This window comes from Strix aluco, chromosome 4 (assembly GCF_031877795.1).
Source record: "Strix aluco isolate bStrAlu1 chromosome 4, bStrAlu1.hap1, whole genome shotgun sequence".
NCBI lineage: Eukaryota > Metazoa > Chordata > Aves > Strigiformes > Strigidae > Strix > Strix aluco.
Genome location: NC_133934.1, coordinates 19,522,094 through 19,666,272, shown reverse-complemented (window position 1 = coordinate 19,666,272; position 144,179 = coordinate 19,522,094). Strand labels below are relative to the sequence as shown.

The 144,179-nt window shown below is 37.7% G+C and overlaps 2 protein-coding genes across 4 annotated transcripts; one reads left to right on the top strand and one right to left on the bottom strand.

Moving 5' to 3' along the window:
• Positions 1 to 38,052: 38,052 nt before the first annotated feature.
• LOC141922128 (cytosolic beta-glucosidase-like) lies at positions 38,053 to 82,968 on the bottom strand. Its single transcript, XM_074821262.1, is given in 12 exon segments — positions 38,053 to 38,137; positions 38,139 to 38,170; positions 38,519 to 38,595; positions 38,980 to 39,102; positions 39,105 to 39,205; positions 39,207 to 39,252; positions 39,255 to 39,332; positions 39,335 to 39,522; positions 39,524 to 39,569; positions 44,559 to 44,786; positions 48,945 to 49,017; positions 82,831 to 82,968. Coding segments are annotated over 12 exon segments (1,215 nt in total).
• A 128-nt stretch (positions 82,969 to 83,096) lies between these two features.
• ADGRA3 (adhesion G protein-coupled receptor A3) lies at positions 83,097 to 143,621 on the top strand. Of its 3 annotated transcripts, XM_074822258.1 has the most exons (19): positions 83,097 to 83,409; positions 98,190 to 98,261; positions 106,318 to 106,389; positions 107,629 to 107,700; positions 108,576 to 108,647; positions 110,221 to 110,381; positions 112,319 to 112,532; positions 113,479 to 113,643; positions 120,128 to 120,329; positions 123,341 to 123,490; positions 126,193 to 126,354; positions 126,621 to 126,824; positions 127,889 to 128,102; positions 128,258 to 128,466; positions 133,245 to 133,369; positions 133,902 to 134,025; positions 138,264 to 138,409; positions 141,744 to 141,839; positions 142,041 to 143,621. In XM_074822258.1, exons 1-19 carry the CDS (start codon positions 83,144 to 83,146, stop codon positions 143,281 to 143,283), a joined length of 3,969 nt encoding a protein of 1,322 aa, XP_074678359.1. In that variant the 5' UTR covers positions 83,097 to 83,143; the 3' UTR covers positions 143,284 to 143,621. The 3 variants fall into 3 exon arrangements, with proteins under 3 accessions (XP_074678359.1, XP_074678360.1, XP_074678361.1); XM_074822260.1 differs by lacking the exons at positions 83,097 to 83,409; positions 98,190 to 98,261; positions 106,318 to 106,389 and adding an exon at positions 106,799 to 106,861; XM_074822259.1 differs by lacking the exons at positions 83,097 to 83,409; positions 98,190 to 98,261; positions 106,318 to 106,389; positions 107,629 to 107,700 and adding an exon at positions 98,833 to 98,901.
• Positions 143,622 to 144,179: the final 558 nt, after the last annotated feature.

Sequence of the window (144,179 nt, the reverse complement as noted above, 5' to 3'; positions counted from 1 at the left end):
CTGAAAGAAGCTAGTCCATCAAAGTGTAGGATATTAAACTGGTTTGTTTGTCTAGAAAATGCATAATCAGCCCTTCACACTTTTGTTGTTTTACCTGTAATTAATACTAATTAAGGCTAAGGCTCTCAAATATGAAATGGTTGAGAAAATCTGCAGGGTTTGGTTTCCTATTTGTCAACTTTTATTTGAAAACAGCAGGTTAAATTCCAATCTGAGGAATGTTTAGCCTCAAACTATCATGCAGATTGTTTTATATCTATGTAATTGCCAAAGACTACTTTGGTCAAAATTTCTGAACACTTTTTATTGCTAATTTTGGTAATAAACCTGTTAATTAGTTAATTGTAAAGCATTAGTGAATCAAGTAAAAAGGATCCATCTGTTTATAAAATAAGATTTCTTCTGGGCATAACATTTGCAAACCACAGTGGTAGACACCATTCCACCTATTTATTGATAAAGTCTTTCTCTCCTTTTAGAGCTAAAATGTGACTTTGAAGGAGATTTGTAATATATCACACACAGTTAATACCATCACAATTTTAATAATATCAGGGGGGGCTTGAGAGACCAGAGAAGACCTATACTCCCTCTTCTCTATGTCACTGATGTGAATCTGGCACAGACCGATAACAGCCAGAGATGTGGCCATATGAAAGGTGTTCAGTTCTCAGAGCAAATTCACAGTATCTCCAGTTGGAGAAGAATTTTAAGAACACAGCACATTTACCATTGCCATAAGGATTATTTCCATGGGCAGGCTCAGAAGCCAAATGAAGCACCAGGTTTGAGGGAATTTTACCATTGACTTGAATGGGACCAGGATCATAGATTTTTCCAGGTGAATGCATAAGCAGTCTGGGAAGCTTACACTGCTGCTACTTATCTTTTCCATGGCAAATCAAATAGGCTTCTTTTCTCAGAGCTGTCAATGTGGCAGCTTTCATGAGCACTAAATTAATCCTTTAAGGAGAAAACATTTTTTAAAAAAATATAATGTCTTTTCTGATTTAAAGATACTGTAAAAAAAGACCTCTTTTCAATTGAGAAAACAAATCTCTTGTATATTCATGTGGATTACAGAGTAGTTTCCATACCAAAATATTACATTTCTTTTATCAGAGCAAAGTAAAGATGATACAATATTCTTGTCTGAGATTAAAAAATATATAAGAATGGAATATTGATAGCAACATACAATATAAAGTAAAAGAGGATTGGATGATGTACTATGGGAGCTGATAAGAATTATATGACTTCTAGCAGAAGTAAAATGACATAAAAAGATACAGACTGGTGGCAATAGGAAATGCATCTATAAAGGCGATCACAGGAGTAAACAGGGAATGAGTTTGGGTAACAGCACACAAGCATTTAAGGGATAATGCTAATTGAATTATGCATTTGTCATGGTTTAACCCGAGCCAGCAACTAAGCCCCACACAGCCACTTGCTTCCTCCCCCCAAAGCGGGATGGGGGAGAGGATCAAAAGAGTAAAAGTCAGAAAAGTCATGGGTTGAGATAAAGACTGTTTAATACGTAAAACAAAAGCCATACACACAAACAAAGCAAAATAAGGAATTAATTCACCACTTCCCATTGGCAGGCTGGTGTTTAGCCATCTCCAGGAAAGCAGGGCTCCATCACATGTAATGGTTACTTGGGAGGACAAACACCACCCCTCCAAACGTTAGCCCTTTTTCTTCCCCCAGCTTTATATGCTGAACATGACGTCATATGATATGGAATATCCCTTTGGTTAGTTGGGGTCAGCTGTCCCGTCTATGTCCCCTCCCAACCTCTTGTGCACCCCCAGACTACTTGCTGGTGAGGTGGGGTGAGAAGCAGAAAGGCCTTGACTCTGTGTAAGCCCTGCTCAGCAATAACGAAAACACCCCAGCGTTATCAACACTGTTTCCAGCACAAATCCAAAACATAGCCCCATACCAGGTACTATAAAGAAAATGAACTCTACTCCAGCCAAAACCAACACGGCATTGTAGCCAATACTAAAAATATCTGAGGCATCTTGGCCTGCAGTGGTAGCCTCCATTGCCCCAGTCTTTCCCCAAGAGTTCAAAATCTGCATAAAAGAAGTTGTTAACAGCTGTTTTATCAGTGGCTATTGGGGCCCACTTACTCCACTGTGGATGCAACGGAGCTACAAATGGGTCTCTAAAATGATGGGGAATTAGATCAAGTTCAGAGTGGGAAATCATATGAGACCCACTCTAGAAGCTGTGGAGAAAACCACCACACATAGAGAGAGAAAGTGTTGCCTTTTCTTCGTGTGTGACTCATCTAAATCTTGTCACCTAAAATCAGACATCTAATCAAAGCTATTCAGCTAGACTCCTTCTAAGGTTAAAGGAGAGGTCTGGGGACACTTCCAAAGCATTATTCAGTCTTTCCATCTTTCATTTCTGTCTTGGGATGAATACAGTCTGCAGGCTGCTATTAATGTTGAGGTAGAAACCAAGCACCACATCAGTGGATGAACTATGGACCACACTTAAGAAATGACTGGCATGCTTAGAAATTAAGAAGAGTGTCCTGCTACCACTGCAGTTCAAGCCCCTAACTCAGGCAGCTCACCCACACTGTCTGCGGTTCTGCCCCAGAGCATGGATAGAGCGGGTTAGCTGATGCAGCCTGGCAGCCATCTCACATCTGCCTCCTCTCCTGTAGGAGGCCAGCCATTAACACTGACTGAAGAGATAGCTAATAATTAAAGTGTCTACGTTTGGGAGGTCTGAATACTTGTTGCAATGCCCGCTTTCCATATACCTGACCTCTGCAGAGGCATTCGGAGCCTGGAGCAAGATGCCTGGTTTACCCTGGACAGCACCCACGGAAAGAGGGAGATCTGCCAGAGGGGATGTCATCTGGGGAGAGAGGCTAGTGGGAGCCCCAAGCAGGCAGTCAGAGAGCTCGGAGCTTGCCTCCACCTGTGATTCCTTGTGGTAGATCCTACTGCAGGATTAGGCCTCTGGGGGTGTATGAGGGACAAATTTCCCTGTTGAGAAGCAGGATTAGTGGTATGTTTCTGCAGGAGGTGGAGGAGATGGGAACATCCAGCAGCATACCGAGCTGTGCACAGTTCTGAAGCAGGAACTGCGGCTAGACCTTGAGGCCACTACCAAAATACGGCAAGACCGGGCTGGCATGAAATGAACCCATAGACTAAGGGGCAGACACCTTACCATCAGAAGTTTCTTTACAAGCATTTAATCATTGAGACTGCTAGTCAGGTACAACCAGTTTTTGTCTGAACTTGGATGACAGACCCACTGTCATGAGGTATCTGATGAGGAGCAATGACAAAATAAATTATTTGTTAGAAGGGGTAAGGTACAACTCACAGCAGTAATCTTCAGTTGGGAAAATGTCCTTTCCACAATGTCAAAATTTTAAATGGGGAAATATTAATTTGATCTTAGAACATTGAGATGCTTTTGACACAGTCTGTGGAAGGCTGCAGTTAACTGGTGGAGCTGTGCTGCTACAGATGGTTTGGGGAGTAAGGGCACAGACACATCTACAGAAAACATGGGTGGCAGGATGAAACTGAGAGGCTCATTTTTAAAATCCTAACCCTGGGAATGCATGGTCAGGAATATGTTTCAGTGACTTTTGAAGTTATCTTTGGTTCCTCGTGCTTCCTTGAACAATAGTTCTCAGTCCAGGTTATGTAAGAAAGGGGTACAGCATGCTGCTTTATTGCCTGGAATAGAAACTATTGTTTAAAACAAAAGAAACAACACCTCACCCAAAACACAACAAAAAATCCCACTACATGATTGATAGACTTATTTGAGAGTGGAATACCAAAGCATTCTGCATCCATCAGAAAAACTGATTTCAAGTGATTTTAGAAGTCACCTTAGGCACCTTAATTTCGAAGAACAGTGAGTAATACTTCTCAGAGTATCATTGTTGTTTGTAGGCTTGAATTGCAAATGGTTTACTAACTACTTTTACTCCAAATCCTGTTACACTACTTTATTATTATATAGTTTCTTATAAATGTTGGTCACTGAGAATCTTAATTTTCAATATAAGCATCATTTAAAACATTTATTTTAAAATATATTGGCTGTACTTTTTTAAACAAGTTAGAAGTATTTTAGGACAGGTTGGGAAGCTACCATCCTTGACAAGACTAATTTAATACTGATCATAAAATTGGTAACAGGGTAAAAAGAATGGAATTACAGGAGGAAATCCACCAATGAGAGTTTTAGCCTATTCAGAACAGTACTAATAGAATAGACTGAACAAATCAGGTCTATAAATTTCTGTCAATGAAGAGTACCTATGCAAGGTCTCATGCATCAGCTAAACTTAAACGAGGTCCTTGTACAGACCCTGTGAACAGGAGTGAATTTCACCCTCAACAGTTGAAAAACTACCTTTCATTCTGATTGCACCAGAAAATTAATGTGTTGCATGCTCCAGCAAAACTGAAACTGGTTCAGCCATCAACATAGCCTTTTGAATAGCACAGTTTATACTACATTCACAAATAATGTGCTTTCAGGCTAAGTAAAGGATTTTTACTGTTTCCTTGTTAAAATATGGTTAATAAAAATATTGACATGTACAGTGTATCAACTGACATAAGTAGGAGTTATATAATGAAATAAGACCTTGACAATAACATTGTTGAGGCACATGAAGATATACTAGTACAGAAGGAAATGAAGAAAAATACCAGGAAAATTACTGAAACCAAGAAAGCAGAGCTTTAGTAAAAGACTAAGGAATAGGAGGGGAGAGCAAATGCATGTGGAAAATGCAGCATGTTTTGGGCTTTTTTAGGTAGGAACTGGAACAAAATGGCTAATACAAAGATATTTAGGCTACAGAGAAATGGCACAAGATCACCCAAAGGAAAAAAAAAAAAAAAAACCACAAAGGAGAGAGGCAGTAGAGCATTGAGTTTGAAAAGTACTTTTGAAGAGTATTGCGTACTATATCCTTAGCAAGCCTTCTAGTGATGGGGCTCGGAGTCCCATTCCTTGGCTTAAATAACTTCTCACATAGGGCTCATATACTTCAGCCATCTGCAGGAGGGTTGATTTCACTCAATATGCATATTGCATCCTCCTAATTATCCATCTCTTTGTATTAATGATGAAATAATACAATCTTCTATTTTCTCTAATTAAGTTTATTATGGAGACATTTTTATGTGCCTATTTTTGAAAAATGAAATTTCATTAAAAGTCAGTGTATCAGATCTTATTAATTCTATTACATTACAACATGAAACATTTCATCAGGAAAAAAAAAAAAAGACTGAATCAAAACCAACCCCAGACTTTGATAATACAGATAAAAAAAATCCAGTGCATTCACTTTTCAATCTCATTTTAAATACTGCAAAACTTTCCTCATACAAAGTTTTTAAATCAATAGAGTGTGACTTATCACATTGTCCTACAGAAACATATTTTGTCTACTTTGCTGGGGATTTTTTCCCCCTGAAAACACTATGAAATGCCAATGCATCTCACTAAGCCATTTTTTCATCTTGTAATTAGGAAAAACTAGATAAATAAATTGATATCAGTTACCTTTGGGAAAACCAGGTTAGACTAAAAGACCTTTTAATAATTGGAGTGGCAGTGCACTTTGCATGCTGTCAGTGCTCAGTGACAATTACTACAAGACAATTGATACACAGTGATGTTTTCTTTGTCATTGCTGGACAGTAGGGACTTTAGTGCCAATGATTTTCTGCCATCATCTGAAAGTGATAGGGGTTTCTGAATGGTTGTAGCAAGATAAAGGATCCCTTGATATCCTGTAGGGGAATTGCAGTGTTTTGCTGCTCTCCTGACATGTTCCATGGCTGTGACTCCAGGGCACACACAACTGAATGGTTTTGCTGAGGTTTGGAGTCTTATGCTTCTTGTGAAGCTACTGCTCAGCATCACCAGTGCATTGCTTACACTAAGATCACGTGGGGTGGCAGACAGCAGCAGAAACACTAGGCTGCTGGTGGAGACTGAGAGATTTTTATTTTACTATTTCAGAAAAGAAAGTCATAACCCATTTGAACATTTGTACAGGAATATATAGACTGTCAGCAGACTGAAAATTTAACTTGTAAAACACACAGTAGAATGACTTGTAGCACATACCTAATTGACTCAAATTGCTTATTTTGGTTTTCTGTAAACCACAAATTTATGTCATATAATTTCATCTCTTTTCCTTGTGCAGCAGTTTGTCATTCTGGAAGACTTCTTGTGCTGGAATGACTGAGATACAGTTTTAAAGGTTTAGGGAGAATAAAGGACTGTTTCTGACAAAGCTTGATTATGTCTATCCATTAACTTAGTATTGTTAATCACTGCAGCTGTGGTCCGTAGACCACATTTATTCTCCCAGGGCAATGTGGCTCACCCGAAGTCCACCCTCAAAGCTCCTGTCTCTTCTAGGCAACTCTGTGTTGTGGGCAGACAGATTGTCTGGCATTAACAGAAACCTGTTCAGGAACATTGCATCCACCATGCCTCCTGCATTTGGGTTGCTAGATGAGGAGAGAGCAGTGGACATTGCTCTTTCCTCAATATAAGAGACATGGACATACTGGAGACAGTCTAGTGAAGGGCCACAAAAATGATGAAGGGACTGGAGCATCTATCTTGTGAGGAGAGGCTGAGAGAGCTGGACTATTCAGCCTAGAGAACAGAAGGCTTGAGTCAGGGGATCTTATCAATGTGTGTAAATACCTGAAGAGAGAGTGCAAAGACAACAGAGCCAGGCTGTTTTCAGTGGTGCAGGACAAGAGGCAATGGACACAAATTTAAATACAGGAAATTCCATTTAAACATAAGAAAGAACTTTTTCACTGTGAGGGTGACCGAGCACTGGCACAGGTTGCCCAGGGAAGATGTGGAGTCTCCATCTTTGGCAATATTCAAAAGCCGTCTGGACATGGTCCTAGGCAACTGGTTCTAGGTGGCCCTTCTTGAGGGAGGGTTGGACACCTCAACCATTCTGTGATTCTGTGCATTGTGGACATGTAAAGAATGAGTGGATAAGTGCACTTTGATGATGTAAATTCATCATCATTTAGGGGAATCTAGTGCTTCCTGTGAGCTAGAGATTCATTGCAAGTAAGGCCAGGAGTGCCTGACTTTATTGCACAGTACTTTGATGCAGATAAGGCATTCACAGGACATGTTGTTTGCAAACAGGACAGTGAGTGATGGGGAGCATTCCAGGACATGGCTTCCCCTGGGGCTGAAACAAGGGTATGTAGCCTGCCAGGCTGAAAAGGTCTAGAGCTATACCTGACATTTGTCAGTGTGACTGGGATCAGGCCTGTAGGTCTACCCTTTCCCCGAGCTGACCTTTGGAAGAAATCAATCCATTTTTGTACCTCCCCTCCCACCTTTCCGAAGTGCATAGCAATAAAGAAAAATATGGGTAAGAGACTAGCAGCATGCCAAAAAGAAATGCAAACCTGGCTGACAGGTGGAGATTTTCAGCAGAATTGTTCAAATAAATGAAAATGAAAAGGTAGCAATATTCAGGAGAAAGGAAACCCAACAACCATGAAATCGTTCCTTTGCTCTGCCAGCTCCAATGAGGATGCTGTGTCAATGATGGCAGTCACACCCACAACACCTGGCCAAACAGCAGGTATCTCTTCTGCACAGTCCTGCCTGGAAAAGATGCATATGGATATTTCTGTCTGCTTGCTGTGAAAAATTCAGTTCAGCAAATAATTCAACAAGTGAAAATAAACAATGTAGATCCAAGATAGTGGATAGGGCACTAGACTAGAAGAATAATTAAGCCTATACGTAACTCAATGTGCTGGTTCTTCTGAGATTTCACTATTCACGTGTACACTATCTTCACAGCCAGACTATAGGCTGTAAATATTTGTTTCTGTGGAAGGCAACATCAAAACCCTTTTAAAGCTCTTCTTTGCCACTAGGGTCTTCTATATAGCCAAAGCTGGTCAAGCAGTATCTCCACAAGGACAAAGAAATACAAGGGGACAGCCAAGCTAGGTGCAATGTGTAGTAAGCAATGTGTAGACAACTCAAACTGAAGGCATGCTTAAAGTCAACTCTCTATCCCCTTCCTGGCTCTAATCAGTTTGCTCTAATTTTGTTCCAGAGTGCCCTCCAGAGGGTAAACACTGACTGTGAAACTGCTCTTAAAATACAGCCTTGAGATGGGCAAGGACATCCCTCTCACTCTGCTCCTGGGAACCCAAGAGACATAGACCCCTTCAGCTCTGTCTCCTCTTCCAAGATTTACCTTTGCAATTGAAACTGAACGCTGAAGCAAGGATGGTGTCAAATTCTGTGTGCCCTAAATGCAAGAATTCAAGGACCTGTCTCACCTGGGACATAGATGCTCCCCCAGTAACAGGGCTTAATGTAACACAAGGACCAAGTTCCTGACTCTCTAGTCAAACTACACCTTTTTGCTTTCTCCATTACTGCTTTCTGCTTACTGTTTAAACACACAATAAAGCCAGAAACACTCCCAGGGAGATTCAACAGCCTTAACACAGTGCCACTGACATGATCTAGAGTGTTCTAGACATCTCCATGAAGCTGGCAAAAATTAAAAAGGATCTGTGAAAGACCCGTGCCTTTCTAGAGTGACAGCTGGGGGTTTGGTGGGATACCCTATAGCATTTAAAATGCCACTGAGCATCTGTATTCATATATCTGAATTGTTCCCTTGTCTGCCCTTTTTAGTGGGATGGATGGAATACAAATGTATGCAACAAATTCTAGTTATGTTACTTGACGCATCCCTATTCACACCATCCAAATAATGCTATGATATGACATACTGCTCATTTAATTGTTCCACATCTTGGGACTTCCCGGACAATTTAGTGAAAGACAGTTTAAGAATTCTATTCAAATTGTTAGTTTGGCCCTTTGGACTCAAGTTACAATGAGTGTCTCGCCTATGATCCAAGTTCAATTTAATTTTTTTACTAGGAGAGAACTCTATTAAAAAAGCTTTCAGTATTGTTTACAACAATAAAAACAGGATAAAATGCCTGCTGTCTTAAAGGCTGATAATGGTACAGAGATTACAAACTGCAGTTTCAATAGAATTGTCTCTGTCTGCTTGAGAAGTGGCCTTTTTACACTATGGGGAAGCTAACTATTTCAGCTATTTCATAATATCAGTAATGAAAGAATTGCTCTTCCATTATAACCCCATTTTATGTTTAAAGCACAAAGCAGAGCCTCTGTTTCATTATTGCTTAATTCCAGAACAAATGTTATCCTCTTCCTTTCAGAGAATTATAAACTGTGTCTTTATTTACTTGCATGGCACAATTTTCACACATTTGACAGACCATTGCTCATGTTCTTCATTGTCACGGTATTAGTGAAATGTAGCATAAGCTCTAAATTTGCAACTGCTGTCCAATCAATAAGAAGATCACACCATCCGAATAATGCTATGATATGTGACATTATCTATTCAACTGTTCTATTTCTTGGGACTTGTGAATACTGTCACATTGAAAATGAACACCATTTGCGCTGACAGATTTTTTCTCTGTTCAACACTTTTAATGAATATATTTCAAAATGAGGTACCAGATTAAATAAATTTCATGTCATATCAAAACAGAGATATTAACATTATTTGTAGCAGCAAAGTTCCAAGTAAATTACATTGAACTTACATATGCACTGCATTTAGCAAGAACAGGGTTTTCAAATAGCATAAATCTTGTTGGATGTCAACTTGCCACAGCAGTGATATGTAGACCTTATTCTCCATATTTTCATGACAAGAACAAAAGTGCGCTTTGGCATAGTTTTCTAATGCATCAAATTAGTATCCAAACCAGAATTTACTGCTAACAAAAAAGTTTACTAAGGGAAGCTCTGTAAACTTCAGTAAAAGACTCCTGTATCTTTTGTTGCTCAAACAAGGCTATTTATCATGCATTCTTGCCATAAAATCTTCTATAGAGACATTTTTCCTGTGGCTATACTATTTTAATGTGTGCATTGGATCTAACAGTCTTGTTCCCTCCATGAGGTATCCTTTCTAACAGAATTATGCCATTTCTGGAGGAATGGCTCATTGATAGGTTCTCAATGGACTTAGTAAGTCTCATCCTACGTGGTAGAGAACACATGGTGTAACAGGAATTACTTGTACAGAGCAAACCAATACTGCCAGCCAGGTCCCACACAGCATGATAATGTACCAAACTTCTGTGAAAAAGTTTAAAAATGGATTCATATTTTGCTGGGTGTGATATCTTGATGTGTGAAGGCTTTCATCGTCTTCAGATAAGTGCACCTTTGTCTTTCAATAGACTGCCCTAACAGGGTTAAATGAAATTTATGGACAATAAGGTAAAGATTAACATTAGGAAGGATTGTGGGAGAATGGTTTATCAAAACTTGTATGATTTCAGAGTGTTTCAGTAACCTATTGTATTGTAAAAAATGAAATTGCAAGAAACGTCATTCTCAGAGCTGTACTCACTATTGTTACAGTGCAAGCAAATCAATCTACATTCCATTAAAGTAATAAGAGCTGTATATCGTAAAAATACACTTACAAGAATACTGGAAATATAATATAGAGTTCCCATCACAGACCCATTTATTTCTGGTGTAGTGGTAAAACCCCATGTTTTCAGTTCTGTCTGACACTAGCTTAATATACAAAGGTATGTAAAACCTGTTGCATGAAAAGACCTGGGGCTGGGTTCCTAGACTGAGGTCCTAGCTCCTAACTCTGCTAGCCATAATATTCAGCAGAGATCTTCCTCATGTCTGCCTCTCTAGATGTACACTAGAACTTGTGAGATGGTCATTCTTTAGTACAGCATTCTTCCAGTTAGCAAGGCAAAACCTTACAGAGGATGAGGTAAGCTTCCTCTCCTTCTTTGGGTGGTTGTCATTCTTTCTGAAGCTAAATGTAACCCATGTAGCCATACTGGGATCACTCTACTTAGTGTGGCAGTCAACAGAGAGAAGATCACCTCTTACTTACTAGCCAAAAAGAAGTAGATGTGTGCAAAAATTAAGGCTGCGTACATATCAAAATTTCAGTGATCAGAAAGTCAATCACATCCTTAACTGCTGGACCATCTCTCCCTAACATAACAATGCTTTTAGAAAGCCCTTTAGAAATTAATCTTTAAGTCTAGCCTAAGGAAGTATTTTTATATCCTTAATTTTAATGAAGAGAAGGTGGAAAAATGTTCAGCATTATAACTAATGTCCTCGCTCTCATTTTGCCCACTTGTAAAACAGTAAGTTGGTACTTACATATTAAGTGAAAGCTATATAGAAATAGATTTTGATTGCACATTTAACTAGGTAGACATTTTCCTACTATACAAATAGATAAAATAAGACACAGAAGTTAGCTGACTCTCCTCACTGACACAATAAATTAGGAAATAACTTATCAAACCCTCAAGAGGCACTCTTTGAGAAAAAATATTTAAAATGAAGTCACATGCACATTTTGTTAAGTCTTCAGGAGCCTGGGGTCTCCAACTGTATTTTAAGACTTCAAGTACAATGTACCAACTTTCCAGCATTTGACAATGTCCATTTGCAAATTTTTAGAATTCCTCAACATTAGGTTGTTCTAAGCTGATTTATACGACAGGTTAAGAAGAAACAGATTGTGTACACCTAGAGCAGTTTTATATGAAACGAAAGCTTCTATATTTCTTCCTTTTCACCCAAAAATTGTCACAACACTGTTACAACACAAATAAGTCAAGTTAAAGATGCCATAGTGTGAAGTATTTTTTTAAAAAAGAAACTAATTCTTCAAGAAGACTTAGTACCATATTCCCAGAAAGTCACTGCACTGTAGGGAAAAAGAAATTAAAACATTTTAAGGCTACTTTTGCTTTTCATAGGTTAGCAGTATGAGTTTGCACCAGTCACACAATTCATTGTCTTATGAGTTGTTAAAAATGCCATGTAGAATGATTTCGTTGAACCTCAAGATTTTTATTCAAATATTAAAAATAAAGTGCTGTTTTTATTCTCTCTCTTTTTAATGTTTTTCTCTGAGTTTTATTGTACTTCAGGCTCTGTATTATAAGCCACGAAGGGCAATTATATCCTTAAGTATGGTGATCACTACTGAATATGATACTCCAGGTGAAGTATATAACTAGTAATTAGGCACTATTAATTCTGTTTAGTTTGATTTATAATCTGTTTCTCCAGGAATTAAATATAGTGTTCTATTTGACATGTGTACTGCTTTCAGGAATTCAACAGCATGCTAGAAGAGATTGGTATGGTAATTCCTTGTTGGTCACTACATTGCAGATTTTTTTAAAGTATTAACTGTGAATAAACTATTTTCCCACTTATATATATATATAAATATTAATAACTGAAACTTTTGACCTTGACAAACTCTGATCACTAGTACTTGAGCTATCTTGAATCACTTCATTTGTGATATTCTCATTAGATAGTCAAATTAGCTCTAAAATATACCTTCTAATTGCCTCTAAAAAAAATCCTGGTCTCCTGATGAGTTGACATACTGTTCTGACACATGTAGCTGAAATTTTTTTGTATGAAATCTTTTTCAGGTGAAAAAGCCTTTTCCAAAATGAAAATTTTCAGTTAAAATGTGGTTTTGTTTTTCTTTCCTAACAGTGAAACATATCAGATTTCATTTTTATTTATCTTATTTTTAAATTTCATTTTCATTTATTTTAATCTCCATTTCTTTTGCATCCCTCACTTTTTACTGGTATCTAGTTAGAAGATGTAAAGCAGTAAGAAGCTAGGCAACAGTTCTCTCACATTACAATTATTGTAGAACAGCTAGTATATGATGACTTACAATCTGCAGTAATTTTTTTCTATAAGTGTAAGAAATGAAGAATGAGATTGGTAAGGGGATGTGAATCAAATGGCAAGAGAGAGGGAGAACATGGAAGTCAGGACAGTGTTGTCAGTTAGTACTGTGGTCTTTGCTACCAAGGTAATATCCATATTCTTTGCTTCTGGTAGGAGTCAGGTCCTCCATGTGTTATATTTAAGATATATATAAAAAGGGACTTAGGAAACTCATGTCTCTAGCTTAGGTAGCATCCATGTGGCAATCCTGAAGGTTGGCTGGTACTTCAGATCCTTCTAAGTGCCACAATTTTTGATAGTCATTGAAGTTTCTCATGCATAGACAGCTCTACTTTTTTGTGTATCCCAGTGTGCACCAGTTCACTCTGGTACCTATGCTTAAGGCCAACGAGAATCTACAGTTAGATGTTATTCCAGCAAACTTATCTCAGGGCCTTAATGCAGCAAAGGGATCAAGGTCAGAGTACCAAGTTCCACTGCCTTTCAAAGCAGAACCTGCAGTGGTATGCCTGCTATATTCATAGTTTGAGGATTACAATCCTCCACCCATTATTATCTGGCTGAAAAATAATTGGGCTGGGGAAAATAAGTTTTCTTAGCCACATTAGTTCCACAATCCTGTTCCACAAGTTAGGAATGTGCCTGAAGAGTCAAGTGAGTGGTGGGGACAAGGCACTGAGGACAGAACACCTGCTTAGACCAGTCCAGCTGCTGACAAAACAGATGTGGAACTACAGGCTCCTCTCCACTTGTGATCTGGGCTGAAGGTTCCAGTTCAGCAAAGCACTTAAGCACATATCCAAAAGTCATTAAGGAGGCAGACCTCTGTGTGCACTTGATGTAGAGCTAACATTGTACATCAACTGAGATTCTGCCCCATTAACTACAGAGGACTTAAGCAAGTACTTAAGGACTACAGCCAGAAATTATAAAGTTTGAAAAGATACCTCTCTTCTTCCCAAATCTAGTCGGGACTCATGAGCTACAGAACTAAGTAAGGCTAAATAGTTATGTTTCAGTGGATCACTCATGATTTGTTGCAAAACAGCACAGCTTCAGTGACCTGGTTAGAAGAAAAAAATTTTGTCTTTTCCTCCATCCTCTCTCCTTAATGGTCTGGCTGTTAATATATATCCCTGTGAGATGGGTGAGGTATTTAAATCCTTTCAAGCTGAGGAAAGACATGAATCCAGGTGTTCTACTTCCTAGATTACTGCTCTAACAGGGCCTATTAAATAATGGAGAAAATACTGATACTGTCTTTTTCTTTTAAACAATGACTACAGACATATTCTTGAAAGATTATCAGTCTGTGGCTGCTCTGTCGGATGTAAGGCGCTACACAGCACAGCTAGCCTCAGGATTCTTATCATCTTGCTACAGGAAGACCTCTTCTCTGCTTGCTGGCTTTTCTGTGTCCCATTCTGAGGTCTCCAAATCTACCTCAGTAGGGCCTTGAACTTGGGGATGAAGGACTTAAGTCCTGTCTCAGAGCTAGCCTTCAAGTGCTAGCAAATGGCTGCTATTTGTTGAATTGGGGTCTACAGAGGAAAACTCATGAGAGCTTCAGGAGAAATTTCAGGTCTTGCCACTTTAATCACAAATTGAGAATTAACTAATCACTTTAAAGTTAAACAACTTCTAAAATTACTTTCTATAAACAGATGCACTATTAAAGCTGTTTTGTTTTTAGAGTGATTTTGGATGTTAATTTGAGTGATAAATTAGTAGAGAGCATGAGAAATAAATGTGGCTCTGTGCAAACATTTTTAATTTTTATTTAAACAGAGCAGAAATGAAACATACCCCTTTAGTACTCAGATGACCTTCCAGATTTCCATGTACAGTATCTACGGATTTTTAAGTATAATTAACAACTTCCATTTCAGTATTTAAGAGCTTCAAGTTCTGTTTCTTTGACAGTCAAAAGCTAATCAATCTTGTTCTCAAATGCTAATACAAGCAATTAAAAATAACATTAATTGAAATACTGCAGGGGCTGTTAGTTTTTTTTTTAACCTCTTGGCAACACTAATTTACAGTACTAATTAGTGAATTGCCCTTTGTATTATAAATCTTTAGAAGGGAGAACTGGCCTTTAAAGCCCAACAGAGAGATGCAGATGGTCACTGTACTTTCAGTAAGCTTTCATGCTACCTATCAGGATATTCACTTCACCACATAGACCAAACATGATGGATTATATTGTTTACAATGAAGAATATTAATTTCTGCAAAGAAAAATGCATTGCCCATTTTTCCTGTTGTAAAACATGCAAATACCCTTTATAGGATAGATGAGATTCTGCCCAGTTGTCCTAATTAGAAGAAAGAGCATAACTACCTCACATGAAACATAGGTAAATGGACAATATGTTATACAACTGAACAAGACAACATATGAAACACAGATAAAAACATATAACACATATTGTTTTTAAACAAGCATAATGGAAAACTGTGCAACTGAAAATTCAAAAGAACAAAAATTAAAATTAAAAACTATCAAGTAACAGTTAAAAAAAGAAATTACTATTTACCTTAACTAATTTTTCAGAAGATCCAGTTTAACGTGTTGGTATGGCATTTTTGCTCTGTAAACCAAGACATTTAGAGTAGTTTCTTTGCCAGAAAATTAACAAAGGCCCAAGGTGACTTTGATTTAGGAACAAGGTTGTGAGTCTTTAGTGATCACACTATAATCCACCCAGATAAGAATCCTGATTCTCCTTGGAAGTACCATTATAGTATCATTATAACACATAAACATGAAAGTACACTTAACTCCCTCTATAGTCACGTAGGCTGATTTTTCCTGTTCTTTTCATGTATTACTGTTGGGGGTTTTGGAAATCTGATAAGAACTTTTAGCTTTTTAGTAACAGGGGAATGGAAGTATATTGCATTGCATTTTCCAGGGAAGTCATCATCTGTGCAAGCAGAATACCTGCAATTATACTGTGTATATACACTGGGCTATAATAATGGGAGGGTGAGAAAAGTTATTGTTTGAAACAGTAAGATGAGAGGTGAAGTGAGGTAGATAACTACAGTAAGGTGTCATATGCACAGTCAATCCCTGAGTGTTTGTGTACGATATACAGGGGTTGGTATTGAAGCTCTGACCTTCCAGAAATGCAAACAATCCTGTTACAGTAGAAAATCATGTTGGGCCCTAATTGCCATCACGAGAAGTAATTGGTCTGATTGGCTTCCTGCCAATGATGTCATCCCTCACAAGCAGAAAACATACATATGGGGAGACCCCCATTTAAAACGTATAACACACTTAGGGCTCTGGATGTGAAACTACCAATAAAGCAGGCAGCCTTTGAAAAAGAATAGGAAAGTAGATTTTTAGGCCTTTATTGGGATTTCACTGCTTAAACGGTAGGAAAATAGGATAGTAAAGACAGATAACGTAATGATTAGTTACTAATAAATGTTGATTCAGGTAACCTTTATTTTCATTGTTCCTGTCCTGCTCCTGAAGAAGAGTATTTCTTAGGATCCTCTCCTGTCCAGCTGTGTTCCAGACAAACTTGTGTGTAAATAATCACAGTGAAAATTTGATGATGGCTACAAGTTTATGATCCGGTTCTTTGGCAGAAGCTGAAGTACCCAGAGAATAACGTAGTGGAGCTTCTCCAAAGTGCAGGTTGATGGTAGCCTTAAGAGATCAATATATCTGCACATTAGTAATACTGGGTATATCCACATTAATAGGGATTGTGTTTTTGGCACACATTCAGTTTCTTGTACGCAGAGGCAATACCATTGCCAGCATGGGCTACAGGGTCCACTGTAGGTCTCCTAATGCTGAAATCACCAAGAGAGACAAATTTAAACAATGGCATAAAATTAAACAGAAAAAGATATAGTGTTGATGACATTCTTGGAAGTGAAGTGGTGTGGGAGATGGGGAAGCAAAGAACAAGACAAAAATGTAGGGAAAAAAAAGATTTTGAGATGAGATGAGATGAGATGAGATGAGATGAGATGAGATGAGATGAGATGAGATGAGATGAGATGGGATGAGATGAGATGAGATGAGATGAGATGAGATGAGATGGGATGAGATGAAATGAGGAAACCACAGTTTTGTAGTCTAATCTTGATCCCAGCACCACTCTGAAGTAATTGTTGCCAAGGAACCTCAAGTTGTAGGTGGTAGAATCAACTCTGCCATCAGTTGTATCAAAGGTCAGGAAGCTAGCATTATGGCAGAGGCTGGCCAAATACTGAAATACTGTTGCATCTCGTAGCTCTTTTTATTCCTGGATCCTGAGAAACTGAACTGCATAGAGGTGACATGTGCCAGCTACTGGAAAAGAAAGAGCAATTGTAAGATTAACCATCAGTGTAAGATCTGAATGTAAAGCACTTATTTTTCATCTAGTTCCTTCTCCATCTGTAAAATGTGGGATACTTAGCACTCTGAGTCTTAGAAAAGTACTTTAAAGATGAAGCATGAAAGATTATTCTCAAAGTAAAAACAAAATATTATTACTTTTTCCTCTTCCCCTCCCTCTCAAATGCCAAAAGGAGAAAAAGAAAGTCTTGATTCAAGGAGAGCAGTTTGATGGAACACTGGAACAGGTAAAGTATATGTGTCTTTGACAAGAAAAGAGAACAAAGCCAACAACCTTACTTGCTTATATATTAAGTCTTCTTGTCTTTTTTGAACAGCTGCAGATTGCAACCATTGTGTATAAGGGTAAAACAACTTGTTTTTAATCTAAGCATCAGAGCTATGTGACTTTTTTTCTTTTTTTTTTTCCCTAGGAAGTTACAGTCTTTTCACATTACTTTTTCTTATTGTAAATCCTTTTCATTAAAAAAAGGTTCAACTTTTTTTCTCTCCATTGTCAGAAGGTGGCAGCTGCTTAACTAGTGCAATGAACCTCTTACCATAAGAGTGTTATAAAGCAAGGGGTCACTAACAGAAAAACTGAATCTATGTTAATATATTTTACAGGGATGGAACATCACTTTTTCTGCATTGCTTCTGTCTGAACACTTTTTGCCTACTCCAGTTTAGGTTGTGGCTTTCTAAATTGGGGTTAATTTGGACTGGCCATAAATTAGGCTGGTGCTCCATGAAATTAAATGCTCCTGAGATACTAATCTGAGAGAGATTTCCCTTGTTTCTTCCCTCTTCTGCAAAGAAAGTGAGCAGCCTGGGCAGTGATGTGCTGCTGGTGCTAAGAGACCCCGTATCAGTACCGCACTGGCATTTTGAAGAGGTGGGGTTTTGTCTTCTGCTGCTCTTTCTCACATAATTTCTCTTGGGAAGGGGAAGCATGTTATCAAAGTTATCAGAGGGATCACACAAAACATACCATAAATTGGACAACATCAAAAGAAATGGTCAGAATTAAAATACAGCACATAATTGCAAATGTGGGTTCATGTTCTTATATTCCAGTTTTAAATGAGTCAATGTCCCAAAATGCAACACTTACTATTTATAACCTGTTTTTGTGAATGTAATCCAGAGGATTAGTCTTTCCTTGCTGTTAATAAGAATTGGCACTAAGATGGGCAGACCCAAACATAACGTTGTTTTACTCATGGAAGTTGTTTAATTTCCCTTCTCTACACTTACACATGCTCTGATGTAGAGTGGGTTAGAGGACTATAGTAGGGCATTAAACTTCTCTCCCTTTCCTTCACTTTTGTCCATTAAAACCAATCTATACAGCATCCTTCTACCTCTCTCCTGTAGAACTAATGAGTGCAAGACAGTGTTTCCTCCTCTTCCCAGCTACATTTTTTCAAGGAAGGCTTGATTTGGGGGATGGTTTAGTGTTGTGAAATTCAAGTTGAGTGAAGCACATAATTTAAGATTTTTTTTTTTAACGGAACTTTTCGCAAGTTCCTCTCAACGTGACAGTTTTTATGGGATGCCTGTCTGAAGTGCACTGTGTATATATTAAGGACAAGGCTACAAACCAATTCCTAGTTATGTTCTGCAGCACAGTATACTAACAGCATGCATGATTTACCCTCCATACAGCCTCTAACTGTCACATTGCTGTTTAAGTAATACACATATGCTATAAAGCAAATTAGTATAATCACGTTATTACTTGATTTCTCTGTGCTTACATGTGTTTTGGTGCAGATTTTGTTAGATAACTAAGGCACAGTTTAAAGAGCTTCCAGCAACCCTCCAGATCTTTGTTCTTTCATTAATACCAGACTGTATTGCACTCCCCCGTATCATATGTCGGAGGCTTGGCCATATCTGTATTTGTCTGTCTACATAAATATGAAGGTCGATGTGAGACAAAGCTAACTAAAATGATCAAGTAACAATTGCCTGGATTACTATTTGGAGATTTTCTTGGAAAAACTATGAAGAGAAATTTCAACTTTACAATGCAACTTTACAATGCTCATGTAACTTGAATAATCAAAACCAGGCAAAAATGAAGTGAAGAAAACCTGGATTCCTTTGAGTGGTTTAACTAAGAAGATAAAACAAACCTACTTGGCTTCTCTCTTCCATATTGCTAGAAACATAATCATGCATGTCACTAATTATACATATGCATAACTTTTTAACAAAATATAACACAGAAAATCAATCTCTCAAGAGTAAAGGATGTTGCTACCATAAGGCAAAGGGGGAAACTGAAAAAATTAGTCTTTAAAAACACCACTGGGTCCACAGCTGCTACAATTATGTGGATTCAGTAGTGGAAATATGGCTCTGTTTTTGTGACAGGAAAATATTGCTTGGGTAAAACCCACGAAACACCTGTTGTAATGTGTGAACTGCACAACATTACGCTTTTGTTAGAAAATAAGCCACTGAGGAACTTACAGTACGTGCCTGTTTGAGTCCAATAGACTAAACAGGGAAAGAAGTCCCATCATGTGATTTGTCTGTTTGATTTATCATGTGCCTAAATCTTGAGGGAAAAAACTTTTGTGTATCAAACCTCTGCTCAAAACAGTGTCGTATGGAAAGGTAACTGAAACTGACAGGAATGTCTGTTGGTCCAAGGAAGCTGCAACAGATGTGGTAAGCACTGCTCTGCTCTTGTTTCTACTGCTTTTGACTTAAAACTATTAAAAGGGAGGAGCAAAAGCAAATCTAATTCAAAGATGAGACACAAAAATAATATCTACAGTGAACTTTTGATGCACCGCTGCCTTGGTAATGGGATGGTCTCCAAATACAATGAATTTCATGCTGATACTTTGATTAGAAAAACACATTAGGAGCTCATTATTTCTAAGCCCTGAGCACAATTTTCTAACACTGCTAGTTAAATTTTGCACCAGCTCTTGTCTGCATAGCCTAGTCAAGACATTTCCTTTTTTCTTCAGGAAGAGGGTCACCATTACAAAACTCTATAAAAGATGTTTTTCTTGCAGCTTCAAAGCATGAATGCTTCTTATTCCTGAAGATGTACACAGTACATCACTGTAGAGAGGCCTTCCCTGCTTTTCTTATTCTTGACAAAATTTTGTTTATTTGGGGTATCTTTTCATACCAAACACATCTAACCATAACTGAAGAAAATGTTCCACTACTGGATATTTCTTTAACTGGCTGCTGTGATATCTGGATACTATGATGACAGGCACTTTATAAAGAGGTGTAGATCTCCCTGCCCTTATCATACCATTTATCACTGTGTTTGGAAGATCTCCTAATTACTCTGCCAATGTAGGTGGTCACAGTAGCTGAAGGAGTTGCCTTAGGTATACTGCCAAATATCTAATTTGTCTTGTCATCCTTCACATTAAGTGCCTATTTCTTGTAGGGTCATTTCTCTGTGCTCATTCTCCCTTGATAGTTCTGTTACCTTTGACACCATAGGCCACTTACTGCTCCACAAGAAACTCCCACCCCTAGGTTTATGTGACACCAATTTACTGTTTCTTCATCTGGCTTACAGCATTAGAGAGTTAGTGCTGATGGATTCTCTGTTTCTCTGTCATCATTCCCTTTTCCCTCTTCGCAGTCAGGGTGTCTTTGCCAGCTGTTCTGGACCCACGTATTTCCCAGTGTTAATGACTCTTAAATCTGCTCTTCTGCCTGTCCAGCCTTGCTTCTGTGGTATCTTGTGCTGTACTCCCCACAGCTTCCTTAGATCTTGCATGCCTAAAGATGAATGTGCAGCTTTATCCATGGCAGCTATTCTCCTTATCACCAGCTTATGCATGTGTCTTATGATTATTTTGACTACTCCTTCAGTTCTATCTCCTTGAAATCATTTCCTTGTAAAATATTGTAACCTCCCATCACCGTTCTTCCATTTCCTCTGCCTAAATTTTACCCATTTTTTTTCTCAAGGGACTGAATCGAACTTTCTCTGACCTTTATTCTTCCTTGGCATTGTCTCCTGTTCTATTTGTATAAAACTTGTTCATCAAGGCTATTCCCTACCTCCTTTCAAAATCAGCAAATTTAGCATATGTGTATGCTAAAGTATTTTGAGAATAAATCTAAAAAGTTTAGAAGAGTTTATTTGTTTAGAATATAATATATTTTTAAGCCGTTACGGCCAAAGTATTTGACACAATGAATACTTGTAACACTATCAAAAATGTTTACTTTATACTATGGTGGTAAACTGTGTCTCTGTGATAGCACTGTTCATATCTTCATGAACATGATATAAGATTTTCTACTGCAATGTGTTTTACAGTAATTTCTAATTATTTTCGTCTGGAATTTACAGCTTTAGCAACCAGTAACTTGGGAATGTCGTCTTCCAGCTCAAAGTTTCAGCAAAGATGATCTCTGTATCTAGTCCTCCAAAACTGATGAGAGAGCAGAGGTAAATTTTGAACCCAAGTGTCACATATTGTAGGCAAATATTCCCACAGGCCACATCTGACTACTCTTCCAGCTTCTGTAGATATAGGGGAACATTTTATTTTGCAAATGACAACAGTAATGGCAAAACAGAGAAAATTCTTTTTAATCCTCTCTTATGTAATTACATAGCTGCATAGGAATAGAAACAGTTGAATAAATGACTTATCTGACAGACAACAAGGGCATCTAGGCATGTAAGAGGAAGTTTTCTAATTGGTGATGATGAGTAAATGTTAGGTCATTTTAAGCACATTTTGTCAGATTTGAATCATCATCCTAGCAGTTCATTCAGCAACCAGGTGACCTGCTTTGCAGGTACGAAATACTGAAAGTCTACAGGTGACTGCTCAGAGATTTTAAACAGTGGTACTGCTGAGTATTTTCCACTTTCCTCTATTTTTGCTTTCATATTACAAGCTGCACTGCAAAGTTAAACACTGAAGATCAGTCAAGAGGGGTAATGGGAAATAGTGAAAATTTCCTGAGAACAGCATTTTCAAGATGTTGTTCTGAGAGTGACAACTTTATAGCACCTAATGTCTGCAGGACAAGCAGATTTGTAAGTATCAAAGCAAACACTATCAATGAACCACTTGGCATATTAATAAGGGAAAGAATAGGGGAAAACCCTGGATGTAATGTAATAAACCTGGTTATTACAACCCTGCAGCTTTTATCTGCTTAGAGTCTTAACTGGCAAGTGCTCCAGTACAGCCACTGATGGCCAGGACCATGAATATTCTGAATTATTGAGTAGCAACCCGTCATCCAGGCATGGTTAAAGAAACTGACCTCAAGCTCTGACTGTGCAAGAATCTATAGTAGAGCTTACAACTGTAAAAACAAACAAACAAACAAGCAAAACTTGAAATTTCCATCAATGAGTACCAGCATGGAGGGTTAATTTATAAGGGAAGGCTTAGGTATGCTCAGAGCTGAACTGTGTCCCACCATGACAACCTGACTGTCATTTTCTGTATAAAGCACCTTCTGCTCTCCCTTCTGTAGAGTCTCTTTAGAAATGCTCCCAGCTTTTCAAGATGCTACTATTAACATACATTGGTCTGTGCCCAACCTGAGTTCATCTGCATTAACTATTTAATCTGAGAGATGGCTCTATCTCCCTTTTTTATTCCGTCTTTAGTATACTAACAAAAATGGAAGTGTATGGTATTTGCTATGAAAATACTTGTTCACTGCTAATCTCTTCTTGTCCCTTTGGGTTCCTTTTAAGGAGAGATTGGCTATTCCTTATCAATACAGCTGGCAATATTGGTTTATTTCACACAAATTTGTGAGATCAAGAAACCCACAGAGAGTGTCCCATACAAAAAAAGAAAATGTCAAATCTTGGTTTTCATATTGATTTTATAAAGTCATTGCACATCAACATTTGCATTTACCTAATTTTACAGTGAGTACACTTACTAAGTTGCAGGTGTCAAGGGATTTTTTTCTTATTGGATTGCCATGAATGCTCTTGTTCATCATCAACCAAGCTCATTCTTTCTGAATAAAAGATGGCTTGTACATTTGTACTATGCAATCAATACTTATTCAAAAACCAAGATTCCTCATAGACCACAAAGAGAAAATTATGAAATACACTTCTCTGAAAAGTTCTGGAATTGGTATATTACAGTGTACAGAATCTGTCTCACTACCAAAAAGCATTCAATGATGCAAATGAAATATCAGGCAAATGATATATATGGATTTAAACAGATGTTTAATAACCAAAATTATAAAAAATAACAGTAATTTAATACCACATGTATTACCACGCCTCATACCTGGACAAAGTTAGCAAATCTGACAGAAACACAAAGGGTAAAAAATTGACCTGAACAATGGAATGAGATTAGACTGAGGCTTAGATTTCAATAGCATCAGCTAAAAAAGCACAAGAGAAAGACCGAAAAAGGAAATCAAAATTCCAGTAATATAAGTGACAATCTGGGTTGCTAACACAGAAGTATAACATAAAGACACCCATACAGCATCTCAATCGTTACACTCTACAAAAGTCTAAATATTTGAATTATATTTCTCTGCAAGGAAATATGCAGAAAGAATCAGGAAATGCTGTCAAAAAATACCTAAAGAAGATTTCAAAATATGTACATCCAGTGAGATTCAAAAGATAGCCCTTCCTTTTTGTGAATGATGAAGGTACTTAGGACCTCCTACTAAATGGAGTGTGTATTCATGTATAATTACATTTTGGTCATATTGATGTTAATGGCAAACCTCTCACTAACTCCAGAATCCCAAATTTCAGCTATGTGGCATGTTCAGACATCTTCAGACCACAATTCATGCCTAATAATACCAATCACAAAAATGATGGATATAAATTAGAAAATTTTGTCCCAGCTATACTGATACCATCCTAATGGAGACTTCAAGGTTGTATTGGTGTAACAGAAGGACAGATTTACCATATCATACTTACATACCTAACCAACACTACAGAAACCACACTCTAATCAAATATGTCTGAACTGACATGAAGGCTGGGTTTCAGTACGATTTCCAATTTCTCATTGTAAAAGAAACAATTTAATTTGAGTGTGATTTTTCCTCATCACCAATCAAATGTATATTTTTTTTCTTCAAAGCAAGGTAGGGGCAGGAGGAGAAGAAGCAGAATTAACAGTTCAGTAACACACACTGGCTTCCCCAAAATAGATGGATGAAGACAAGAAGAAAAACATTTTTGGTACTGAAACAGATTTGTGTTTAAAGCCTCTAAGGAATTATTAAAACCCTAATGAATGTTTTTAATTAACATTCACAGTGTCCTTTTAAGTGAAATCATTTAGGAGTTGCAGTGGAAACCTGTTAAACAAATTGCTAGTTGGGAAAAAAATCCAACTCTGCCTGTTAATAGCTCTTCTCTTTCAAATGGCTCCACACAACCCACTCGGCATATCTGTGAACCAACATTGGAAGATTTAACCACTATTTAGGTATTTTTGAAGAGGAGACGTGGGCTAAATTTATACCCAGATGGTGCAAACTGGTGGCTGCACTGCAGATATGCCAGGCTACACCAGCAAATAGATGTCTCTCTGCACCCTGGACTAGTGAAGAGAATAGATACTTTAAATAGATCATTTTCTTTAATAGATCAATATTCTGTTGTTTTACAGATTCAGGTACACACAGTGGTTTGGCTGGTAAAAAAATCAATACACAGATATAGTGTCATTTTTTGCAGCTGGGACCAGTGCAAGGGAGCAGGATGCTGTAGCAGAGTCTCTTCAGCTCATCTCCAGCTAGTCCTCTTCTCCTTTAAAATCGCCCACAATTTGTCAAACTCTGCAGGACTAGCAAAGTGTTCACTGCTCCACAAAAGTGAACCGCTTCTCACCCTGAGAAAGGAAAAAACATCACCTCTGGAGCAGGGCTGTGGTTGTTACTGGTAGGGGGCTAAAACAAGGGTTTGGTTTCACAGTGTCTAGCTTGCTTTTTTTCTGAAATCTTTTGCATAACTATAGCAACCACGCAGCATATTCATACTTCCAGCTATCCGTGACGAAGAGGGATGTCTCCTGTGTTAGAACACGGTTTGCCTTTGTTGCACACAGTACTGATGCTATCCTACAGCATGTTTTGCATGTAATTTATAAACATTGCTTATAAATTAATAAAATTAAGGTTCTGGAAAACTTTTGTTTAAGTAAAGACATTTTTCATATCATATTAATCTTCTCCATTACAACTTTCAAACAGGTGCACACGGTTTGCTTATTTAAAAGCAATAGATTAAGACTGAGAGGATTAAAATGGACTTTCCATGACTAAAACTGACTAAGGAAAGGATGTAGCAGAACACTGCCACCTCCAGTTACAGATCATGCACAGAATATAGTGTCTATATTATTCAGACACTCAGAATAAATGAAATACAGGCACAAGCTCTGGCAACAGGCTCAGACTGACTGCCAGCGAAGAGGCACTTACACATTTGAGCCTTTGATCACAGCTGACTTTAAAAAAAATAACAAAAACTGATACCACAGAAACAAATAAAGCGCCACTCCCCACATACTAGTAACAGCATGTTGCCATGTTAGCAAAATTCTTATGACTAGGGACTGTTCAATTAAGGACTCTAATCTCTAACATCAATGCTTTCCCCACTCAGCTTACATTTGGTGTAAGGAAAGGGAATCTACCTTCCTATTTTCCATACATCCTTGCTGTCTAGTTGTCTAGCATGAATTACTTCTTGAATACTGCTAACATTCTGGGTGATAGCCTATGACATGGGAAAATGCACAGAGGGAGGGAATGTCCAGGCTGAATCATGAGGGTCCATGATCCACAGAAAATAGAGGTGGTGGTTTAAACTGAAGGACTGCATTGATGTGGGTTGCTTTTTTGCCAATGTGAAGAGAGAAGTATTATCCAAATCTATGTAAAACAAGGAGGGCAGAGTTGCATCTGGTGAGATAAAGAGGGTGACTACGGTGGCTGCTACCACTATATGGGTGGTGAAAAGAGATGAAATAATACCAATAAAACATGTGAGAATTCATCTCCTGAGATCCAGGTTGCTAAAATCTCATAAAGTTCCTGTGCATAATATTTCATTATGGATAGAGCAGAGTTTCCAACTTTTATGTAGCCAAGGTTCATTGCTGCCACACTCTCCTCCTTACCTCTCCTTTCTGTCTAACCTGCCTTGACAACACACGGGAGACCTTCGTCTTCTTGCTTCAGCCACTAAGCCATGCTACACACAGCTCTGCTGTCCATATTGGACTGATATTTTTTCCTCTGTCCCTGCCTCAGCCTGAGACTGCTCTTTGTCTTTTCTTTGGCTGAAATTACATTGGTGTTTACCTGAAACACGTATTGCCTGTCAGATCAGCAATCACAACCGTGTAACACTTGTTATCAGTACAGTGTCATGTTCTGGATATGATTTGTTTGGAGAGTCAGTGAGAAATTGAATGAAGCTGAAAGAAAAACAAACCGATCAAGAGATGGAAAAAATGAATTATGAGTTAAGACCAAGAAAAAAGATACATATGCATGGCCTGGCTAAGTGATGTTTATGGCTGGAAGAGAGGCAACATGGTTACCAACAGTTGTATGAATAAACACAAAAGAGAGAAATTAGCATGGCACTTGGAAACAGTAGCAATAATGGGAAGAAAAGAAGGAAGCATACTGGGATTAAATGACATATATTAGACAGGGGAATTGCTTTCCAAGTCTGAGTCTTACAATAATATTAACATTTTACTTTTAAAACAATTTGTGGAATATAATTAACCTTTAAAAAAATCTTTATCTTTAAAGATAAAGCCATTACCATTTCACATCTATATATGATTACATCATTTAAAAACCTATCACTGCCTGCATAGATGACAATGATTCTCAGAGATGAGAACAAGTGAGAACAACCAATGAGCATTAGCATGGAATGTGTTTACCTGTTTTTCTGGACAAAACTTGGGTGGTTTTCTCATTGAAAATAAACATACTGTAAATACAATTATGATGTGAGAAGGGTGGAATTCTTTCAGCCAGAAAAAAAGCAATGTGAAAAGATTTTAGGAAAGTATAAATATTCAAATTAAAAATCTCCCCAAAGAAACAGCTTGACTTTTCTTTACAAAATGAGGCATACATTTTCCAATTGTCCTGACTTCAAAAATTATAATAATTTAAAATAGTCTAAAAATTAAAATTATATACTCTGGACCACTCTATTCCTTTTTTTGTTCTGTTTGTTTGTTTGTTTTAGATTTGTCTGTAGGTCAATAAAATAATTAATTATACAGATCTATTTCCACAAAACCAGTCTCTAATATTCCAAGGGTATACCTTGCACCAGCTTGCTTTTCATGATGTATGGACAGTCATTGTAGTCAGCACTTTTAAATTTATAGAATTGAAAACCAAGAGATCATAAGATCATCTAGTTTTATCCTCAGTGAATCACAGGCTTTTAAATTTCACTGGTTTTCCTGGAATGTATCTGAAACTTGTGTTTGGCTAAGGCATATCTTCCAAACTACACCCAGTACTGATGTGAAGGCAAGAGGTGCAGAATCCAGTCCTTCCAATAATTTGTGCCGATATTTAATGGCTTCCACTGTTAAAAAATGTGTCTGATTTCTCATTTGAATTTGTCTGGCATCCAGCCATTGGCTCTTTTTATGCTTTTCTCCACCAGACTAAAGACCGCTTTAGTACCTAGTATATTTTCCCTATGAAGGTACCTGTACACTGTAATCAAGTCACCTCTCAATCTTCTTTTTGATAAGCTAGACAGATTGAGCTCTTTTAGAGTCCCACAGTAAGGCATTTTCTTCAGCTCTCAAATCATTTTTGCAGCTCCTTCCTGAACTCTCTCCCATTTTTCACTGTCCTTTTAAAAAAGTGGACACTAGCACTGATGAAATATTCCAGTAGCTGTCTCACCAGTTCCTTATGCTCTTTGCTGTACTTATTCATCCTCTGAAGAAAGGCAGAGCTAGTCAGAAGGCACCATCTGGTGAGGAAGTCTGACTGGTAGGGGGCAGATTTAAATACTTAAAGAGTAGCAGAGGGGAGGGTGGAATGGGCAAAGGACATTTAAAGACTGACTTGCTAGACTATGATCATTTTTAGTTTCCCCAGGAGGTTAGTGAATTCTTCTTCCTTGGACTCCTACTGCCTGTGTTTAGAAAGGTGAATAGCAGCAGACTATAAAATATGGAAAATGAAAATTTCATTGGGATTACACATGGATGAGGAGAATCAGCATCTGCCTGCTGGAAAACACGGACTAACGAGGATAAGGCAAGCAGGGAATAAAAAAGAGAAATGCCATGATAGTCAAATAAGAACAGAAAAAATCCACAACAGTCAAAAGAATACAAATGGAAAGGGGATTTCAGGACCCTAATTGATGTTGTAACCTATATTAAAAAAGCAGTGAATTACTGAAGTCTCAGAATGCAGGTCCAATATTCAAGCCAATGCCCACCCTGCAGAGCCAACACCTGAGATAGGAGACTGATGATTTTGCCCCATTCTGGCTCTGCAAATTGTATTTCTTAGTGAAGATCCTTTTTAAAACCTTATAGAGGTGTTGAGTAAAGAACAGGATGTAGAACCTGGGAACTGTTTACTTATGCACCCAGCTGATCATAACTGCTGGGGTAGCTCATGAGAAAAAGACTGCCAGACAAGCATAAAGCTGGTTGCTGAGATCAGAGGCGACAGTCTGAGTTGCAGATATAAAAAGCATGCAAGTCCAAGAGAGCTTTCGAATGACTTTCAGAAGCTGCAGAAGCCAAAAGCACTCTCCTCCCCCCTTCTGCAAGGACTAAAGCATTTGTCTCTGGCTCTGAATTCAGCCATGCTTATTCATTCCTTTATGATCTTCAGATTGGATTTCTACAATTCATGGTGACTGAAGAATAAACTTGAAAAGTGCGTGACAGCTTCAGTTGTTACAGCAGGAGGCTACTTACTGCTGTGAAGGCATTAGCCCAGGCAGAAAATATACTGCATGAGTTCTTCACTGTAAGTTCTGACCATGTATTCACAGTAGCACAAGCATTGTTTTGCCTTTTTTTTTTTTTTTTAAATCATCCAGGTAATGAATAAGAATTCATTATAAAGGACACACAATATTTAAAAACATGTAATTTTGAACACTCTGTAAACTTATGCTTCATATAATTTCTTACACTTCCAACAAAGGAGAGTGCAAAGTACTGTTGTTGGGTTTTGACCATCTGACTTTTTTTTAGAAACATCCCAATACCAAAGGCACATACGTACTACAGTTGTTCCTTTTTCTGAAAAATCAAAGTTTTTCTTTGTTGCTTAAGCCCTTTACTAAAGCTCCCATAGCCTCTGCTAATATCCGTATAAAATTTATCCTTTCATACCAGTGTTCCCTGAATTCCAATAAATTAGGCAACACAAAGACCATCAACAGCAAAAATTACACTTTAGGTGAGGAGACACCCAGTGTTTCTAGGAATTCAAAAGTCTCTGCTATGCTTAATCCATTGGTGTTACCAAGGGAATACAGACAAAGGAAGACTAACATGGAAGTATCTTAAAAACTTCTTAGTAACTGAGACACAGACAAGATATGGTGTGAGATGCAGGAGAAGGAATCTTTCCAGGTATTTTTCCCTTGTTTTGCAAACAACCAGTGCAAGGGCATTTTCTTCTTTCCTTTAATTGGCAATTAATCCCTTGAGCACACCACCAGCAAACACTTGTCATGCAAGTCCAATTCACTCCAGATTTTACCTCCCATGCAAGATGGTGAAAAAAAAGCCCTATATTCTGATGCTTCCAAGTCACTTTTACACTGTGTAAATGTGCCAGGGTGCACAATTTGAGAGTAGAACACAGAATTGCTCTAAATATTGGGAAGGTCTTTCAGGTGTTACTTTTCCAGAATAAAATAGTGACACCAACAGAGGGTTCCTCCTCTCAGGGAATAACAGGGAAAATACATTTAACCGCTATATTATTGTAAGAAAATTAAATGTAAAAGTAAATTATTTGCAAGCATTCATGAACATGATAAAATTAATTCTCCTTTTAGGAACAGCATTTTTTTACATTTACTTCTTTGTGAAGATAAATTGTTAGGGAAGTCTAGAAACTTCATGTAGCTGGTCTTTTGTTACTCTAGCATGAAGAAGTAAAAGCCATGGGTTTTTTCCAATTTATATATTCTAAATTGTGTTGCATCCAGATAGATGCACCATTCTTATAGAGGAATAATGCCTTGTACTTATTTTACTATTTGATGGTTTGATTTTTCATTTCCTAGAAATATAATCATCTACCTTTTTTTCTGGGCAAATTATTCCACCGTGTAATAGAATTATTAACTCCTCAAAAATCTTCTGTTCAAACATCAGACTTGCCTCACTAAGGATAAGCGTCTTTAATATATTTGAAATAGTACCATTTTGTATTTAATTTCCAGCTACTATGTGAGTTCAGCAGATGACTTTCCCATTAGTGTTTTTGAGAGATGTATATCGTGCATTCATGTACATCTTCATATTCTCTGATATGAATGTTTATTTCAAAATGTGTTTGTTAGCAGCAGGAATGTGACATTGCACATACAGAGTCAGAATAGGAGAGTGGAAAAATCCAGGTGCTATTCCTATTATTACCCCATCTGCTTTTTGACCTTAGCTAAATTACACTGAACTTGTGTTACCTCAATTTCCCTAGTTTAAAATTGAGATCGAGATACTTCACTCCCTGTGTAATGAAGCTAAGTATTTCTTTATATAAAAATGGGAGATCCCTTAGCAAAATTGATTCAATGCAAATAAACTAATGCAATGTTATGGTTGAGAATCTGAACAGAGAGCTATCAAAAAATGCAAAGGCAAACTCCCACAGCAATTATGAAGTAGGTCATATTGAATGTATGTGTTAATGCACTGAAGGAACATATAGTTGCTCAGTAAAAATTGCCGTGGCTTTAAACACCCAGCATATGCGAGTTCAAATTCAATACACTGTTATAGCCTGAAAGTTGTATTTTCATTTAATAAGACTTTATAACATGTAATGCATTGTTTGCATTTCATCCAATCACTTCTGATACTGTGCTCTATTGATCAGTATGGTTTCTTTCCTTTCATATTGACATTGTAGCAGCATATACGTAGAACTGCAATGACACTGCTTCATTTGACATTGTAATATTCCCTGTACAGCTGCATTTACATCATTTTCAGCCTTTTAGAATGACAATAACTCCCATGAACTCAAATGATGAGCTATTATTATCACAGAAACATCACAAAAAATAACCAGTTTGGAAGCTGGATAGCAATATATTAGCTATCCAAGCACTTCAAAACACAGATTTTTTTTTTTTTTTTTTAATATAGCATACCCTAACAAAGGTTCTCTTCTCATTCATTCTCCTATTTGCACTGCTAAAAACCTCTCTTGGAAAAGATCCATTCTTCAGTAACTGTCAAATAAACATAAGGACAATCATATCACAGGTCCATCTACTTAAATGGTCAACAGCAGATATTTAGACAGAAAGATGAGAAGCAGGGCATGAATACTTCCAATAGAAAATACTCAGGAATCATCACTTATGAACATCTTGAGATAAAAGTTGTACCACTACTACTACATTTAATAGCTTTCTCACTAATTTTCTAATACCTTTTGAACGAATTTTCATAATATTTTTGGTAATGAGCTCTGTCCTAAGAAGAAATATGTTTCCTGTTGTATATTAAAATGCAAAATCTCATTTTCTGGAATAGAAGTCTGTGACTAAGAAGTGATAGGTATCTAAATAGAGATGTTTCTTCTAATAAACTGGACTTATCTCTCAACTCCAGGAAAGATGTATGCCTATATGGAAAAGCTTAGCCAAATTGTATTATATATTAACTTAGTTTCTGCTATGAGCTATCCCATATATAATCCCAGGAAAGGCATTTAGAATGCACATAATGGGCCTGAGTTATTTAAAACTGAATTATCTTGAAAAAGGGGAGATTTAAATTAAAAGCTCTCTCAAAGACACAACACTAGCACAGTGCTTTTTTATGCTGTGACTCTGTGGATTCAGTGCATTTTCTCCTGAAAGGTAACTCCAAATGAAGCATGTGGCTTAGAACTGATATCAAACCCGATGATGTTATGTGCAATCCACATCTGATGAATTTAAACTCACAATTTTCATGAAAGTCTGTTTATTCATCATAACGGCTAAAATATCTTCTTTTTATTTGTGAGGGTTTTTTTCCAGTGGAGTTGCCATTATCTTTCATCTTGCACAATAAAAAAACAGAATAAAAAAACTACAGTAGCTACTTCTGATGTGGGGATTATGTTGTATATGTATAAATCACTTCCTAAGGGAAATCTCTAATGTGCAGGTGGTAATAGTTGCCTCTAACTTTCTGCCCAAATAGATATGATTTGGAGATTGGAGACTGGTTAGTTGTGGAGATCCCTAATCTTTGCTTGCACGACAGAGGCAACCAGCAGCAAAGCTGAAGACTCCTGGATTTTGCTTCAACAATGTAGTAGTACTTCTATCTAAGCAAAGCAAATCCTCTGTCTGTAACAAAAGTGATACCCCAAAGGGGGTTCTAGTAGGGACTTAATCACAAGATATCCAGCAGTGGTACAACATCCACAGTGCCTAAATATTTACATTAACCTCTCTGAGGTAACTAGTAGTCACAAAACCTCCCACACAGTATCTCTCCTCTACAGAGCAGAAACTATTCTTGTGCTGCAGTCACCAATGTTTTTGAAAACTAACCATTCACTGGGGGTTGGGGTTGAGTTACTTTTGAATCAAAGCATATCTGAGGTACTGCATGAGGATGTGAAATACTGGTTACATCCAGATTCCCAACAACTTGAACAAAAGTAGCTGCACTACTCAGTCTAGTTACCCTCTTTCTAACATTGCACACAAAGCTCCCGTGTCTTCTGCAGCCCTTTCCCCAGGGCCCATCTGATTGTCCCACAGACATCTAGCATCTGTTGCAGAATCTTGCTTTTAATTTAATCTTTTCAACCAAAATCAAGACACTGGCAAGCAAGAAATCCACTCACATATCTTTGTTTCAGAGAGACGATCTTCTGTGGGTGTACTGACCAGGTTCCCATTACCCTGGTTCCAGTAGAAATCTTCCCAACACAAGCACACAACTATGCTTTGTTACCTTCACTGAAGATATTTTTGAAGGCAGATTACAGAGCATCTTGGAGAAAGGAAATGTTACTTCATAATTTTGCACTGGTTAAGATCTGAAAAAAAAATGCTCACTTTTGCATATTAAAACATTCAGATTAAAGGATTAATGTGAAAAAATTACTTATAAACTTTCAGTAACAAGAAAATACTGCTACAAAGTGGTCATTTCTACTGTCTAGAGGTGATGTCAGACATCTTTCCTAAGAAATTATGTGTGGCTGTTCTTGTCATAATGTGAAGTTATAAACCTGGCATTTAACTGGAACTTCATGGAATCATACTTACGTATGCTGGACCTTTTAAAACTGTATTAAATATCTGATAAATACATTGCTCTATGCTAGCTATATCTTTATGATTTTAGGGGTTTCTCTGTGTGTGTGTGACTGGGTTTTTTTTAAGTTTTGAATCCCTCATAGTATTCACAACAAATTCAGCTTGATTTCAATGCTTCTGCAGTGACTACTGCAAAGCTTCTTAACTTTTACACTATAATGCAGTCAATGTATTTATAGTTCTTGCAAATGTCACATGGCAATGTTGTGCCAGGGACAGCACATCTCAGAGATTCCTTAATATGTCTGCATTGTTGTATTCTATTTGTAGAGGCATTTTTGTCAGCAACAATGAAGAAACAGAGCTGCTGCTGCAGCTCTTTCAATAACATTCAAGCTTATAGTTGACCCAAGGGGCTCACATTATGACATCCATATTTAATTTAACAATAAATCATATTTTCATGGACTACAGTATTGCATTATAACCTCACTGTTTTATGTGCATGGGAATGCAGCAAAAGCAGTCTTATACGTATCTGCAACACAGACTAAATGGTTAGTTCATGAGAGCAAGGTCAAAGTGTACAGTGACGACAATATATAAAAGGTTTTATAACAACTCTTAGAAGTCTGAGGGAAAAAAGGACAAAAAAAGTTGTCCAGAAGGGACTGCATTTAACTTAAGGTATAATTTTTAAAAATCTTAACTGCACCACCTTGCTTACTGTCAGTTTTAGTTCTACTCTGCACTTCCCATTGCAGTCAGCACTCTCTTCTGCTTCATTCAAGAATATTTAAGAAGGAAATTAACACCATCTGAATCTCAAGCTTTATCCATCCCTTTGTCCCTGCAATAATTTCTCCTATTTGCTCTGCATTATTTACTGTTGACCTTCTAGCTGACTCCAAATTAAATGTGCATATATTTTCTATTTACTCCCAAATCTAGTCCTGCTTGTTCACATTTATTCCTGCTCATCTCACTGTTATTTGCCTCTGCCCATATTACATCACATAATCATCAACTTTATTTTCTATTCCTACTAACTTCAACTCTCTTTTCAGGGCTTACTTCTTGCAGTCCTCTGCAACCTAAAATTCATTTAATTCATTCTTTTCCCCCATCAGCATTATTAATAATCTTCTACCAGCCAGATTATGGAATAAAACTTCATTGCTCTTCTCCATCAGCTGCCTCTGGCAATAGTTTACCCATTATTTATTTGCACTGCTCTCCTCCATAGACTTTATGAAACTCTATTATCTCTTTTAGAAGGTTCCACTTTTCAAAACTAAGTAGTTTCAATTACCTTGTTATTGGCAGCCTTGATCTTTGGTCTAGATGTCATCCTTAACATACATTACATAAAATTAAGGAAGAGCAACTGTAGTAAAAAGCATTTCACTATTCTGATCCATGTCTCTCTTTACCTTTCATCCAGCTTTCTGTTCATCATCTCTCCATGCATTGTATCTAAATTAGATTTTCTGTTCCTTGGGGTAAGAAGACATCGTTTTCATTTTTCTGTAAAGCACTATGCATGCTTACAGCTCTGTAGAGATGCTAAATAAGTATATCCACATTTATTAAAATATTGAAGCTTTTATCTATTCATATAGTGCAGAAGCAACATGGCAGCAGCCATACCCATTTAAAAACTATTTTCCATCTATAATAGCTATAATGTGATATATTTATAGTAGCAGCATGCTGTTCACTCTCTATTTCCTAGTTCATATTTATGTTGCTCTTTCTGGTCTTATTAACTAACACTGCCCCAAAAATAAAAATCTCAATTTTCTCTGGCTGAATTGAAATATTTTTCTAAAAATAAAGCATAGGTTTAACATACAGCGGTTTTATTATTTAACCATACTGCTTGGGTGAAGGTTGCTGACCAACTCAGGACTGCTCCTGCCCTCCAAAATCTTGTAATTTAAGTAGTCCTGAGAATAGTAAAAACTTTACGAATTTTGGACACCAGTGTTCTTGCTACCTAGCTTGAGAGGCATTGAAGTATCCAATTTTCAGAGTACTAGAGCACAGCTCTTTCTAAAAAACAAGGTCTTGAAAAGGGAAGCTCCTTATTATTTTGAAAATTTTGGCTGAAAAAAATAACATAATTAGTGCAAGCACGTATTATAAAAGTTAGGAGAGTTTTTAATGAAAAAGAAAAAATGAGGATACTATCAATCTAATTACAACATATTAAAATATTTCTATTAATAAGTGCAGTAACAGCTGTAGATACACTCTCTTTTGTAGTCAAGTATATTTATTTCTTGGTTAGACAAAAAAGTAAGTAGGCATGCCCAAATCCCACAGCAGAATCCACACATGCCCCTGTCATGACCCAGAGCTCATTGCATGAATGAGCCTGTACCAATCATTTCAAAAGTTAACTCAAAAGATAAGGAATTATTGTAGAGTAGACTATGCAGAGCAATTAAACTGTTCTGCTTCACATAACACTTAATAAATGCTTAAGCATTTAGGCATTGAATAAAGTGAACATCTTCAAATATCCTGCTTCACAGGATATCTGAGATGAAAACTTGAAATGGGTTGCTCATTTGTGGGTCAGTACATATGGAGTGGCCTTAACAAACTGTTTACTCAGAGTAGCAGGAGAGAAGTTACATGGGCATAATGTTACTGGCATTTCTTCATAGAGTGCCTTACAGCTGATGGAATTCATGTTTATATTATCTTTGCATACAGGGACCTGTTTCAACCACTGTTCCACCATGCTTTTTACTAGAAAAAATGATAAACATCAATCGAACTAATGTCAAACTGCATATGTAACTAAACCTCTGTAAGGTTGCACTGATTATAGTCAGACCGCATACATGTTTAAAAGCTTTGTTGGACTGAAAAAATGGAAAAGGTTCATTTGTTCTTGATGTCTCCCATATAAGCATCTACCTCAGAGCTAGACCCCTTCATTTCCTTCCTATGCATGAAGAGAACTGTGTTAACGAATGCACTAAGGTGTGATCCATTAGACCTACCCTAAACGTTTACTTCAAGACAAGCCATTGTACATTGTAAAACAACTAGATTTGGAAATGAACCCCATTTCAACAAACAGTGAGAACTGGATGTTTATTCATTTCTTTACATCTTCAGAGAAAGTCAAATCCAGAAATCCTCTCCTCAACCTTATACGTAAACAAAATTCCTGGACAAAACTGCTGCTTCATGCCAACTATTACTCTCCAGACATGGCTTGGGGCCAGATATGGCACAGCCCAGGAAGTGCTCTCCAAAGACAGCTAGAAGATGATCTGCCTGTTTCAGATAGAAGTAGGCCCTACCAGTTGGTTTCAGTGTCAGAAAATGGTCCTTTGCATCCTCTACTTAGTTGAAGAAAAGAAGTTAATTGTCATGGATGACAAGTCTAAATTGCAATTTTAAATGAAAAGGAAGAACATAGAAAGGTAGCTTTTAAATGAACATTTTAATGAAAGTAAGGATAAAATAAAGAATATAAACAGCAAAAGTAAAAAAGAAGCATGAAGATGGCAAAATGGCTTCAAAAAACTATTGAACTATGATATGACATTCAGAATCGTGATCACTTTGCACAAATATAACAGGGAGACTAGCTGTTATCTAAATGAACTGGCATTTTAAAATATAGTTCACTTGATATATAGTGAGATCTACTCCCTGTAAAGTAACCTCAGAGAATACTACCAATAGAATGAAGGTAGGGAAGGAATTTCCAGATTAGAAATTAGATCAACTTTGTTTCTACCAAAATGAATGGTAAAGCATGTTTAAAAATAGCTTCACCAGTGCTGAATACTTTAGGCCATCCTGATATAAAGGCAAAATCTGAGCTATAATGACTTAATGACCCTGTACAGGAATGAATTATTACACTGACCTCATTGTGTATGGGAGGTTGTGTTCTGTAAGGATATTATGAGATGGTCAGGTTTTCAGGAGCACTCAACTTTACATCATTCACAATGAGAAGTATGAATGATAAGCACTTTTGAAGATCAATGTGGTTGCTTTGCTCAGTGAAGAACTATGGCCCTACAAAAATGAGTTTAGAAATAATGTATGTATGGACGACCTTTTCATCTGTTTCCATCCCAGGATGGGAAAGCAGGATTAAAAAGACTTGTTTTCTTTTCAGCTAAACTTTTTTTTTCTAATCACATCACTCTACTTTGATTTACATGAGTTTTAGCTTCAAGAATCATTGGTCACTGCTAAATGCAAACAAGCACAAAATAAAATTATATTAAGTTTGCACAACTGATCTTTCATCATTTTAAATGGTACCTTTTTAAATTTCCTGTAAACGCAGCCTGAAAAACTTCCATCGTTGACTGTCATCAAGTAGAGCAGGGTCACTTTGGGAAAACCCATTCTGTGATGTAAATTATAGGGTTATTATATGTATCCTAGAACAAGAGAGCAGAAGTTTTATTCAGAACAGATGTAAGAAAGCCCATAAAATCAGATGCATTACCCTCTCTCTTTTCTAAGCTACAAACTAAAACTAGTTTTCATCAAATTGCACTGACCCTATTAACTTAATTTTCCATGAGCTGACCTTTTATGACTAACAATGGAAAAGCAAAACTGTGCAAATATCCATGAAGACAGTGAAATGACTTATTTTAATGAGAAGACTAAAATATCTTTTCTGCATTAGCATCTGCTTATTGTCACTGCTCCTTAACCCCTTGGTACTGGCAGTCACCACACATCCCATTGCCAGGAGTAGATGCATGCCAGGAAAGCCTTACTGCTGGCATCAGAAAGATTATTTCTGGAGTTCTAAAGATGATATAACACTGGTGTGTCATTTCAAACTGTAAAATAGCTATCAAATACAAAGGCAATAGGAAAACACTAAGGCTTCTACTTTTTATTTTCAGTATGCAAAAATTAGATTAAGACTCCCAAGGTGACTTGTTTATTTATATCTTGTACAATGTCTTATGCCATCCAGATGGGATCCTCAAAAAAACCCCAATCACCAGTATTATTTAGATCCCCTCATTGGCCAGCTAATGGTGGTAAAATGTCCTGTGAGCCTTAGGTCATTCCTTGACATAACACAGAAGTCAGTGCAAACCCCGTGGTACTACAGCCAGCCATCAACTTGCAGTTGCAACAGGCCAAGAAGGATCCATTATTTGCTCAGCTTAACAGTCCACTGAAACACTTAGCCTCTTGTCTGTATTTTCCTGGTCTTAAATTTAACAGTTCAGAGCAAAGAAGTCAGCAGTACCCATGATTATAATTTTTTCCTCTTTAGTGAATTCCAGAAGCCTTAATGATAAGTAACCCTGCTTTGAATGCATTGCAGAAATCTGGACTTTGTGATGGCTGGATATTCACCATCAGTAAATATTGTCCTGACAAACCCATCTCAGGTAAAGGACAGGTACCCTTTAGCTGCTTTTTGCTCTGTTACAGAATTTGTTCTACCAATCTGAGTTCAGAGCTATAGACACAAGTCCACACTGTTTTCTCCAAATATCTTATCATAACTGTGTCAGGCTTTAGCATGAACTTTTATCACATTATAAGCTACCTAGTAAGCTCTGGTACCAATGCTGGGGCTATACCTTCTTCATAACCACACATAACAACAACATAAGGCTCATCAATAGTGATCACTCAGTCTCCAAATGCTCTGAAGCTATACTTTGCATGAGTATCAAAGGTCTCAATGATCTTTTCAGATCTCCAGCCACCTTCATCTTCTAAGGACTGAGGTAAGCCAAAGTGATACAGGGAACAGGATGTCATTTGCCAGGTTATTAATGATTTTGCTGTAATAATTGACTCCTGAAAATATTAAAAGAAAGAAAAAAAGGGTTAACTTAATAACTTTATTACATTTTAACACATGAAGAAACCTCTCTGCACATTTTCTCTGTTATGAGATGCAAATATTTCCTCTCAACTGCATACTGACTACTGTTACAAGACCCCAGAGTTGGCAAAAATGCTCAGCACACAAAATCTTCCAACCAGGCAGATAAAATGAAATGAGGATGCAAATTTTCAAAATAGATCAGTGGACAGCAACTTCCTAGAAGAAGTATAATTCTGATGGGTGCTGGTCACATGAAAACATAATCCTTTCATTTAAATGCCTGAATGGCAGCCTGGCTGCATGTACAAGACGCAAGTGTGTTGGAAAAATCCTGACACTTGAGAGCCTGACAGGTAGATTTGTTCTAATGAAAGTATTTCTCTCCCTGAGAACTGTGTCTTTTAAAAAGTTTAGTGCCACACTCAGCAAGGTAACTAAGCTGATCTTTTATGATTTGAACTTGGATAGCTGGGTGAGCTGTTTCCTCTAGACTGTTCCATTCTCCATCACTGTCTGCACCAGCATCATGACAAAGAAGAAACTGTCAATGCATTCAATATTTTGCAATGGTGTGAATTCAATGGTTCCCTCATTAGATCTATATGATCTTTTCATTGGGCTCTACTAGATTTTAGATGGAGTTTAGGGCACTGGTCTCTTTAGCCACAAACTCGAATAGCTTGGCAATAGTTTATCCAAGAAACCAACTCTCTTCCTTTTACACTGTCACTGCTGCAGACTGTTCAGTCCCCCTAATTGCAAGAAGGAATTAGCTCACCTCTCCAAAAGCTCATGACTTCCAACCTTGCTTGTCCCCCTTTGATAAGACAGAGATTAACTTTAATTTCCTGGATGTGTTGTTAAAGCTGGCCAGTACTGGGGATGTATTTCTAGAGGCTTAAAATGAATTCACCCTCTGTTCAGATTTAGCAGTGGCTGACATGAATACGTTTCCTAAAGGACTATTTTTATGCCGCTGAGAGGTCACTGTAAGTTTAAATATCAGGATACCTTAAGCTCTCATACAGGTATTTTTAATTTTGCTTACATCCAAACACAACTGAATTGCTTTTAAGTCTTCTGAAAACACTAGATATTGCAAAACACATCATAAACTCTGGTTCAAAGAGTATCAATTAGCTTGCTCTTTTACTTGAACTATCCGGTTGAGTGCGGTAATTGGAAAAGGCCAACAGCGGCCTTGAATTATTATTTGCTAAGCTAAGAGGCTCCAGCCAGCAATAGGTCTCCATTGTGCTGGTGGAATGTAGAAATCAGTCAGCCTTTGCTTCAGAGACTTGGGCTAAATATGCCAAAGTGCTTAAGAATCTCAGAAACTTAAAATTCATAAAAATTTCATGGGTCTTATACTACCACATATACTAATAAGACATAGGTGCTTATGAAATCCCTTATCCCAAGGCCTTGCTGTGTTGAAACCTAGAACTGAGAAAGGTCTAAAGTTGAAAACACATCAGAAAGGAGGAGGAAGAAGAGTAAGTTGCAAATCTTAACAAAATATATGCTTAGGAGGTTAGGTGTGGTTTAGATTATTATTCTTACCAGTTTCAGAACCAGAGATTTTGTTTAATCCAAAACAGGAAACCTGTTCATTAGTAAATATGTCTCTATGATACTGTACAACATATTCCCTGGTATTTTCACGCTCAGCTTACTATGTATTGATATTTAAAAATGCCAACAAAGAACCCCACTTCTTCTTAAAAGGACAGTATTAGACTTCAGATTATCCTAATTTCAAATGACTGATCACAAGGATTTCTGTCAAATGCCTTTTTAAGACATTTACTGCAGCAATCAATTATGAATCCCAGATTTAGACAGTGCCATCTCTTAAACAAACAGGTGCATACACATCCTTTAGCACAGCAAGACTCAATAAGTTTACAAAGTATTTCACAATAAATCTCACAGGTAGTCTGCTTTTCCTTCTGAATGCAGCACCAGAAAAACACATTAAATTCTGAGGAGATATGTGCCTGTCCCTGAGAAGGCACCTTTGTAAAAGAGGAAAGAATATAACAGAATTCTAAACTTTGTAAAGCAAATTCTTGCAATTTACAGGAGCAATTAGGAGTAAATACTCTTTGTTACTGTTACTTTAGTACAGGGATCTGTTTGACTTCAGTGGAACTGGATATGTGTTAACTGTTTGCTGGTGGGACTACAAGATAAACTACATAAACTTAAACTGGGAAAAAAAAAATCCTTTCCTGGTACAGGATCCTGTTCTACTATATTGAGAGTAATCCTTGCCTAGAAGACACTAGAGTTTCTCATTCTAATTTTCAGATTCTAAATTACTTAGTACAATTTATAACATTTAAGTGCAACCAGCTATCATTCATTTTTTACATCTCAATTAACACCAAACTTGAAAAGATTTATGCTTTGTCTTAGGAAATGAAGAGAAATAGAACTGCATCCCTGAAAAATGTAAATGTCAAGCCAAATTTCCAGATTATCTTATACCTTCCAGAGCAGCCTGATTTAGTTTCTATGGCTGTATCTGTGGGTCAGATAGAAACAGAAGTACAGAAGAAAACATTCTGAGAAAGTGTGTATATAAGGGTTTTGTGGATACACCCCAAAATTTAGGAATTACAGACATTAAGGAGCATTTTGTCACAAGAAAGTGAAGGATTGTTCTTTTCTCCTTTCTGCCATCTTCTTTCCCCATCATGATTCCCAACCTTCATGCTGAAGCGAGGCATAACATCAACCCCCCTCCCAGACTCAATACCCCCACATCTACTTCTGTCTCCCTCCACGCTGACACCTGGTGTTTAACAGCTAATTTTTTCTTCTCACGGCACCTTCTAGGGTAAAAATAATTGTACAGAAATACTTTAAAAACAAAGTTGGTGTAAATTTTAACCTAAAACCTGACACATCTTGGGAACAATACACCTACAACATCACTGCTTTAAAAGACCTTACCCCCACTGAGTTAGAAACAGAATGCTTTTAAAGGTTTTCAAAAGTCCTATGTCTTAGGTGTGAAATTGGTAGTGAATCAGTTGGTGTGAATGATTTTATTTGAAAGGACATTGCTCTAAGCTTTCTAATTCTTCACATGCTCTTTGTAAAAATGTTTATATAGAAGATGATGGCCTTTCCATGCTATGCAGTTACAATTGCTTCAACAGATCACTGCACAAGAGAAGTGAACTCCTGCCTAATGAAAGCTGGCCTAGTTGGAGTTCCTCCAATGCCCTTTCGTTAAATGTAAAGTTCATAATATTAATCAGGCAACTGCTTATACTGGGGATCAAGTGAACATGTTATGAAATTACAGCTGAGTTTTGTCAAAATTTTAGCTTTCCTTACCAAGTGCACTCAGAATGTCTGCTTGCTATCTCCCACTCTGATGTCTAAATAACAAAGCCCATTCAGTAGGCAGCTCTGTGGGGTTGTACAGTGCCTGCAGCCCCAGCTGAAGGAATATCAGTACAGGAAGGAAACCACAAGGACTCAGCAAAATTTAAATTCAACACACCACAAAAAGCATTCCTAGGGAAGGGCAAGCTGTGCCAGTGAAAGTGGGCTGCATATTGTAAATTTTGGTGGCAAAGGAAAGGCTTTCATTCAAGACTCTCCGGGATGCTGGTCTGGTTTTTGTTGTCATGGTCTGCAGGGGAAAATGGCTGGTTGGACTGTTTACAACAGATTCACCAGCCCCCCTTTCTGAATTCTTGAAACAAGGGCTCCTCCACTCTCTGGTGAAAACCGTAATCTGCAGGATACAGAGGACAGGCTGCTGCCTATTGAACAGCCAAACTCTACATGACCAAAATTCTGAAGAAGAATATTGCTTCTGCTGGTATCTTCCTAATACAGATCAGTATAAGCTGAAGAACATTTTCTAAGGAATCTTTTCCCTTTGTAGTCTTACATCTTTGCAATCTTCAAACCAGGGAAAGAAAAGAATTGCCAAGGCAAACACTGTCCCAGAAGTATAAAGATATATATCTTCTTGGTAGAACTGAGATTCAGAAGAGTAGGAGACAGAACTGAGATTCAGAGGTTCATCCAAATCTACTTTGCTTTTTTCTCCTCGAAACATTATCTTCCCAGCACACAAGAGACCTCAGCCAACTCCTTTGATTCTCCCATCCTTTCTGGTTCAGTTTCAGTTGCTTTTATTCTTCACAATTCTCTTTATTTCTTCGTTCTTTCATTCCCTACATTCTGTAGGCAAAGCTGTCATTTCCTATCTTTTCCTAGTGAGTGACCTTAATCTTTCCCCCAGTCTATACTAATGGAATTAAAATAAACTAATCAGAAGTGTAACAATTTTTATATCTGACTTCTAGCAATCTGACCAGGTCACTTATGATGTGCTGTAGCCCCTTTCGCTTTTACACTGTCTGCTGAGATTGTGAAAAGTCTTCGGAGCAGAGACTGTCTTGTGTTTGTCACAGAACTAAGCACAGTTCCTAGCTGAGTCTGAAGAATCCCCTCTGATTTGCTAAAGAAAATATCTGGGAAAAGCATGTCCCTCTTAGTGCAAAATAGTTGATGTGAAGTTCAGTACATCAGAGTATACTGATAAACTATCTAAATGTATTCGCCAAATAAGATACTTGTCTGTTGTAAGCCATCCAAAAATATCCTCATGGCTAGGATCCCTGTAAGTATAAACATTCTGATAAAGCAAAATGATTCAGAGTTACAATTAAAAAAACTGGAGTAAGCAAAAAGATACATAAGAAACATAATACTAATCCTATCCCAAAAGACTGTGCTATCCAAGGGGATCTAGAATATTAATTAGTAAGTTGTTGCAAACCTATAAAAAATCATCCCATAATTACTCTGAAAAAAGTTGCAATTTCAAAGCTACACTGCAGAATAGCATACTGGATTAATTATGCCAGACTGCAGCAATAACCTTGAATTAAAGCTGCAACCTTCTATTTTTAAGAAACAATTGCCTTTCTGGTTGATGAAACCTGTCGTCCCATCAGGTAACAGACGTGACCAGGAAAGAGAAAAGCGATAATGAGTCAATCCAAGCTGTTTGATACATTTCAAATCTTCCTCCCACAGAGTGTAGCTGCCACAAGCTACATCACCAGTCTGGTTCTTGAAAACTCGATCTCCTCCCTGATGGGTGAATGTGTCCCAGACATTAGGGCCCTTTCCATCTGCATTCCAGCCTTCTGCTTGAAAAACAAAACTTGGTCGTTACACTTTTGACATCAAAAGACATATGTTGAATGTAAATATTTACCACAAAGTAGGCACAAACCCCTCAAAATCCTATGAGCAAAATGAGCAGTATTCCCTCCCCAATCCTTATATCATTTCAAGTAACTAGGAACTTTCAAGCATTAGTATGTATTTGCAGTAGGTTTTGCATTTATTCATTTTTTTCTTGCTGCTAATTATTTAAAAGTCCTGTTTTAAAAAGCATTCAGAGTTCTGACACTCTTCATACTTCCTTAGCCAAAAATTAGATGTTTGCAACTCTTGAGATATTACAGGTTTTCACAAAGGGCATTTTCTAATGCAACTTCCATTCATAAATGTAAAAGATCAGTCCATATCAAAGAAAACCTTTAGGGTATGAGAAATACACCCAACAAATAGGCACTTATGGCTTTCTGGATGTCCTTTGAAAATCCTGACAGTCTGTTAAAAGGAAAGGAATGCCATTATGAGCCATGGCCCTAGGCATATACAAGCTGAATTAATAACACAGCTCTGCAAAACTTCTGCTTTTTGCTTAGCCAAACATTCACAGAAATGAATTTTGAATGCTCAAAACCCCTGCACCATTTTCTTCACTTTATAGTTTTGGGGAATTTCTTTGCAATTCCAAAATTGAGATAGACTGATTATCTTTAAAATACTCAAAATTTAGCCGTTTGAGATAACACAGTACTAACATCACATAGTACTTAAACCAAATAAATGCACCTTTCTTCATGACAAGCTTCTTTGTCTTTCCAGAGCAATGCTGTAGCAGAGGCAAACATTTCAATTTTAATATGGAGAGCTCTGTAAACTTACACCCCTGCAAAGTGTGATTTTATCACAAAATTCCAAATAACCCCAAAATGGCCAACCTCATTTATCAGCAAGATTTTTCAGAGCCCCAGTGAATGCACTGTTCCAGGGTTACTCTTCAAAAACTAAAATGACATTGCGTGTTAAAATCCTGTATAAATTAAATATCAGTTGGGTTGTAAGATTAATAACTATATAATAGCTACATATCAATCCTCAATAAAAGTGTTTTAATAATCAATTAGTATCATAGAAATTAGAGATGGAGAACTATTAGGAGGTCATTGAGTCCATCCCCTGCCAACGCAAGATTGCTCCCTTAAGTATATTCAGTACTTAATATACATCTGTCTTATTAAATCTAAGTTTAATGCAAGGTTAAGCATATTGAAGACACTTAATTTAAAGCATTACTAAAATCTGTAATATCACTTCTATAACCTAGCTTTTCAAAGATCATTGTCACATTTCATGTTCTTTACAGAATTTTATTGCAGCACACGAACACTGATACATCTACATTTGGTTGGTCAGTAAATTAAACTCTTATATGGGACAACCTTCAGAGTAGGTCAAATTTTAGATCCAGACAGTTTAAGTTTCTCTTAATCTCAGATTTTATCACAGACTTTGTGCTCTGTTTGTCTGGTCCTTGGAAAAATACAGTACTAAAAGTTTTCTATATCCTGCTTCTGATTTCAAATATGCCTGCTGAAACAGTCATTTTAGAGGAGTGCAGGAAATAACAAATAACAGTAATTCTTTTGTGGTACCTAGAATATAGAAGCCTTTAAGAGCAGGCTTCCTGAACCATATTGACATGATATAGATCTTTTTTCACTACAGTATGAGTGAAGGGAAACCAAAAGCTTCCACAACAGGCACCTAACACACCTTCATTTAAGAATCAGCAGCTAGAGCAGATGCTGAATGATTTCTTTTTTGTCTGCCTTCCTCCAGCAAAGGAGGTGGGAGGGAGGAGGAGAAGCATCTGATTTTCAGCAGAGTATGACAGTACTACTCCAGTGGTCATTAGCCACTATAAAGCCCTGGCTGGGGCTGTAGCAAACAGATCCACTTTCAAGCTTTCCTCATGCTGTTTAAGGAGCCTCTCTGTACAGTGTAGAGTATCTGACCTAGCTAAATAAAGTGTAGGAAGCAATCTAGCCAAGGCAGCAGAAAGCTCCACATACACTAATGTATCCTGCTGAGCCACAATTAGTTTGCACAGAGCTCTCTCTGCTCTGCTTCAGTGAACCGAGCTTGCACCTCCAAGCTTGCTCAGAAACCTCCACAATACACAGCACTTCATAGTGTAGACATACCCTGAGCTTTAGCGAGCTTTCGCACCAGGAAAGAACAGTGATGAGGAACTGATTTTACATTTCAAACACATAGGTGAGACGTAGCTGCCAAATCAACCACATAACATGTCATCAAATAATTAATATAAATTATCATGAAACGTGATGCATGTTCCCCATTCTCTGCAGTTATTACAATGGACTAAGACAGAATGTTTTTTCCATTTAACCGAAGCTAGTGAAGCAGGAATATTACTGATCAGAGTATTTAAGTTTTCACATACTTTTCCAAGTTAGCTATTCTTCTAATTCAGTTGTGCTTTCACCTTTTGGAGTGAAATTTTCTTGGCTTGGTCTCTGCCCAAAAGGTGAAATTTTTTTTGAATTAATGCAGTTCAACTATTTGGCATATGAAAGAAGTGAAGAAAACCACTTTTACCATTACAAGAATTTTTTGCAACTTTTCCCTCTCTCAAAAAAAAAAATATAATAAATCAAGCAGAGAGTTGAAATTTAGCATAGAAATGGCCCTCAGTAAGAAGAAGTGCTTTTGAGTGTTCTGGTGCAAATTGATTTTGATTTGACTGAGTCATGAACCTTTGAAATCTGCACTTTGAGCATGCAGAGCACAATTGGTATGATTTTTTAGCACTTTGAAATATAGAGTGAAGAAGTTTGTGCTGTGCATAAATACATAGCTGACAGTAAAAAATAAAGTAGCCTGTCAGCCCTCGCCTCATCCACTGTGTATCTTGTGATATGTGCAGCAACTGAGTTTGGACTCTACTATTGCTTCAATCATGCTGCCTCCAAGTTGGAAGGTGCACAGCTTCCAAAGCTTTCAAGAGGAGGAATTCCCTGTTGAGCTTCTTACTTCTGCGGGAAAAGGGTCATCTGAGTAGTGTCTAGACCACATTATAGATTTTTTTTTTTTTTTTTTTTTTACATTTCTCCCACTCAGAAGCCTTAGGAAAGCTCATTAAAAGTACATTAAGAGAACATTACAGTTGCACATCTAGCCACTCAAAAGACAGGAAATTATAGTGTCATTCTACATGCACACACAATTCACATTTTAAAAGTTAGTTAGTAGAGCTATGTGTATTGCAGGACTTGAGTTAGACTCTGGCCCAGAGTATTGATTCCCCAGGAACAGTGAGCTGTTCAGTCTATTAGGTAAAGCTAACTGAGCTCGTTAAAAGGTACCAAGCATGGGCAAGTACTCTTGCTTTCAGCAATAACCAAGACCTAAAGGCTACATCCTCAAAGACAATTTTAGATCTACAACTCCCATTTAGGTACTGAAATCAATGGGAGTTAAGTGCCTGTATGCTGCAGGGTATAATATGAGAAAATCAGATCTATATGTATTTTAAAGGTCTGTAAACACACATTCATGAAGGGATAAACTTGGTGGGGGTCAGGGTGCGGTATGGCTGTAGGTGTCTTTGTACCTTATGGGTTTACATTCCCTAGTCTGCCACATATTTTCATATCACGCTGGGCAAATCACTTTATCAGCACCTTCATTCAGTTGGGAACAAGATACATGTCCCTGGGGAGGTCTAACTGTTAATCTCTCAGTTCACTATTTTTTGTAATCTTTGGAGATTAATTCCTAACTGAGGACCACTTGCGAGTACTAATGTCTGATGAGGTAGTTCTCCCATCCAGTTTTGGAACAGCTGATAGTAATCTATTATATTAGCTCTAGAGAAAGGAAATACTCAAGAACTAGTTGGAAAATTACTTATATCTGCTTTTTTCCTCCCACTCTCAATAGCCAGTGAAAGGCTCCTCCTCCTTTTCCATTACCTAGCCATATTTCTGAGATTTGAAACGTCTTTTACTCTCCTCTTACTGCTCAGATCAGAAGTGCTACATTGATTTGCATCAGATGTAGCATCTATGTAACAAGGCAAAGATCAAACACTCTCCTTCCTGGATCCAGACTTCTTGTTCACTTAAAACTTCCTTAATACTTTAGCAGCTAAAAATTGACACCTTCAATTTGATATGCTGCTGTTGCTGCACCCCAAGCAAATCCAACTGGAAAAGCAATATCCTCTGGCACCGGCTGCAGAGGACAGGCGAATACACAGCATTATGCAATGCTATGGAGATGTGGGCTTCATTTGCAGACAACGGTATCTGGCTCGATCACTCTTCCACTTGTTACAAGCAGATTCTATACTGAAGACAAAAATAAACCCTGTGCAGCTTCACACACTGAAGGGTAAGCCATGCACTTTGCATATCTCAGGATTAAAGTGGAGAGGTTCAGTCAGCTAACAGTGAAAGTGGAAAAGGCAGCAGTGGAAAAGCCTAGTGTGGTCACGGTAGAAGGCTCCACCTAGTACAAAGCATTAGTATGCAGAACAGATGCCTGTTCCCCTTTCCTTCCCCCTCACCTCCCACTTCCCAACCAAAGGACTTTGTGGACCCTCTACTCAACATAAATCCTTTAGCCACCAGACAAAATCCTTTAGCCACCACCCCTTTCAGTAAACTTCAAAAACCAGCAGCACCTCTTCTTTTCTGGCATCCAATTTATTTTTTTTTTCTCCCAACACCAAAACAACTTGCCTGCAGTAGGTGGGAAAGGATGTTTTAGCCATTACATGTTTAGCAGTGGAAACCAATGAGTAGAAGAAGAAGATTTGTATGGGAGTACAGACAGAACAGCTATCTTTTTCCTTCTTTAAAATCCCATGGATGCTCATTTTTTCTAGAGCAGCAATGACAACCTTATGGCATGTGTGCCAGAATCAGCATCTGCATAACAGCCCTCAGGTCTCTTCCTCTACCTTCTGTCAATGCAGTTAGTGCTCTCCTGTCAGCAGGCTGAGAAAGGAGCAGCAGCAGGAGGACAAGTCAGGGTAAGGCTGTAACAAGTGGGATGAGCTGAAAGTAGTTTACTGTCCCTTCCCATAAAACTTCAACACCTGGCACACTAGATGGCACTACTGCAATTTTTTGGGGGGCTTACAGGAGTTTTTCCCCCATTTATTATAATACTATATCCACACTGCTTTTGCCAAGGTCAGCATCTTCGAATATTGGACTGCTAGGCAATAATGTATGACCACTACTATTTTTTCTTCTTTACTCTTCTTGCACCTTTTCGATTTTGAAATCTTTCTGGGTGAGGACCTGCTCCTGCAAAGCGTTATACATGTAAGTAAGTGATATTTTCTTTGATATTAAAAATAAGGCAAACCTTAACATACACAGAAAAGCCCCTAATACAGTTAATGCACATACTTTTGCCAGAAATATACACGATGAAAGAGTCAAATTCTTAGGAAAAAAAATCCTTTGTAGAGATGTAGAGAAGCTGATTTAATTCCAAAGTGCACATTGCAGAACCAGACAGTGCAGATGCAATGCAAAATAAAGCAGGCTTTCACAGCAGGCATGCATTTCCTCAAGTGTCTTTCAAAGAAAAGGTAAAAGCCCCTTGAATACAAAGGAACAAAGGGGGAAATGAGGCACAACATACTAACTTGTTCCCAAAACACACACTGACACATGGTCTAGGCAAACATATGTATCCTTTACGTGTTTTATACAGATGACCAAAAATTGATGCAGTGAACTAGCTAATGTTCTCTGGTTGAAGCAGCCTCCTCAGGTTTTCATTTGCAAGAAGGTAAGCATTGGACAGTTAACAGCAAAACTCATCAGGGACACCTTAAATCATGATTAATAGGTATTAATGAACCAGAGTGATAATGCATATTTTTTACATCATTAAATGTTATTGGTAGGTACCTTTGAAAATGTAAGTAACATTAAATCTTCTCCCAGAAAAATCATACAATTCAATTTCACAAGAGATATAATAAATATGTAACTCAATAATAGGGGGAGATGGGCAGACAGGAGATAGTAGCAATAAAAACCCAATAAAAAGTTTTATAAAAATGCTTAACCATAAAAACAAGACTAAAAAGTGTCACTGCTGATTCCCTAGCAGGAATCAACAGAGACAGAGATGGGTTTTAGAAGAGATTGAGTGGGAGGAAAATATTCCATAAGCAGTCTGGGGAAGAGTGAACAAAATTTGCCTTAGAGGTTAAGGCAGTTTCACAGTAATGAGATAGCAGGCCATGCCAGATAAGTAGGCAGATACTGAAAGATGCAGAGCTTCAAAATTCAGAGAAGCTGAGTTTATAGCAACTAATCTCAAACACTTCTGGCAACCCAATTTCTAGATTTGTGACCCCAATTCTGGTTGTATTTCTGGACTCATGAACCCACTCCTTGTTGCAGTAGTGGGACTTGCAACTATATTTCCACTAGATCCACTGCATGTCATGGTCCCTAGGATGTACCTACCTTCTTACTCTGATAATTTTCCCCGCATCTAGTAAAAAAACTGACCCCAGCCTGAATTTCAATATTTTACTGTCCCATTTTGTTCCACACATATAAGTACAAAACTATAACGGATCTCAGTTCTATCTAGAGGCAAATTTTTTCCAGACTAGGTTTAGGGTTTTTATATTTGCACTGACACAGATTATATGTAACTAAATGAGCTCAAGCCAAGTATTCCCAGGAAAAATCAAGCAGTTCTTGGATATCCAAATGTATTTGGACAAAGATATTTTTGGCAAGTCAATAAAGACCAAGAGTAATTGGCCCTGATGCTAAGGGTTGGCAACCTAACTTTATAAAATGCTAGGTTTATATTAAGGTGAAGGATGAACAGGCTTTAGTGTCAGGCCCTTAAGTCATGTGGGATTAATTATTATCAGAGGAATTGTATCTTGTCAAAATGAGTTTTTCCTGACTGCGTCGAAGTTTCCTAATGACATATTATAAATATTTTTAATAGTATTTACTATGGAATTTAGAAATTAAACTTTGAAGTGGTTGTGAAAATTAAAATCTCTTTCCTGAAATTTTACACTGTGCAGGAAAAGAAGGATATAGCTGCTTTGGAAGCAAGACTGTACATCTCTGAAACAGCCAAAGATAGAAGTTCACATTCTGTGAGTTGTCTTTGTAATTGCTATCCATAAATTTAGCTCCCCTCCCCAGCAACATAATGAAACTGATATTGAGAAAACAAATTTACTAAAACACTTTGAAGTCTGCCAGACAAACTTGATTTTTTAATAGTAATACAAAATTAATGAATAAAGAGCAGAAGCTATACTGTCACATGTCTGAATTTTAGCAGTATTCTGTTTTCTTTAGGATATTTTAGCACTGAGCTTAAGGTGTTCTCAATTAAGTTATGGAGACAGTTTTCACCTTACACTGTGGCTGCAGCAGAGGACTCCTAACTTTGATCTTCTAAATTGAGCCTTAATTAGAAGCCTCTGCTGGATCGTTGATTAGCCTTTCTTCTCCCATCTCCAATGTGTCAAAATTCTGTTCCCAAACTTAAATCAAATTGGAAATGAACTATCATGTTGGCTGAAATGAAGGGTGATGACAAACAATGAAGGGTAATGATAAACAATAACTTTGAAGGGAGGCATTTAGTGCAGTACACAAAGATTAGTATTACTTCTGATCTCATTTAATAGCTTCAATAATGAGCTAGAAGAGGGAGTAAATGGTACATTAATGAACTCTGCAGATCTATTAAACTAGGAGGAGCTGAGCACACTGCTGAAAATGGAGAAATAATACAAGGGGTCATGGGAAGATTAGAAACACAGGCAGAATATTGCAATGAGATTCAGTTTAGAGAACAAGAATAATATTTGGGTAAAAAAATCAACAGATGGTAACAGGTAACAATCTGGAGAGCTGTAATGCTGGAAGAGATTTAAAATTAAGAACATCAGGAAAACTAGGCAAGAATCTGTAGCTGAGCAGCAGAGAAAAACAGTGAGATTTGGGCAAAACTGTTAAAGAATAAGCAAAGAAGTAATGACTCATCTTAAAGCAGCTCTACAACCATCAGTTCTCTTCTGCATTTAGTTTGGGCACTGGAAAAACAGACTGTCAGTCAGATGGTTAGAGATTTTGCAACTATGGAATTTTTCCTGGAAGAAAAATTCAAAGTAAGCTATCTGTTTAACAAACAGTGTTGTCCTTCATGAAGTGAATGACATAACAGTGAGCCACTAGCTAAAAGACCATAAAAGAGCATGAGACAGAAGAAATAAAATATTTTCCCACTGCTTCTGGTAATTGCATCATGCAGCTTGAATTTTTTGATATTGCTGAGGAAATTGCCGATGTAATGCCAGATGCCATGAGCTTTCCAATACCAGATATATGTGCACAATATCTTGGAGAGCTAAAGCTAGTTGTGAGCAAGTTAATACCAGTTGAGGAGCTCACACAAATTAATCTTGCTGGGAATAACTCTACATGAGCTATAGCGGATGCCCAACTAGTCTTTCATCACTCCCTGTACCAGAAACAGTTTCGGCAATTCTGCACGGCACAGCATTAGGATGTATAGTACGTATGCAAAGTGATTTTCTGTATTGGTCATCAGTCTTCAGAAGTCCTTGGTAGCTCTTGGCTGTTGAAGGCATTGTCCTTTATTGCTGAGTGCCTCCATACAGTATTTTTAACTGGGCTTGGCCATTCAGGAGTTTGTCACTGTCACTGCGTTGTGACCCAACACTGACTGTGCAGAGAGCAGGGCGTTGATCCACAGCTTTAAATTTGCACACTTCAGTAGAAAACCTGGCAAAAGCCCTTTCATGTAAAACCATACATTTGGATATCCATTTATATCTCGGCATGTCCTGTCATTCCACGCTTCTGGATTGTTCACCTTCTAGGTGAACAAGCTTAAAAACAATGAGCCATCATGCAAAAATGTCAGGATAAAAAAAGGAGGATATATATGTGAAAACCAACACAAAAAATAGCAGAAGCATAGAGAGATCCCCTGGTCCCTTGTGAATGCAACTTGTTTGCTGAGACAGCACCCCTTCACTGATGTTTCAGGGAGAGCTGCCTACATTTTCCAGAAATTGAGAGTTTCAAGACATTTATAGAGCTACCTACTGGCAAACTTGCTTGATATGATTTTGCCAGGAAATTATCTGCTGTACCTAATCAGATTGGCTGCAACTGGTTAGAATGACACATCTGAATTATTTTAAACTAAACTTAACATTTTTAAAATAGAAGGCAAAGAAGTCTTACACTTGTGTGAAAGCAGTATAGCATCCCTATTTATGTCATGAATCTGTATGCTATTTCACTACACAGCTGAATTTTCAAAATCATGTACATGTAATCTTCACTGCACATACCAAGTTGTGCTTTAAAACCAGTATGCCCCATTTTTTTACAGTATCTACACTTCAAAATCCCAGCATCTTATCCAAGGGTTACCTCACTCTGGAACATCATTTAAGTTCCCATATGAATACAAATCTAAAGGTCAAATTTGACTCTTTTGAAAATGTGGGCCCAGTATCTGGTTGTTTTGATGCTTCTGAAAGTTCTCCCTTGTTAACAGCTAAATCATATTTACCCTTAGAAACATGTCATATCATTTGGGTATTATTCCTGGGAGGTTATATACATAATGTCTGTATTACTCTCCCACTCTGACACAACTTAAACATTTTCCAGCAGAGCACTGATTTTTTTTTGCTTGCTTCTGACCCCACATGCCATCAAGAAGCAGCTGCCAAAGCAGGGCAGAGCTTGTGGAGACTGTAGCCCCCATCCCATGCACACAGCCAGTCTCAGACCCTGCTGCCATTGCACTCCTAGGAGACAGAGGCATGTGCTCCCGCCACATCACACAGTGGGTAAAAATGTTGCCGAGAAGGCTGAACTCTTACAGGGACGATGAAGCTTTGTCCTCACAGTCTGCCTATCAACCCACCACTGAGATCAGTGGAAATCACTAGTCAGCACCAACCAAATTTGAGAGAGAACTAACATTTGTGAGAATATATGGTTGAATAAATGGATAGACTGATATTGGTGTTGCAACTGATGGAAAGCCTGAAAAGTAGGTGCAACTATAATATTAGGCACCAGAGAATATACTCAAAGGAGACACATTACAGATGCTGATACTATGGGAAATGCTTTAAGCAAGATGCATAAAACCACAAAAAAAGCCAAAAATCAAAACCTCCAGATAAACCTGGTTTTAAAACTGAATGATCATAGAAACACTTCCCCCCCCCCAATTCTATGCAGGTTTTCTCACCAAAACACTAATAACCTAGAAAAATTCTTAACACTTTTTACTGTTTGTTTTTTCCTTTCTACTTTTTTTTTTAATTTATTTTTTTAACACACACATAGAATGAACTAGGAAAGGATTCTGCTCAGACCAATTTTTATACTGAGGATATATTGACTAAAACAAATTATTTCAACATTTATATGTATTAAGTCCTGTAAAGTTCTACATTTTGTTTTCAGAATTCGCTAGAAATAGTGCAACTAGTTTTTATAGCAGTGAAACTGTATCTTTCATTTTCTTTTCTTATAGAAATGCTGTTTCTAATGTCACCGATTATAACTAATGACATTGACTATGACTTTAGTAAATATGCTTGAAAAGCTTCTTCCACCAGTCAGGATTAAGAAATCCCATTATATTAGTTCATTTACATAAAATTCACTTCCCTATATCAGCAATATGGAACTATCTACTATTAAGCAGCAGCACACTATGAGAGACAGTAGCTGATATTACTTTTCAAAAGATTTGTGTTACGCCATTATGCTGTAAATATTTTTTCCTTTTGCAAGAAATACTATCCATTGTACTCTTCATTTTTATCCTGCAAAATATTAGTGAACACTACTGCTTGCACCTGGAAAGGGAGATAAGTAGCACAGCAGTACTTTAATTTGACAAAGTAATCCAAATACCTATTTGTAATTCAGTAAATACAGGTTATTTTTCAAACGACTTGTGCTTTATATATACTTTTTTGGTCTTCCAAACAGTATTACAGATGTGGAGCGATGTCTCAGGATTATGCTATTCTGGGAATATCACAAAACATGTACCTGACCCTGAAGCTAAACCAATAGAATCAAAAGAAAAAAATCGATACAACTGTTTAACATAACTCTCTCAAACACATAAATAAATAAAAAAAAAAGATTAAAGAATACAGTAGGTATAATGGTGTAGCACTGACCTTTTTATCATCACAAAGGTTGTTTACGTAACAAAGAAGTCACACGGATGAATACAGTATCATCTCATTCAATTTAAGCTCTTTAGATCTTTCCTCATGTTTTAGTTTGGCACAGAGAAAACTGAACAGTTGCATAGTGTAGATGAAATCATATACATTTTTCCACTTCTGATGAAATACTAAAGAATTTTATAAGCACACAACAAAAAAGTGGCGTTTATGGATAAACAAGTCTATTTTTTGATCCAATTCCTTTGTATCTCTCTCTCCTAACTGCCTCTTTCAAACTAAACTTGTGAATAGACCTAGTAATGGTTGTTGTATTAAAGATTTTGACTACTGAGTGATCAATATCCAGTAGGAGGCAATAGTTAAAACTGTGAGGATATGAAGGATGGGTGAACATACATACTGAGCTCTTAGAAATTTTTCTGGCTCCTTACATTCCTTACAGGTCTGTAGAAAAGTAGTGGGTGTCTATGTAAATAAAAAACTACATTGTGATATATGACATAGATTGGGATGGGGGACACAACAGCCCTTTTATTTTCTAGCCTTTGAAAAGCAGATTTTGTAAATTACCATTATTTTAGCAGAATAAATATAGCAGCTTATGAAATGCATTTAGAAACTGTCTACTGGTGGTGCTGCTACCGACATCACTTTCTTCTCAGTCTGAGCCAAGGCAAGAAGTTGTAGCAATAGAAAGCCGTTACCTTTTATGTGGGCTATTACTACAGCTTGTCATTGGTTTCAGTTGTTTCCCTGCCAAAGACTGAGTAACTTTATGTTGAGTTCCAAGTTCTGCAGCAAAGTGTTCTCTACTGATTATCAATTATTTTTATACTCTGCTTCTGGCCTGCATTCCTGATTTTAGTGTCTGGTTTTTTTAAAACAACCTTTGGCAGCAGTAGGAAAATGTCAGGGAAAGGTTTGCTTGGCCTCTGAACTCTAGCATGGAGCCTGCTCAATCTCTGTAGAAACAGCCCAATCCAGTTAATGAAAAGAAGCTGAGAGGGCCTGAAGCATTCTCAAAGTGGACTGAAACTTTGGCACATTACATAACCAAACTCTAACAAGTTCTTCAGTGAGCTCCGGTAAAGTGTGTTTCTTCCTAGGCTTATACTGTGTCCAAATTTTAATGAATCTTAAGAGATAGGGCAAGAGGTATGCTGACAAGCATATGTCGTTGTTGTCCCAATTCTGATTTGCTCCTTTAGTGTCTGGAGATGCTAAAGCTATCTTGTTTTCTTCCTGCAAAAATCTCATGTTTCAGACACCTCTGATCCATACCAGGACAAATTAGAGACTGAAAAGAAAAAGGCAGTCAGACTCATGGTCCAAAACAATGAGGAATAGACGCAATCGTTATTAGACACGTTAGCTGAAATATTTGCTAAAAATATGTAAGAAAAGAGCCCAGTTCTTACTTTGCCTGAGTCAGGTTAGAACATGCATTTCTCACTAACCAGATGAGTGTCATAAGCAGCGTGTATTGGCTATCCTGCACTGAATTTATAAATTCCTCTCCTTTTTTTGGTATTCTAGATATCTTATTGATAAAAAGTGTAACACAATGCTGCATTCTGACAAAATACCTTGGTTCTAACGGATCTATCCATTTTCAACAGTAAAAAAAGATTTTTCATAAGTCATAATAATCTCTGCTTTTTAAACCTCACCTTTCCATATTCACTGTTTTCTTCCTTAGGGTGGAATTCCTCAGAGTGCAGTGGAAAAATGCAAATTCTGTCACACTTCTGGTAAGTAGAAAACAAAAAGATCCCCATTTTGGACTCTACAAACAAAATCAACACAAGCTTTCCATTAAAGTCACTGGAAGTTAGATCAGGTCTTTTACCAAAAAAAAATCATTTAATCAACTTGAATAAAAGGAGAAGAAAATATAACACATGAATGGTACCTAAATTTTTTCCTTGAACAAAATGTCTCTTTTCATACAAATGTAACTGATATTTTAAAAGCTATTTTCTCAGTCTTCTTTCAAAATGGATGAACTTTCACTATGGCAATGGGATGTCAAATAGGAATTGCAAAAGGGATTGGGATTTTTTCTTTCACTCTCCCTCTCCCAATCAAGATTAGCCAAGTCCTCATTAACATATGCTATATATAAGATTTCTAAGGGTTTTTTAAAGACTGTGGGTTCTGTGTTTCTTTTGCAGTTACAGCACAGTCTTGGATTGATGCCTAGAACAGACTCAAGATGTGTATCTCAGCATGCTCTGTCATGTGCTATTGGTTATAAAGCTTGCAATTGTTATACAGCTAGATTAGTGCTTTAAGCATACCTTTGCCATTCAAGGAGAAGGTTTAAACAAAACAAAACCTTTGTTCTCCTAGGAAAGTTTGATGAGAATGTCAGCATGACAAAGCAAGCTGGGAATATTTTCTTAAAAGAAGATCTTGTGATTAGTATATCCTTTGTTTCTGGCAATACCTCATTATTTGCATGCAATACTTTACAGTCATTAATTTCGCTAGGCATTGGTTTATTCTCTCCCCTGTTTAAAGAAAGGTGATATTAACTTTTTGAACTTTTTTTAAAAAATTATTTTTCCCTTGAATGTGCTGAGTTTTCAAATGAGACGAGTTCACAGATGAAACAATGGAAGGAGAACACAATAAGTAGGAAATAACACTGTCCAAAGACAAAGAATCCTTAAAAAATCAACTGATATCAACTGTGTCCTGCCACAACACAGTAACCATTCCAGTGCAAAAGGTTCCGGTGCTGTTATGCAAAGATCTTTCCCTGTGCCTGAAAAGACGCTATACAGGAGAACAGAGTCCCTAGAGAAAAGAGAAATGATTTCTCGAAAGCCATACAAAAGATCAATATCAGGATCAGGAAAACATTTAGATCTTTCATCAGGCAAACGTCCTTTTCAGGGGACAATATCTATCTGTACCTTCTCACATCTTCTGCAGAATTACCTGGCACTGAGTACATTTCTGAAGAGTTAGGAAAATGTGCAGTTAGATGTTTTGCTTTATAATATACAATTATAAAAATGGAAAGCTAGAAGCTTTTTTGTTAACTTTAATTGTCTTTCATATTTATGAACATACTGAAAGTAAGTTTACAGTGCTGCTTTGTTCTGGATACCATGTCTGTAGAAATGCTCAACAGAATATGAAACTTTGTACATTGCTTCAAAAACTGATATTCATGGAGCTTTATAACTCAAATGTTAAAATGTCAGAAAGAATACCTGAAACTCAAAATCACGTATTCCAGCTCTGCCCTTCTGAACATTTCGTATGCAGTAACCGGTACATACTGCTGAGTGGATGCTGAAATGTATCTTTTCATCCATAACTTTGCAATAGCAAGTTTCCTGTACTAAATTTACTTTGTATTTCAAAAGTTTAAACATTGAATGATTGCCTATTAAAGTCAATACTACAGAATCTCAGCTCCTGTGGAGAAGGAAATCATAGAGTCTTGTGTTCAGTATACAACCAATTCAAAGGTGAACACTGTAATGACATTAGAGATTACCTTTTTATCATTCAAATTTCTCCTGCGAATCTGTAGGGGAAAGAGGTGATTTTTATGAAAGACATAATTATAACTGCTTTTGAAATGAGTTGTGATCACAATCTACTAAGAAAGTGGAGAAGTATTTGACTGTAAGACTAGAATTTTAACAGATGTGGCAAATTTATCTGCAAACAATAGCTTTTTCATTGGACAGCATCAAAACACTGCTATGCTTTTCCATTGTGGTTTATCTCAGTCATTACCCAACTAGCACTTGAAAATTTATCCTCTTAATAATCATTAAAACTTGAATAGAAACTCTTCTCAAACTATATTTGTGTATATATAGTGCAGATATTAATCATTATGATAAATGAAGGAAAGTATTTTTGGAAAGCTGGAAATAGCCAAAAAAATGTTTGGGTATTTGAGACTAATTCAGGGAAACCTATGGAGTAATGTCATTATCCCACTCACAGCATCTCATACCTGTAACCTCCCATGAGTTCACTTATTCCACTCACTTCTTCTCTTTATGATTCTTTAACCATTATGGAGTCTCTCCTAGATGCTACTTTCGAAAGTGAAGTCACTGCATCATCTAGTGAGAGAAATGTTTGTGTGCACTTCTTCTGAGACAGGAACCTCCTCAAGAGGAGAGAAAAATAACTCAGGTTTCCAAACACTGGCAATCGCATAATTCCATCTGTTTCTTAAAGTTCTGTTTCTTTCCACACATGGACCATACCAGTGAAAAAGAAACATAGCTTGGATAATCTGTACAACTCTACCAAATAGGAATAGACTGGTAATAAAGCACTGAAAGGAACATGTCTATACTAAGTGTTCTCCAAGATAAATTTCAAAGTCTTCAGATGTGAGTGTTGCTTAAAACGCTGTAAGAAAAAAAATCCACAACCCTTCATATAAGAAAAAGCAAACTGTTACATGACTTAAGATCACAAAACTGGATAAAATGGTTTTTTTTCTAAAAGTTAATGAGTGACCTACAATAAAATTGACCTTTGGTCAATGATCATATCTGAGAAATTTCAGCTATGAAGGTGAAAGTTTGACAAAGTCATAAATAACTGAAAAGGACAGAAAGAAAACATTAAGAAAACTATAAATGTCGCTATGCTCTCCATCTGGAATACCATTGCTAGTACTTTTACAATGCCATACAGGCAGCAGAGTAAGGTGATCTATGGAACAACAATCCATCATTAATAAAGAGGAAAAATATCATGAAGACTGGAGATGAGACCATGGATCACCCAGAAGACCACCTACTGAAGAAAAAGACAAAGAGGAAATGAAAGTCTGTTTTAGCCAGTTTTGGTTTCTTACTGGACTGACCCTTGAACCACTAAGTCATCAGTTTACAAATATCCAGTTTTACTGGCCAATTACTCAGCAGAACATGACATGATCAATGATCTCAAAGTTTTCAGCTGGTTGTATTGATCAAATATATAAACAAAACACAACTGTCAGCTGCTCTGAGTTTACTGCTGATGAAGTTTAAAACAATTAAAACAATTAATGAATTAATGCTTGAACACAAAAGAAAAAAGCCTAACTGATATAAAAGAGTAAAAATGTTTAGTGCTCAATTTATTAATAATTTGCCTTCTAATTGATTTTTTTAATTGCTTGACTGGCAAAACAGAGGTGTGAACTATAATTACCAGCTACATATAATAACTGATTTTTTAAAAAATTTCTGTTAATTATTTCTAAAGTGAAGGAAGTAGCATCACTGAGGCCACAAAACTCTCTTTGAATTATTGGTGTTAAAAAAATAAATATCATAAAATGCTAATTATTACAAAATGTGAAGGTTGATTACTTTTTGTAAAAAAAGGCAGATGAGCAAATGCTATGAAATGCTGAGGTAGGGCTGGGGCACACAAAGGAATTACAGTAAACTAATGAGCTTCCAGGTGTCGGCTGATCTTGGGTAGCTAACAATATTTGCACTCTTAGCCTCAAGCAAATCTGAAGCAAAATGTGTTAGATAAATCTTCAGGGAGAGCACCCTCTGTTAGCAGGATCAGCCCTAAACAAGAGTCAAGTTTGCAATGATGCACCACTTCACAAAGAACAACTTACCTCATCCCTCCTTGTCCTGATCTGAGAATAGGAATGATTTCAAGTTTTAAAGGTAGCAATTTAATTTCCCTCCAACAGCAACAGAATGATCCAAGACTCAATACTATCTCACCTTTTCAGAGGAAGTATCTATAAAACAGGGGCTGCTTTCAGAAAGAGATTTGGATTCAAATCCCATATTGGTCTCACTGGAAAATGTAATTTATGCCTTGCTTAGCCAGGTAAGATGGGGATGCAATCTAGCTGTTAGAAAATAAGGACCTGAGTTAAAGAAAATGTAAGGGGAGAGAATCAAGCATGAAAAGAACACTGTTTAAAGAAAGGGTGAAACTGAGAGATTAATTTACTGTTAGTTCTATTTTATCTCTTGTAAGTACATTTTTTTAATTCTTTAAATCAAAGTTCTCCTGCTCTATGCATGTTGCCATTATTTCCCTGGAATTGAAAATGTCTGTTTTGTTCAGCAAGAGCATGTTAGAAATCTTGGGCTATTAAAAGATGGTGCCAATGGTAACTATTATACAAAGGACTAAATCTTAACTAAGTAGTATTAAAAAGTGATTCTATAAACCTTTAGGTTATTGGTACTTCCAAGATTTTTCAAGGAAAAGAAGAGTAATATGAAGGATTAATAGTTAAGGTTATGCAAAATCCACTTAATCAGCATGTCTAATTTTAGCTTTAACTAAAGCTGCTAGCAACTGTGTGCATTTTGCTTTGGGGCTTTACTTTTGAAGAGAGTGATGAATACATTTTTGAAGGTAAATTTATCTTAACTGAGAGTCTACTTAATGCTCTTTAATTGCCAAAAAAGTGATTTTAATAGCATTTGCATTTAGAAGAGGAAGGAGGTCTTCAGCTGTGCATCTTTAAGACCCTAAAATAAGCATTTTATTTTCGCATTTATATAATATACCGATTGACTATAAAACAGGTGAGTTTTATAAACAATACAGTCATCACCATGGGCATTGTTTATGAAGAAGGAATTGTTCTCCTGACAGTACATAGCCTATTCAGAAAAGAGCCTAGGAAAATTGGAGCATACTCTGATGGTCTGAATACAATAACTTGCCAGACTATCCAGAGCACAAATGCTGAGCGTCTTTCATTGACAAATGCTACCTAAGCAAGGCAGATGTACAGAGTGTCAGCTCAAGCACCCCAGGCATTTTAAGCCAGGAATATAAACTTGCTAATACTTACAGCTCTTTTACCAACTCCAAAATCATAAAGGATTAGGTCATTCAACATGAAGTGGATTAGATTAGATATGGTTATGCTCTTAGTTAAAACAAAATGATATGAACACTGTTTCCTGTCTGGTGAAAGTCAGATAAAATCTGACTGCAGCTCAGACTGGTGGGGTAAGGTGTGGAGAAAGCAAGGGGGTGGGCATTTGGTGAACTCAGCTTTCATAAGATTGTGAAAATCTTGTGGGAGGAGCTACCCTTTATATTACAAAAATTAAGAGCCATGGTCATCATTCCACAGTGGATTACAAAGGGATTTTTCTAGTGGGAAAAGTGGGTAAGCCTGGGAAAATTAGACTATTGATTTATGATGATGTTATCGCAGTTGGAGGCACAAGTGAAATTCGGATGAGCGTACCTATGTTAGCACACTGCTATTATTTATACAAACAAGGTAATGCTATGTTGAAATGTATGTCTAGATCCTAGCATACTAGTATAGGATAATTTATCATAAGCTGAAGTCTTTTAGGCACCGTCAATACTACTTTTTTCCTGTGTCATGAATGAATTAATTGTAATTCATGTAGCTTTGCCTCCCTACGCCTGCTGTCATGGCCTGAGAAGGTCATCTCAACTTCCCATTTCTCTTAGGATATTCGCTACTAGTACTTTTTTAGTGGAACCTGTTTATCAGCTAGGAACATAAGGGGTGATATACTAGACTGGATTCAGTGCATCCACCTATGTGTATTCTGTGTGCGGCAGTGATCAGCACAAGATGCTTCAGAAAAAGCCACATGAACCACCAGTGAGCAAATGAACTTTCTCTTGCTCTAAACTAATGGTTGGAGAAGGCTTAGGCCCTGTGTACCAAAGCTGACAATTGCACGTGATTAAGTCTGTTCACTCTATGTAAAATTAGGAAAAGTTGGTAACTGAACAAAAAGACACTTTATGGAAACAGGGAATCCCAACAGCAAGTCAGGACTGATGGTCTTCCTTCCAACAGTAAATTTATGCTGTAATGAAGGTTATGATTAGCATTGTGCACTTACAGAGGTTAGAGTTTCAGCTAACTAGTTTAAGTGCTGTTAGCACTGTTATTGAGCTAGCAATTGTGGTAAAGATTCACATAAATATTTGGATGGCAAGCTTGCACTGATCTTGGTGCTTCCATGGCCATATGACTATCCACAGCTGTGTTACAGGTTCCCTCTGCTACAGCTAGTATCTGCAAGAGTTAGTTTTCTAGGGGTTTTTTTTGAGTGCAGCACAGATGTCTTGAAAGCCTTTCATGTCTTGGCTATATGTCCCACAAGAGGTTTGAATCATGGCTATGCTAGAAATGTTTTCTTCCAGACTGCAAATGGCAATTAGATTGACTATACTGAATGAAACTGAGATAATACATATTATACTATTTCCCTTGGCTAAATGTAATCCAGTAATACAGTTATGCCTGTTTAAAATCTTAAAATATGCTCGTGACTTGGATGGGCACACGCTTCACTGAGTAAAAAAACTGGCTGGATGGCCAGGCCCAAAGTTTTTGAGGAGGCTGAGGGGAGACCTCATTGCCCTCTACAACTACCTGAAAGGAAGTTGCAGAGAGCTGGGGGTGAGTCTCTTTAACCAAGTAACAAGCGATAGGACAAGAGGCAATGGCCTCAAGTTGTGCCAGGGAAGGTTTAGACTGGATATTAGGAAGTATTTCTTTACAGAATGGGTTGTTTGGCATTGGAATGGGCTGCCCAGGGAGGTGGTGGAGTCCCCATTCCTGGAGGTATTTGAGACATAGCGCTGAGGGATATGGTGTAGTTGAGAACTGTCAGTGTTAGGTTAATGGTTGGACTAGGTGATCTTCAAGGTCTTTTCCAACCTAGATGATTCTGTGATTCCTGTTCCTGCCACCTAATCTTACTCAGATACTGTCCTTGATTCTTGATTTAGACCACTGCATAGTAGACCACTGCATGGTACTCTTTGCTACACCTCAGAAGAAGTTCTATCTCTTTTATGGAAAAAATTGTTGGTAGAGATTTGTGGGAGGTATGTCTTTGAAAATTAATTATTTTAATACTTCACTTAAAAATCTTCCAACTTTTGGCTTTTCTGTTTCTTATTGTAGACTGACACTTGGAGAATAGTAATTATGAGCAATAAGCATCTGAGCCTGAAATTTTATATACAGCTGTAATTCAAATTTCTTCACCTTCAGGGTATCACACAACCCCCATCGCCTTAGCAGTTGCTTTTTTTTGCTGGAGGCATTCACAAAGGACATATGTGTAATTATCTCAACAATTGTTACCTTGTTTTGTGTTCTTACACGGGCCCAAATGCACTTCTATGGGGTACATCTGAAAAACACTTTAAAACTCTTTGAGAACTATTCATCTGTGTGTGTTTGTACATACATGTTTATACTACAGTTTCTCAATTAAAAAGGAAAAAAGTGCTCTTCGGTATCTTCTAGGAAACCTCCCTAAAAATGTATTTTGAGCTATAAGCTCTGACCAGAACTCCCTAAATCAGATGTTGTAGGGATTTTTTAGGTGAAAGTATTGTTACTTATGAATAAATATTTAGGTATGCTATAACAAATGGTTTTAGTTCTGGAGTAGAAAGTTAAGTATTTAAATCCGCTGTAACTTACAAGAAAAAATGGTAAAGCTTAGAACCTATGTAATCCTCTGTACTGTTCACTGTGCTGCTTCAAAACACTGATGTCTAAAATAGGCAGGCAATTAGCTGGAATGTAAAAATTGGAACATTAGACAGAATGTACTATTCCCAGCAACTTTTGTAAAAAAATTACTGTCTATTACTGCCTCAGAAAAAGGTACTGGTGCGTGTGGGCTTCCTAAGTGGCAGAATATTCAAAAGTTATGGTAGCTTCTGTATTGGAAGTTGAAGCTTTACAATGCCCTTAGTGCCTGGTGAGACTAATTTAACATATATCGTGTCTTCTGTTTTGACACTGCATCAACTCTAGCCATATGGGTCTCCAGTATCAGCAGCTCCAGTCACTCTTGTTTACTGTCTAGTCCATTCATCATAAACAAAATTTCCCCTTTGTAATTTGCCTGTATCTTTTATTTTGTTCTCAGCAAGCAATATGTGCAATCTAATACATATTTGTATTTGTAGGCTATTAAACGTTGCTGTCATTCTTTCCTATGAAATGAACATGCCTACCTAGAAACTGAGTTATACGCGAAAAAATCTAAATCTATTCATTTTTATTATATGTTTTGAACTCTTAAATGTATCTTATGATAATATTGTGATTGTACTAGTACACACATTTGAGGTAGCATTCATTGTGGAAGAGTGTTACCTTGTTCTTTGCATCTTTATATGTGATACTTCCCCTGCAAAAACTCAGTGCAGTATTTTTTCTATTATTTTAAATATAAGCTCCCAATTTTGTAACCCCAATATATCTAATGATATTTTATGCTTGTCCTTTTTAAAATTAACTATTCGAGTCATGTGGTACTCGGCTGAAATTAGAAGGCACACTGCTTATGAGTGCAAAGCCATTCCTGGAGAAGTCAGAAGCAATTCTGCATTTATTTCAACTTTAATGCAATCTGGACTATATTAAAGGCACAGAAATGACTGTGGCAAACATTTTCCTGACTAGGATTTTATTTGTTGCCTATATCTTACTGGTTCTATTCATTATACTTTAAAATAAATACTACTGCAGTCTGTATGGGCAGACAAAATAAACTGCTTAACAATTAATGGTATTTGCTTTTTCTTTGTGTAAAACACTATTAATTGCATCTGCTTATTCTCTGTGCTCTGCATTTCAATCTTTTTCTACAACTGATGTCTCCTTTCAACACTACCTTTTTATTTTAATATCTAAAATACATTTATTGTGTTTTATTGTCAATTTGATTAACTCACTCTCTGTTCAGGTGTGTGCTGCCCTTCTTGCTTGGGAAGGTTGTCTCATAAGAATCTGCAAAACTAATCTGATAATACTTTAAGACTTCTAAAAATGTTCCTTTCCTCTAATAGCTATGAAAAATCTTGACAATGATGAGGCAGCTGATGTTCTTATTACAATTGCTGTCTATAAGTCTTACAAAAAACCTCTTGCTGATACCTTGGGCTCTATCACCTGTTGTCTCTTGTCACATCAGCTTTTGGGATAAGAACAAGTTTTTGTTCTGTATTCTTAAAAAAAAATATATTTTTAGGTGTCAAAATGTGCCATAACTGCCAAAAGCATGCCTGTTTGCTGTGGTAAAAACAAATAGATAATCATAAGAATCTTTATTAGCTTTTATAAAGAAAACAGAGTAAAAGTTCCCAGAGACATGTGATGCCACTAGACATCTTTTCTCACTCAGTCACAACAAAAAGGTATAAACATTTCATGAATCATGCGATTTTTAGATGAATGGACAGAAATATCAGTCTACAGAAGCAACATCAATAAATAAATTTGAGATAATCCTGCAGTAATCAAAGCTCTATTTAGATATGCTTTGGAGTATTTAATACATCTAAATAAAGAAACTCAGCTGTGTAGCAGAAAAACGATGCTGATGTAAGCTATTCTGGTGCTGGCATAGAACCAAAATGGCTGTCATTTTTGCTGGTCTGATCAGTTTCTTATTTAGGTGTTTCTTACACTAGATGCTGTTTTATGGGTTTTTTTGGTCTTTTAAAAAAAAAGCAAACAAACCCCCTTCACATCTAAATTGAGCTATGTAAGATGTTTGACCTTCTAAAGTGTTCTTGATCTCCACCCAGGTACCAGCTCAACTGTTCACAGAGTTTCTCAGTGTTTTATTTATTTACCTGTGTATTCATTTTATGTTGGTTCCATTTAATCCAACTTTATCTAGCTTCTTTCTGAGAATGCCATGTGCAACCAGTATCAGTGTCTTACTAATACTAAGAAATTCTGTGTCTACCACTTTTGCCTTATGCATTCATTATTTCATCAAAGAAACCAATTAGTTCGGTTTCACTTGATTTGTGTTTTTTACAAATGTGTTACTGATTTATCACTGCATTTACTTCAAGCTGTTTACATACTGATTGCTCTTGCTTTACTAATTGTAGTTATTTGTCAGGTATTGAAGTTAAATTTAGTGGCCTATAATTCTTCTTCAACTTTCCTCAACTCTTACTTATTCTCTTTTAAATTGTAATATAATTTTAGTCTCCCCTTGGTTTCCAGAGGCAAAGAAATGGAGATGGATATTAAACTAAGCAGTAAACTAACCCTTCACTAATAAAATCTAGTTTGATCAACAGATTACTTTAGCAGGCAGAGAAGAAAGTTCTGCTTAAACTGCACTAGAGAAGTGGCTTCCATCTTGATCTCACAAGAACATAACCTCTCTGGTTGCTTGTACTTCTTGTTTTTCCTAAGTGCATATTTCTTCAGGGTGAGAGGGACAGTAAAGTAAAACATTGGCACGGTTGTTTGCTTAGTATTTTTGGATCACGAATCAGCTGACATTAAAGATCATTACTCCAGCCAAACTAGAGCTAGGGCTCTAGTGTTAGGGCAGTACAGTAAGAAATAGATGGCAAGAGCCATAAATTATGTAATTCCTGTTTTTTTATGACAAATAAAAATTGAGTCCTATCAAGACAAAGAAAATGGGCACTATTTGAAAAGTGCAAAGAAACATAAAATATCTGGCTCTTCAGTAGCTGAGAACTAACCCACAAAGACATTTATTACTTAAATCTCATCCACTTTTTGGATCTTGGCCTTGAACTCAATGGTCAGCCACAAAGAGCTAAACAATGTAAAGGGTAGTAAATCTGTCTATATTATTTCTTTAGCTAACACAATTTAACTCTTTTTAAACACTCCCTGTTTTCTCAGACTGGACAAGATTATGAGGCTTGCACTCTTTCGTGGCAGTGACTGCTGTCAGCTCCCTCAATATTCAACTTCCGTGGGAAAGCAACCACTGGATGATGAAGACCCTAGAAAGAGCTGTGGAAGAGCCCTCACCAACACTGTTTTATCTCTGCAGCAAGTACAGACTCAAATTCTAATAAAATCCCATGCAACAAATGTGAAGCTAGCCAGAGAGGCTCAATGCTAGCCTGTACTTCAGGAATGTGTTTTTTAACAGCAATCCTTTGCTCACCTGATGTGGCATATCATGCCAGGCTCCATCCTGTTCTGTGACTTTGCCTCCCAACAACAAGTACATAGTTGACATATCTGGCATGCAGTGCTATTATAGAGTGGGAGAAAAACTACAACAAGGCATTGCAAACTTATGAGAACACAGCCCAGCTGCAAGATGCTGCAAAATAGGAACTACTGGACAAACTTAAGAGGTCTGCACAGGAGCAGAGAAAATATAGTTGAAAGCTACATATTTCATATTTGGAAGTCTTGTGCCTCATAAAAATAACACATTTGATTTTGTCTTTTTGCTATAGTCATGGAGAATGTCATACAACATCTATAAAGAATACTATTTTTTTTTTCAGTGCTCAATTATCTTGTGGCTGAGATTCCAAGGAGAGTTTGCTATGCATCTCTCTTACTCAGAGATGTTCAATTACTGCGTCTTGTAAAGTTGAATGAATTCCAGAGAACAGAAACAGTATTACTGTTGTGCCAGTGTTCAAAGCATAATGACCAGTGTGAACTTTTAATCTGGAAAAGTATAGCAAAAGTCAACATAAGATTGATCAACAGGGAAAAATTATAAATTAATATCTGTCATTTTTTTCAAGTACAACTCTTAAATATATTTGAGCTCATTCTTTCTTGACACAAAGTTTGAATGATTGAAGTAACTTCATAGATATGATTTCTCTGAGTGCTATAGCACCATACCAGTTTAAAAGAAATCAGTGCTATATGTTAATAGTAGGATACATGTTCTTCAGGTTAAGCCTTCAATAAATAATACATTTAAAGATTCCTTACATTGAGATGTTTCTAGTGTGTCTCATGAGAGACTCAGTTCTGGTACTATCCAATGTTCTCATTTCAATTCTGGAAATAAATAATGCCACATGACAGTGACGGGTAATATGTACAGGGTAATAATACTGATCCCTTCGGATTGTAGCATGGCAACTTGCATGGAACTTGGATAAGAACTTGTACAGAACTAGGTAAGGCCCAGAACAACCTGATCTAACATAGAAGTTGGCCCTGCTCAGAGTGGAAGCTGAACCAGATGATGTAAAGAGGTCCCTCCCAATCTAAATTACACTATGATTCTAATTTGAAAATTGCAGGTTTCAGGGGGAATAGTTTTGGGAAAAAGAGCCAGAACACTGTTCTGCTGTGCTTGTGGTTTGGATGTTAGATGTTATTATAGCATCAATATAGTAGGTCTATCAGTAGGACATCAAAAGCTTGATTTCAGAAACATGGAGTCTTTCATGCACAACTAACATGCAATATGCAGAGCAGCCTGCTGTACTGTTTGTATTTAAAAATGGATATGCATCTTCATATTGCTACATACTTGGATATATCTAGGCATGGTATCTAGATAGGACAAAGAACTCAAGGTAGATCCACAAAACAGACTGTTCAGTGGGCTCCTGAACACTGATTCTCAATGTGCAGTGGCAAAAAACAAAAACACAATCATTGGAAATAATGGTAAGTAGGAACAAAGAAGTTATATGGCATTGATGAGACTAATATTGGAATACTGCATACAGTTATGGTGACTGCGCTTTTAGGGGTGTTGAGAAACTGGAGAGAGTGAAGAAAAGATCCACAGACAGGCCGGGAAGACTTCTGTATGACAAAGAATGTTTGGCTTTAAAAAGACTGAGAGGTGATATGATTAGGGTGTATGGATACAATCCTGAGAATTAGATACAGGATGCTGAATAATGCCTTTATATTAGCTTTTAAAAATAGCATAACTGAAGGCAGAAAGGTTCAAATTGGTATGTTTATTTTTAAATCTAAAGGCGAACAGTCATTGGGAATAGATTGCTAAAAGAAGCAATGAATTCTCTAGCTCTGGATGTTCTTAGAAATATCTTTCTAGAGAGCTTGAATCAGATACAGTTTACTGAGGTCAGTACGGGCTTTTGATGTCTTCTTATAGTATATGTTAGACTATATGATTCGACAGTTTCTTCTGGCATTACTTTCAAGGAATCTTGTCCCTTTCTCCAATGAAACATCTCAGTTCTCAGATCAAAACACTCTGATGTCAGTTATTGCTCATGGCTGTGCAGTCTTCATCAAATAACAGAATCCAAGGTCTAAATCCAGCATTATTGCAGCTTCTCACATTTGTTATGCAGAGGACTGCAAGGGATACAGTCACTTTCAGATCACTTCTGTGGTGATTCTGATTCATTTAAAGTTTCAGAAATTTTCAATCTTACATCCCTTCCTGAGAGTTGATCATTTTGTAAACCCAAAATATGCAATATCCCACAGAAAAAATTTAACTCACTGATTTTAATGAACTGCTGAATATCAGTTCTTTCAACAGGGATTACTTTTCCTAAACAAATATGTGATATTTTATTATCTTCAGGTAATTCTAATTATACTGGAAGAAAATGGGAGAGAGTCTTTAATATCACTATTAGCAGAGAAGCTTGGCAAGAACGTGATTCACAGGTATTCAGAGCACCTAGTAACTATATTCTAAATGAAACAAATTTACTCTGTCTTTAACACTAATTTTAATGGAAAAATATGAAACAAAGTTCAGATCTGCTGGGAAAATAGGTAACCTTTTAAATTAACATTCCCTGAGCCACAATTAATTTAGATTTAATAGGACAGTTAATGTATGTTATTTGAATACTGATTATGAAATATTCACCAAGGATTAAACGTTATGTAATAGATTCATAACTGTGAAATTGATATGGACCTATTGCATAGCCATAATACTCTGCAAATGTTTTAGTATATAGTTGCTATTTGTTTAATATATAATAACTGTTTAATGAAGTCTGAATTAAATACTTAAATCTCAATTGAAAAAATATCTAGGAAGTAGAAAACACAATGTGGAATATGTTTACCATGCTGTGTTTATCAAGATAAGATCGCATCGTTTTGGAAACCACAAAAAAAAGTGAGTAGTCTGTAGGGCCTGCTTGAACAAAAAGTTTTCCCTAGATAGTTTCCTGATGAAACTCCCATGAAAGTGCCTAGATGTCAGGATGATTAAGCACCCAAAAAGCAGGATCCAGAAATTTTGCTGATGTTGACATCAAAATGCATTGTTTTCCCCATTCCTTTTGCCTTGAGAAGCAAACCTATAATGATGTATTAATTGCTATTTATTATTATGCTTCCTATTGCTTCACTTTTTATGGCTTGTGGTTGCTTGCCAGAACTAGAAGTAATGCTATGGATAAAATGGACTGGGAGAAAAGACCAGTGCGAGTGTTACTGCAGATTGTTTGGACCGTATTTTTATTTTGTAATTGAGGGTGCCACAAAGACCACTTCTCTAATGACAGGAGAGCGCTAGCTTTGCAACCAGACAGGCATGCTATAACCTACTGCTGTGGCTCCACCTGCTGAAAGGTATGGGTTTGAGTTCAGGAGTACCACGGTACGACATTCTCCTATCCACTTACTGCTTTTTTTGCACCGCTGCATGGTGCTGGCTGTGCCGTGTGTCTGTATGCCATGTAGGGTGTAGATGTGTCTTGGTTACTTGCCAGCAAGGATCCCAGCCTCTGTCCCAGGGGCATAATGTTACTTATCGTCATCAGTGTGTCTGTAATGCCTGCTCCATCGGCTGCGGGTACACCTCTGAGCCCAGATGTGCTTCTTATCATCCTTCCCTTTTGCTTTTTTGATTATCGCCCAGGCCCAGCTCAGTCCTGTAGGATATTGTCTGAACTACATACCCATGTCAGTGTGGGACTCAGCTGCCGCTTGCCTCTGGCCAGTGTAGCCGTTTTAATTTTCTTTAACTATCACATTAGACTTTTCACTTCTGCTTTTCCTTCTGAATTTTCTGCCTGAGTTCAAGGTACTGTGCAGGGAAGAGAAAGAGAATCTCTTGCTTCAGGCGCCATTACGCAGCCAATAAAATTGGGACTTCTAGAGTTAATGTTCTGTAAAATCTAAGGTGATAAGATTTGGGAGTGAAGAAAATTCTTCAAAGTATTCATGTTAAGGAAATTTAACTTCTGAATCATTTGAATTGCTTGAGCATCAGACAGTTTTTCTTTCACATGCATTGTTTACACAACAGTGCAAATCCCCATCTATCTAGCTAGACATAATCACCACCATCTTGGAATACCATCACCTTCTTTTCAGCCATAAGCACTGATGTGTTAGTAATGAAGTAGTTCAGCTTTTGCTTTCCCTACTAATTTTTCCCCACAACTCTTGTGTTTGGATCCTACTTACATTATAATGTCTATTAAAGTATTTAACAAAGTATAACGAGTAGAAGGAAAACTATATTTCTGTTTTTATTAGTAGATTATTGCTTGGAAGCCTGTAAGTTTATTAATGCTGAGTAATGTGTCTAACTGATAACAATCTTTTCAAAAGGGGCTGAAATGGCAGTTACACATTTTAGCAAAATTTTTAATATGTGAAAACTATATCTCTTCCTCTTGTATTTATCTTGGTATGAAAACTATATTTATATCTATCTTTATGCAAATTCATATTTCTATTGCTCTACCTTTATGTTGTTGAAAATTCACATCAGGTATATAGAAAGCCAAGAGGTTTCAAAATTATATGAAATAATTATTTGCAGGCCAAACACTGAAAAAGTGGTGATGGAATTGCATGTCAGAAAGAAACCTTGCACAACATATTTTATATATTTTTGAGCTGCATATATTGCTTTCTAAAATTTAGTGATGGGAGTGTATTTCAAAGTCAGTGTTCCATCTACAATTATAGACTAGAACAGCAGAAGAGGAGTGAGATCCCTGTATGAGTCTGCTGAGTCCACACTGTATGGGGTTTTTGTCCTTCACTCAAGGCAAAGAAAATAATGAAAATCAAGCATGAAAATTTTCAGGGCTTGAATTCTTTCTGCAGAAGTGCATCTGGTGATATTTCAAGTCTTAATACACAAAATTTCAGTGTCAAATTCTGGCTTAATTTGGGATTTATTGATAAACAAACTCAGAGACTTCTAAATAAACAGCTTTAAGAGCATTCCCATTTTAAGCATTTCCAAAAAGTTTTCCATAAGAAGTGTACAAACTAACTGTGGCAGGTGCATCCGCCCAGTGAAAACAGAGCTTCCTGGCTGTTGAAACGTGGCAGCTTTTGGCTGTCTTTGTTTTCAGGGTCTCGCGGTAGCTGAGACCTTTGACCAATGGGAGCCGCTATTGACTACAGGTCAGATTCGGCCTGGGTATAAATGGAGTCCCCTGGGGGAGCCATTTTGAGCTCGTCCCCTGGAGCTGCACGCTGCGGTCAGAGGACTCTCCCCTTGGGTCAGGACGCTGCCCAAGGAAACTCCTCGAGGTACTTTGGGTCGGGACGCTGCCCTGAGCAGGTCCTCGAGGTTGAGAGCCCTCACTTTCTAGGTGAGTGATAGAGCGTTTTGGGTTGTCGTTAAACCCTAGGCTGTGAAGCTTTGTTTTTCGTTTTGGGTTCTCGTTAAACCCACGAAGTGAAGTTTACGTTTGGGGTTCCCGTTAAACCCCTAGGCTGTGAAGCTTTGTTTTTCGTTTTGGGTTCTCGTTAAACCCACGAAGTGAAGTTTTCGTTTGGGGTTGTCGTTAAACCCCCGGGGAGTGGGGCTTTGTAAAGTATTTCGGGTTACTGTCAAACCCCAGAAAGTTATTCTGTTCTCCTCTTGTGGACATCCGGATCTGTAATCTACGGAGAGCTGACTGGTGGTTTTATGGAAAAAATAAATCTATTTATTTTTTTAAATTGGTGGTGGGTTGCTTATTTGGAAGCCTCCGTAACAATTGGCGTAGTCGGCAGGATGTCAATAGAGGAGTTGTTACAGAAATATAGCTGTGCCCCTTCCCCTTTAGAGATACAGTGGGCAAAAGAGAGGCGGCTTAACCCGGTAGAAGTTGTGAGAAAGTTGAAACAGAGCCGGGGAAGTTGGTGGATAAGCAGAAATGAAGGAAAAATGTGCGCCATATTAGGTGCTTGCTTGACTCAGGCGCAGGACTACTTTGCAGCAGTGGAGCTGGCAGAAGGAGTACAAAAGGCGGCTGGCATTCAGGCGATGAATAAGAGGGGGCGGTGTGGAATTCCGCTTGCGGCGCCGGTGGATCCCAGCCACCTTAAACCTCTCATCAGAGGGCTCCCGGATGCCTTAAAGACACATATCCAGTCCCTTAGAGAGATGGGCTGGATTGATTTGAGTGGGGGTGGGGGTGAAAATCTGAGGGTTCGACAAGTTAGTCGAACAGCTTCCCCCGCTGAACAGCCTGCTCGTAGAGAGTTTGAATTGCCCCGAGATAAGTTAGGCCGATTTTATGAGTCAGGAAGGAATGATCTTTGGCAGAAGGCACTGGCACTGGGGGTGCCCCGGGCCGGGTTGCATGGGCGGTCTACTGATAATATCTTAAAGTTGGTGGAATTGCTGGAGGGGAAAACTCGAAAACAAAGGGAAACACAGGTAACTCTACTCCCTCAGGAAGGGAAAATTAACCCTTTTGTGGCATCGAGGGGGGAGTTGAGAGAGTTAAAAAAACTAGTAGCTGCGGTTTGGGGATCGGGCCGCCCACTCCGCACGGTGAATTCCTGCCAATGGTCCGCTGATAAGGAACCTTATATATATATTCCTGTGGGTCCTAAACGGATAAGTTTGGAGTTTTCAATTGACATAGGGGCTCGAGTTAGTGTTTTAAATAGACAAGTCACTGAGTTAGGATTTAAACCATCAAGGAAATTTACAAATATAGTAGGTGTGATGGGGGCAATAGAAAAATGTCCCCTAGTGAGAACACATTTCTCTTGTAATTCTCTAGTTTGGCCAGTCTGTAAGTTAGATGAGCATTGGTGGTTAACAATTGATTATTGGAGATTGAATAGCAATATTCTACCTTTAACAGCTGCTGTCCCAAATATATCACCAGTAGTAGCAGCAATACAGGTAGCTGCTTATTTATGGATGGCTGCTTTAGATGTTAAAGATATGTTTCCTATGATTCCTCTGAGGGATGAAGATAAGCCTCAGTTTGCTTTTACCTGGGAGGGGATTCAATATGCTTTCAATCGACTCCCACAAGGGTATAAACATTTTCCCACTATTGCTCATAATACTTTGGCCAAGCTTCTTAATATGGTGGAGATGCTGTTGGGTGTTCATATATATCAGTATATAGGAAATATTAAAGAACAGGTAGGACAAGAAATTAAATTTTTAGGAGCTTGGTGGGTGGCTGGAGCAATTGTAGTATCTGATGATATTTTATCAGTTATTGAGAAGGGACAGATACCAGGTAATAAGGTAGAACTGCAGCAACTGTTGGGTTATTGGAGGAAGCATATACCAGGGTCTTCAGTAATTGCCTGCCCTTTATATGGTTTGCTGCGGAAAGATAGAGCATGGGACTGGATGTTACAGCATACAGAGGCCCTGAATGTTTTAAAGGATGAACTTAAAACTTATCAGAAGTTGGGGCCCTTACATCCACAGGACCCGTTGAGAGTGAAGTGGGGATTTGCAGAACATGCCTCTTATTGTGGCGTGTTTCAGAAGGGACCACAAGGACCAGTTAGACCTTTGTTATTTTCTTTCACTTCATTTAAGGAGGCTGAACGGCGGTATATAGAGTGGGTAAAGGGCCATGTAAGAGATGGAACCCCTGCTCCAAAATGGAATCAACAAGTAGATCATTTGGCCCAAATCAGGGTAGTTAATAGTGACAAAGGAGATTGGGATCGGCTGGTTGAGTGGCTACATATTAAGAGAGGTCACTCAGGGAAAATAGATCTCTGTTGTGGGTGTTGGTCCTGGGGATGGCCTGTGCCAATGAAGATGTGTGAAGCAATTCTTATGGCTTGTCCACAATGTCAAGTGAGGCTTAAGATTAACCATCCAAATCAAGCACCAGCCCAACATATTAAAGAAGGTAAGGGACTTTGGAGCACCTGGCAAGTTGATTATGTTGGTCCTTTAAAACCATCTCATGGAAGAAGGTACATCTTGGTGGGAGTAGGGGTGGTATCGGGACTAACTATGGCTACAGCTGTTAATGTAGCTACTGGAGGCCAAACAGTCCAAGTTTTAAAAGGATGGTTTTCAATTTTGCCCATTTCTGAATGTATTCAGAGTGATAATGGGTCACATTTTACAGCTGCAGTGGTGCAAGACTGGGCACGAGGGGAAGGTATTGAGTGGGTGTTTTATACACCATATTACCCTCAAGCCAATGGCATGGTGGAGCGATATGTATGCCAACCTGTCATGGTGAAGTTGCTCCTAGTTGGCATTGTGTCTATGGTCCTGGTAAAATCTAGGGGTTTATATGCCTGGGAGGCTTTAGATAAAGGTGAGGAAACCCACCGAATTAGTGTCCAATGGATAATCTCTGATTTTTAACTTGATGCCCGGGTTTTGATCCGAGGCCTAGTTTTGTTTTTATTAGGACCTCGGAGGAATGGATGATGTCGACATCTTGCCTGGCTGTGGGGATCCATATGGACAATCAAGATCCTGATGACAACGGGGTGGTGAAGGAGTCTTGTGAAATTGACAGCCCTCAGAAGAATATGATTGGACTTGGTGTTGTTATATTGGGCATTGATTGTTTGTTTTGTTAGAATGGTTAATCAGCCTTTTCAATTTTGACTGTATAATTACCTAGGGATGACAATCCACAATGAGCATGGAGACTCACCGGACCGCGCTCCCTTTTAACCTTGGAGGCAAGAGGTGACTGCACCACCACTCCAAGGAAACCAGCCGAATCATGACTGTAGTCACGGGGTGGATTGTGGCAGGTGCATCCGCCCAGTGAAAACAGAGCTTCCTGGCTGTTGAAACGTGGCAGCTTTTGGCTGTCTTTGTTTTCAGGGTCTCGCGGTAGCTGAGACCTTTGACCAATGGGAGCCGCTATTGACTACAGGTCAGATTCGGCCTGGGTATAAATGGAGTCCCCTGGGGGAGCCATTTTGAGCTCGTCCCCTGGAGCTGCACGCTGCGGTCAGAGGACTCTCCCCTTGGGTCAGGACGCTGCCCAAGGAAACTCCTCGAGGTACTTTGGGTCGGGACGCTGCCCTGAGCAGGTCCTCGAGGTTGAGAGCCCTCACTTTCTAGGTGAGTGATAGAGCGTTTTGGGTTGTCGTTAAACCCTAGGCTGTGAAGCTTTGTTTTTCGTTTTGGGTTCTCGTTAAACCCACGAAGTGAAGTTTACGTTTGGGGTTCCCGTTAAACCCCTAGGCTGTGAAGCTTTGTTTTTCGTTTTGGGTTCTCGTTAAACCCACGAAGTGAAGTTTTCGTTTGGGGTTGTCGTTAAACCCCTGGGGTGTGAGGCTTTGTTTTACGTTTCGGGTTCCCGTTAAACCCTAGGAAGTGAAGTTTTCGTTTGGGGTTGTCGTTAAACCCCCGGGGAGTGGGGCTTTGTAAAGTATTTCGGGTTACTGTCAAACCCCAGAAAGTTATTCTGTTCTCCTCTTGTGGACATCCGGATCTGTAATCTACGGAGAGCTGACTGGTGGTTTTATGGAAAAAATAAATCTATTTATTTTTTTAAATTGGTGGTGGGTTGCTTATTTGGAAGCCTTCGTAACACTAACCCAACTAATGTTTGCTATTCTGCCAAAGCATTCTTGAAATATGTCTACTTAAAGGAACAGTCAGGTAAAGGGAAACAGTGTTTCTCCTCAGACTCCCAACTGAGTGTGAAAACTCTATTTTCCCCAGTTATACTACTGACATTGAAGATCTCTGACCCTTGACTGCAGTAGACTTGGGAGAGAGGCTTGCAGAGAACATCTCTGTGTCTGAGAATAAATGGAGGATGTCCAACATGACAAACATCAGCCAAGCATCTGGAAATACCTGTGTTTGTCACAAACAACAGCAGAACTTAGGGTAACTCAGTGAACAGTCTGACAGAGACAGGGATATAATACCACAACCTGCACCTGAGTAAGAAGTAGTTGTAGAAAGGTGAATCTGTGCCTGCTTGGATTTAGTGGTTACCAACAGCAACCCAGCATGTGCCAGCAGTTATCATCACCTGCCTGTACATGGAATAGTGAATAACCACAGTATTGCAGACATAGCTGAGGGCAACCAACTGCTTCCTCTTCCTTGACAACTCCTGTAGCAAAGAAAACATAACTGATGATGCCCCAGTCCATTAAAGGGAAGAGATGAAATGCGGTAGGTAGAAGACTCTGCGGCAGTGAGAAAAAACAAGAGAAAATATGAAGGTAGTGGCAGCATGGGAGTCTCCTGAGAGGAGAATTAGGGAGCAGTCATTTCAGTGAAGGTGATGATAGCCCAGAAAAATGTGCAAGGATGTGAAACCTGAACTGATAAAAGCAAAGGACAGGAGTAAGCAAAGAAAAGAATCAGAAAGGAAGACAGACAAAAATCACGTAAAAGCTCCTATTTATCTCTCTGACCCGAGGACAAATGAAGGATTTGAAGTGCTGCCAAAGCTACCTTTGTTTACACATAAACACTGATAAGAATTTCTTTGCCCTTCCCTCTTTCCCACACCCTTCTTAATATCTTGGATACAGGAAGTCAGTAATTAGTAGACTAGAAAGAAGAGAGGAAAAATTAATTTTCAAAATTGAATGTACTAGTGACAAATTTTATGAAGGGAAGGGAAACGAGAAAAGGACAAAGTGTACTTGTTTGCACTTGTACTCACTTTCCTCCAGCTCTGGCACTCTTTTAACCCTTCCCTGAGTTGATTCAACTCAATAACCCGGCAGAAAACTAAACTCAGAAAAAGTTAGCTTAGTTGTTGAGTTGAATTGGTTTATTGAACAATCAGATGACTACCACAGGTGAAGCAAGAGTGAGGGCATATAACCTAAAGGTAGGGGCGTTGTTGGAAAGCTAGGAGGAACAAGACTTTCTGTTTTCTGAAGCAGATGTACAATGTAACTTTGTCCTTCCCTCCTTAGACCACTACAGCTACAATAAAGGTAATGTTCTAATAAACTTGATAAAGGTATATTGCTGTTCAAAAAAACCACACATGAAATTTGTTAAGTGACTCTTATGGGACATATGTTTTGGATTAAGAGCTTTCCTGAGTCAATGTAAGAAACTACATTTTCAAACCTTTGGCACTGAATGAAAGTTGCGGTGATTTGCATGAAAGAGAAAAGATGAGGGTAAAAGTACAAGCCTTCAAGAAGAGCCTTTTGCTTGAAGCCTTCAAGCTTTTTGAAGACAGGTGAGCAGCAATATGCCCTGGAATTAGATTCACTGCAGAAGCAGACAAACTAAGAGGATATAAATCAACAGAGAACAACACTTCAAGGTTTCAATAGTAGCAGTTTAAACAGAGGCATAATTTAAAATTTTAGGATCTTTGCAACTGGGATCCTTAGTTAGAGACCTTAGTAGGGGTGGTCTCAGTAGAGTGGAAAGACCAGAGTAGATAGTTCAGAACCATTAAGGGCAAGTAACACACTTGAATCTATAAATTAGAAGGAAAGGAATTGGACATGACATTAAGACGAAAAGTGGTAGCAAGAAATTTGTCTCTCCAGGATTATGGGAAAACTGAGAGTTCAGATGCTCTATGATCACAGTCACCAGAAGCAACACCACTTCCATCATCATCTTTAGATTATGTGACCATGTGGATCATCTCACTGATACAACTAGAGACTAATGGGGTCAAAACATATGCATTGCCACAAATGCAAGACAAGGGAGAGGAGCAAGTAGCTTCAGAAGAACATGGGAATGTTCCCTTCAGTAGCACTGAAGTGCAATCTTGATTGGCTATGCTGAAACTGTGGCGATGCCAAGCCAAAATTCTGGTAGAATTAGTGGTTTAAACTGGCATAAATTTGCTCCACTGCCAGAAAAGGCAGCTGTATGCCTTATCTCCATGTTGATCCTTAGCCCAGCACTAACTTTTTATGTAGCTGTGCAGAGAATTGGATCATGTTATCGATACTGCTGAAGGTTATGGGAAGAAAGTAGCAAAAGGGAAGAACTCTTTAACCCAGCAATACTTCTGAGTATCTTGGACCATGGTTTGATATAGTCGATCCAGCTTTAAAGATCCTGGTGCCAGATCAAAAATGATGGGGCTCCATCACACAAAGCACCAACCCAATACAAATTCACTCTGCTTGAATTTGTTTAAAACAAAGCCCAAACTAGAAGAATTAACTTTACATGGGCGAGTTTTGCGCTAATTAAATCCCTCTTCTCTTACAGTTGGTACAACAGCAGCGTAAGAGCACAAAGGCATTGTCAACTTTGTATTTTGTGTCCTGACCTAATTTAGTTCAAGAGTAATAGTGGCTTCACATCTCACCCAGATCAGGTTGGTCCTGCTGAATGACTCAGTGGCATGCAAACCTAAATTAAAGTTCAAGGACCTGCGTCCTCTTTGCATTCTGGTCAACAATTTCAGTACATGGGACAGGTTCCATCTTCATTTGTAAGAGGCCATACAATCAAGGAGAGAAAACATGATGGTGGGTAAAGGGTATCTACAACAGGCCCAGGTAATTGTGATGTTATTGCTGTAATCTTGTTCCACTTGCCTAATCCACAATTCCTAGTTTGCCTGTATCTTTCATTAGGTTACATTTAAATCTGGGTCACAACCTGAGTGTTTAACATTACTCAAGGATACCTTAAAGATTTTGTAAGACTCATTTTGGCAGCTGTTATTGCCAGTGCCTTAAATTGCATTTCTGTGCAATAACAGGTATTTTGCAGGGTGTTATTTGCCAGTGCTCTTCTGTAAGGATGGGGCATTGTGAGTTCTTGGTTAGGGACCAGAACTTCCTATCGGTTCTGCAATGTCTCCCTTAAAATTTTTAAAGTAGATGCTGTCAGTTCTTGTAATTTGATTGCGAGTTAGTTAGCAGTTATTTTATTATCCTCACACCTACTGGAGGCAAAGAACGTATTGAGAATTTCAGCTGTCATTGGCACAAAGGCATTCGTGTCTGGCTGTCCTGGCTGCAGGGAAATGTGAGAACATGAACTAACTACACCCAGAAAAGCAGTCCCAAGTGTGCGGTGAAAAGACACATTGTAGGTAGGTGAGGGTTTTTTTTGCATTTGAGATTGATGATATTGAAATAACTTTTTCCATCATTTGACTCTTTGGCTGTCAAGGGGGAATAACATGGTTACCTCATTTTACAGGGCTGATTTGAGGACAAATGTCTTAGAAGCAGAAGACACTTGGCATTAGAGTACTGAAAGCCATTCAGCACTTAGGCAGGGGATTATCCTTCCTCCATGAAGCGTGAATGGCAACAGTCCCTCCTGCAAGACCAGGGATTTGGAGCCGGGGGCAAGAGGCAAGGCATGGAAGCAGAGGAGAGGAAAACCAAACCGCTCCACCCTATTCCTGCGAGGGGGACAGGGCCCACGAAGCATCAAAGGGACCCTCGGCTCTACAGAATGTTGGGGGGCCCAAAGACACCGGGCATCGGCGAACAGGCCACGGCCGAGGCAAAGAGCTCCCGCTGGAGGAAGCCGGGGTAGGAAGGCCCCGACAGCTGGCAGGGCCGGTGCTGCGCGGAGCGGCGGAGCCGAAGGCAGCCTCAGCGCTACCGACGACCGTCGCAAGGGCGCTGCGGCAGAAGGCGCCCGGCACTGCCCCTCGGGAGGGGCCGCCCACCGGGATGCCGCTGCCCACCGGGATGGCGCTGTTTCCCCTCAGAAGCGCTGCCCCCTGCGCCGGGGGCTGCACCGCCCCGCCGCCTCCCCCACCCGGCGGCGCGCAGGCGCGTGGCAGTGCCGCCACCGCGGCGCTTGCGCAGTGGGGCCGAGGCCCGGCGGGCGCGCGCGCTCGCTCGCTCGGTGGCTGCCGCGGGGCTCCGGCACCGGCGGAAGGCGGCGCTGCTGCTGCTGCTGCCGCCGCTGCGTGGAGCCCGCCCGGCCCCGACACAAAGACGAGGGCGGCCGTGGCGGCCACGGCTTCCGCCCGCCCGCCCGCAGCCCGTCGCCCCCGCGGCACCACATGGCGCCAGTGCTGCGGCCGCGCCTGGCGCCGCCCCCGCGGAGCTAGGCCAGGGCGAACCGCGGCGCCCCCCCACCCCCCACTGCCCCGCGCGCTCCTCTCCCGCCCGGCCCGGCCGACCCCATCAGTCCCCGCCGCCTGCGGGAGGAGCGGAGCGGGGCCCTGCACAGCCCCGCCATGCTGCCCCCGGGCCGCCGCGCTCTCTGCCGCCCACAGCGCCGCCGCCGCCGTCGCCCGGCGGGACTCCTGCCCGCGCTCCTGTTCCTGACGGCGCTGGGGGGTGGCGGAGCCGCGCTGCCCCCGGGCTGTAAGTACGACGGTCGCCCTAAAAGCGCCGGCAAAGCGGTGGCCGGCGGCCCGGTGGAGGTGAAGGTAGTTTGCAGCAACCTGGAACTCGCTCGGGTCCTGCCTCCCGAGGCGCTGCCTAACCGGACGGTCACCCTGTGAGTACCGTCCCCGGGTGGGGGTGGGCGGCCTTGGTGCGACGTGGACGGGCTGGGGGGGAGGCTGTGCCGGCCTGAGGTGAAATGGGGTCAGGCGCGGGGGGAGGAGGTTGACCCCCTCCGCTGCTGGGGAAAGCCCCAGGAGCAGATTTTTTATTGGCTGTACTTTTAATGTGTTCCCTTAGTTTCCTGGGATGGTGATTTTAGGAGGGGGGGAAAGCGTCCCGTTACTCACCGGCGGGGCGGTTCCACCCCGCGCAGCCCCCCGCGCTGCCGCCCGCCCCGCCGAGCAGCAATCCCCCCCCCCCCCGCCTTGCGCCTTCTTTCTTGGGCTACTCTCCATCAAAGGGTTGAGGCTGGTCAGAAAGCTTAGGTCTTCCTTTATTAAAAGTAATTACACGATTTATTTTTTTTTTTAACTTCCCTAAATTTATTTTTTTTATCGCAGAAGAAACTCGGCTTCGGAGTACCGTGCGTTGAGGTAGTTCTAACAACCGAGCACTAATAGCAAGCATGAGCAGTAGGCTAGGTGGGCCTGAAGTTTTATGGTAGCAAACAGCAACTTGTTTATTGCAGTTTGCAGTAAAACCAGCCGAAGGGATTTATTTTGTTTCTTCTTTGGAAAAAAGGTCAGTTTACTTCCATGTAGCAATAGGCATGCTCTTTTTATGTGGAGGCCATCCTAGCTCATCCATTTGAATAACAAGTTTCAAACAGGATGTGCAACTTATTCCAAAGTAAGAAATATGTCGCTATTTACTTAGACATGAGCATGCACATCTTTGCGAGACATTAACTGGTCACTCTAGGAGCGAAGTTTATAGATTCACAGAGTGATTTGAGTTGGAAGGGAGCTTTAAAGGTCATCTAGTCCAACCTCCCTGACATGGACAAGGACACCAGCAGCACTGTATTTCATTGGTGGATGGTCCTAAAAGTGGAACCCTGTCCCTTCTTTAGAGAGCCTTAAAGTGCCTGTGCTACTATAGGAAGACTCAAGCGCAACCAAGTATGCAAGAAAAACAATGAGAAGAAACTGGGGTCTACCTTAAGATATTTATCTACTTAACTGGAAATCGTAGGTTTGAAAGATCTACCAGTACGAGTTTAACAAGCAGAGAATGTATATAGTTATGTTGTGAGAGTAACACTCTTGACTCCCTGCTTTTGTGAACTTCGACAGCACTGAACCACCAAGGGCAGGCTTCCTTCAGGAGGTTGTAGTGAGGTGTGCACCTGGTCAGCGAGGGAAAGCCAAAAACAGGGAGATGATTAAGGCTAAAGTAGTAGTTCTCACTTGGCAATCTGCAAGGGTTCAGAGAATATTTGTAATTTACCTGTGAGAAGTGACCAGCAATATTCACATGTGAAGTTTCTGGAGTAGAAGAAGCAAAAAGTAGGTGGTGATGGCTGTTTGATCAGCAAATCATTTTAGTCTTTGTTAGCCTCAAATGCTTTGCAGCTGATTAAGTTAAGGATACAGTATTAGCCATTAAAATTTTGATAAAAGTAGATGTTAGTATGGTTGATGTGCTGAAGTTGACTGTGGGCGTCTTTTGGTTCAGAAAACTTGGAGCCATAGCTCTCATTGCTATGAAAGACAAGCAGATCTCAAACACAGCAGCCTTGCTGTGAATGGACCTTTGTTCATAACTGCAGTGACATAAGAAATTGGAAGAATGGTTCATCTTTCATCTTGATTTTTATACTCCTTCATTATCTAGAGTGTATCTAGACCATATCTACATACACTAATTAATTGTTTTCAGTTTTAACTGGCCTTTGAAGTTCGTGATAACTTCTGAAACATTTGGTTTTCCCTTTTAAAATTTTTAATAGCAAGAAACAATTGTTATAATACACAAATGTTTTTCATTGTTCTTTGTACTAAGTATCATAACTGTGTTGATGCAATTAATATGAACACACACTTTGAAATTTTACTGAAATACGAGGCAAAGATTATTAAACCAATGCTCCTGCTTTTTCTAAGAGAGTGGACACAATAACTGTCGTGATTCAGGATCTTTCAAGTTTGTTGGCTCTCGAGGCATGACTTTCCATATTTAGGAGAGGGCTTTTTTATTGAATCCCTGTTAACCTGGTTAGAAAGTTTTGGTGATTTGTAGGGTGTGTTGCCAAGTGCCATTTCACTAACATGTTGATTATTAGCGGCTGGGTTAATCATTATCTAATCTTTTGCCAAGAATTACTTTTTTTTTTTTTCCCAAGCTGATACTTAGAATTGCAGTACTTGGTGGATAGTGGAAGGTTGTCTGATTAGAGTCAAACTGCCCTGAGTTATCTTGAATCTTGATTCTTGTGGGATTCTTCTATTAAGATAAGTACTAGTTCTATTATATCTTTTTGGATTAGTGGATCACTGCAGAGATAAGTAGCTGAAAATAGATCACTGCTGTGTAGATCAGCTGCATTTCAATTCAGTTAATTTCCTTTTATGTTGACTCTTATTTTGCACAAACCGATTTTAAATACAAGGACCTATATAGTTTTATATAACTTTTTGCTTTTTGAGTGAGCCAGGAATGACGCAAATGAAATGATTATATTAATTTTAGAAACCCTGATTCTATCCTTATCACTGATCAAACTCTTAGACTTTCAGTAAATCAGCTGCTGTGCATTTAGCATTTACAATTATTTTCCCCCTCAAATATTCTTGAGGACAAAAGTCTCTAAAAAGTGAGGAAATAAGGAGTGGAACCTAGGATAAATGAATAGCATCTGAGGATTCTCGCCAGGTTCTTCTATTCTTGCACACCATTGTAGATAGTGGTTAACAATGATATAGGTAAGTTGGGCAGGGTCACTTAATTTACGAAATGCCTTGGCCTTTGTTTGCCACAAAACATGTTATTGTCCTAGCAATTTAGGTCAGTATTATGTAAAATCTTTAGTTACAATTCAGAAAAAAATATCCTAACTTGATTTCAATTGCTAAGAGACAAAGTAAGTTTATTTCGTGATTGAGGAAGGAAAGCAAACACTGGAAGAAGAGTATTAAAGTATAGAGAGATGTCTGTGGGAGAATAAGTAATGTTTAGGATTTCTGGCAGTACTGTAAATTGGGATTCCTTTAGAATCCAGGTAGAATTAACTGGTGCTTTACTGAGCCATTAGGTCCAATTCCAAGGTGAATTCAAGTCTAGTTATAGCTAAGGAAGGGACTTTTTCATAGCCTCATATAATAAAAACTGATTAGGATGCAAATGAAGGGTGTATCTACATGAAGGCCATAGTTGGCTTTGACCTTTGTAGTTTAACCAGCCAGATGAGATGCTTTTGGTGTGAAGATAACATAACTGGGTGAATGTAACTCTGTGCTTTGTCTGACGTGCTCTGTATTTCAGTAGATACTGAAGCTGTTGCCGTGTTTCACATTTAAGTAAGGAAAGTACTATACTCTTGTAATAGAAGTCTGAGATAAGATATCAATTGCTGTTGTGTTTCTTGATGCAAGCTCAAATGATGATGTCATAACTTGTTGGATATTAGCCTTTAGTTCGTTCTTTGGAAGAGAATGTGTGATCCCACTGAAGACAAGCCCCTGAAGTTGTAATCCTTGTAAAGTGTTGAGAATTTTAGTTGCCTGTTACAAATAGGGTAACTACACATTCTGTAGGAATAGGAATCTAAATAAACAGAGGAAAAGCATATATATTTAGTAAAGAATTGTGTTTCTGAATCGAGAGCCTTACTGGTCTGTAACCAACTTTGCTTACCCACATATCCTGATAGAAACATATGAGTATCAGTATTTGCATTTACAAGCCAGAGCATCAGCCTGGATTTGTGTTCAGAACTGTTCAATGATGTGCTTAACTGGGTTGCTGTTGAGATCAACATCTTAAAATGTCACAGTTTTTGTCCAGCTCCTAACCATGTCAAACTACATCCATTAAGCAGCTGGGAGGCATATGTATTTGGCCTTCCAGATATCGCACAGCCTTTCTCTTCGTAACACAAATTCCTGAATTCTTAAAATTTCAAAGCAAAAGGTCACTCATATTGCAATATGTATCACAATATGTGATTAAATTGTAATTACATGAATTATGTGTCATTACATGAGTATTTTTTTTATTCTTGCAGAAAAAGGACTCACCAAGTTTTAAAAAGAAAGCAAATAGATACTATGTAGTGACTTACATTTAGGGTTTTTATTATTATTTTATTTTTTTGAGGCATGATCTGATGCTTTGCTAAACTTTTCATTGTCTTTGTTTTACTTAGTTGGGCCTTTCTCTATTATGTGTATGGAAAAAAGTGTCCTTTATCAAAATGTTGACAAACAGGAAGTATAGGCATAGTATATGTCTTCTGTGGAAATTTGCCTCTTCTTTCAAAGTACATTTCCATTATTACCTTGAAGGTACTCTTGACAGCTTGTATTTTCTGTTAGGCTTGTGTTCTAGTAGACCTATTCAGTATACACCTATCAGATTTTGTGTATGTCTTTTACCTTGAGAAGATAGCATTCCACACTGGAAATCAGGTTAATGCTTTGCTGTATGCCCTATTCTCACATTGATTAGTTATTGTGGGGTTGTTATCATGGGATATTGAATACATACAGTATTCTTGTATGATTGTGTATGTGTTTGTGTATATTTGAGTACTGCAAGAAAATTCTGAGGTCACAATTTGAACCACACTTTCTTCAAAATTGCAATATTTTCTTCTACCTAAATAACTATTCAAGTTCAGAAGACATCATGTTATGTTGTTAATACATACCCACTGGGATACCCAGTCAAGTTTCAACAGTGTTCTCTTGTTTCTTTTAGTGTTGTAAGAATGGCTTTAACATACACGGTTAAGTTGTAATTGGAAATAGTCTTCATGCAATAATGATTGTATCAATGCATACTGACTTTTTTTTAAAAGATTTTTCTTCTATATGAGCATTTAAAAATTGTTTTAGGTGCCTTTCACAATAAGATTATTGTACTTTTGATTAAATACATGAAGTAATTAGAAATATGGCTTCTATACCGTAGATACAACTGTAGGCAGTTGTTACAAGCCTGGGGCTCAGATACTGAATGAGAGCTATGTATTGATTACCACTGAGTTGAAGATAAGGGAGGAGGACAGAGATAAGTTCTGCAAAATTCTGGAGAGCAAACTTAAATTTTTTAAATAAGGACAATTTAATTTTTTTATTCTCCAAGCCACAATATTAATGTAGAATTATCCAATACATTTATTCCCCTGCAGATATCCATATAAGCAATGCCCTTTGTGTTTTCATTAGCCCTTCAGTGAGTATGAAGTGTTCAATGTGTTGCGCTGTATCTAGCCTCAGGAAGAGAAGTTTTCATCTTCAGGACTAATACTTTTTTATTGTTGTCTTTTATTGGTCTGTAGTATTCCTGGTTTTGTTTCAGTTTGGCAAAGTTAATGCCAAGAGTTAAAGAAATAGAACTGGAATGTATGCTGCAGTGATGAAGAATGAATAACTATGTGTGTCTCATTTCTTTTTGCTTGCAGTTTGTTCATGTTTCAGAGGTTATTTTTGTAATTTAAACCACGTATGGAGCTGCAAGATTAGATTTTTCAGAATTTAATGGTTCCCATATGTACTTTGGATGGGCCAGATATGTTGCAGGTTCATGGATTTGTCATTACTGCCTTATTTAATCTGTATCTTCACCATAATAGTCTATAGTTTTTAAATCTATACAGTTTAAATGCTGTCTTTGTACCAGTAGTTAATCCACGAAGACTAAAAACAGTTGAGCGTTTCTTTTCATTAGTAATAATAGTTTTAAATTTAAGAACTTCAGATAACTAAAGTATGCTTTTGTCAGTTTTGCTTTCTGCAGTGAGATAAATAATTTTAAATATTAATTTTTAAAATATTAAATCTATTAAATATCTTTAGTCTTTAGCAGAGTAAATAGGGGAAAATTTTATTTTCGCCTTGGGATTTCACTGTTTGGCTGTTTAGCAGTGAAAACTGCAATGTCTTGTTGCTTTTAGAGTGCTACAGTGGGACAGCTCATATCCATTAATTACTGCTTATGGGCATTACTGTGTTGTGACTCTTGCTTTGGTAATGTCCCCTTTGGACACGGGACATGTCCGCCGGTGCAGCACAGTACTGTCCTCTGAGCTGCCCTGTAGTGAAGGGGATGCCAGTGCACTGTGGTGCAGAGCTGCTAGGTCCCAGAGTAGTGTAGTTGCTTTAGTGGTGTGTGTAATCCAAGCTAGTTAGCCAGTTTTGGCAGGGCTGCAGAGTTGTTGCTTTTGGAGCAGGAACTTGACCTTTTTGGTAAGGCAGACCAACTAAGAGCTTTTTTGGGGGGAAAAAAAAACCCCAAACCCACAAACATAATAAATGCAGATTGATTAAAGAAATTTAAGAAATACACAGCTTCATTCCACAATTCTGTCTGCACTGGATAGTGTGTTCTAGGATTAATCCAGGCAAGTATCCAGTATTACAGGTCTAGGTGTCTGTGGGCTGTGCTGTCTTCATGTGCTTTGTCTAAGAGTACAATCTGTGCCCTCTGCTAGATCAGTTCAATCTAGGGAAAAAAAGATCCTTTGAGGTACAGGGAGGGAGATTAGGATCTTGATAGGAAGTGAAGAAAGGCAGGAAGATTGGATTAAAAAGCAGAAACTACTATTGAGTCAGGGAGGAGTTGAGATGGGAGTGTGGGTTCCTTTGCGTGCATGTGTTGGTTATGGAGATGGGAAATCAGAAGGACTTCAGAGGAAGTGAATGCAGAGCAGATAAGGTGCTGAAGGGTGTGTGTAACTGGTTTAGTGAGAGATGGGTGAGAATTCATGGAAATTCAGCAGCTACCCACAAAATCAGTAAAGGCAGGATTAGTGACTGGATGTCATTAGGAGAAGATGGATCATATAAGGAAATGGTAATGGTATAACACAGTCTGAGAAAACTCTTCTGGTATTGTCCATATGATGCGCTATTTCCATCTGAGGAGATGAGCATAAAGGCTTATTTCTGTCAGATGCAGGAACTCGTTTAGTTAGCCCGTGTTGTTGTAGAATAGGTTTTACCTTGAAACTTAGTATCAGGCAGAGTTTGCAAGTTATGCTCAGATTTCTGAAAGCATCCTGTACGACATCCCAAACAACTGATTCTAATACCTCAAACTGTTGGCTTCCTGTTAATACCAGAGGCTGTTGTCCTGATTTAAACCAATTCTCAAAACTGTGTGTCTGTGGCTCATTAAAGTTCCTGTGGGTTGCAAGTGAGCTGACCTTACAGCTCTGTACTGGAGAAGGGAGGTCCCCCTGCTTCTGATACTGGGATGATCAGGAACAAGGACAGGGGAGAGGAAATCTCCCATTCTGAGTGTGGAAAGTTATATCCACATCCAACTACCTGCAAAACTGTAGCCTGAACTGGAGCTGGTGTGTTCATACCTTCACTTCCCAGTATCTCGCTGTGTGGGTGGTGTGTTGTGTTTTTTTGGTTTTTTTTTTGTTTGTTTGTTTGTTTTTTTTGTTTGTTTTTTTGTTTTTTTTTCCCCTCCCTTGCTGATGTGCTGGCATTTGTTGGCTCCATGCCTAGTCAGTTCAGGGAGCTAAATTATAAAAAAATTGTTGACTTCTGTAGGATTAGGATATAATTTTTGTGAAAATGTATCTTCGTGTGCCAGCAGTTGACAGGAAGTGCTTGCGAACGTGTCTGGACAAGGCACTTTCTAGAGAACACGTATACCTGATAGGAAATGCAAATGCACATGTGGCTGGGTGTGACAGCATATGCTATAATTAATACTACTGTCACATGACACATAGAATGTATTAGCCATAACATCTTAAGTTAGGAGAGTCTGTCTAGGCATCTGTGTGTGTGCAGTATTTCCTGTGAAGTGAGTTACTCACATGTATGTATGAAGGTTGGAGGGATAGGGAAAACTTGCACTAAACTGCAAGTAAGTAAGAATCCTAAGAAGTGTACATGTGGTGGGTAAGAAGTGGAAAACTCAGGAGGGAGCAGAGCAGAGGGGAATAAGACAGGAGGGTTACTACAGAAAAAAGTTGATCATCATCTCTTAAACTAATTCAGATGCTACAGATGAGGCAGTGAGAGAGAACTTGGAGGAAGTTTCCCAGAATGTAATGGTCACAAGGGTTAGGTTACCAGTTTTGGTTAGCTTTAGAAACAGCAACTCAGAGTTAGTGTTGGAAGAAATGGTATGTTGCTGTGTCCTCTTAATTTTCTCTCAGGTAGGCTTTCCAAACCTGGATAAGTACTAGAAAGAGAGGTTTGGTTGATAAGGTCATAATTTCACAAGAATTTCTTTTGACAGTAGTGTCATTTTCAGCAACATAGCTACTCGTTCTTGGATTCTGTTTTGCACCTCAGTTCTGTACTTCTTCTAAGATGATTTTTACTTGGTACTTTTACATAGAAATTTCACTGAGGTACTCCAGTGATTGGCACTGTATTTCATTAGGAATAAAGAATTTCTGTCCTTAAAGAATGGTTTGTCCTTAAAGGCAACAAATAAAGCATGTGACCACATACTGAATATCAAGAAAAAAAAATCTTTAATAGCAGCGCACAAAAGCGAGTGTCGTTGCTTGAATGATGAAGGGATTGTGTAGGGGGGGGAAAAAAGGTCCATATAAAGTTAGCAGATTCCCAGTTAAAAATGGAGCAATATAAATAGACACAATTTTAATTCTGTGATTTCATTAGTTCTGAGTGTTTTAGTTCACAATCTTAATATTGTTTAATATGCATAATAATGAAATAGTACAGGAAATCTTTTATGTGTTGCAAACTTATATTTTGCAAATATTTTGTTGCTATGCTTCCTCAATTATAATGTTCTTGTTAAATGGAAAATACTGTCTCCTTTTGTAGGGGCTTTGAAAAGATTCATAATTCTTTATATATTGCTTGTGGAGTGTTTTCATATTAGGCTTACTTTTAAGCAAGTACTGTTCATGTTCTGCTCAGTCTATTCTTTCCCTTTGACACCAGTAACTCACTAGAAAGCAAAATACTGTTGAAAAATACTGGGGTTATATCCTTGTTAAATCACAGCTTCTACAAGATAAACTTCGAAAAATATATTTCTTTTTGCATGTTCACGGCTTTCAGCAGAAAGCATTTTTCTTGGTTGTACAGATGGTTATTTTAGTCCAATTTTTGCTGGTGGACACTTTCCCAGTCCTTAGAGTATACAGCCACCATCATGAAGTGATCTGATTTATTTTCTATTTCCTGGCTCTTTGTTTGAGTCTCTTAAAAAACGTTCTGGAAGCTACTTCAGCATTCAGCTGAAAGTTACACTGTCTCCCAGTCTTTGTACAGGTTTCCTGGAGGCCATTTTGACTATTTTGTAGTAGTGTTAATGGATGTGTGTATATTTTTATAGTATCCTACAAAATGATTAATTTGTGAACTTTGGAGATGCATTCTAAATTCCTGTCTAGTTGACTGCTGTCTTAGTGATGGCTGTTTTAGAGCTGGCAAACCAAAATTGTTTCATAGAACAAAACTTTTTTCACTGAGTGCTTATCACCTTATTCTAATGGTAAAAACAAATGAAGTTGTCTTTTTTTTTTTTCTCCTGCTGTATCAAAAAGAAAATAATGATTACATCCCCTTTAGTATCTGTTGCTAAAACTCTCTACTACAAAAGACAGACTTTGGGTTTGACTGCATAGTTACGTTTTGCATGCTAGCAACGGGGTATCTATTGCTAAAAGTCTCGCCAATAAGTTAAAGCCAGAGTTGAGTTTCTTTAGAGAGTTTTGCAAAATTCTTCTGCCACTTTATGAAGCAAAATGGAAACAGGGCTTTCAGATCCAAGCTATACTCAACAAGGGAACATTTCATCAGTGTTCTTGGAATGGGTGAAAAGCTGGGGTGGGTTTTGTTTTTTGGGGGGAGTGGTTGTTTTTGGTTTGGTTTTTTTTTTTGAGGTGTGTTGTTTCAGATCACCTCTTTGTCTCTACAATCATTCTGCTCAGTCAAAGGAGAGGGAAGTGTGTTGCTTTAAGGTGACTTGAGACATTGTCCATAATACTTTCTAGAACTTACTTTTCTGTTGCCTTTTCTTCCAAGTTTTTTGTGTTAATTCCCGTGGCTGTGAGTGTGTTTGCATGCAGTAGTTCCACATCTTATTTTCTGTTATGTAAGGGCTGGACAAGCAAAACCAGGTATTGTTGATCATTCAAAAGAAGAAAAAAAGCCCACCATAAAAAAACCTCATCTGGAACTTGTAACACATACATGTTACAACAATGACACTGGGCTATGGAAATCCCTTCATGAAATCTCAAGGTACATTTGTTAAAGAAGAGTTGAACAAGATGGGGATGAGTGGACATCTGTAGCTCCCTACAATTTTCCCTTTAAACTTCTTAATGATGGAAGAATTTGCATATTTTCAGAATTACTTGCCTCTTAGGAAAAATTATGGACTTAAACTAGTAACTTAGAATTATTATTGATCACAAATAATTTTCTGTGTCTAAGTGGTACATAATAGTCCATCATTTCACTGTACATTAATGCACAGAAATTGTGAAAGTGACTATAAAACATCTACTGAGGTGAATGCTTTATTGTGTTTTGTCGTTTTATGCCATATCCCTTAACACTTCAAGTAATGTATAGACTAAATATATTAATAATAAGTTTTAAACTGCATTTTTTTTAAAGATTACACTTACAACATTTTTAAGTGTGATGAAATGTCTTAGGTTATATGGAGTGTTGTAAAATCTATCATTTATTGTACTAAACCTTTATGGTTGAGTAACTAACAGCCTCTGCAGAGAAAATACTAAATCAGGCTGACTATAATTTGTACATCACACTCCAGAGAGAAATTTACCTAGTGCACAGATATTCAAAGGCTTCTACTTTAGGCCTATTATTTTACAGGCAATGTCAGAAAACTTTTTTTTACAGAACTGTAATTCTATTTAGCTTAGATTTAGTTCAGTCAGTTATAGCTACTTTTGAAGTGGTTTCTGCTCCATTTTGAATAGCTCCTTTTTCTGGAAAAAGTACAGGTAAAAATCAATAAATCTTTAAGATGAAGTAATTTATAACTAAAATACAAATTATTTCTGTGCTACCAAAGGTTGTAGCTTGCTTGCTTGCTTATGTTGACTTGGATGTTTTCTGAACCTCATGTTTTTTCTTCTTACTTTATCCATAAGTCTGAAATTGGTCTGTGTTTTTTCTTGCTGCTGCTGTTATGCCTTACGTTCAGTTTGCATTAACTACTAATGAGGTTTTTTATAAACTCCTTTATTCATTTCTTTATTTTTCTTCCCACATATGTTTCTGAAACCAGGAAGGATGTTGAAATAAAGGTGTGCTTCACTCTGAATAGATTTGGTTTGCAGAATGAAACCTGTACCTACCATTTCTACAAATATTTACTATTTAGCTTGAAACCTTTTCCTCTTTGGGTAGAAGTAAAAGTAGTTTCAAAGACTTCAAGATGTGTGATTTTAATGCTTCGGTTGAATTTTACTAGTTTTCTAGGCATTCCAAGTTGTAGATGATGATGATCATATTTGTCAAACTTGCAGTCTTGCAAATGTGTATTCTCATTTTCTGTTACATGTTGGGCCTTCCTTGATGCAAGTAGTCCTTGAAATACATGTAGGTTTCTGAAGAGCACCTGGGATTCTTTGATTTGTACATCTGTTTTTAAAAAATACTCTGTTTCATTTGTTCAGTCATCTAGGTTATCACAGCTACAACCAAGGGGCAATTTTCCTTCCTTCATTCCTGTAAGTTAGCTTAATGTATTTGACTCTAGACCTGTATTTCACAAGAGCAAATTTTCTTAGCTGACACTCTAGTGAACACTACAGGCTTTATAGGCACACACAACAGCAAATTCTCAGTATACCGTTAAGTATTTTTTTTCTCATCCTTTCCACCATTCCTGCGATCAGTCTTCACGTGGTATTAGCTGAATGTGTAGCATGCCGTGTTGATCACACTTTTGCACTTGGCATATAACTCTCTTGGAATATGCTTTGGGTAAATGTGTAGTTTAATGTTAGCTGCTTGTGGAGCAGTGAGCACCAGGGATGACTTGAGATGAACTGCAGAAATACATAGTATGACTGTAAGGGAAGAAGAAGGAGTGGGATCTCCTCCTTTTAGCATCAGAACTTTTACCTTGGTCGAATGATTCAACTTTAATTTAAAGAATTTTCAAGCTTTCCATCCATCAGACTGGAAATGGAAAGATTTTCAAATAGTTTGTTCAGCTGTCTTGATTCTGTGTATGTGAGATTGAGAGAGAGAGATTGACTCAGTGCCAGAGCTTTGAGACCAAAAAAAATTGCCTGCCCTGTGTTTGTCTAAACCACAGAGGCTTGAGGCAATCTTTGAGAAACCTGGAGAAGAAAACTACTTCATGTAATACATAGTTGTGTCAAAATGATGCTGTTTTCATAGATTGGTATTTCTGCATTTTAGTTTTATTCATGATGTGTTTTGAAGTACTAATCCTTGTCATTAGATAATAAATTTTATGCATCAGAGGAAAGAGGGCTCTGTGTGTGTGTGTGTTTGGTTTATGGCTATTGTAAAGGATATCTGAAAGATGTAATAGACTGGAAAGAAATCTCCTAGTGGCAGTTGTAAGTGTGGAAGTAGTTTTCCAGCCTGAAGATGTAATTGGTGTAAGTGAAGTGCACAGACATGTTGGATCTGCAGGATGCATTTGATAGAGCACCTGTCTGAGATTGAAATGACTGTAGCAGAAGTTGTGGAACAAACTGACAGAGTGTAAATTTGCAGGACAAGATGGTGTGCACTGGAGAGCTTTTAGAAGAACTCAGGGATGAAGAAGTCAAATGATAAATGTCTGAAGTCTTGCTTAGAATGAACTTCATTTTTGAGGACTGGAGGGATGGCAAATGTTGATTTTTATAAGTGCATCAGGAGTTTAGGGGAACTGTGTGGTTCCAAATCTGATGTTTGTGTTGGACAAATCAGTGGAATTTATAATAAATTTATTGGATACCTGGATAAAGAGAGAGATGTACTCTGGAAAATTTACATGTCCTATAATGGGAAGCTCTTCCCCACAAACCTTTGGAGTTCTTCAGAATCAGCAAAATATTTACAAAGGTGATCCAGTTGGTATAATGAGACATGGATGCTTTTCCAAAAGGTATATCTCAGTCCCTCACCAAAGGCATTTGATGAAAATTGTATGTCAGTCTAAAATGGAAAACCATTGTATGAGCAGCTAATTTGCTGAAGGCTAAGAAGTGGGTGGGGAAGTAAATGGTTAGCCCTCTCAGTGGAGTCTGAGACCTGTAATGCATGGCGTATTTCTTAATGGCCTGTAAAAGAGTGTGAGTAGGGGCTTGACAGTTTGAGTTGCTTGATGTAATAAGGATGAGAGTAAAGTGAAGAATTTTGGAAGAAGTTTATGAAACTAATAACTGGGCAATAAAATGACAGAAACAGCACATTGTAGAAAAATGAAAATAGTATTGGGGATGACAACAATTCTGTCTTTATATATAAGATGATGGGCACTGAGCTGACCGGAAATCTTCAGTTTTTGTTACAAGTAGTAAAGGTAGATCAGATGTTAGGAGTTGCTAGGAAAATGGTAAGAAACAACATAATTTTAACACACTATGCAGATTTGTAACTTGTCAGTGTGTTGAATACTATCAGTTCTGGTGGTCTTATCTTGGATTTTTTTGAGTATAATAAAGCTGGAAAGAGCTCAGAAGTTAAGGTGGCACAGAATGACTTCTGTTTGAAGAGTAATTAAGTAAAATATGAATCTTCCATTTGGCAAGAGACCGTCTAGGTTCTACATAATTACGTGTGGTAAAGGGAAGGTAGGTAGGGATTGATTACTGCTTGTTTCAGTATAAGAAGCGGGGAGCATCAAATGAAACTAGCAGGAGCTGTGCTCAAAACGAATGCGATGAGAGATTCTTTGTGGAACAGAGCTTTGTACTGTGAAACCTTTCATAAGAGGTGTTGTGGATGCCAAAATATTACGTGGTTCAAAAGGAAAATAGGCATTTTTGCAACAGCTGTATAGAAAGCAGGTCCTTCTCAGTAAGGAAGCATCTAGCTATACAAGGGATTTCCTAACTTGAGGATAATTTGTATTTGCAGATGGCTGTGATTAGAGAATAGGGCACTTGGCTAGATGGGCCTGATCCAGTTACTCATGTGGAAGAGGGAATTTGTGGTTGTGTGGTCCTTTAAGAAAGGATAGGTAGAAATAAAGGAGTGCTCGATGAGTTTATTTGCAGATGTCTTAAAAAGCTTGCATTGAGGAGAAGGATGAATGTGAAGGATGGCTGGGAAGGGTGGCACAATGTGGGTGAAGTGAGAGTGTGCAAGTGGCTGAGGGTGGCAGCAGAGGAAAGGGGAAACGCTGCGTGGTTTTGAAAACCAAAATGGGTATGGAAGAACAGAATGTTGAATGTGTAGATTGGTTGTTTAATACTTAATTTTCTAGTATGCCAATTCTGGTGCTTTATTATGATAATCCTATATGGGCGTACTTTCTTTCATATGTTAATTACATAAGCTTGCATGGTACTTAGGGCACATAACATAGAAAATCCTCCTTTTCTCCTTCATAATATTTAAGCAGTGGTGTTATATATACCTCAGACAATGAGCGAGGCATTGTAGTTTGATACAAATGCTGTTAAACAAAAAGATTTACACCAGAAGTGTAAGCTGCAGCAAATAATTTTGTTACCAAACCTACAATATTTTTCTCTATTTTTGTTTACAGGATTCTGAGCAACAATAAAATAACAGAGTTGAAGAATGGTTCCTTCTCTGGATTACACCTTCTGGAAAGATTGTAAGCACTTAAAAAGCTATTTCCATTTTAAAAATTAAGTTATATACTATTTATGTTTCATTACTAATTCTGAGACCAAAATGTCTTATTTAAAAGATGTATTCTTACTTTGTTTCAATGTTGGGTTTTTTTTGTGATCCAAGAGTTAACATAGTTAAGCCTTCTCTTCATGATTATCAGGTGACAGCATAAAGGGATAATCTCACCTTTGGGTGAGGTTAGGGCAGTTTCAGTGGGAAGTTCACTGGAATGCTGTGATGACTGGATTTGCTTTGTTGTTGTTCTCATAATACAAAAGTTTATGTTGTAAAGAAAGTTTTTCTTTAATTTCTTTTCTTATGAAGTGTGAAACCCCTTATCAAACAATTGTATATTTGTAGGGCAGGTGGATAGATATATTAGAGCCTCTAAAAGAGGCTAGATTCATGGCAAGTTTGTAGACATTTATTTTAACAGTTCTGCTGCTTAGTTTACAACTGTGGTATATACTGTACGTATGGGAGGGAAGAATGGGAGTTTGATGGGAGTAAGTTCTTTTGCTTCCTGTTTTCACTTTCCCTTTCAGATGATACATCATCTATGGGATGAGAAGCAGCGTTGTAGCTTCTGTTACAGTCAGCTTTTTTCCAGCTGGTAGAAGGTCAGGATTGGCAGGTTGATCTACTTGGGAGCAAGCAGAAACTTTAGAGATAAGGATTTTTCTAGGCCATTTGACTGGGAAGGTAGCCAGTTTCATAATCATCTTGCAACATCTAGGAAGAGTTCCAAACAACTTCTGGCTTCAGGGGATTAAAAGTATTTTATTCTTCCTCTAAAACTTGAAGGCTACAATCCCAGTCACCTGGCTAAATAAATTCAAACACTTCCACCGTTCCATTCCCCTACATGCTAGAAGAAAGATTTGTCTTCTGCACTGGCAGATGAGCTTTATTGTAGAAATAAACCATTGTGCCAAAGAAGCAAGGTTGTCAGCAGTGATGGCATTCTAGATCTTTACATGTTATTTTGGCATCCTTGGTTAGGTAATAAAGGCATCTGCTGACAGTTGTTATTTGTTGTAACTCATTATAATTTTCAGACAGGAAATACTTGAAACTCTGATTAGTTTGAGATTATATTTGCTCTATGAATCCAAATCTTAATTTTCTTTAAAATCATAAGAACCCAGCTTTCTTCCATTGAACTCATGTGATTTGTAAGGATTCTTTAGGTTATTTTAATATCTTCTTTCATGAAAAGAAAAAGAAAGCGATAAGGAAGACGACATGTTTTGAGCATTTAAAGTGATCTGAGAAAGCAGTATTTTAGATGATATGGTGTCTTACCTGAATGAGATAACATGCTTTATGTGTGCTGGTGTAGGAGTTAATACATCAGCAAATGACTGTTAATGGCCAGGTGTCTTCATAAAGGAAGGGATAACTAGCATGATATGCTAGTCATTAATGAGCATATCTTTTTTTTTTGTGTGTGCAAGACTTATTTAAAAAAATCTATTGAACCACAGTAAAAGTAAATTTTTCTGCTTTAAATGTTCTTGTGACCTTGGACAGAAGCTACTCTTGTAATTAAAATAATTTTTCAAACCTAAATAAATAGTCAGTGGAAAAAAATGGAAGGCCTCAGTAACTATTTTAAACATCATTATGTTCAACAGTTTCAAAATATATTCCTTAATGTTCACTGTGGTAACTTGCATGCCTTTAAAATTGCACTTTTTTGACAGTTTCTTACTTTTTTCTTACTATTCATAGTCCTCCTTATTTCCTTAGGAGTGTTCTCTTTTTTTGTAGATACTCTCTTTTCCTCACTTTTAATCTGAGATGAAACAGAGATAAAAGAAATAAATTCAGTCAGCATTTAAATAGTTATTTCGGACAGTAACTTTGTCAGTTAACATTACTGCTTACCAGGGGAGAGATTCTGTATTCATTTAATGCTTGTTTGTTCGTTTCTTGTAATGTTATACTGCATAGCAAATATTTTTGTCATTTCTCCTTAGTGGTTTTTGGATCAAGTTTAGATGTATAGATATATTTAACCAAAGCCATAAAAAAACCCAACAATCTAATACGTCAGCAACATGTATCTGCATAATAATTGTTTTTAATTGTATTTTAATCAATATTTTTGAATCCTAAAATATAGTTTCAGAACTTCATAATTCATCTTGTTTTCTCCTGTTTAGTTCTTGGACATCTTAATGAAAATTTACATGTTTTTAAATGGTTTCTGTTATTTTTTCAGTTCTTCAGATAATCTTGGGCATATGATATCTGCAGCTGGCAAATTGTTGCCTTTTAGGTTATTGTTTTGATCAAACACGTTCTCTCTTGACCTTATCCCCATCTGACAATTTTTCACTGTTACTATTGAAGGGGAGAGGTTTTATTTGTTGCTTGTAGGCGCCAAAACTATGGGAAAGTACATTAAAAATGCTGACTGAAAGTATGAATTTCAAATCTGTTTGTTAATAACTTTGTGCATGTATGTTAATTTATGAAAATGTAGAATGTGGTAATGCATTATTTTGTAAACAGGGTGATAAGATGACCAAAATAAGAGTTTTGTTTTACTGGAGGGTGAAATGTTTGTTAATTATGGTAGAAGATGACTATGCTGTGTCTACATCTAACCTTACAGGAAAAAATTCATGCAAATGATAGCTGAATAACAGTAAGCAGGTCAAAGATCTTTACTGCCACAAGTGATAATTAAAATGTCTGTACAAAAATTTTAAATATTTTAATCTCCACTGACTTTGTTAGTGCTGTTTTGCATGTGGATGCATTTCCTGCAGTTTAAATGTTGAAGTAACTTCTTGCACAACTAATTTGTGACGGATAATTTTTCATCTAGTAGATAACTTGACTTTATATAGAGTTATTCAAATTGCAGCAATGCAGAAGTAAACTGCTGTTTTCCATCTAGAAGGTAGCTGATGCTGCCTGTTGATTTTTGCGAGAATAAGGAAGATTAATTCATGTATTTATAAAGTACTATTTTTCATTGTACACGAGGGAGAGAAGAGGAAGAGACAGGCGTGGAAATCAGTAAGATATTTAGATAGCAAAAGAAGGGTTTGGTATTTATTAACTGTAAATAATGGCAAGGGTTTACCAATGTGTTTTTAGGATGTACTAATATACTTTGAAAAGGGAAAATATGCAGTGTGAAGGGAGTGTTATTTGTGGAGAGCCTCATTTTTTTTTCTCTCCTGTTTTTACAGCACCAATCTACAGATACACGGGTGCCTTAAATAAAAATAGGAGCATCTAGTACTTTTTCAGACAGTAGCAATTTCTGATTTTAATTCTTGTTGTGATAGTGCAGCAAAGCCTGTGAAAAGATGGACCTGAGTTCTCCTAGTGGTGGACCTGAACTTTTTTCTTTGAAGTCTTTAAAAGTGATTGGAAAGTCTCAGTATTTCTTGTTTGAATATTACTGAGCAGAGAAATGATTTTATGAATATTCAGGAACTTGTTTTCTGCTCTAACTTTAGTTCTGGTTTTGATTCTGGAAACTCCATCGCTGTTAGCCATGGCTCTTTCAGGAGAAGACTGAGAGTGTTAGGCTAACAAAATACTTATTTTCCTCATCCTCACCTGCTTCTCAGGTAACCTCTGAAAGATGAGTGGTTGCAGGGGAAAATGTTTCTAGTCTCTGCTGAAAAATCTGTGCTGTGAAATCGAATGCTTAGGAGTATTCTAAACTGTTGGAAGTACAGAAATTATTTGAAGGAAACAAAGGTTTTCTGGTCTAGATTCTAGCTTTTGTTTAATTTGCAGAAGTGTGGTAGTCTCAAGCATATTTTTTTTTTTCAACTTTTTTGTATTACACCTTTGGGAAATTTTTACTATTGTGTTTCATCAGTGCATGCCATAGGTGATGATGGGGTAAGCAAACCAACAAAACTAAGTGGTCTAAGTTGCTGTCAATTTCTTTAGATGCAAGAGGATGTCAAAAGCATATGTAAGTACTTTTCAGAAAAAGTCAAGAGGTGATTTTTAGAACCAGCTTTTTACTTTCCATTTGGAAAATGTTCAAGTCTCAGAACTGTCTGTTGTCTCCTCTTTCATGGTTCCTTACAAACCTAGACTCTCCAATTGCTTTCTCTTCTTGTATTACTCTAATATCATTGAAGTCAGTGATAGATTTGAGCCAGTTTTCCTTTCCTAGAGAGAGTTACTTGAACCTGGTGCAACAGCTCCAGCAGCACTTGATTCTCACACGCAATTTGAATATGTTAACCTGGAACCAAAATTCTATGTCTGAGACCAACATACAATAAAGTATTGGGATTTCAGTTATCAGCAGTTTTGGTAGTACCCTAAATATTTGTTATACTGATGGTGAAAACTCAAAATAAATATAGCTCCCTATATTTTAGGGAGAAATCCTATGTATGTATGTATAGTGTAGAATTTAAATCATACACGGTGAACAATGAGGAAATGTAAAAATTGTTTAATCAATCATAAGCTTTTATTGGATCTGCTTGCATAAAACCTACACCCTATAGATCTGTGGGAGGGATAGACTGACTTTATGTAATGTTTAGCCTATTTTTATAATTTCTTTGTCCTCTTCCCCCATTTCTTTTTTGGACAGGCATTTCATATAGTAAGAGTCCATGGTAGCTAATGTGTTTTGTGTTCAACTTTCAGGTTCTGCTCAGGAAGAAAAGATAGTTTATACAGTGGTGGTTGAGAGAGCTAAATAATGTATACATGTCAGTATGTGTGTATATATATGCATTGTTTGTTTGTGCCTGCAGGATGCTTTAGTAATAATTAAGACAATCTTCATTGTGCTGAGACAGAGCTGTAAATTATAAGTAATATATATCCATACATAAGTATTTTTTAAATATGTATATGTGCACTTTTAAGTCATAGACAACTGGCCACTGAAACATTTCATAAATTCTAATGAAGTGAAAGGATTTTGTTATTTACATGGCAAACCATAGTTACATTTAAGTAGTATTAAGATATTTTTCTTAAGGTAACATTAGGTGCAGTTGTCAGGCTTTTAAATATGGTTTTGCTTGTTGGTAAGTTACTATTTGCTTATTGAATCACAGATTTGAGAAAGGGCTGTTCCAATTGGACATAAGAAAATTCTTCATCATGAGAATGGTTAATCACTTAAAGTTGGGTCATGAGATGGTGAAATCTGCATTTGTTGAGTTTTTCAGGACTTCACTGGACATAAAAGCAGGGCAGCTGATCTGATTTAGTTGTGCTTTGAGCCAGAAGTTGGACTATGTGACCTCAACACATCCCTTAAAACCTAAGTTTTTCTATGATCCTAATCTGCTAGTCACCTTCCCTGGTAAATACAGGGGCATCCTCATCTGCAGTGTTGTTTAGATTGAAGAGAAAATTAATTTTTTTTTTTATAGGTTCTCAGTGTAAGATTGCTGTACTGCCTGGCTTGTGTTTTTGTAGCAGTATTTTTAATTGCTAGATGAAAGATGTAGTTACTGTAAGATAAAAGATGTACTAATAAGCTAGAGCTTGGAGAAGTTGCAATATTACCATAACTGAAACCCTCTTCTAATGGATTTCTTTGGACAGATTTTCTGTTACTTGGACAAATAAATATCTGTAACTATATCCTGTAGCTTGAGCTTTGCAAAAGAAAAAAATATTGAAATCAGCGTTAAAACCAACAAAAACTTGAAAGCCAAACACAGCTTTCTAATGAGACTGTCTCCCCCACCTCCCTTTTATGTGGGAATCCTATCAGTCTATTGGTTTAACCACAACTGTCATCTCTTCATTTAGAAACCATCCTAGATCCTGGAGTCCTGGCAGTTGCACGAGCCTGTGTATCACATCTTTTACAGTTTCTGAAGAGCTGCCAGACCATGTCAGCATTGTGTTAATTTTGAGATCCTTAACTATCTCTTATTTCACAGTTTTCATCTGCTAATATTTTTTGATAGACAAATATATAGCTAGTGCTTACTAATGACTGCCACTGGGAGGGGGGGAAAAAACCCCAAACAGAGACTCAAGGGGGAAAGAACCCCAAACAGAGACTCACCAACTGTTGTAGTTTCAGGCTGAGAAAATGCTAACACTTCGGACATTCAGGGTATTTCTAAAAAATTACTTTAGTATGGTGGTTCATTAATGATTTGCTATCTTATTTACAAAGTATAGAGTATACATTGAGTTTTTTGAAAGCATGAAAATTGTTGGCATTTCTTTTTAAAAAGAGTTTATTAATTTTAGTGGGATTATCCTTCTGAAACTGGTATTAAGACCTACTAAAGGGAGGGGGGAAGAAAGCAAGAACATTCCATAAAGAATAGACTAGTCAGTTTTTATCCACTACTGTAACAAAATGTATAAACAGGTTGTGAAAGTAGTAAAACTCTTGCTTTTAATTTCAAAAATATGTTGCTTTTTTTCATTGAAGCAAGGGATTTAAGAAGGAAATGTATCAGGGAATACGCTTTGAGTTTAAGTAACAAAATTAACGATAACTGATAATCTAGACTTGCGGATTTCCAAGGTGTGTTGTCAAGTGTGTTTTCTCCGAGTGTTTTCCACACTGAGATTTTAAGTTTAAGTGGGAGTTACATGATTTTTAAACTGAAATTTAAAATACCAACAGTAAGTATAAGTTTTCTTCCCTGTCCCAAAAACTGATGGTAAATAAGTGATGAATAACACTTAGTATTCACAGATTTGTCATGGTCTTGGTACTGGGTTTATAAACCCACGGAAGGAGGCTTGAAAACATTACAGTTCTTCAGGCTCCTGATAATGCTTTGGAAGTAGTTGGCAGTCCCTGCCACCATACAGGGCAAGAAAATAAAGTTAAAAGGAGTGTATATGTCATAGTTTTATTGAAAATTAATATTACTGTACGGCAAAGTAAATTTAAAATGTTTCAAGTATCTAAAATGTTTATATTAGGTACAGCACTGAAGTGTGATCCACATGGCATGACACTGTCTGTTGTACTGTAGTTTCTTAATCCAGCTGCAGGAAATGCTATTGTGAAATCTTGGGATGAATTTATATTTTTGCTCATGCATATTGGTGTGATAGTAGATGTAACCCTCTCTTACTGTTCTCTTTCGGGCAGAATTATTAATGTAGTGTTGATTTAGGAGATGTTTTTTCTACCCTTGCTTACTGAAACATTGCTTTTAATTGAAATTACTTTTTTTTTTCAAATGCAGAACGTTCACATATTACCAAGGAATGAGAAATTTTTCTTTAGTGCAGTAAGTGCTTGCAAAGTTTCAGATAGTAGTATAGTAAAAATCTTGGATGAATAAGGAGGTAGAAATAATTTTAGCATTCATGCAGTGATAAAGCTTGTTCAAAACTTTGTAGATGCTGGCAGGTGCTTTCTGTGACCTTTAAAATTAAGCTGTATCCGCAGAATGTCTTGAGTTAGTTAAAACTCCTATATCACTTGTACAATTAATAAAGCAGTTTAATGACATAGTTACTTTAAATTTCTCCTTACAATCTTCTATTCTGGAAATTTAAGATTTTAAAATGTGCTCTTGAGTTTTTTCACCAGCTTTATTTGGGATTCTCAGCCAGGGCTTTGCTTTTGTGCCAGTAATGCTGGTAGAAACTTTCAATGTTGTGTCTTTGGTGTATTTTTAGGATCTTGTTTTCCTTCTTCTGGTAGATGTTGGGCACTACTGAAATATTTAAAATTGGGTAGGCTGAAGAAGACAACACTGCTAAACAGTATTGTACTGTGTAATGAGCAAATGTCACACCCTGAGCAGCTGTAATCTATATGGACTCTGTGTCAAAGTATCTTTAACTCTCTACCCTTTCATGAGGTAGGAACTGATAGAATGTTTAAAGGAACACACATACTGTTTATATTCCCCTTTCTAACTAAAATGCAGATTTTCAAATTTTGAAAGATACTGTGAGAAATTAGAAATGTGTTGTATGGATTTTTTGGGCAGTTTTCAAACAAGCTGAGACAAGTGTATCTTCATGCATGTATATCTGTTTCAAGGGGTAGTTTGTGGTAAATGTAATGTCTTAATTTTTCTCCACAGGGACCTTAAGAACAACCTTATTAGTACTATAGATCCAGGAGCTTTTCTGGGGCTTTCATCTCTGAAAAGACTGTAAGTAGTAGATCTAGCTAGTTGGTTTAAACAAAACAAACAAAAAAACCCCTGAGAGTAGAGTAAGTCTTAGGTTCTGGAAATTAGACAGCAAAGCTATTATATATAATAAGTTGAATATGTATATGCTGTCTAAATCTACGCACACACGCACATATATATATATACATATACATAAAACAAAGTCTGCTTTCAGTCTTATGACTGAAGAACATCCACTGCTTGTGGCTTGGCAGTCTCACTTGTTCTTACTGACAGTCTTTTGTATTATTCCTTCCTTTTTGTATTTTGGTGACTTGAAACATTGCTGGGTGAACGTTCATTCAGAGCTTTGATGCCATCAAGTCTTGCTTTGTTAAATGTTAAAACTCCTCACAATTTTTTTTTTCCCAAAGGTCATAGTGGAACACAGAGTCCCTTGCTATTAATACTACACTGAAGTTACAGGACTGTTAATGCTGCTTTATTGAAGGTTGTGCCAACATTCCCATTAACACATATTTTCGGTATTTATACCATGGCTGTAAAAATCCTGTCCCAGATGAAACTTAAAAAACAAGACCTTTTTTTAAAACACTCCTCAGATTTCAGAATATTTGGGACAGCTTTTAAGTCTTCGTGATTTCCTTGCCCCCTGCCCCCCCTTTAGTCAGCATACAGCTTTCCTTAAATTTTTGTAGTATGTATGTTCCTTTGTCACAGATCAGATGATCTGGCTCACTTAAAAGGAAATCACGCTGAAGGACCAATTCTGGACCATTACTACTTGCAAGCTTAATTTTTATTCCTTTAAGAATTTTTGGCAATCTGATTTAAGACCTACCTTGTAAAATATATACTATTTATCTAATTATAAACATAAAAGTGGTCCTATTTATGTACAATAAATGCACTAGTATAGGTCTCTGGCACATCAAAAAATTAAGTGATGTAGTACATGTGATGAATATTCTGTACAAATATGAAAATTTACTTTGTAGTGATGTAAGCCAAGCCTGTTCAAAGGGATTTACCAATAAGGCTAGGCTCATTTAACTGATATGGGCAAACCATTATTACTTTAGAAATGTGCATGTGTGTACACCCGTACAGCAGTACCTTTTGGGTTTTGCAGAAAAAGACTAAATGTATATATGGCACAATTTGTTACTTATGAATTGTAGTTGAAATACTGTTTGCAGCTGATATGTCACTTGCAAATAAAAGTTTATTCTGATTTTTGCTTTCTCCTATTTATAGAGACTTAACTAATAACAGAATAGGCTGCCTGAATGCAGATATATTTAGAGGACTTGTAAATCTTATTAGATTGTAAGTATAATTCGTTGTATATAATTTCACTTGTGTATCTTAAGTTTTAGTCTTATGTAAGTTAACAGTCTTTGTTTCAGTGGGAATTGTTTAAGTGTCTGCCTGAAAGACATGCTGTGTGGCTATGATTGTGGTTTGTTACTCAGTAGCAAACTTTTAAAAACAAAAAAAAGGTGGTCGGGGCAACCAAAACCATACTGCTCTGTCTGCTTTGCAACTATTTTCAGGTTTCTTAGAAGGTATAGTTGGGGGTGGTGGGAGTAGCAGACTACAAAATACTTTCCCTAGAAAAATATTTCATGGTTATAGAATCTTTTAATGTCCAGGCCTTCTACCATGGGATCAGTGTAGTTGTGTTCTGCTGGCTTTCTTTCACATTTTGTAGTTCTTCATTTACTTGAAGAAGATAACATAGAAGATTATGGAATGTTTCTTTGCCCTAGTTGTTAGCCTCTTATGCAGTGCTTTCACTGATATAGAGAAAGTGGGATGTATAATATTTTAAAAAATTATTCTGCTAGATCTTACATGCTTCTTACAGCATGTTAACAGCAACACATCAATTCACCGGTGATCGACGAAGTTAATTTTTAACATGAGCTAGTTGTTGCTTTAAATAAAAATAAAGTATTTGCTTTCAGTCCTTGTTCCCAATCTTAAAATTCTTCAGCTAAAAAAGAAGTATTGGGGAACAGTTTATTTGGGGATTTTTGCTAGGCTATCAAGCCTGATTGTTATTCTTAAATTCTTGTGAACTATGACAGAATGTCATAATAGTATCTTGTAGGTTTTTAAATAACTTTATCTTGAAGAGGGATTATTTTATTTCAAATGTCAGTTGCATGAGTTGAAATCATGATACTTTCATTTCTTAGGAATCTTTCTGGAAATCTGTTTTCTACACTTACACAGGGAACATTTGATCATCTTGGTTCACTAAAGTCTCTGTAAGTACTTACTGCATCTAATCTTAATTTGCATGATCATTTGTGTTCTTATCAAAAACCATTTTATATACACTTGTACTATAGTTTTACATTTTTACTTTTAAATCTCATAACAGTGTTTTCTTTATCTAAATAAGCATATAAAAATATATATGTACAGATATTTGTGTGTTTATATAACTTCTTTCGAAAGATGCTTGGCATTTGTTAGATAGTTCTAACAGAACAAAGCTATACTGGCATCTGGGCTTCTGAAACTTCTATTATGTATACATCATTTATAACTTCATATTGAATAGTGTTTTACACCTTTTTAACAATCGGGAAAAAGTACTTTTAAGGAAGGTCTTAGTCCTTGAAGAACAGTATAGTTTTGTTTCATATAACAGTGGGTACATCTCACCCTCAGGTTATTTTTCTCTAATTTAATGAGAGTTGTAAACTTGTGTAAGGAAGAAAGTAAATGAAAAAATCATCAGTGCTGATGATTAGCTTGCAGCTTGGTAGTTGTGACAGTTGGCTCACTGTACTTGGACTTTCTCAAAAGCTCTGACTTCTGGCTTTGACACCAAGTTAATTTCTTGTTTGTAAAGGCAAATGTTTCTTTCCCTCCAGCTTCTTTTAATTGTTAGTAAGTTGTTTTTCCTGGTATTTTAATTGTGGTTTTTTAATAGTTGCTGTCCAAGAATATCACAGTTCTGATGAGAGAACCTGGATATAACTGTTGCTAATAAAAATGCATGTGTCTGGAGGAATTCCTGTGAACAAAGACCAAATGGAGTTTCACAGGAATGTTGTTTCAGTGTTTGAAGTGTTCTGCCTGTGATGTCGTGTTATCCTCTAGACATTTGAAAAAAAAAAAAAGTTTTTACTAGAGGTAAAAACCAGTGTAGATACAGTGATATGTTTTGATACATTTTTAACTATTTCTAAACAGATACAGTATTTTCTCTTTTAATTTAGCTGACTACAGCAGACACCTATGGGGGGATTTGGTATGTCCTTTTAGTAGAAAGTATTAAATTATACAGAGAAGACTTTATGAATCAATGAAAAGCCTTATATGGTTTTCATATAAAGCAGAATAAAGCTATCATTAAAATTGTGTGAAGAGTGGTTCTGAAAAGAGAAATAGGTGAGAGGCTGTTTTTAGATTTCTGTTGATTTTACTGTTAAAGCATTTGATTGCTAAAATGAAGCAATGAAGTATGTTCTTAAGTTATGTTGATGCATATTCAAGCAATTCCTTATTATTGCTCGCTTAAATAACATTAACTCTTCCATCAAAGAAATTACTAGAAACTTTTTCATGCACAGGTATTAGGTGTTCCTCGTTTAAGGAGAAGATTCCTTTTCTCAGGGGAGTGTGTACTTTTGTTCTCAGCCCACAGTTTGCAGAGTATTAGAGTATCTTCCAATAAGTAGTGGTAGGCAACTGCTGTATTCTGGGGTTTGACTGCTTGTTGTCTGTGTGTCTGTGACAATGAGAGGCATTGCGCAGCTGTTGATGTCAAGCTTTCAGACCTTTTGAGTGTTTCATTTTGTCACTGTGAAGGCCTATTTTGTGTTGCAGAGAGTTTCAGACTGATTATCTTCTTTGCGATTGCAACATACTGTGGATGCATCAGTGGTTAAAAGAAAGAAATATAACAGTACGTGAAACTAAATGTGCCTATCCCAAGTCACTTCAGTCGCAGACGGTGACTGGTGTTAAGCAGGAGCTTCTAACCTGTGGTAAGCACTCCTGACAACTGATACTTATTTTCTAATGCATTCCATATTCTGTAAATATTAGTGAACAGACTTTTTATTGCTTCGTTTGCCTGAAATTCAGCACTTATGATAGTGGTGTGGTGGGTTGACTCTGGTTGGATGCCAGGTGCCCACCAAAGTTACTCCATCGCTCCCCCTCCTCACCTGGACAGGGGAGAGAAAATATAACAAAGCTCATGGGTCAAGATAAGGACAAGGAGAGATCAGTCACCAATTACCATCATGGGCAAAACAGACTCAACTTGGGGAAATCAGTTTAATTTATTACCAATCAAATCAGAGTAAGATAATGAGAAACAAAGTGTAATCTTAATAACACCTTTCCCCCACCCCTCCCTTTTTCCTGGGCTTAACTTTACTCCTGATTTTTCTCTACCTCCTGCTCCCCTCCTCAGCAGTGCAGGGGGATGGGGAATGGGGGTTGCGGTCAGTTCGTCACATGTTGTTTCTGCTGCTCCTTCCTTCTCAGGGGGAGAACTCCTCACGCTTTTCCCCTGCTCCAGTGTGGAGTCTCTCTCACAGGAGACAGTCCTTCACAAAGTGCTCCAGCCTGGGTCCCCCACGGGGTCACAAGTCCTATCAGCAAACCTGCTCCAGCGTGGGCTCCTCTCTCCATGGGTCCACAGGTCCTGCCAGGAGCCTGCTCCAGCACGGGCTTCCCAGGGGGTCACAGCCTCCTTTGGGCATCACCCTGCTCCAGTGTGGGGTCCTCCCCGCACTGCAGGTGGAGATCTGCTCCACCGTTAACCCCCATGGGCTGCAGGGGCACAATCTGCCTCACCATGGGCTGCACCACGGGCTGCAGGGGAGTCTCTGCTCTGGTGCCTGGAGCACCTCCTCCACCTCCTTCTTCTCTGACCTTGGTGTCTGCAGAGTTGTTTCTCTTACGTATTCTCGCCCCTGTCTTTGGCTGAAGTTGCCCCTGCAGGGTTTGTTTTTTTTTTTTCCCCTTCTTAAATATGTTATCCCAGAGATGCTGCCACTGTTGTTGATGGGCTCAGCCTTGGCCAGTGGCAGGTCCATCTTGGAGCCTGCTGGCATTGGCTCTGTCAGACATAGGGAAAGCTTCTTACAGAAGCCACCTCTGTGGCCCCCCACTACCAAAAACTTGCCACCAAACCCAATACAAGTGGTAATAGCGATTCCTTTCAAAGGCTGATCTTTAGTTGTGATGGTGTTGTTTGCTTTTGGAAATAAATAATAAATAAATTGATGATTGTGGATGTTCATCTGAAGAAACTAAGGATGGGTAGCATTCTCTGGAGATCAACTCCTTTTTCCTGTTAATCCATGTTTTTCAGGGATTTTTTTTACCTAAGCTTCACAAGAGGAATCAGAAACTATTAATTTTTATCCAAAGTCCACCTATCTGACTTAAGATACCAAAATTATTCCAAGCTCAAATTTCTGAATTTACAAGGTCTTCATTTTGACTTACTTTCCTAATGGTGATTCTGTTGTTGATTAGCCTTCTTGCTGTGATGAAACCAATTTGCTTAACGTCTTTGTTGTGTTAGAATTATTCCATCAAAATAATAAAATATATGTATTTGTCATTTTGAAATCTTAATAGTGAAAAATTGTGAAGAAATAAAGTGCATAAATATATTTTCCATTCAAGTTTATATTTTTCACTCTTTTGGATGTGGCCTAGCAAAAGATTTTAAGTGTGTTACATTAAAGGAATACACATTTTGAAAAAATATGATGAGAATTTGTATTTTTCAGTATCTGATGCATCAAATGTAGTTTTTCTATAGATCTTGCAAGATGCAGTTTATAAGTTTATAAGTTATATCAGTAATTGATACTCATTTAGTGTATTTTTCTCCTCTTTTGAAAATTATGTATATAACACATACTTGCTATTAAGTGTGCTTTTATTTCTTGAATTCTAGAACCGCCGCTTGAGTTACCATCTTTCTATATGACTCCATCTCACCGTCAGGTTGTCTTTGAAGGAGATAGTCTACCTTTCCAATGTATGGCTTCATATATTGATCAAGACATGCAAGTCTTGTGGTATCAGGATGGAAAGATAGTGGAAACTGATGAGTCCCAGGGTATTGTTGTTGAAAAAAACATGATTCATAACTGCTCACTGATTGCAAGGTGAATCTATAAAGAGAAAAATATTTCCCACTCATTTTCTGCTCTGATTTAGTGACTCCTTCCATAACCAGTAAGGCCCCCTCATATCCTTGCTGAGTGAACATGTGTAGACAGAAACATCCCAAGTAGGGAAGTAGTCTGTAACTTCACACATCTCTTAAATTACCTGGGTTTGGTCACTGTTGCTAACTGTCAAGTTTGAAGAGGCAGCTGTAGAGATTTGATTAGTCAAAAGCCACCTGCTTAAAACAGGGTTAGCTAGAGCAGGTTACACAGGACTGTTGCAGTTGGGTTTTAATGATCTCCAAGGTTTACGCAATGCAGTTTATGTGAAATATGTTTGTGGTAGGCTACATTTGTTCTCTTGGAACATGAAAATTATGAAAACAAGGCATTTAAGTGAACTACTCATGGATTAGTTCCTCTTCCTTTTGACCACACCACATTTGGTACTACTGAAGTTCTCCAGCAGAGATCTATAAATATAACGTATTCTGCCTGCAGCAGATTTTTGACTCATTCAGCATCTACAGAGTAGTTATATATCCTGTAATTGTATTAGTAGATTAGGGCTTCTAACTTTGTCACAAATTATGCATTGGGGAAGTTATTTTAGTTTGGCCTTTCTGGAGCAACTATAAAACACTTGGGGAATTTGGACTTCTCATCTCTTCTTTCTGAAGTCAAGGAACTTTTTCACATGGCTGTTCTTTTTCTTTCCTACCTTGGAAAAATTGAGAGCTAGAAGAATAGTAAATATTCTTTGTACATATGTACAATCAATACATTGATTCATAGATAGCTCTGTTTTTGTAAGATCACTCACAGTTATATGTAAGTAGTTGTTTCTTTCACTGTCTTTCTGTACTTGATTCATCTTTTGATAAAAGCTTATATAAATGTTATTGTGAGACTTGGGTTTTATTTGTTTATTTTATATTCCCAGTGCACTGACAATCTCAAACATTCAGGCTGGCTCCACAGGAAACTGGGGTTGCCATGTACAAACCAGACGTGGGAATAACACAAGGACAGTAGACATTGTGGTGTTAGAAAGTTCTGCGCAGTACTGCCCTCCAGAGAGGGTTGTGAACAATAAAGGGGATTTCAGGTTGGTAACCGCTTTTTTTTTTTTCCAGAGAAAATTCAAGTCCATTTAATTTTGTTTTTAAATAAGGTAGTATGCTTTCAAGGCACCTATGTGGATATTTGTTTGTAACTGGTGTGTAATACTGTTCTAAATTAATGTGTGTTGAAAGAAGTGGACACAACTGTACCCTGAAATGTTAAACTTTGAGCCTGTTAATTCACATCATTGGAAGAGGTGCAAAGTAAGCTATGATATTTGAAATGCATAGATGAAGTTATTGGAATAGATGATCTGTAAGTTTAACAGTTGGACTGCATACTGACTGGGGGGGGGTTCCACCAGGTTATCATTGCATTCTTAAAACCCTCCTGCTCCTGTAGGACAAAATCACTATATAAGAAATATGTAATAGAGATTTGTTTTTTTTTTTTTACCCTGTGAGTATTAGCATAAATAGTATGAGTGGTGCTTCCTTTTAATGATTGTTGGGACTGTAGTGGTAGCTCTGATGTTCCATTGTGTTGGGTATTGCGGAGTATTTTATCTTTTGTTCTTACCTCTTCACCTGTTTTCCCTTTTCTGATCTTTCTGCTGCTGGTCACTGTAACAACACGTTACGCCTGGAGGTGCCAGCTGTAACAGATAGCTTCTGTATAGATTCTCTATATGTAAGGTAATTCCCTTTATAACTACTCTGTGTTGTACCTCCCTGCAGTAGTTACTACTGAGAATTAGTGTATGTTTTCACTACGGTTTGTAGCATTTCTTAATGTTGTAATAACTGCTTTTACCCACTCATTTATTTTTACTTACGCTGCTTGGCTGTGTTGATATTCTCTTTACATGTATAAACTTGTCTTCCTTTCGCTGTGTACTTTAGAGTTCTTTAAAGTCATCGTCTTTCTGTACAGCTAAGCTAAGACCATAAATCTTTTAAGAAATAAAAAGTAAGTTAAAGCATGTTGCTAGGACATAGTTTGTGGGGGAGAGAAGCTTTCAAGTGCAGAAGGCCGCCTCCAGTTGTAGCAGAAAGAGAGGTAAAGTCTTCACTGAGAGCATTTGTCCTGAGTTCATCTTGTTTATGTTCATCAGTTTGGACAGTTTGAGAAGGGTGGCTGAGTATGAGGAACTGTAAGGAGAAGTAGTGTTAAGATCACTTGCACAGAGGCAATTTGGAAGTGCTGAAGAGTGTCGCTTTTGCACTGTAAGGAATTATTTATATAAGAAACTTTTTACACTGTGGTTGTTTCAACTGCAGGGATAAGCATAACATTAGAAAATGAGAACTTCCTGCTTAAGATAAAAGGTGAAGAAAGTCAAACAGATGCATGCTGTATTCATCAAAGAACACATCTATTTAAATCACTTATGCATTTTTTTATGATACAAGTGTGAATCGCTCTTCTTTGATTTGCCATTAGAGGTGAAAACAGATGGTAAAGGCTTATTTCAAAGTGTTTTCCATTAAATTAACCTGTGCTGTTCAGTGACTGTTCAGTGTAATAGGATTTACCCCCTCTGGAATTCAGTAGAAAGAAATAAGATTTCAGGAAATGTTCAGCTTATCAAAAAGTTCACTATGTCTGGTTTTACTATAACAGACTTCCATTTGTAGTTTAGGTAGAGTAATAATAAAGAGTAATTTTTCACCTTTGAGACCATATGGAAATAAGGCTTTGACTAGTGAGAAAATGGTTCTGAGCAGATGGCTGTAAATGATCCTAGGTGAATTTGATTTTATAGTTTTTTAGTTGGAACTGGTTAGTCATTTTAGCTTGGAAGCTGTTTCAAAACTGGCAGCTAGATTTTTATCCCTTCAGAGATGGGACAGCAAAGTGTAGTGAAGGAGGATGTTTGTCTTCAGTGTCTTTGGCTCAGTAATAGTTGTTTAGCATGCGTTTATAAAGATTAGGCAAAAACTGTCTTCATCATGGAATTTATTTTTTTTAGCTTAGATATCCTTACAAGTCTTACTCAGATAATATCCCTGAATGTTACAGTCTATGATTAAACTGAAAATACAGTTTGCATGTTAAAATGTAACCTAATGCTTCAGCTTCAGTAAATCCTTCAACTGCTGTGTTTAGAAAAAATTTACTCTGGTGGTTGGTAGAATTCTTTCATATATAAGAATCATCCCTTTGAAAACATATTCACTGGGCATAATTAATCTTAAAACTGTAATTGTCATTCTGAATTTAGGGAATTGCTAGGATGTAATAAAAAAAATTAGACTACCTCTAAGCTAATGAAATTATGATATAAAAACTCATTGTAGCTGTGAGAGTTAGTGCTGGTTTAAAGAAATGAATGCTTTCAAAACAGAATTAATATGCATGAAGCAAAGGATTCTTTTATAATCTCATGGTCTGGCTTTTTTTCCTGAAATGAAATTACAGTACTTAAATGTAAATGAACCATCTTTTCCCTCACAGCTGTCTACTCTCATGTATATGTGATAAATTCTGAGCACCTGATTATAAACAGTGATGAAATAAGAGTGTTAATACAGTCCAAATTTGCACTTCTGCTAGCAGTTGGGTAAACTGTGAAAGATATTCAGGCTTAGGCTCACAAAAAATTAAGAATGCAGCCAAACTTATGTAGCCTTTGTTTGCATGATGAGAATTTTGTGTCATTAATTACCTTTTGAGCCTGGTGGAGGGGTGTCCTCCTTGGCTTCATGGGAAGTGGAGACTGCCTCATCAGCTCATCGCATACAGCTATTAGGAGGAAACAGTTCATGACTGAGAATGGTCCAGGTTAACATTCACTTAGCAAAAATAGGGAATAAGGGAAGCATAGTTACATATGAAATCAGTTACCCTATCTCATTCACCACTGGGCTGCAAAGAGATTTGTACCTGCACAAGGGGTGTTATGAATGGGAAGGAAAGAGGATAAGGGATGCTGTTCTCCACGCAGTGCTTCTCTTTGTGACACTGCGCATTTGTGTAATTTTTGTGTATGTGAGATTATGGTAGAAAGCTGGGAGTTTTAAATTGCCCGTCTTTAATGTCTGGTTTAGTGGAAAGCCTATCATAACACATAAGTAATACATTAGTTTTATTAGTAAAATGTTTCTGTAGGTATCTAAATTTGTTGTAAAGGTAGCACAACTATATGACTGACTGGGATTGCTAGTTTTCTTTTGAGAAGAAGATGGTAGAATGCTGTGTAGGGTAGAAGATGATAGAATGCTGTGTAGGGAAATGAATGAAAAGTAAATGTAGGAATAAAAGGACAGTAACAAAAGGGAAGAGATGGATTGAAAAAATAGGGGAAGTAGAGCGAAGAACAGGGAGAGAAGGCAAATAATCTTGTGATAATCTAATAACCTTTGCAGTAGTGTTAGAGACTGACACTCAGTTTTTTCCATTTGATGACTACAGAAGTTCCAGAAGATATATATAGTTTAGAAATTATGCTTGTTTAAAAGGATAATAATTAAAGCTCTTCTGAAAAACTTGTTTTTCATGTGAGTCTTAGTGTTTCATTCTTGTCTCTCTTTTTCTAATTCTTTAGCACTAGGTGTGAATAGTGAGGAAAGGAATGGCACATGGCATTTTTCAGTGAAAATATTTGTCTTGGAGGTTGTGTCATACAACATCTGTCAGGACCACAGTCTGTAGGGTGATACATTCAGTCAAAACTGAGCTGACCACACTTTAACTAAAATTGCTTTGGAAAAATACAACTTCTAGAAAACTGTCTCTAAAGACACACACAGCTATCCCTCTCAAAGTGGCATCTTTGATGTGGAAACCTAAATACAAAAATTTCAGTGTTGATACAATTGTTTTGGAAATGGTGTTTTGGCACTCCAGTGTCGGTGTTTCTGGAAACCTGACTCTGCATTCTGGAAGATGAGGTTTGGGTGTATTATGCAAGGTATTTGTGGGCCTGCATGTCTTCCAACAGCTGTGCCAGCTGATTTATGAGTTGTCCTCATTTGCCTGTTTTCCTTTTGGCTTCATTCTCTGAAGGCTCATTATATGTCCATAAGAAGTGGGAGCATAGAAGTAGCTCATCTTTGTACTTGTTTTTCCAGTCTGTGTTGATCATACTTTATTTTAATTTGTCCACACAGAAATTTCAGAGACTTTGATATATTTGCATGTATTGTATGCCCTCATCCGCCTCACAGGCGGCTGTGATTTTTCTAAGGAAGATTTTTGTCCTTTCTGCTGGCTTTTCTTCTATATGGGAGAAAAGGTGATGAATATTTACATTACCATTGCAGAATCTATATCTGTTCTTTGAATTAATTTACATTCTTCAAAATACCTGTATATAATTCCTGGCATTGCTAATTCTTTTTAATTTTTTTTTTTCTTTTTTAACCACCTCCATTGCCACCAGTTCTGGTGTAAGTTTTCATTTCTGATGAAGGTTGAATGGTGACACTTTTGTTAATTTCTTGGTGGCTGCTGAAGCTCTAAATATATGTGTATACATATTTGCTAGGCTGGATGAGTCTCTGCTACAGTACCCATATAATCTTCTGTCTCTTCTAGTATTCAGATACTATGGTGATGGTCATAATAATAAGTCTCCATTTCTTAACTAAATGATGTCACTACAATATGGAGAACTGATTTGTAATGACAAAGCTGTTATAAAAGGTAGTAAAATTTAAGCCTTTGTTTTCTATTTTGGTTTGTTGTAATTATTGTCTAGTCTTTTCCATTAAATTCCATACTGACTTTGAATTCTTTTATGGTTGTTGCCATGACCTGTGCATTTTAAGGATGCCACCAGCAGCTATCTTTGAGTTGCTTGCTGCCCAAACCTAAGTAATCTTTGCCAAAATGGCCTGAAATAAGAGGGTCTTCCATTACTGAGCATGCAGAAGTTGTTCTGTTGGAGCTGATTAGGAATAAATAGGAATTTGAGAGAGAGACGACTTTCAGTATATTCCAAAATATTAATCTCTTGCATAATTTAATCAAACTGAAAAATGTAGCCTTTTGCCTTGGTCCATCCCTGGAGTTATGCTCTTCTTTGAGAGAGAGCTGTTGATAAATCCCAGTGTCTTCAGTAAGAGAAGTTACTTAACTGGTGAATAAGGAAGGAAAATGGTGCTGACTTGTTCAGTTTCTCTTCTTTGGCAATATTACTTAAATTTTAATTTCCTGAAATAGAACACTATTCAAGGTGTTTACTCCATCCTTCTGCAAACACAGATTTTATTTTTTTTTCAAATATAGATGTTCTGAGCATCTCTTGATTTATATTATAGTAGTGACTTAAGAGGCTTTTTGCTGAAATGCAGGCCAGATATAAAAGCAAACTTTAAATCACAGTGTAATCTAGCAGAATTTTTTGTTCGATCATTTCAATTTGCGGAGACAACTACTTTGTTCAAAACCCTCTGAGATACTTAAAACTGAGAAAAAATATGTTAGCTCTTAAGGCTGTTCAAGGAGCTTGACTTGATTGTGGTAGGGAAAGTCTTGGATGATCAAACGAAGCTTGATTTTTTTTTGCTCTCAGTTTTAGTTAAACCTTATGTTGGGTTGTTGGATTTGAGATACTTTGTATTCTGAAATTTAGATATGTATGCTTTTTGCTTTTTAAAAGTGTTAGTGTTCTGAACGATAAAATACTGCTTATGTATATCCTAACAAGGGAGAGGGCTGGAAGTGGGGACAGGCAGACTGGCTGGCATTCCTTGTCCCTTCTCTCTTCTCAGCACTGCAGCTTAATTCAGGTGTAGCTTCCTTCTATTCTTATATTCCCTTTGAATCAGTTCTGATCTCATGAATGATCATTGTACTGGAAGTGTATTGTAATTTAATTTTCTTTATTCTTTATTTCATTTTTATCTGTGTATATATTTATACAGATAAAATATGCAGTAAAATTACAGAGAAGGTTGAGGGAATGTTAGACATTTTCTCAAAGTGCTTAACTCCACATACCTTTGAGTAAAAGGAACTATTTTCTCCTTTCTTAACATTACGAACATTTTCTTTTCCCATTAATTTCTATTTGGTAATAAGTTTATTTGCAAAATCAGTCAAAGTGGTTGTACTCTGCTACTGTTTCTTAATTATTATAAATGTAGTCTTCTGTTAATACCTGCAGTTTACTGATATGAGTGCAGTCGTTTGAAAGTTACATTGATGCATGTGAACAGGACAAGTAGAAAGCTTGCAGGGCAGTATTTAACTGTTTGTAGTGTTAGTATGGATTTTTTCATGAAGTAGGCAAGGTTTTTACAAAAAAAAAATTAAACTATTTTTAGTAATTTTGTAAGCACCTTTTTCTATCCACCTGCAGCCTCATGAAAGAATTCAAAAAAAGCATACTAGCAACTCGTTTTGTTAATAGTACACAAATATGAACAGCTTCAAAATACTGAAGGCAAGCCAAGGTGGCCCTTGAAATAGTTTAGAGATGCTTAGTTTTGAGTGTCTCTTTATTTCCTGTTGTAGTGCTTAATCCTTTTATTTACTTGTCATGTAAATTTGTCTAATTTTTTTTGCTTTTGACTCCCCAGGTGGCCTAGAACATTGGCAGGCATCACAGCATACCTGCTGTGTACACGTTATTCTGCTGGCAGTGGGATATATCCTGGCAACTCACAAGATGAGAGAAGAGCCTGGCGCAGATGCGACAGGGGAGGGTACTGGGCAGAAGAGGACTACTCCAGGTGCCAATATGCAAACGATGTGACACGAGTTCTTTATATGTTCAATCAGGTAATTTGTGCATTTCTACAAAATCAAATTATTTGAAGAAAATAGAAACTCAAAAGTCTGTTTCTCCATTTTTTTTTTTAAGCTGGTAATACAGGTGGTCTAGATGAATTATGACGAACCCATGCCTCTGAGTACAACACTGAAACTTGTAGGTTTATGTTAAGAGTTCGGTTTAATACCTATTTTGAGTGCTCCCAGATGGAAAGTACAAGGAAAATTTAATTTTTTGGTGTACTTGTGTAAAGCATAAGAGAATGGTAGTTATGAATGTTTTTGTCAACTTAATACTGTGTCTTGCCCACATGCTATAAAGGAACAAGGCAGGCTGAAGCTGTAATGGAGAACAGCTATTTTCATTCAAACAATATAGGGTAGTCAAACTCTGCTCTACCTCTGTTGCTGTAAGCCTCTAATAGAATCAGTGTGGCCAATGAGAGTTACCTAGGGAAAATAGTGAGTATTAACTAGGCTTTTCTAATCCAATAATACTCACCAGGACACAAGAGAATATTCTAGATTTTAAATGTAGCTATGAAACAGAATGTTTCAGCTCCAAACTCCTTTTGAGGCTTATCTCTAGTTAATGCATACTTTCACAAACACTGTTGTGCGGTGATGTTCCCAACCTTGTTCGTGTAGGTACTGTATTTTAAAATACCTCTGGTTTAAACTTGATGTTTTCAAATGTGTACTGTCATACAGCTAGCATCAGTGCAACAGGTGAAACTATGGAGATATGAGAATGGGTTTGTTTTGGTTGGTTTTTTTTTAAATAATACAGCTATGCCGCTTGAGTTGATGATGTCTGTAGCACTGCCTATGTTTAACATGGGCCATGGTGCTTTTCTGACCTCAGAGTAGGATTGCGGTGTGTTGTGGCTGTTCAGAGTGTTTCAGTGTGTGAGCTCACATTCTTTTAGAGAAAACCTGACACTGTGTATCAGAAGCACCACAGCCCTTAACTGGGACAATCACAATCTAAACTGCTATTTGCCCTTTGGATGTCTCCAGTTCATACACACAGTGTGGGCTTGACGTCCAGTGGCTTGGCCTAAATCTAGTTTGAGGTAAAAGCATTGAACTATATATATACAAGTTGCTGACTTGCACCCTCTGTGTTCAATTCCTTACTAATGCAGACATAGCTTTTTACCTTCCTGCTCTGGTTCCATGAGCACCACTTGTGTAAGAAAGATGGAAAGGGTGGGAGGGAGAGAAAGGGACTGCCTGTTTCTGGTCCACATTAAACTTAGGGGTTGACATAACTTTGTGATCTACTTTCATTTGTAGCACTAGAAGTGCATGACATGGCTTGGTCACGAGAAACAGGTTCGAGGGCTGAAATGGGTGGTGGTGGTGCTTGATGACTGGTTAGCAGGTGGGAAATGACGTTGGGGATCCCTTTGTCATCCCTTTCTGGGACACAGCAAGGTTGAGTGTTTGTGCTTATTGAGAGCTTTGCTGCTAGTTTGCTTTTTCCCCACCTGGGAATTCACACCTCCCTGCAAGGCCTGTAACAGCTCAGTACTACTCCTGCCTGTGTACTGTAGACCAACTTCGGAGTTGCAGCTGCTCAAGAGCCTCGATTACTTCATGTTATAACTGCTTTTGGTAGAAGTATAATTTCCATGTGTGAAGTAGATAACGTCCTATTATCTGCTTAAAAATACATGCACACAGGTATGCTGCACTGAAATACAGGTTTCAATTTTTTTTTAAAGGGAGAAGTGGCATGTTTTGGATTTAGGAGTTGTCTTTACTCACTAAAGCCTTCCTCTTTTTATGTCTAGTAGGTCTGGAATTCTTTCTAGCAGTATTCTGCACAAATTTATTGTCTATTTGAGAATAATACTAAATGTAATAATATTATAAGCATCTTTAGAGCCTTTCAACACAAAGGTAGTTGAGCCATTTTGAACATCAGAACTCTGCCAAGCAATTTAAGTCATGTAGAGGTGTGAGTATAAATGGAGCAAAACCTTTGTAACATTTATACAAGAACATTTACATTTCATTGTTCTTGTTTGTGTATTGTACACATAGAGTTTTAGGTGAAAATAAATTCATGTTTAAAGAAAAAGTTCAAAGAAATTATGCAGAATATCTGAATATGAAAGTTGACTTTGTTCAGTGTGTGTTATGACTTTGAACTTTATTTACACTTTAAATGCATGACTTCTAGTGTTTTGAAAAAAATAATCTTCCATTAATTGCATTTAAATCTATGTACACATGCTAAGACCAGCAGGGAAAAATATATAGTTGTGCTTATGTGGCACATTGCAAATTTAGTAGGGCAGACTGGACATGTGTACACCAAAAAATGGAGACAGGACATCTCTAGTTTGGATTATCGTGGCTAAACAGCACCTGAACATGAACTGATAACATTTGAGCAGCGTTCCACTGTACTACATGAAATTTCCCCTTTTTGGTCCCTGCTACCTCGGGCATGTTGATGTTTTGTACTATGTAGTGAAGAATTTTCCATCATGGTACTTGTTTCAGGAATGAAATTATGAGCTTTGTCATAGAGCGGATCTATCTTGGTGGGTGTTTTGTGTATGTTTCATTCCAAATGCTTTCTGTAATTACAGAATCAAAAGTGAATGTTACAGCAGTGGTGTGTTTGAATTTCTTTTGGCTTTTCTTGCTATAAAATGCCATATTTTAGCAGCTTTGTGTTGTTGTGCCTAGGCTCTGGTGCAAAGGAAAATAGACATTTGACAGTTACGTCTTTGCTCCTTTTCTTGGTGCAACATCTCTCTCCCTTCTAGGACAACAGGACAAAACCCAGTTTCTGGCTGCAGGTACAAATGCTGGTTCTCTGCCTTGTAGGAAATGTTTTTGCTAACAGATAAGGTGATAGTCCCTGGCTACGTAGAACACTGTGATCCCTGTGGGGATTGCTGTCCTCTTTGGGAAGATGCTTAATTGTTAACTGCTGAAGTGTTTCCTCTATCTACTACTTAATTTTCGCTTCAAAATGCTTATGTTTCTTCTCTATGTAGATGCCGCTCAACCTTACTAATGCAGTGGCAACAGCAAGACAGCTCTTGGCTTACACTGTTGAAGCAGCAAATTTTTCTGATAAGATGGATATTATTTTTGTGGCTGAAATGATAGAGAAATTTGGAAGATTTGCTGAAAAATATAAAGAGGTAACTGGATAATTTGCCATCACTTTAAAGATAATCAAAGTGTTTGTCATTAAGTATTCTGAGCAGTGAAACCTTCTCACCGTTAGATGCAGGCACTGAGTTAGTGGATTATCAGATTCTATTCCATGTTTTTGTTTGTTTAGTAGGTCCCTGAAGTTGCTGACCCATGGTCACAGACTTTGCATTCGCGCTGAGATGATCCAGCATTCACTGGACCTGTAATGTGAGTAACACCTCTGGTCAGCACTGGAGCAGGGAGATAGGTACAGTAAGTCTGTTTTTATTTAATATGGAGTGGGTCATGCAGGTTTTCATTGGTATGTTCTTATCTAAAAAGACAAATAATGAAAGCCTCAGAGATCCTCTCAATAATGAATAAAACGAGACTTATCTTCTCCCCTCCCACCATGGTAGGTTGTCTTTATTCAGTGTTGAGCTGTATCTCTAAGGTTTTCAGTTTTCCTACATCTTGCAGGATATCAGACAAGACATTAAAATAAAATCTTAGAGAACGCTCATTGTTGGGGAGAAAAATGCGAGTGGTTGAATAGTCCCACCAGTGGGTAGGAACTCTCTGTTTCACTGCTGAACAGAGGTTATACTGAGCTCACTGTACAGTGCGTGTTGGGAAGTTGGAGACCGCAGTGTCTCCGTTTTAAACCTGTGCAAAAAAAAAAGCCAAATTTGTCCATCCATCCTCAGCAACCCATAAATGCTGGTTGTAAATTCTTTGCAGAACTCCTTGGAGAATCTTCAGGCTAAATCTCCTTTTTACAATCATAGCTTGTATTTTTTTGTGTGTGTGTATTTTGGAATTATACAAGCAGTTCATTAAATAGTTGGTTTTGTATCCAGTTGAAAATAGAAACATGTTTTAGTTTGCTGCATGATTTGTTACATTATAAGGATATTCTTTTCTCAGCTGTGATTTATTGTCTATAGAGTGACTCAATCTGGCTTTACTTTGCCATGTTTGAAGGTAATAGATGATGTGAAAAAATCTAAGTTAAATTCATAGGTAGTTTTGGTCTTAGGCAATATAGTTTTTTCTCTTAAGTGGTTTGATTTGAACTCAACCTTTGATTTGCTGATATATTCAAGGAGTGGAATTTAATTTAATTTTTAGTAGCTATTAATAAGACACATTTCTTATTAGGTCATTACAAACTTTTTCTTGACACTAATCACTTATATCATCTGATTGTCAGCTCTTCAGTTTGTGTTACAGTGGCTGTTCTGAAAGATAAATACTATAAATTATAAAAAGCTTCATTTAATAGGTTTTTTTATGTCAGAAGAAGAAACAAACTGAAGACAAATGTTCAGAAAGTTCTTAGCAGATTGTCTTAAGTTAGAATGCAGTTGGAAAAACTTGTGTGTACCTTTATAAGCAGGGGAAAGAATAATGTGTAATATTTTTAAAAGTATGAAACAACTTGTGTCCAGTCACCTCAGGATCTTAATAGTGATAACTTACTGTAAACCCACGATTTGTTGATGTGTAACACATGTTAGTAGTTTTCAAGTAGTAATAAGTCATAATAAGCATCTTTAATTAAACTTTGATTTGTTCTTGAGAATTTAATAAAAAGGGCTGCAGCCTGCAAATGCTGTTTGAGGTTCTGTGTCAGCTGTTGGAAATGTTTACTGATTGTGGCTTCTGTCCCTAAAAGAGACAGTTCTTAAAACAGTAAATATTTTTTATATTCCTGTTCTTGCCTTTATTTTTAAAGATTAAAAAAGAAACTACTGTGTTCTGTCCTTACTAGTAATATTCTGAAAAGGAATTGGGAAGCCTGGGTGGTAAAGGAGATGTCTTCCCCATCCTGTCTCTCTTTATGCAGAAAATTCCAGTCCCTAAATTCTAAATTTAGGCACTGTGAATTGTATTTCAGTCAGTTCAACGAGAAAATAGATTCACCTTCACTTTTGGTCCAGTATTTGTCACTATTTCTTAAATGTTGTGGAAATCTGGTGTAGGTCAATGTTGTCAATGTAGGTGCTCGTTAATTTTGGCAGAGTGGTGACCTAAATAAATTACTTCCCTTTATAGTTTGCATTTGTCTGTCATACAGAAGACAGGGTAGGGAGTGTGAGCATAAACTTACAACAGTGTAATTGGTGGTTTGAAAGCAGCTGTGGTACCTACGGGTATTTGCTGTCTCTCATGTATAACCTGTGACCTAAAACACTTCATGCAAAATTGAAGGCAAGTGAGGAAGGAATCAAAGAAAAGCCAACGTAGCAAAAGGAAGAGAAGCAGAAGGGTTGCATGCTAATTTTGCCTGTATTACTCCTTTCTTATTATCTTCTCCCATATATGCAAATTTGTATTAGTCTTGATTTATAGTTTGTTTATTTTAGGTTTAAAGTTGATTATAAATAGTCCTTTTAAATAATTACTACATTAGAATGTGGAGTATGACACACTTTGCTTTTAATGAAATACCTGTATTTCTCATGGTTTTGTTTTCTAAGTATAATATAAACAGATAAATTTGGCATAACAGCTTTCTTGGATGGAGGTAAATGTCTGAGCCAAAGTATTTCAGTATTTCAGAGTGACAAGTGCTGATTGAAATAGGAACAACCAATTTCCTTTTGCTTTTTGTGCTGACAAGTCGCTTTGTATTTTCTGATAATGATCCTACTTGATGAATGTTTTCACAGATGCAAAATGTCTTATTTCTCTTCCCTGTTAGCTTGGTGACGTGATGGTGGACATAGCAAGTAATATTATGTTAGCTGATGAACGTGTTCTGTGGATGGCACAAAGGGAAGCCAAGGCTTGCACTAGAATTGTACAGTGTCTACAGAAAATTGCTATGTATCGGCTTGCAAATGGAGCTCAAGTTTATTCTACTGTAAGTATAAATTTATTTATTTAGAAGACATTTTACTGGCTCTTGAGTTTCAATAGCTTTTTATTTCTCTTAATAGATGTTGGCATTATCTGAAATGCCTAGTATTTGTGTAGGGAGAAGAGAAATATTCTGAACAGATTTATCCCTGCCAGATAAACAGAAACAGTTTTCTGGGTGTTTTTTTCTGTTATGGCAGAGAATCCCTTTAAGATTATTTATTATTGTGCTGTGTAAAATTATTTAATGATTGATTTTTGTCATCACAGTATTCTCCAAATATTGCTCTTGAGGCTTACGTAATAAAGGCTGCTGGTTTCACTGGGATGACATGCACCGTATTTCAGAAAGTGGCTACATCAGACCGTACAGGACTCAGTGATTATGGGAGAAGAGATCCAGATGGAAATCTAGATAAACAATTAAGCTTTAAGTGCAACGTTTCAAATACATTGTCAAGTCTGGCTTTAAAGGTCGGATACTCATTGTTTCTCTACTGACTTTGTAATACCTTAAATATTAACTATTTGGAAAGCAAGCTTATATTAATTTCTAGTGTTAAAGTAGCATTTTTATGTAATCCAGAATGACTGTGACAAGAGATAAAGTGGCAAACAATAATAGAGTTTGATTATAGAATAATTTTTTAATGGACACAATTTTTAATGAGTAGGTGTGGTCTTTATTAAAACATCTTAAGTTGACAGATGCTATCAGACCTTTTCATAAGTATAGAAATTGAAATGCTCCCTAGTTCATAATAATACTTGGCTGTATTTTGCTATTTTTTCATCTTCATTACATATTAAATCAGATACTAACAGTCTCCTTAAATATCTGAAATACTCTGCTCAGGGTGATACTGTAATTAAGCATGAAGTAGAAAATGGACCTGAAAGGTGAATTTTATTGTGTGTGGACGTACACAGACATACACACACGCATTTATATGTGGGTGCGTATAGAATAGAAACACTTCCTCATATTCTGTAAAAGTGTTTTTTCGGCTACATTCCCCAACATACCAGTTTGCATTTTATCACTGTGCTTGAACTACACTGCAGGGTGTATATTTGAAATTATATTTATGTAATTCTGTGAAATTGCATGCATGTTTCCCTACCCCGAGTATGATTTAAATAAAAGTTATAAAAACCTGTTTGTATACAGTGTTTCGTTTGAATAGTACTAATGCATTATTACAGCATTTCTTTGTCTGCTTCTAGTTGCCAATAGTCTAATCTGGAAAACTCTTATAATAAATTTACTGATACCAACTTCAGCATTATTCTCTGTAACAAGTAAGGTAACTACAGAATCTTAACTTTTTTTTTCTTTTTAAAAAAGTATTAAGACTTTAGTAACCTGACTTGACTTTTATCATGGATTACTTGGAAACACTGTCAAATAGGTTTGTCACAATACATAGTGTGCTAAATACATTCATCCCTGACACTGTTCAGTTGGAGGAGTTGCTAATTTAATCTTTGTAAAGAATTTAATTTTCTCTTTAAAACTTCAAATTATTTATTTCTAGAACACAATTGTAGAGGCTTCTATCCAGTTGCCAGCATCCCTGTTTACCCAAAAGCAAAAGAGAGAAATCAGACCAGCAGATGAATCTGTCTACAAGCTTCAGCTTATTGCGTTTCGCAATGGAAAGCTTTTTCCAGCAACAGGAAATTCAACAAATCTGGCTGATGATGGGAAACGTCGTACAGTTGTAACACCAGTTATTCTTGCGAAGATAGGTTTGTTTTTTATTATTACTTCTTAATGATCTTTAAAAATAAGAAACATTTTTGACTCCTTTGTTTCGACTAGTGTATACCTAACAAAAGATTTTTAGCATCTAATGTGTTACGTGTTGACACATTTATGTGCAAATATATTTCTTTTGTAACAGATGGTTTGAACCTAGCCAGTCACCATGTTCCTATAAATGTGACACTACGGCGCATTGCGCATGGAGCAGATGCTGTTGCAGCTCAGTGGGACTTTGATCTCCTGAATGGACAAGGGGGATGGAAATCTGATGGCTGTCGCATTCTTCTGTCTGATGAAAATATTACTACCATTCAGTGCTACTCCCTCAGCAACTATGCAGTTTTAATGGTATGACACTTAGAATTACATGTCTCTTTCTGGAACTTAAAAATACTCAAAACGCAATTCTGTTTGGGTTTTTGTTTTTCTTTTTTTATTAAAGAAAATGGGCATTCCCACATTCCATTTCATGTAAAGCTAGACATAAGAAATAAATGTTGATGTAGGAGAAGGTATAAGTGGAAGTCTGTCAGAGTGGAATTAATTGCTGAATATACTAGACACAAAAGAATTTTCATATAAAAGTCCTTTATTATAGGAAGCCATTTTAATGAGCTACTTAATCAAATGAGCTTTTATGACTGTCGGTCTAATAATGACAGTTTAAAGAAAGGTAACAGTCGAAAAAAAACTTTCTTCTCGGTGTTAGATTAAATTTGTTAGCTTTGTCTGTTCACAGGAGTGTTTTCCTAGTTATTTCTGGTTATGGATCACAGCAAAAAAAAAAACCTATTTCACTTCAAATTAGCTATTCATTCATTCACTAGTATGAACGTCTGTTACCAGAAGACATATATTGAGAAAGGAAAAAAAAAAATCAAAACACTCAGTTACTATCCAAAATATTTTTGAAATACGGTTTAAAAAACAGTATCTGAACTGTAGTCTTAGCATAGTGATGTCAATAAAATGGTTGACTAGTTCTAAAATACAGTGATAGTGAAGAAGGGAGTGAGACACCTTCTTTTAGTGTTCTACAGTTATAAAGTAGGATTTTTTCTTTGACTCTTTCCAGAGCTCTTAATTTCAGAATTTAGCCTGGGAAGCTTGCCTTTTTACAGATGGTGACTGCTACCCTGCTCATCAGTCATCACCACAGATGCTAAATGATAAAATGTAATACATAAAAATGGTAGGCTAGTAGGAAGCTGAGTGAAATAGTAAGAGGTTTAGGAAATATTGTTAACTTAAGTGTAAACTGGTGTGGGTTTTGTTGTAGTTAATGTGCTCTGTGTAGGATTAAGTATGTATTTTTATGTAATCGTATATGGAAGAAGGAGGATTCCTTTATGATGATCAGTGCATGAGAAGTTGCTATTTTTGTTTTGCAAGTCTAACTTTCAAAAATCTTTCTCTTAAGAGGATTAAATAGTAGAATACCAAAAAGCTAAACATAAAAAAAGCACTTAAATGCCAAGCTTTTGAAAAGAGCTCAGAGAGCAACTTTTCACTTTACCTCTGAAAGTACTGTTTTAAATTACTTTTAAACTGTTATAATCCTATAGTTCCCTTCTTTGATATTTTAAAAATATATAATCCTTTCCTAAAACATAATAGCATTCTTTAAAATGAAAATAAACTTCATTTGTATGTGTAGTAAGCATGTAAACAGAGAGTATGCTTTAAATTGGTCACATTTCTGCCATCTGGAGGAAGAAAAATGAAGAGCATATTCAATCTGCTGTAAATTACTATATCTAGATTAATACATGGTAAGATTGTATAACTCACAATAAGATATTGATATAGAGAACTGTTGACCATCAGAAATCAAAAAAGGTAGAGGAAGGGGCAGCTTTTTTCCTTTTCTGCTAGCTCAAAACTGGTATTCCTTAAATATTTAGCTACTTCCCAAAATGTTAGGCTGTAGGGACTGGAGAATAGGGGATAGGCGGAGGAGAACGGCGTAATGTTCATCTGTTAGATGTTCCTTGCACACAGTTAATACGCTGCAAATCTCTGGATGTCCTAAGTAACTGCTGAAAAAGGTTTTAATAATGTCTATCCATATATTAACTAAAAAAGCCATAATAGCTATTTAATTTGTAGATTTTCATAGTGTTGTGAAAGTCTGGGTTCTGGTCCCAAGCTCCTAAGAAATTCATTTGGGTTCAGTTTTAGAAGTTTGGCTTTTAATTCAGCAGTTGTCATTAACATCAAATACATGAACAGTAGTGACAGGAGGGACCTGAACGCAATATTCCATCATCCTGGCTAGATGGTAAGTGACTTAAGCAGAGTTATTTTACTCCTTTTTACTCTACTTTACTTTAGTACATATGTTTGTAGAGGAAAGCAGGTTGTCATAAACTGACCTGTCTTTATACATTTCAGAACATAATGTAAAGTTCTCTCGGATAAGGAAACCCATAACTGAGTGCCTACTTTCCATCTAGATACAGTTATAAAATTTTGTATTTATTTGGAAATCATTTTAACCACTGTTAATAATAGAAGAGATGACCAGGAGGTTCAGCTGAAATCTCATTACTGTAGGCCTACAGTAGAGGAGGAAAATCAGCCATGGTAGTCGAGAAGAAACAGAGTTCTGCTCGTTGGCTATAAATGCCCCAGCGCTGTTCTTAATGTCATCTCTACTGTTACTTTACTGTCAGTCTCTTTTTATTAAATTATTATTTAGGATTAGTTTAGCTCAGAAATAATGTTATTGGCTCCCCTCACTCCTTTTAGCAGATCTGATTTAAAATGTCAGTGCAATCAGTAAAAACTCCATTGACTCAGTTGATATTGGGTCAAGGCCTTTGCTAGCTAGGCTAGGCATACTGAGTTTTCTCAGATATCTTAGAAGGTTATTGTAAACCTTGCGATTTTGTGTCTCTTATTCTCTTAAGTTCACACCAATACATGCATGACATCTTGTTACCTGTAATCAGTTGGGAAGCAGCAACAGGAATTCTGCAGTTTGTTCTCCGATACTCACTGGTTGTGTGTGACAATACATTTGCTCATGCTTGTAACGGCAGTGAGTTCCTAGGGATCTCCAGCTGGATATCAACCAGGCCATGGGTAGTGTTGAAATTGGATGACATTGGCTGCCTGAGGCATAATATCTTACTGTCTTTCTCAAAGGGTTTTTTACAGGTGCCAAAGAAAACCAAATACATAAAAATCAAACTGGCAATCTGATTAAATTAGTTTGAAATGAGCTTGGTGAGTTAGTTAGGAATAATAGATTTATATTCTGATGAAAGAACGATTGAAGGAGTGGTGAAGAGACTGCTGACTAATTTAATTGTAAACTTCAAGAACTCTTCTCCTGTCCATGAAATCAGATTACCCATTTTAATCTTAAAAACAGATTGTATATCACTGTGATTTTTCTCAAAACGACCTGAAGCTTCCTCCTAATGTTCTGCTGTTCTTTGTGAATGCTAAATTTGTTCTTCTTTACCTCCGTACGCTTTTGAACTTTGCCAACTCTAGAGGTTTAAGAGTGACTCTCACTCAGAATTATAAGTGAGAGAATTTTCTGTATCCTGTCTGTTCTGAAAAAATCTTAATTATCCCACTAATCTTTGTTAAGCAAACTTGTTTTATTTTGTGCTGGGACTGAAGTTGGTTGGGTTTTTTTTTTAGTGTTCATTACCATTATGAAAATGGAACCCTAGTAAATCGTAACAGCATCCAGACAGAATTATTTCTTCTTGCTGTTCTTGTTAGTAAATGAGAATATCACTCCTTAGATATTATTTGAAATACTGCCATGCTTTAACAGTCCAAGGTTCCATTTCATGCTTACTCCTCAAGTAATATTTTGATGGGTGGGTTCAGAAAACTTGAATGATGCTAAAGAGCTGTTGAATAATAGTTGCGTTATCAGCTATCTATTCTGGTCAAGCAGTAATCATAGAATAACAGTCTGGTAGGAACATCATGGTATTATTTGGTGCAATTACCTGCTTGAAGTTTGATCAGCTTCAAAGTCGGATCATACTGCTCCAGATCATATTCAGTCAAGCTTCAAGTATCTCCAAGGACAGAGATTATACAGTCTCTCTGGGCAGTATGTGACCACGTTCATCAGAATTTTTTTCCTGTATCTAATCAGAATTTTTCACGTTGCTGGTAATGTCCATTGCCTCTCACCATTTCATGGTTCATCTCCAAGAGGAGTTTGACTCCATCCCAGTAGGTAGCTCAATATAATAATGAGACTTCTATCTTCCTTTTCTTAAAGATGAACAAATGCAGCTTTTTCAGCTTCAGCCTGGTAGTTGTCCCAATGATCTGTTAGATTTGCTGCATCCAGTATGTCAGTGCATTGTGCTGGGGAGCCTCAGATCGAAGACAGTTCTGCAGGGGTGGTCTCACAGTGCTGAACAGAAGGGAATAATCAATTCATGTGCTTGCTGTGGTTTTGCTCGTACAACAAAGTGTGGCCTTGCGCTGCAGGCTACACTGACTTGTGGTCAACTTTTGCCTACCAATACCCTTAAGTGGTTCTTTGGTTGCTTTCTGTTCAGTCCAGTGCCCAGCCTGTATCGTTGCGTGCATGGGGTTAGTTATTCCATCCCAGATGCAGATCTTTTCACATTTTCTTTGCTAAATGTCATGATGTTTTATGAGCCCGTTTCTCTGGCTCACCAACATCCCTCTGAATATCATCCAATCTATTGATCAGTCTCCCCAATGTATAGCATCATCTGCAAATTTGCTGAGGGCACTAACGTTCATTGGGTTGTTGCAGAAGATAATAATCATAACTGAAACACACAGTTGTTCTACATGCTATACGTATAAGTAAGAAGAAAATGGTGTGTGTCTATAAGCTGCTAACATTTCTGTGTTCAAGCATATATGAAGTTTAAGTGTTTTATAAGATGTGTGACTGCATTTATAAAGGTCAGCCACAATAGCAGGTAATTGTGGAAGAAAGGAACATCAAATAATAAATAATTGGAGGGTCGGGGTTGTAGCAGGGGGAAAGGAATTTCATCTCGAAGGTTCCTGTTATTTCTTTATTTTGTGTTTCCTCTGCCATTCTCCCTGCCCCTACAAAATGAAGAGATAATGTGGACTAATGGTCATTTTGTTTTTGTTGTCAGGACTTGACAGGAGCTGAATTATATACGCAGCCAGCTGATCTTTTGCATCCAGTAATTTATGCCACTGCCATGGTTTTGCTAATGTGCCTGTTGATGATCATAGTCAGTTACATATACCATCACAGGTATGAATCAAAATTATGACAAAAAAAATTAGTTTCGTAGTGCTTAGGACTACTTTTTGATAGGAACACAGTATAGTTATCTGCATTTGGGGTTTTTTCTTTAAACCTTGTTATTGCAAAGTAACAGTTAAGCCAGCAGCTATTTCATCTGTTCTTGAGGATGACAATTTAGCTCTTATAACCATGCATCTCTTTAATTCTTCACTTCTGCTTCATGATGAAAGAACAGACCACTCAAGAATGGTGGTAGAATTTAACAAACTGTTCAGCCTTTTATATTTCTGTTGATGTAAAAGCTTGAAGCCTAAAATTTTTCAATCAAGCCCCAAATAGTTGTATAAAGCTGGTTAATAGGAGGGTGTTTTAATTTCTTGGAATAAAAAACAGAGATTATATTTGATTACAAAGTATGTGGTAGTCAAACAATCATTAACAGTAATTGTATCTCATTTATCACAAGTGTATCTTGCTAGTTTCTGAAATACAATAATGCAGCTGTGTTTTATGTTGTCTAATTTGTTTCTTTTAACAGTGTGATCAGGATCAGTGTAAAAAGCTGGCATATGCTAGTTAACCTGAGCTTTCATATTTTCCTGACATGTGTGATGTTTATTGGAGGCATAACTCAGACCAGGAATGCCAGCATTTGCCAAGCAGTAAGTAAACACGCAAAACTTGAAAAAAGTCAGTTACCAGTTTCATAGTCCTATATATGTATATGCCCACCTTGCCTCCTACAGAACAGTAGTACTATACAGTCATTTTCATCAGAATGTAACATTTAGACCAAAAAAGTCAATCTATTTTTACCTTAAAGATTTCTTTTGTATTTTTATCCAGCCATGAAGATAAAATCAGTTTGTTACTTGAAAACTGGAAAAGTATTTCAGAAGTGCAAGAGAAATTTTTTTTGCCCAAAATGGTATCACAAAAAAAGTTTTACCTGTTTTATTTTTGCGACGTATTATGAAATTGTTTTATAAACCTGTATATGGCCTTTACAGACCATGTGAAAACTGATTTCCATGGGTATTAAAATATTTATTTCCATTTGCTCAGTATAACCTAAAGAGAGGGAGAGCGAATTTTTTCCAGTCAGAGACCCATGCTTTCTCTAAACAAGCATTGCTAGCTTTATTGAGACTGCTCTTTTATAATGATTTGTTCTTCTAACATTTGGCCATCTCTAATTCAGTTGCAGGGTTTCAGTATAATAGCAGTTGCTGCTTTGGGATGATATCAGTAGTATTTTTTTAATATTTTCTTTTTTCCATCCAGTAATTCATAGAAGTTTCTGTTGTGGTTTGAACTCAGCTGGCACCCAAACACCATGCAGCCAGTTGCTCAGTTTCCCCCCACCCTAGTGAATGGGGGAAGAGAGTGGAGGGACACAAGGAGAACTTGTATGTTGAGATTTACAAAAAAAAAAAAAGTTTAATGATTGTAATAAAACAATAACAATAATGGGAAGTACAAATGGGTAATGCACAATGCAATTGCTCACCACCCACCAGCCGATACCCAGCCTGCTCCCGGCCAGCAATACTGGAGAACGAACATCCTGCTCTCACAAGACAAACAAACATCCCCCTGTCAAAAAGCGAAGAAAACAGAAGTGAGAGAGAACCCGCCTACTTTATATACTGAGCATAAGGGACACCTTCCACTAGACCAGGTTGCTCAAAGCCACGTCCAGCCTGGCCTTGAACACTTCCAGGGAGGGGGCAGCCACAACCTCTGTGGGCAACATACTCCAGTACCTCACCACCCTCACAGTAAAGAATTTGTTCCTTATCTAATCTAAATCTACCCTCTTTCAGTTTAAAATCTTTACCCCTCAACCTATCACTCCCTGATAGAGTCCCTCTACATCTTTCCTGTATCCCCCTTTAAGTACTGGAAGGCTGCTATAAGGTTTCCCTGGAGCCTTCTCTTCTCCAGGCTGAACAACCGAAACTCTCAGCCTGTCCTCATAAGGGAGGTGCTCCAGCCCCCTGATCATTTTAATGGTCTCTTCTGGACTAGCTCCAACAGGGCCGTGTTCTTCTTATATTGGGGTTGCCAGAGTTAGACACAATACTCCAGGTTGGGGTCTTATGAGAATGGAGAGGCAGAATCACCTCCCTTGAGGTGTTGGTCATGCTTCTTTTGATTCAGCCCAGGATATGGTTGGCTTTCTGGGCTGCAAACACACATTGCTGGGTCATGTTGAGCTTCTCATCAGCCAACACCCTGAAGTCCTTCTCCTCAGGACTGCTCTCAATCCACTCATCACCCAGCCTGTATTTGTGCTTGGGACTGCCCTGACTCATGTGCAGGACCTTGCACTTGGCCTTGTTAAACTCCATGAGGTTCACACAGGCCCACCTCTCAAGCCTGTCAACGATGTCATCCCTTTCCTCCAGCATGTTGACGACACCACACAGCTTGGTGTCATCAGCAAACTTGCTGAGGGTGTACTCAATCCCACTGTCCATGTCACCAACAGCGCTGGTCCCAATACTGACCCCTGAGGAACGACACTCGTCACTGCTCTCCACTTGGACATCGAGACGTTGAACACAATTCTTTGAGTGTGACCATCCAGTCAATTCCTTATCCACCGAGTGGTCCATCTGTCAAATCCATGTCTCTCCAATTTAGAGACAAGGATGTCATGTGGGACAGTGTCAAATGCTTTGCACAAGTCCAGGTAGATGGTGTCAGTTGCTCTTCCCTTGTCCACCAGCACTTTGACCCCATCGTAGAAGGCCACCAAATTTGTCAGGTGTGATTTGCCCTTAGTGAAGCCATGTTGGCTGTCACCCATCACCTCCTTATTTTCCTTATGTGCCTTAAAATAGTTTCCAGGAGGATCTGCTCCATGATCTTGTCAGGCACAGAGGTGAGACTGACTGGCCTGTAGTTGCCCAGGTCTTCTTTTTTTTCCATTTATAAAAGTGGTGGTTATGTTTCCCCTTTCCCAGTCAGTGGGAACTTCACTGGACTGCCACGACTTTTCAAATATGACAGAGAGTGTCTTAGCCACTTTATCTGCAGTTCCTTCAGGACCCGTGAATGCATCTCATGAGGTTCCATGGACTCCTTCAGGCTCGAACCTGATCTTCTCCTACAGTGGATGGTTCTTTATTCTTCCAGTCCCCGCCTTTGTTTGCTGCATCTTGGACAGTGTGGCTGGAGCACTTGTTGGTGAAGACTGAGACAAAGAAGTCATTGAGTACCTCAGCCTTCTCCATCTTCCGGGTAACCAGGTCTCCTGTTCCCTTCCAGAGAACCCACATTTTTCCCCAGTCTTTTGTCACCGGTGTACCTATAGAAGGTTTTCTTGTTGCCCATGGTGTCTCCAGCCATATTTAATTCTGTCAAGGCTTTAGCTTTCTTAACCTGATCCCTATCTCCTCAGACAACTTATCTGTATCCTTCACAGGCTACCTGTCCTTGCTCCACCCTCTGTAGGCTTCGTTTTTGTGTCTGAGTTTGCCCAGGAGCTCCTTGTTCATCCATGCAGGCCTCCTGGCATTTTTACCTGACTACTTCTTTGTCAGGATGCATCGCTCCTGAGCTTGGAGGAGGGGATCCTTGAATGTCAACCAGCTTTCTTGGGCCCCTCTTCCCTGCAGGGTTTTATCCCATGGTCCTCTACCAAGCAGATCCTTGAAGAGACCAAAGTCTGCTCTCCTGAAGTCTAGGGTAGTGAGCTTGCCCTGAGGATCCTGAACTCCACCATTTCATGGTCACTGTAGTCAAGGCTGCCCTTGAACTTCACATTCCCCACCAGCCCCTCCTTGTTGGTTCACGGTAGTTTTTATGTTGCCAGTTGAAAGTGTTGCTATAAAATATGTCCCTGACCTTTCTCCTACCAATACAAGGAGAATGGTAGTCTGTGTGCATGCATATGCTGTGCATACATACACACACATATGGCGATGAGGAAATAGTTTGACAAACTGTAATCTTTTTTCTTGCCTTCTTGGAGACAGTAATCCTCCAAGAGAAATTCTAAGAGTTGTGCTTTTACTGGTGATTGAAACTTGCAAAAAACCCCCATCTCCAGTCATCTTAACAGAAACTGAGGTGTTACCTCTTCCATGCATGTGTGCTGTCATTTAAGGAATATATGAAACCTACTTCTTGCAGTCACTTCATGGCTTATAAGTAAGGAAATAAAGGACAACCAGATTGTGCCTTTTCCTTGACAAAACCCCAGGGACTTGGGAATTCCCAGAACTTATTTTAAGAAAACAATGTTCAGTTTATAAAGTAATGCAGATGCAAAAGGATCTGACAGACAACCATTTTCTTAACAGTGTAGTGCATAGTCAGTCTGTGAGGCTGAATTTGCCTTAATGTTTGGGCTGGTTAAATATCTAAAGTATGACACTTTTTTTTTTTTTGCATTATGTTAAAATTGCTGATGAATGTTAGCTGTTTATATTTTGCCACCTGCTATGTAGTTATTACAATATCATTAGCTTGGGGTTCCCTTACTTGTTTCAGGTTGAATATCTGTAAAAGAAGACATTTTAAAGTTAAGTGTCTTGTAAAATACAGTTTCCTAAAGTGTGTGATTGATATGTAACCTTAAAAATGTTGGCCAGCAGAGTTCTTCCTCCATTACTACGTTTTCCTTCCACTAGAGGCAACTGCAGCTATGTAGCCTTCCTGGACTCAACTGATAGGAAGATGGGTTTGCATAACATATTTTACATTTTGAAAAACCCAGTGACTTGACATTTAGAACAGTCATAGTAAACTAAGAGGGGGATTCTTTCTCTTGAACTGAGCTTTTGAAAATTCAGGCTTTATGCAAGTTGCATGTTAAATGATTGATTTTTTTTTAACTTGGTGGAAAGGAAATGTTTGGGCATTTATTTTTATTTTTACTTTTTCTAAGGTTGGGATAATTCTCCATTATTCCACTCTTGCGACAGTACTGTGGCTGGGGGTGACATCTCGTAATATTTACAAGCAAGTGACCAAAAAAGCAAAAAGATGTCAAGATCCTGATGAGCCACCTCCTCCACCCAGACCAATGCTGAGGTGAGCCTATTGTTTCTGCATCTCATTATTTCCCAGGTTGCTATGCTTATATTCTGACCAAAAAATGTAACAGGTCACTACTGTTTCTGCAAAGTGCCTTTCATAGAAGTTTTCTTTCCAGGTCCTTAAAGTCCCTTCCAGATTTTTCTGTTCCTCAGCATTGTGCTAAGGAGGATGAGGTGAAGAATGATTCAACATAGTGTATTACCCCTGCAGTGCTGTGTTCCTGATTTGTAAATTAAGAAATCTGAAGTGTTTCAGCATCACCACTGGGGCTTTGATTACGACTTTAGATAGCAAGACTTCCCAATAAATTATCATAGAAGAAAGAATCTGGAGAACTGTGTTATCACACAATTAACAAACACTGCGATTTAAATAAATAAAGTTTAATATGTTTTCCAAAGATTGCTAACAAATAATTTGAAGGACAGGTATCACGCATTATTAAATGAAATAGTGGGTTTTGTGAAACATTTCTCTTAGAATTTTTATTTCTGAAATCACTGAAATGGGATAATTATCTGTGAAATACTTTTAATAGAAAACATTAACATACTTTGTTCATGTAGCTAACTGAGCCTTTGGATATTAATTAAAAACTGCTAAGCTGAAATTCTCCACAAGGTGGCAGAAATTGATTAACTTTGATTAGTTATAGGCAAATGCTTAGAAGGCTTGATTTTAAAGTACAGAGACTGCAGAATATCAGAAATGCTTTTCTGAGTATCACCAACTAAAATTTGTAGTACTATATACAAGCATACAGAAATACTTAACTGATCAGTTAGGTAGAAGGTTAATATTTTTATCACTTAAGTGCTGTCTTTGCTTTCCTTAACTTTATTATTTTTCTTTTAAGTAAAAGTAAATCTGTTGTATTCACTGTAGGATATCATGCCCATCACCAACTGCATGCCTTCCAGCAGGGTACTGAGTAGCCTTTTTAACATCTGTTCTGATTTATTTTTTCCCCTATCCCTTATTATTTGTTATGGAGTTCTTGGTTTGGAAAATGTTGCAGTAAAATTACCAGCCTCAACAGGTTCAGCTCTGCATAGACATAAACACGTACATACCATTTCAGACTTGGACACCTTATCTGTGACAATGGCAGTAACTCTGGAGACAAGTATCAGAACAGAGCAAACGTGCTTCATATTTTTCAGATTTTCTCAATGTCCTACTTCTTGCAGATCAGGAATTTCCTCAGTCAGATGTATGATGTTTTTGCATGGAACAGCTATAGAAAGATTATTTTTTTTTTCCATTCAGTTGTCTTTTAAACTTCCCATCGTGGCATAGAGCAAAGAGGTTTGTGCAAGAGTTCTTGCTTGTGCGGAACTAGTCACCTACTGTTACCAGGCCCACTGTTTCTTGATTTTAGAGACAGAACAACTTATTCTCTGTTTGCCTCCACCCTGTTTGCCTCCTCCATATGCCTTTTCAGAATTACAAAGGGTCTTTTGGAACAGGAAGAAAAAAAAGCCCTGATAAGTGTATGTCGGTACACATTTTTCTCCTTATTTGCCATATGTAAATTATTCTGATTTATGCTCTTTGGGTTTAAAGAGGTCCACCTTGCAGATGATAGGTAGACATGATGTTTACACTGATCTTCATGTCCTGTAGGTATTTTCTGAGGGTGGACTTTCATACCTGTTAAGCTTCTTTCCCTTTCCTTCTAGCATATATAAGCTTTATTCTTTATTTTGGAAAATTCATTGCCTGTAAGACAATTTTGTGGGAGATGATGATACTCATTCAGTGTGTGAATGGGACCTTGTCACAGATCACGAACAAGGTGGAAAAGATTTGAAATGGATCTGGTGTTCTTCAGAAAACAGCTACAGATGTTAGAGAGGAGATTTGATGTGGCTCACAGTAGCAGTGTTGAGAAGATAGTGCAACACTTGGCACTGGTTGGAATTTCTTAACTGTGAAAAACTTTATGCCAAATATATTGCATTGCCACGCCAGGCAAGAAGGTGTAAAAATAACATGTCCTTAGCTGCAAATCACAACAAGAAAATGGAGTTTGTCATGCAGAAATGGTATTTTGTTCAGCAGACTCCAATCAAAAGGAAACTGTTTCAGATTTTTTAACTAAAAGAACTACTTTATAAAACACCTTGCTGAAGATCTTAATAATGGGCTATTCCATGTAAAGCATGAAATAAAATAACAATACAAATACTTGTATTACTATAATACAAATACTGGGTGAATGTTCTACTTAGAAACATAGCATTTCACTATTTACTGGGTGTTATTTTCTGTTACCATCCTAACACTTACTCTTGTATACGTCTTGTCATTAGATTTGTTTTTCTCTTTTTTTATCTAACTTAAGTTTTAGCTTGTACAGCACTGTCCCAAAATCTTAATATTACTGCATCTCCTCTAGCATACTTTGCATATGTCTTTTAGTTACTACTCTGTCTGTATAGCTCCTTGTTGCATGATATTTTTGGTTTGTAATTTGTGCTTTTAAGAATTGGTGAAGATTTAAGACACAACAACACACAAGTGGTTTGGATTTTGGGTTGGGGTTTTTTTGGTGTTGGTCCTTGATATCTTGGTATGGTTCAAGGTCGAATGTAAACATGTTCCTTCAATACAGCAAACTGAACTATAACTACAAACAATCCATATTGCATCACTCTTCTGCCAGTAACAATTTGCCTTGTGTAGAACCAGCTTCACCTAGCTGTTCCTGTGTGAATAGTGGTTCATCTTTGAGGCAGTGATTTAGTAATTTGTAGTGAAAGATAAGTAGAGTAAAATCTGCCACAAAGATCTGTTTCATTTGGCCGGAGGTGTATACTATGAGATTACAGAGTCCATTGAAAATAAATAAATAAAACCAACACCAAACCCCAAACCTCTCCACACACAAAAAAACAAGTAACGAGTTCCTATGGCTGATCTTCTGAACATGGTGTCCGTAATATTAGGCAAGATCATCTCAGGAACGAGAGACATACCACTTCCTATTTTCCTTCTAAGTTTCCATATTTTTTTCCAGCAGCTTAAAACTTTGAACTGCCAGCTTTTGCTTCTTCCTTCTAACCATGTATACCTTTGTCCAGTGCCTGTGAGGGAGGTGAGCAGCTGTGAGAGACAGGTGGTTTGAAACAGGAGGAAAAAATGTGTAGTGAGGAAAACTTAAAAAAAATCGATATTGCCAAAGTTCAAACCTGAGTCACCCTAATTATTTTCTTAAAGAACTTACACTTTTCCAGAATCTTGGAGGTGTCTCATTTCCTTCATGGTGACTATATAAAATCTATTCCCATTAAGCAGCCACTGATATACTGGCTTTACTTTTTAGATTCTACCTTATTGGTGGAGGGATCCCTATCATCGTTTGTGGAATAACAGCAGCGGCAAACATCCGAAATTACGGCAGCAGACCTAATGCTCCTTAGTAAGTACCATATAACTGAGAGCTCTGTCATAAGACTTCATGGGTTTGCTTTTCTAAGTACTCGTTGCAATTAATTCTGATTCTTCCAGAAAATGTAACAGCCAAGATCATTTCAAAGCACCATTATGAACTGATAAAGCCTAACTTAAGTGACTTGTGAGAAGATGTTAATTTTGGTTCTTTGGTTTGTTTCTTTTCCAGTTGCTGGATGACTTGGGAACCTAGTTTAGGAGCATTTTATGGACCAGCTAGCTTTATAATTTTCATAAACTGTATGTATTTTCTCAGCATATTCATACAACTAAAACGTCACCCTGAACGTAAATATGAACTTAAGGAACCCGTTGAGGAACAGCAGCGTCTGGCCACCAATGAACATGGGGAACTGGCTCATCAAGATTCATTGTCGGTGTCACTAGTTTCCACATCTGCTTTGGAGAATGAGCACAGTTTTCAAGCACAGCTGCTGGGAGTGGGCCTGACTTTGCTTTTGTATGTTGCTCTGTGGATCTTTGGAGCTCTGTCAGTTTCCCTGTATTATCCCATGGACCTGATCTTCAGCTGTTTTTTTGGGGTAACATGTTTAAGCCTCAGTGCCTTTCTTATGGTGCACCATTGTGTTAACAGGGAAGATGTCAGGCATGCTTGGATAATGACTTGCTGCCCTGGAAGGAGTACGTATTCAGTGCAAGTAAATGTTCAGCCCTGCAGTTCCAGTGGAACCAATGGAGAGGCCCCCAAGTGCACCAACAGTAGCGCGGAATCTTCATGCACAAATAAAAGCGCATCAAGCCTAAAAAATTCTTCTCAAGGATGTAAACTAACTAACTTACAAGCTGCAGCAGCTCAGTGCCACCCTACTTCTCTGCCATTGAATACAGGTCCTCAACTTGATAACAGTCTTACTGAACATTCAGTGGATAACGATATCAAAATGCACGTAGCTCCCTTAGAGGTACAGTTTCGGACAAACGGACACCCAAGTCGGCATCATAAGAACAGAAGCAAGGGACATCGTGCTAGCAGGCTTGCAGTATTGAGAGAATATGCATATGATGTTCCCACAAGTGTGGAAGGAAGTGTGCAAAATGGCTTACCTAAAAGTCGACAAAGCAACAGCGAAGGGCATTCAAGGAGCCGAAGAGCCTATTTGGCGTATAGAGAACGTCAGTATAACCAGTCCCAACAAGATAGCAGTGATGCTTGCAGTACGCTTCCAAAAAGTAGCAGAAATACTGAAAAAACAGCAGCTACCAACAACAAAAAAGATATTCTAAGGAAACCGATAGCGGTTGAACTTGAAAACCAACAAAAATCTTATGGCTTAAATTTAGCCATTCAGAATGGACCTCTTAAAAGCAGTGGACAGGATGGACCCTTGCTCACTGCAGACAGTACTGGTAATATTAGGACTGGGTTATGGAAACACGAAACTACTGTGTAGCATTATAATTCATTGCGAGACAAATCCATATGAACTGTGATTACACATTCCTTAAAGCTATTAACACTTTTAAAGGCTGTTTACAAACTCTAGGTACTTTATGCAGGGAGGGAACTAAGATACTCTGCCAAGCAAAAGATTGTGTGCATTGTTATCTTTGCTGTTCTTACAAAGATGAACTCTTGGTATTTTGTGAAAATTTTTTTGAAGTGTCAGTCTTGAGAGACGCAGAAGGTGACTTTGTACGTTTTTATTTTTTACCTGTAACCCTGCAGATGTGTCCACAACACATTTCAAATTTGTATTTAAATGTATAATAAATGGTATTTTCCCCAGCAGCCTAATGTTGCACTTATTTGTTGGGTTTTTTAAAGACTGTTGCACTGAATGTCAGCTTGATTTTACTACCTCAGTATCTGAAACTTAGGGGTTTCAATTACTAAAGAAGATATTCGGTGTCTGAAATACACAATGCAGGTAGCTCACTTATATAAGCATAAGGCCTAGACTTGTTTGACATGAAGGTACACTTAAAAGATTTTTAGTATACAGGCAACTTGTTCACTCCAAAGTCACTGTCTTATGCTTGCTGCATAAGTTAGGTGTATTTTTAGATGGCTGTGGTTTATTTTGATGTACTTCTTCCACAGTTTTAGTTTACTTCGTAGTGTTTTGGATAATATATTTTGCTCTCATAATTACCTGACTGGGGTGTTTTTTTAATTTGTTTTAATCGTTTGTAATTAAGATGGTTATGATTGTTCACAGACAATAGGTGCTAATTTGCAAAAATCATCAGTACATGTCAGTGAAAACTCATTCAGTGGTAATAGTGTGGAAGGATAATAGTGCAGGTGTTTTCATAGGTGGTAGTGGGATAATCTGTTAAGAGTATG

Coding starts and splice junctions, on each gene's coding strand:
- ADGRA3 (XM_074822258.1), top strand. CDS start 83,144: ATGCTGCCCCCGGGCCGCCGCGCTCTCTGCCGCCCACAGCGCCGCCGC. Junction 108,648..110,220: donor CTTGGTTCACTAAAGTCTCT/GTAAGTACTTAC, acceptor TTTGTGTTGCAG/AGAGTTTCAGACTGATTATC. Junction 128,467..133,244: donor GCAACTATGCAGTTTTAATG/GTATGACACTTA, acceptor TTTTGTTGTCAG/GACTTGACAGGAGCTGAATT.